Here is a 144,179-nt window from a genome sequence, read left to right on the forward strand (position 1 = left end):
AAGAATGGTAAATATACGACAGATAAGTACTAAAGGAACTCATTATTTTACCAGTTAGCTGCAATCGGCTTTGCTCTGCTGCTTAGCTTTCAAGAGGTTATTTTTCTTGCTCATTTTAAACTTTATTCTGAAATATGATTTTCCCCCCATAGGCATTCTGCCAAACCTTAATAAATTTAGTGAGGTCTGACAAGTCTGTTTATATTTTTGTGAACTATGAAGATCAGGGGTTCCTGGAGTAGATGTGAAAGGAGTGTAAGGTGTCGTTTAGTTAATTTAAAACACATTATTGGACAGTTATTCTTGATCTTATTGGTATCATAATTAAATTCTATTCCAGTTGAAAAACAAGGTCTCTGGTTATAAATGTGGGTAAATATTTCACAGGCTTTTCTTTGTGATTTATGGATACTTTTTGTATAGGTGTTTTTATTTTTATGTTCCAAATGCTTTTCCTTAACAGTGCGTACTTTTTTCTAGTTATGGTGGATTTCAATTTTGAAAAAAAAGATAAATTTCTATGACCAAATATTTATCTGTAAATATTACATAATCAAATTATATGTAAATATATGGGGTGACATAACCTTATAAGCATGAGCTAAAAAATGGATTACATGGGAAAATAACACTTTAAAATTACTGCATTTATGAGGATTTATTATGTGGGAATAGTTTTACTACATTGTTTTAATACTGCTATAAAATATATTTATGCACATTTTATATTTTATTGTTCCTAAATATCCACAAAATATGTAAGAGAAGTTTCACAAGGCTGCTTGAAGAAGTGATACTGGGTGGGCACTGAGAGACCGCACTGAACAAAATGTGGGGAAAGACAATTTGCATCTGGGCAGAAATAGTATGCTTTGCTCCCCACAGTACCCACCCTAGGGGATTGTTATGAGGATGAAATGGTATGATGTTATATAAAATTCTTGCCCAGTTCTAGACGTATAATAGCCTGTCAATAGATGGCAGATTGTGCATTAAAAGAATTGAATCCAATTGACATCTCTTTAGTTTTTAATGCCTGAATAGAGATAAGCTGAGCTCTATTCTATGTACATTGGATCATGTTTATAGTGTTCATTCTCTGAGCTTAGTGATTTAAGAGGGCATTTGAACATAAGTAGAGCTGAAAATAAGTAGTTGGAAGGACAGGGATGAGGTTCATCACTTGAAGGGGTGCACGTCATCTTGAAAGGGAACAGTAATTGTCGTTAACTCTGAGAGGCAGAATCAGGACCAAACCCCCTGAAAATTGTAAGGTGGTAGATTTCAGATTTAGTATGAATAAAGGAGAATCTTCCAATGGTACAAATGTGCAACAGCAGAAAGAACTACCTGAAATTATAGTGGATTTCTTTGAAGAAATACGAGATGAACGAATACTAGCTGAAGGTGTCGCTTGTGGAAATGGGTAATGAGGATTTTAGAATCAATGTTGTATTTCAATGTCCAAAGAACTTGTAACTACTAATAGGGTTCAGAAGAAATGGAAGATGATATACATGTATGCGGGGCATGGGGAAGTCTTGAGGCGTGATTAAGAGAAATGACTGATCCATATGGCCACCTACGAAAAGGAGAAATCAATTATATTATTAAGGAGCAGATTTCTCCCCATTTTCCACATTTAATTCAGATTTAAATTAGAGGAAAAGCTTTATCCTCTGTTGTAGACTACTGTGCAGTACTTTACTCTTTTTTCTTTTTCTTTTCTTTCTTTCTTCTTTTTTATTCTTGCTGGAGGTTAGTAACATACGTCTGGGTACAAATCCTAGATCTGCATATGTACTATATGAATGTAGTAAAACTCAGTACTTCATTTGTAAAGTGGAGGTAATAATAGTACTTATCCATATGTTTGTTGTGAGGATTTACAAAAATGCTTAAGAGGTATAAAATGTGGAATATGCTTAAAATAGTGCTCTGATAAATGTCTATTATTATTTATGTTCTGGAGTTAATGCATTTAAATTATTTATAGCAAAATCAATAAAGGAGATAATCTGGTGATTTCCCAGGCACATTTCTTAAATTAATGAAGATGGTATTTCTAGTTATTTTTTAATTTAAAAAAATATAGTAAAAATAATAAGTTTGCAGAAACTGTGAACAGATGAATATTACTGACTAGCCATTACGATGACCAAAAACTAGGATACCTGAGGAAGAAAGAAAGAGAATAAATCCAGTTCTACTCACTTACAGTTTAAAAATCATGAGAAATGTAATACAAAGAATGGAAATACAAAATGAAATGTAAGAAATCCATGAAATAAATTTATATATCTCTAGCGACTCTCTCAGGTTATCGTTGTTAGGCTTATTGGTAGAAGATAATTTCTACTTTGGATGGAGAGAGCATGTCTCCTATTTCTTTGTATGACCTCATATCTATTAGTATACTGGGCGCTCAAAGATTATTAATGTCATTTCCCGGCAGGTGCAAGAATTGGAGTAGGTTTTAACATATGATTTATGTTTGTAATAAGACGTGTAAATACAACAGTCATCCAAGAAATAGTAAATGGGCCAATACGGTGGGGAGGGGGTGGATAAAAATACTTTCAATTACCCACTTCACACCCACAGGTCCTAGAGGATGTGGGCCAGGATTTTTAGCAAAACCCATCTGTGGTTGACAGACTTTGTGTAATTCCTCTAACTATTTTTCTGCTCCTTTTAAATAAATTATTTGGCAATTTTTTTGCACTGCTACATCAATTTTTCAGTTACATTTTGCACAAGAATTTTGGATTTGCCTCCCAGAGGAGCCTCTGGGAAGCCGTAGGGTATCAGATAAACTTGGACTGGAGGAGTGCCAGACATATAAAAGAGCCTCCAACAAGGATAATACTAGTTGTAAAATCCTCCTGCCTTAGGAATCTGAAGATAAAGGAAAAGACAGTTTTGCAACTTCCCCTTTCAAAGATACAGATCTCTGTCTTTCAAAACAGCACTATTGTTTGCTAATCTTCCTGCAATGTCAAGTGTAATTTTTGTGCTTTCTCCTGATTACTTGAATAAACAGCACATTGCAAAATGCTTCTCTGGGGCAGCAGTTAATGCATTATTGCGCAGGACGAGACAGAAACCACTATGAGGTTAAGATTGCCATCAAACCCTAGTCCGTATAAATAATTTTTTTAAACTTCCTTATTATATCATTCAGTCAAGATTTTTTGCATATGTACTAAGTAAAAAGCATAGAAATAGATAATTTGAAAGATGCAAGGAAATGTAAAGGTCTAACTTCTACCTTTAACAAGTTTACAAACTACTCAGAGCGCTAAGACAACACATATGTGTGGATGTTTATTGCTGTTGTAATCACTACTACAAACTCCGTGGCTTAAAACAATGCAAGTTTATTATCTTTGTTAGTGTAGGTCAGAAGTCTGCCATGGGTCTCACTAGGAAAAAATGCTGATGATGGCCTACCAGGGTTCTTTCTGGGGATTCTAAGGGAAAATCTGTCTCCTGCCTTTTTCGCCTTCAACAGGCTGCTCCATTCCTTAGCTTGTGGCCCCCTCCCTTCATCTTCAATGTCACCAATTTGGATTTCTCTGATCCTTCTCCAGCCATCATAGCAAGATCTCTCTGAACACAGCTGGGGAAGGTTCTCTGATTTAAAGGACTCATAGGACAATGTAGAGCCCACTTTGATAACCCAGGATAACCTCCCACTCATAGACTTTAACCTTAATCACATATGCAAAGTCCCTTTGCTATGTGAGGTAACATTCATTGGGTGGAGCAATTGGGACAGGGGCATATTTGGGGGCCATTCTTCTGCCTACCACAACATATAAATCAATGTGGAATCTCACAGAGTGCTGCATAAATGTTTTAAATCAATGAATGAATAGAAAGATATATAAAACAATATATTAAAGATATAAGGAAAGTATATTTAGGTTTTTGGAAATACACAGCACTTATATATAAATTTACAGGGCTTGGGTATGGATATGGAAATATCTAATTGTTTGAAGTCAGAAGATTCAAAGTCAAAAAATTTAAACATATCAATTTAGAATTTATTTTAGTATATTCCTATAAATATATTATTGGGTATTGCTATAATTATCAATAATAAATTCTCATGTCAGTGCATGTCAATAGCTCCCAAATTTTGCTATTACAAATTATATATTAAGATGGTATTTATTAGAGCTGAAATCAATCTCGATAGAGCATCAATGGACATGGATTTTGGGTTTTGTCTTGAATCAATGTCTAAAGATGTGTGTCAGAGGAAAGGGGATCTTTGAGAGTTCTAGAAAAGTAGATCTTTATTTTCAGTTTCAATTTCTTCTTTTTAAATTGACATACTTTGGGTCACTTAAAAATCTGGCAGTCCACTAGCTGGTAAACTGGTGTTCTTTAGAGTAGTTTATGGTGGTTTTGACTAAAAGATTTTATTTATGAATTCATATGTGTATATATGTATATGTGGGCTTATGTGCATAAAATTAAATAGTAAATTTGCCACTATCTTGTCATGTTGCTTGAAGACAAACATCACACTTTTGGGGTATATTAGAGGAAAATTAATAAAGCTTATCCAGAGTCTACTTTTAGTAGTCACTAAGATGTTCTAGACACTGCTTCTTATAAACTTCACGGTAAACAATATCTTTAATTGTGTGCTTTAAAGACTTGAATGTAAAATGAGGGGCTAGCTTGAATTATTTGGATATAAGGAAAAGTTAATATATTATCATTGAGAAATTGAGTCAATAAGGATTTTTTTGGATAGATAGAGCATGTCAATACTCAATCTCCTTTTTAACTGATTTAATGGAAAACCCCAACACAAATACTATTAGTTTTTGGATGCTGTATTTCCTTTAGGTAACTTCAAGAAAATTATTTTAATGGCATGAATCCAGGCAAGATGCCAATGCAAAGTTGAGCACACCCCAAATTTTTACATTTTAAAATATAAAAGTATTTTACTAATATATACTTTTTCACTGGCAATATTTTATCACATGGAATTCTGTGGCTTTTTCTGCCTCTCTAGATTAGTTAACACAGTGATGAATCTGGAAAATTTAAATTCATATTTAGTGTCACTAGAAATTTATTGCAAAATAATAACAGAATTTTAGACTAAATAGCTGTTAAACACTGGGGGTTTCCTAATATCATTCTGCCAAGAGCATGTCTTCACTTTGCATTTTAATTTAGGTATTTTCTGTCTGAGATATTAAATGACCAAAAGAGTATCTTAAATATTTCAGTACCAATAAGGATAAAAATAACTAAAATTGTATTATGTTCCTAAATAGTTCCCACATGCTCTTTATGACTATTAACCATTACTATAATTAATAATTATAAAGTAAATATAATTATAAATCACCATCACACCCTTGTTATAATCATTATTCAGAGGAGTAAAGTGAATTAATTTGTTCAGATTTTCTCAGTTAGTAAGTGGTGTATTTAGGGTTTGAACCAGTTGGCCTTGACTTTATCTCTTCGCATACATTAAGAAAATTAAATAAATTCATAATGAGAAATGTTAAATCACAGGGCATTAAAGCTATATATTGTACAAAAATGTTGAATTAAAAATTAAGCAAGACACAATGTTTTCTTCTGATTAGTAACTCTTAGGATGCTGTTGAGTAACCACAAGGCATATAGCCCTTTGAGGAGGTGGAAATTTGTTTCGAGGAAAGTGAAGAAAAAAAAAAGACTTGGAACAAATATTAGTATAACTTTAAACATAAGAAATGCTAGGATAAATATATTCTTTTGGGGGTGGACAGAGATAGCTAAAGAAATTATTTTCTTTACTTTTAAAAAAGAAGGCTGTAAACTCTCTTACTCATAAAAATAAAAATAAGAAATAAATAAACCAACCACGTGAAAGAGATTCAGAAAACTTTATGAACATTTTTTTTCTTTTATCAGCAAAAAAAAAAGTTTGAGATAGTTATAATCTGGTTCTTCATTGTGGGTGTTCTGCTAAATGTCATCACCTCGTCAATATATGAGGTATAATTCTGTTTTAGAGTTTAGGGTGAGAACATTTTGTTCATTCTAGAGTTCATTTTTCTCTCTTTATTCAGAATTAAATTAAAACATTGAGCAACATACTTCATCTGTCCTTTAAGCTTGGCAATTTCCATAACTTTACTATTTTTTCCTAACATTATTGTGAATTATAAAAGCATATAATTATAGCAAGATTAATTAAGGAATATAGACAGTTTCAAGAACCACGAATTTGCCTCCTCATATTCTGATGGATCTGATAGTCCCTTAGCTCTATAATGTCTCAGGAGTCCAGTGAGTACAAATACTCCCAAACTCAAGAGAGGTAAGAAGTCTGCCAAACACTCTACCATTTTGAATGAGGAGTCCCAGGCTCATAGATTAGGAATTTAAGTGTAAGATTTGAAAAACAACAACAACAAAACCCTAAACCATATTGCCTTTTAACAAACTAGATATAAATTTAGTCATTTAAAAAAAATTACCAAGGTCTTTATGTTATATGGGACCATGCTATCATAGCATTAAATAGCTCTCTAAGTAATTCATGAGTAGGGCCAATAGACCAGATGCTATATAGTATAGTATATTATAAAGACCCCCCCACACACACACATACCCCTACACATATACAGACATACACATTCACACAAAAGCAGTGCCTCACCAGGTGAAGCCTTTTTCTCTCAAGTTTGAAATGTAATTCCTGGTGTTGAGTGCCATCTGGTAAATGGAGTTGCCCTCAGATATCCCCAAGACCACAATAAACATACAACATGTACATATAATAAAAGGGAAACCTCACTTTTATTATGTGGCTTTTAAGATGCTAAATGAATGGATTAAACAGTTGCTTTGAAAAGGGCCTTATCGTGAATATTTCATTTTTCTTACATTAATGATTTTATCCTCGTTGGATTCTCAACTCAGAAAAAACAAATCAATTCCCCAAGTTCATACATTTTACTAATATGCCAGTGCCCAGCATACCAGGTGTGGAATGCTTAGGCTTTATAAGTTTGGGGGCACTGCAGATTTAACAAAGCAGCCAACACCTGGAAATACATAAAAGCTGGCCTCTAAGCACAAGGTGATGAGTGTTAGTTAACTAGGCCCCCTGGATTCAGAGAATGGCCCCTCGTGGCTCAGAAAAGAAAACCGAAAGGCAGCATCACAGAGTTAAGTTTTAGCTCAGATTTCCTGGTGTTCTCAACGCTTATCTTCTCTACTCCCAAAAGGCAAGAAACAGCTCTAGTAAGGACTGTCCTTTTGATTTTCGGAGAATTTCTTTTAATATGCGCCACGCCACTGCTTTATAGACACAAGTGAACGGCATGGAAAAAAATGCTGATTTTTGCTGAAGTGGATATGATATATTTCTAGAGAAAAGATAACGGTGCATTTTTATTCACTTGACAATTCCTACCTTGTGATGACATACTTCAACTGTCACTGTTGCTTCCCTGGATGTTGCTTTGTGGTCTCACCACAAACTCTGCAACAGATTTCCTGGGAGTGTGGCAAAAGTCATGAGTGAGTGGTTGAGTCTATGATTTGACTGAGTAAACATTAGAGTCCTTTTAGTGGTTAATCCATGTTAAATTAAAAAAAAAAAAAAACAACAAACAACATTACATTATGCCTATAACGCATCCTAAAGTCCTGTCTATTGTTTTCAGTTAGGTCTTTTTTGTTGTTGTTGTTAATGTTATAGGCAAAGACTTGCCACATTCCCAGGACCCTCTACTTGAAAGTATAGATTGCATCTGATTCCTTAGAAGACAGATGTTTTGTTAAAAATTCCTATTTTAAAAAGTTTTCTCATGACCAATTTTTCTCTGTGCTTGCATCCCTACTATGCTCTGGACTTATGAGCTGTCTTCAGTCATAGTTACTTTATATTCAAAAGACAAAGTAATTGAAATCCTGTTATTCATGTTCAAACTGTGTAAAATATGAATAGAGAGAAAGGGGGGAACTGCAAGCTAAATGTCACCAACATACAGATTACTCCTTAGTATCTTCTTTTATTGTTAACATTGTCTTGCTGTGCCCCCCCGTTGAGCCTGTAATCACATTTAGATGACATTTATATTATCATCTTAGACTAGAGCAACATTATCTAATAGAACTCTTGGCAATGATGGAAATACTCTATATCCGTGTTGTCCGCTAGGAGACCTGGTAGCCACACACATTTGGCTATTAAGTACTTGAAACAAAGGAAGCGTGACTTTAAAGTTTAGTTCTAATTTCACTTAATTTCAGTCTGAATTTACATTGCCTTAAGTGCCTTGAGGCCCTCATACTGACAGCACAGATGTAGGCTTTTGTGTGATCACTGTACCCACTCTTGAACAATTTTTCAAATAAATATGCCATTGTTCCTGCTTGTATCATAGTTTTTTGATTCTGCTTCCTATATTTAAAAATGTTATCTATCCGATCCAAAGTTTTAGCTGAACTACTACTCAGTGTTAGACATTAGACACACTTTTAAGTTTTGTTTTCTGTACAGCAATTACCCAATAGCCATTTTCTGCCCCTGGAGTATGTGTTTCTTCTTCATTAGGAGCTCCTCTTAAAGATACGCATGTCTTAGTCCATTTAGGCTGCTACAACAAAATGCTACAGAGTGGCTGGCTTATGAACAACAGAAATTTATTTTCTGTAGTTCTGGAGGCTGGAAGTTCAAGATCAGGGCACCAGCAGATTCAGTCTGCTGAGGGCCTGCTTTCTTGCTCATAGATGGTACTTTGTTGTATCCTCACATGGTGGAAAGGGCGAGGGATCTCTCTTGAGCGTCTTTGTACCTGCACTAATCCCATTCATGAGGATTTCACCCAAAGCCCCTGCCTCCTAATACTATCATCTCTGGGGGTTAGGATTTCAGTATTTGCACTTTGAGGGAACACAAATGTTCAGATGATTGCATCTTGGATTCAAGCCAAGGTGAATTAATGTGTTGACCAACATTTTACACACATGCTCTGAAATAAGCTGTATTATAGAAAGGGAATTAATACAAATTACAATGAATTTTGCAGTATTTCCTACATTAAAGGTAGTTAACATGAATTATTCAGTGGTGAGGCCTGCAGATGACGAATTACCAGTTAGAGGGTGGAGCAAATAAGGAGGGAAAGAATGAGAAAATATGGTTGCATGGGAGAGATAAGCAAAACCGAAAATTACACAGGCGCTTCTTTCTCAGGCGTGGAAGGTAAGAATTGTATAAAAGTATGGTGACTACTAAAGAATTCAGCAGAATAATCACATTTTAAAGCTGGCAAGGATGTTGGAAATCTCTCAATCTGGATTTCTGTCAGTGTGGCGACTTGATACTGGCACAGCTGTGGCTTCGAGTGACACTTTATTAACAGTTTAACCAAATGCTAGTTACATATCACCTCCAAATCTCAGTTTCCTTATCTATAAATCAGTGACAATAGAAAAAAAAATACCTGTTAGATATACATATCTCTTTTTTTTCAGGGGGGCTGGTAAGTGAGATAATACCTTTGAGATGTTTAGCACAGCACCTGGCACATAGTGTCCTATTTTAGTGGTAGGGAAACTGAGATATAAGGAGCTTCATTAATTTTCTCAATGAGTGACACATTTTGTGACATAGCTGGCATCTGAAAACCAGGTACCTGGCTAAACTGAGTCTATAGTCACTTAACAAATGAAACGACTAGCCCAAGAACACAGAACTGGTCAGTGGTCTGCAAAGCACAAAGCCACATCAGCTTCTTCCCATTTACACAAACGCCAACATCACTTGTGCCTGAGAAATGTGGGACTTTTAAAGATATAATTTTTTTTAGAACTACAGGCAGCCTTTTAAAACAAGAAGTATAATAATATACATTTTTCCATTCAATCCATCTAGTTTACATGGTTTACTAGCGACTTCAAAGTTATAATCGATTCAAAATATTATATTGGCAATGAGTATTCATCCTGCATTTAAGTAATTTCACAGGTTGTAGCAATTAAAAATTCTCCTTACCAGATTCTCTGTTTTACCAAAAACAGACACATTTTGGGGGGACTTATACAAACAGTTTAACACCTAAAGAGTACAAAAGTGAGAGCAAGGGATGGGCAAATCATCATTACTATAATTTAGAAGAACAAAGAGAATGCGTTATCAAGACAAAGTAAAATAATAGTACAACTAATAATTTATTTCATGTGCATATTTCTTTATAGTTTAGGGTGATTTTAAGTTATTTATATATGGTTTATTTTGTAGGTTGTTATTGAGCATTTCTTATATGTTTCATCCTGGGCTAATTTTGGAGATTATAATCTTAAACAAAAGATAGGCGGTTCTTCTCATGGGGCTTACAGAAATTTCTCCATCCTATGGGGTATGACCAACTATTTGAGTCTCACACCTGGATCTTAATTCCTTTGGGATCTCGTGGAAGTTATTTTAGGATAGAAATAATTTACTTAAGTTTCCTCAAGTATAAAATGGGAATTATAATAATTCTTTCTTAATATGAGTTTATCGTAAGGATTAAATAAGACAAATTTTAAAGAGCATTTGTCACGATGCTTAGCATACACAAAAAGCTCAATGCATATTAGTTATCATGTAACATAGAGAAACCAAATAACCTGTCAAAAGAGAAATATAAACATAATTATAGATAGGTTTAAGCATTTATTGTATTTAGTATGACAATAAAAATTGTGAAAATGTGTGACCTATTAAATAAGTTTATTCAACTTCTTTGCGGTGCTCTAAATCTCTTATCCAGGATGGCTTTTCTCCAAGCCTATAATGATAATTGCAATCATGCTTATAGCCCTGATTCTGCTTTCTCTGAGAGAGAGAGAGAAAAACAAATAGACCAGTCCGTTATTCTTTACCTACAAGCATTTACTTATAGAAAAATCTAGCGTCTTAAAAGGAGTTTGAATCCCTAATAAAGCACAAGAGATGCTGTGGGGCATTTCAGGATCACGGCCAGGCAAGACACTGAAGTTGAGATTTTCCAAAAAGCTTATCAGAAATAAAAAGGATAGTAAAATGGTTACTTGGGACACCAGGGAGAAGCTGCCAAATGATTTTTCAGTTTGCTCGGTTTTGTTTTTATAGAGAAAAGATGATTAAGGAGGATTTACAGTAAGAGAAGGTAATATAAAATAGATTCCTCAAAAGTAATTCTCTCAATCCCAAGCTTCTCTAGCTGTCCTAAACCTCGGGTGTTTTCTGGAGGTGGGAGTGGGCGGAGCTGGAGGAGGACGAATGAGAGTGGCAAGGAAGAGAAGGCTGTTCTGTGTGGATGGCATTAATTTTGCCCACTACCACAGCTGTGCAGCTGCATGCTGCCCCAGAGTCGTTTTCACATCATGCCCACTTTCTCTTCCTCTGTCGACAGAGAAGCTGGTTCCTATTTGTACCCATCTCAGAGATGCATGGGGAACTATCCCCCCAAAGCCATCCAAAATAAAGCAAGCCCTAGCCTAAAGTAATCGGAGCATCACCTGGAGATGCAAAGATAAATCAATTCTCTCAGTAAAATAAGAGGTTTGAGCAATGATCGCACAGATTCTGCAGAAATGAGTCCCCCCCCCCACCTCCTTCCACTCCCCATGCAATCTCTTTATCTCCCCATTTAGATTTTGGGAGGCTGGTGGGAACATTCAGAGGGATGGAGCTGGGGAAGAGAGGCACTTTCGTTATTTATGAATTAAAACAGATTGAGAGACTTCCAGTGAAAGTTAGTCTTCGAAGGTACGTGCATCATATAGACATACACGCATGAATGTGTGTGTGTGCGCGCGCGCGTGTGTGTGTGTGTGTGTGTGTGTGTGTGTGGTATAAGGACACATAGTCCATGCTACATTTATCTGTCCGGGACAGGCAGTAGATAATCCTAATCTCTTAGACATTTTAAGAGAGAGCATGACCAGATTTTATCACAGATCCCAAATCAGACAAGTTCTCTGATGCACTTTAGGCACATTTGTGGTATTGCAGAGCTTACTTAGTTGGCTGCTGAGCGAAGCTGCCTGCTTTGAGCATTTTGGGCTGGGGCAGTTTTCTTACCTGACGTGGTGGGTGTCGGTGTTGCTTGTTTATTTTTACCCCACAATACCGCACCCTTTTCTTTCTTAACCTCTTTTTACCTGGGCTGGCCCAGCCTGGCTCTGCCTCCTCGCCTGCCTCCCTCGTCCCGCCCTGTCTCTCCCACACCAGGGAACCTGTGTTAGTGTTTTGAATCTCTACTTTGCTCTAGCAGGGAAACCAGACAGATTAGGAGCTAAAGCACATTTGACTGAAAGACAGCTCTTTGCTTTCTTCTTCTGCTGCTTCCCCTTCCTCTTTTCCCAAAGAGACATGTAAACACATGTATTTTCCTGTTTAAATTTAGCGAATTGGTCCTCTGCCTGTGCCTTGATTTAGCTATTGGGCTGAGCCTTGCTCCTCCCTTCCCTACTCGGATAGGAGCCACAGGGATCTGGAGCTCGAGCTTCCAAATTGAGCTGGCCTCAGGCCAGGTGACCTTTTCTTTGTAAGTTTCTTTCCTAAACAGAGTTGGGGGGGGGCGGGGAGCTGGGATCTTTTTGGTGTTGTTGGGGGGGTGGTTAGTGAGGAAAGGAAGAGGGTGGAAGAGAGTAAAGGGCTGTTGTTAAACAGTTTCTTACCGTAAGAGGGAGTTCAGACCTAGATCTTTCCAGTTAATCACACAACAAACTTAGCTCATCGCAATAAAAAGCTGCTCAGAGCCGACTGGTTCTTTTAGGCACTGAGTCGGAACAGGCTTCTCTCAGCCAGGCATCTTGCTCGTCCAGTGGGATCCGCCAGCGCGTCCGGCAGCACCATGTGGGGGACCAAACTTCTGCCAGTCCTGCTGCTGCAGCATGTCCTCCTACATCTGCTTCTGCTTCCCATCGCCATCCCCTATGCAGGTTAGTCTTCCCTTCTTCTTCATCATTAGTCTTCTTTTAACTCTCTCCTGCTAACCTTTCCTTTCCCTAACACCCTCTTCACCCCATCCCCAGCATCCTTTCTTAACTCAGTGTGTGGCATGTTTTTTTTTTTTTTAAGAAAAACATCTTGTGGTGCTTTCTTTTGATATTCTTTTTTTTCTGTTTGCAAAGCATTTACAATGATAATTAACATCCCCTGAATGTGTCCTCCACCCCAGCCCCAGCCCGGTTCCCCCTGAGCCTCCTAGTTGTGGTCTGTGGGACAGAAATGAAGTGTTAACCCTGGCTGGAATTTTGCTGGTTTGGACAAGTTTAAAGCTGAACAGAAGGTCTGGTCTTGAAGAAGGGAGAGTGACTGTCAGTACAGCAGGGACTCCTTGCTTTCCAGAGGATAATTTTCCATGACATTCTGCACCCCCACATCACTCAGTCAACCTTCAGGGCTAAATGATGACTTTATACAGGTTTTCATTTGGAGGAGGCAGGTTAAACTCTGGGTATATGCATGTTATAAAAATGAAAGAGAAAGCCTCTCTTGAAATCTCATTCTCTCTGGGTATGGATGCCTGCCCTTTGAAACTACAGTGCAAGGGAGACACAAACTGTGTGACTCTGATTACAGCTGCCGAATGCCTCCTTTCAGTCTTCCATTTTCTCCCCCGAATTTACAGGTTGGGAAGGAACTGCTGGTGAGTTCAAACTACCTTCCTGGAACGGTAGAGATTCCATATGCTGCTTTGGGAAGTTTTCTGTTGTTATCAGGGCAAGAGGAAACATCTGTATTTGTTTGTATTATCATTGTAGTGGCTGAGATGCCAGTGGGAGAAGGTAGTGAGCACCATGGGTAGGCACGAGGGAAAAAAAGAATAGAACAAATGCCCACATGGTAGACATGGCCTTTTCATGATATAAACCAGAGGACTGGCCATATCTTTGGAGATAAGCTAAATATGAAATTTATCAGAGCTCTGATCTAGTTTCTGATGTAATACCCGGGTTGAAAACATCAAGAATTTGCTAAATGACAAGGTAAAGCATTTGACCCACCTGGCTTTCTTCTATTTTGTGAAGTGGTCCTTGTGAAAAAAACAAAAACAAAAACAAAAACAAAAAAACAGTGTGCAGGAAGGACCAGTTTGAAAACATTTAGGTATGATTTCCAAAGAGGTACAAAAGAAGTCAGTTCAATCAGGCAGGTTATCATGCTTGAGGTGTGTCATGCTAAAATGAACTCTCGTAAGGCATTGCTGATTTCAGGGGATTTTGAGCATAAATTGAAAACATGGCTAATATTTGGAGAGCTTTCATTTTTAAAGATTCAAATGTTGATGGTCTGAAGTATAATATGGTTACCTGAAATCATCTGTTCTAATGCGAAGGAAACACAATGTGGAAAACCCAAACGGGAGATCACCCATAGACAACGTCTATTTGTTTTTGGCATGCATTACGAAGTTTTGGCAGTAGATATACATTTGTAATTATATTTCACTTTGGCTAATGTTGAAATGACTGCGTTTCCTGAGTATAGGGAGAATGCAGCCCAAGAGTGTGCTGGCAGGCAAGGCGAGGCCAATTGGGAATTACAGATATGCTGTGAATAAATCCTGAAGTGGATAATGCAAAAATTGTCATCAAAAGAGGGTCTGGCTTAGTTTGGGTGGCAAGTTTATTTTGACAGTTGTTTTGTTTTTTTTTTGTTTTTGTTTTTGTTTTTTTAAATAACATTCTCCAAAATGGAGAACGCAGATAGTCCTCTTAGAACATACAAAGTTTATCCTTTTTTATATCATCTGACATTGAACATTTAGAGTTTTGTTGTTAATTGCTTTGGTTATACTTTTAGGTTTATCCTATGAGTCTATACTTGTACATATTTAAAATAATACAATGTTAGAAAAGAAGTGGATACTATAATGAGGTGACAACCAATTATAAGCAGAATGTATTATGGAGATCATTTATTGCAACGTTTCTTAAGAAATATGCAATAAAGTGGATTCAAGCCATCCTTACAGGAGTTGTCTACACAGAATTACCCCCTATCCACTTCCACCTATACTGGAAACAGATATCCAATCCCCTGAAACAAAAGAAGCATTAAGTAAGCATCTCATGTCCAGGAACGTGTGGGATATAAAGATGAACAAATGAGAAAGAAACCTACATTTGCTAAGCAACTGTTATGGACCAAGCTCTAAAAAAGAACTTATTTAACTCTAATAAGATTAGCAGTATTCAACTCATCTTACATGGGGAAATTGAGGTTAACGACCTTAATTATCTTATCATAGTAAAGGGATAGAGTTGAGATTCCTACCCAAATCTATGAGAAGGAAATATGTGCTGTTTTTATTTTCCTTTTATACTGAAGCCAGAAACAGTGAAATCAACTGAAATTGCCTTTTAAAAATCCCTTTTGCTAAGTAATATGTGAAAATCTCTGTGTTAGAAATACTATAATACTATGGTTTAGAGTTCATTTCTAGCTTAAGAAGTTTGGGGGCAATATGGTACCCAAGTTGAGTATGAAAAAAATGGATAATAGCATGATCAGTACCAAAGTCAGGGGAAAACAAAGTGGCCAAAGGCATGGAGGTGAGAAAGTATGAGGACAAGTAACCATGTGGGACTGGTGTACTGAGTACCTGAGGAGGGTAGTATGGCCTGTGATTAAAAAATTAGATAAGGTAGCGTGCATAAGCATGAATGTCGTGCTAAACTATTCTGAACATCTTGGGTAGCAGTTGGAAATTTTAGTGTAGACAAGAGACCCAACTTAAATTGTATTTCAGTGTGGTTGTTTTGGTTGCTGTGTGGAGGGAGAGTTGTTGGCAAAAACAGATGGTCAGGGAAGAGACCAGGAGGAGGAATCTGTGACAATGATATCTTGAACAAGGAAGCTGAATGAAGGTGAAGAAGGGGGAGGCCCTGAATCCCACCTTGACTATCACTTCGTTGTGTAAACCTCTTTGGAAGAGATTATTTTGCTTGCTTCTCAAACACCAACTGGGAAATCCAGGTCCTAGATAAAAGCAATGAAACTGTGAACTAGTATTTATGATTCTTGTCTTTGGGAAGGTTAAAGTCTTCAGTCACAACCGTTCCCTCCATTAATTATTTGTGTACTTTCATCTTAACATCTTGCCATTTCAAGCTGTTAATCACTAATCATGTGGGTAGGTTTCTCAGAATATGTGGAGCCAGATTCCTGCTTCTTTCCACACCCTGCAAATCCTTTCCTTGCATGGTTTTCCTTTGAAGTCAATGGTTAGTCCATACAGAGAAGAAAATATATGAGGTACTGAGAGAAATGAGTGTGAGGCCAGGGACCAGAGGGAGAAATGTGTCTTTCTTCATGCACCTTGATACATTTGACCCTACTTTCTGTTTGTAGGTTTTCACTAAGATCCTAATGATTTCAGTTCTAAAACAGGGATTTCAGGTTCTTCAGGAAATATAGCTTCCAGAATGTTTTCCCATACTGGGAGAAGAGGAGAAAGGATTTGTAATTTAAAGTACAAGAAAGCATGACAAAGTTGCAGTGATCTCTCACCCTTTGATTTCATTTCAGTATTTTGTTTATAAACTTCAACTAATAGTCATGCACAAAAAAATAGTAGGGAAAAATCTGATCCAAAGATTTTTTTTTTTTTTTTTAGTTTCTTCCCAAATTAAGTTGGTCTCTTAACTGTTTTCAGTAAAACAATCATCAGTTGTTAATACATATGGAAGAAAAAGTTGAAAGTATTTTCAGAAAAGGGGTTTTATTTAGACATGCTATCTTTTAGACTCCTGTTTTGAATTTTTCCTTTATTGAAGAAGAAATCAGTTTTATAGCTGCCTGGATTACATGATGTACAACGAGCTTGAACTTCACAGTTTTGAGTAATTTGTTACTGACTTAGTAGAAATGATTAAATTATAAAGGAAAGCTTCTAAATCATAAGAAATAAATAGTGAAAAGAGAATCCTGGTATCTGGTTTCCATTGCCTTTGATTAGTTCTGTAGCCCCATACAAGCTTTTCACTCCTATCTATTATCTAGTAAAGGGAAATCATAGATTGATTTGCTTTTCTGAATGTGTTTTGATCTTTAGATGAAAGGTGGTGATGGAAAAACTTATCAGCAAGCAAGAGTTAGACTACTTTTATGAGGTATAGTCACACATTAACACATCTCAATAGGTCAACTGAGGATCTGTAGAATTAAACACAACCAACAATCCCACAGAGACCTCTTTTCTCTATAGTAGCCCTCAGTACTTGCCTTCATAGTGCACGGTATTGACCCAAGAAACCAGAGCATCCACAAGGGGTTCAATTTTATTTGATAATTAGTAAAATGCATATCTGAATTTAATGTTTGCCTCAGACTTTTAAAATTTAGTTTTATGCTCTCTTCTCACATTTAGATATGTATAATAAACATATTAATCATCAGGCTTATTTTATTTCATTTTTTTTATTATGTCCAGTTAGCCACTGTATAGTACATCATTAGTTTTTGATGTAGTGTTCAGTGATTCCTTAATTGCGTGTAACACCCAGTGCTCTATATTTTTAGTTAACTGAATCTGATAATTAGTAAAATACATATCTGAATTTAATGTTTGCCTCAGACTTCTAAAATTTAGTTTTATGCCCTTCTCTCACACTTAGCTATGTATAATAAACACATTATTCATCAGGCCAATTTTAATTCTATATTTTTAATTAACTGAATTTATTTGAGAAATATATAATCCATATATCTATATATCTATATCTATATCTATATCTATATCTATATCTATATCTATATATATATATATATATATATAACTTCCATTTTAGTCAACAGTTTTATTTAATAGATTTTCGGCATCCATAAGCTGTTTGTTTCTAAGAAATATTCCAATTTATATAGGAAATCAAATGATTATTATTCTGTGAAACATTTCACAGCACTTAAGAAATGGTGCACTACGGTCAAAGGAAGAAACTCCTAATGGAGAGACATATCTCCCATTAACATGGTTCTGTGGCAGAAACCAAAATGTGAAAAGAATTATACCACTTTGCCTGGGAGAATAACAATTTCTTCTCTATGCCAGAAATTAAAGAATGGAATTTCAAAAACAAAGCTAAACCTTTGCATATTTATAACTTTTTAATCTGAATTAATTTCCAAATATTTACTTAATAATTATAATTTAAATAGCTTCAAATACAACTTTTATTTTGTAGACTGACTCATTGGTATATTGGCATTTTAGGTAATTAAACAAAGTCATTTGGCAAGTCGGTAAGAATGCCAGAATTATTATCTGTCTGCCAACGTTATGCAAGGCATTTGCTCCGCACTCAATAAATAACATGTTGATAGATTATTTGGTTGAATGAATTTCTATGTTAAAATGTCTTTTAAATTATATCTGTTGTACCATGGCCATTCCATCTTGTAGGGCAAAGAAAAGTTAAAAATGAAAACATTATTACAGAAATTAGTACCAGTCTTTTGGGAATTATGCTTTGGAGTTTTACAGAGAACCAGAAATTTAGAGGACTTCATGTTTTCTCGTATTTATTGTGGACTTCAGGTTAGGATAGACATTAATGAATAGTATCTGCATGTTTAATAAACCAACTGGAGCCAGTGGTTGCTGGCAAACTTGAGAGTATGATGCCATTGTTTGTACCTCACTCTGCTAGCCATATTTCCAAATTTTCTGCACAAAAATTTTCACCCTCTTTTCTTGGCACATTTACTACATATAAAAACCAGGAATGTATTTCCTGTTCTACCATCCAAATTTCTTCTCTACTGATAGCTCTGAACCGGATCTTCAGAAAATATTTAAAAGCCGTATTTCTACATACTTAGAATTCTTAAAAAAATAGATGGCATCATGAGTGTTTAAGAGTGGGGGCTGGGGGTTCTGAAGTGAGGCAGCTGGGTTTCAGTTGAGGTTTGCTAAATAGGCAATTGATTTTTCCTTGTGTCTTGGTTTCTTCATCTTAAAAATAAATATATTATTACTGCCTTTGTCACAGGGTTTTCAAAAGAACTGGCAGGCAGAGGAGAGGCACAATCACGCCCATCCTTATTGCATTGTACAATAGGTCTCTTAGACATTTTGATTCTCATGGTGAAGATAGTGACTATTAGAAACTAGGTAACTTTGGGCACACTGAGGATGAAGAAGTAGTTCTTGATCCTTTAAAGTCATCTATAAGATTAAGTCCTTCAGGATGTTCTAGTTCTGTTTTTCATGTTTTTAATAGGAGGCTTCATGCTATCTAGGGGCCTTGTAGAATACTCTCATGAAGAAAAATGATATTGCTACATTAAAGCTTGAAGTTTTACATACATTTGATTTATAGCATTTGGCTTGATTTCAAGGCAAACAATTCAGTGATACTTAAGAAATAGTGCCCCCAAACACAGAAAACACTTCTGTAGGAAATGAGAAGGGCTAAAATATGAATAATATGAAATACTTTAAAGAAAGCCAGAAGAATTTATCCATTGCACCATTTTTAGTGAGAAGTTTCTCACATGTAATTGAATTGACTTATCTAATTAATACTATAACTTACATAAGGACCAACTGTAGAAGGAAAATGACAAATTTAATTATAAAGCATGATATGATATGCCTGGGCATTTGCTTTCATACTGTTTGGAGAATATCATGTCATTTATTTCTTTAGAGTGAACTCTGTCCTAATTTTTAAAAGCATATTTCATTTTAAAGAATGTAGATGAGTGACCCTACATGACAAGTTCTTTATTCTTCACTGATTACAATATTCCTCTCTTGCTCTTAACTATCTGAGAGTATCAATCCCCACCTCACTTCACCCCCAACCCCTGGAGATCTAGTATGTTGTCAGATGAAATCACTATCTTATGGATGATCCTTAAGGACATTTTTTTCTATATGAGCCTTAAAAGCATTTCCTCCATTTTTTAAAAAAAATTATTATTATTAATAGAAGGACAGAAGAAAAGAAGAAACACACTTCATGAATTCAAAAAGTCAGCAAAGACTACTCTAATTAAAGAAGACCCATTACTGAAGATAAAAACAAAAAAAATGAACACTGCAGACCAATGTGCCAATAGATGTATTAGGAATAAAGGACTTCCATTCACTTGCAAGTAAGTTGCTTCATTTTGTTCTTAGGATAACTTTCCAAATATAGCATCTACTAATTATCATCATCGGGTTTTTTTTTTTTTTTCCTTTGCATTCAGTGTAATTTGCCCTTAAAGTATAAGCTTGACTTTAGTTTTAACTCATTATAACAGAATATGTAGCTCTTAGTTGATGGAAATATGAGTAAGGGAAAGCACATAAATGGTATGTTTCAGAACCCAGAGTGTCTTTGGTTATGGAATTTGTGTTTTCTCACCTTATGAACAGTTGAACTTTAGAAACTAAAATTCCATTAGATTGCCTTTTATCCAATATTTTAAAATATTCTATTCAGAATAAATTTTTTTTTTCTTGGAAGAGGAGTGGAGGAATTTTCAGAATAAGTTGGGCCAGAGCCAGAATTTACTGCAACTTACATCATTGTCTTTAGGGATTTAAATAAAAGGTGTTGAGAGAATTAGATAAAAAAGTAGAGGGATTGGTGTCAGCAGCAAAGGCTGTTCAAAAGGAGCTGGGCTAGTGATGATGAAGTTTTAGGTGAAAAGTGACAGAGAAATCCGAAGAGGCATGAGGGGATTCAAATGGAGGGTTTTCTTATCATTTGAAATTCCCTGTGCGACCTCACAGGGAAGAATTCCTTCCTCCTTTGCCACTGATCCCAAGGATAAAACATGGGAGTTTTGGACCATGAAGGAGGCAATCGCCACTCTGAATGGCTTTCTGAATTGCCAGAAGAAAATGCATTTCCTCATTCTTCATAAACATTCCCATCCCCTCATTTACTTTATACCCGTTTATTCCTTATTTCATTCTATTTTTTACAGGACTGTGAATGATACCCTGTCCGTTTTAAATTCTACTCTACTGCATTTGGACAGTGACATGTAATGTGGACACAGATTTTAGTAATGCCATGGCAAGCAATCCTAATCTCATCCTACCTTTTTCAGAGAAATGAGTGTTACGGGCCTCGGGGAAAGGACGTGGTCAGAGAAGGTCCTCGACAGATGTAGCGGAGGACAGACTAACTCCTTTCTATTCATTTACAACTCCTCTGGAAATATTTTTATTGCCAAACTGTCACTTTCAGGGAGATATTTCCTGACAAGGGGAGTGGGGAATTGACTTTGCAAGTATATTCCTATGATAATTCTGTTTCTTTCCCTGATTTTCCTGCCTTGAGATTATTAAAAGTAAATTAGAGAAAACTACTCTCAATCAACATCATAGCTGTGCAGATTTATGGCGATGTTCTCACAATTGATGGGGTTAGATTTATTATATTTTCCCCTCATGGGCTTGGGAAGGTGGGGCAAGGGAAATGGGAGAACCTCATCTTATTATTTAACTCTGAATCTGAAAATACACTCTCCTGAATCCATGAGTAAGGAAAGCATTACTACTTCCAATTTTCACATTAGTCAGCCTTATTTCTAGAAAACAAAACAAAACAAAACAAAACAAAACAAAAACCTTTCCCTATGTTTTATTTAGGAGGAACTAAGATGATTTTGCTGCATTAGAGAACACGTGACCTGATTAAAAATCTTTACATACACCATGTATATGAGGTTTCATACTCTCCTACTATATTCTGGTTTCGTTACATTTAGCCTTCAAGTTTATTGCAAACTGTGCAGAAAACCACATGCATAATACCTTTGTACAGAGAGAATTCTTCTGCACAGATATGTGTCATCCTTCTCACTTGTCTATCCCAAATTTATATGCACATGTGTTTGCAGTGACTAATACATTGGTTGTTCAGAATTGAATGGACATACTGTGATACTCTGAAATTACATTCTTAATGAATTAAAGGATCTTTTTGCAGGCTTGTTATATGGACTAGAATCATTGAAAGACAATGGCAAATACACAAAAATGCTTGGAAAATACCAGCAATGCTATGTGAAAGCATATGTGATTCAGTGGGTACAGGGTGGAACATTCTCAAACATGATCTCCTCCTGAGAAGGTATCAACAATATTGATTTTACAGAGATCGAAGTTCTTTTTTGCTGGGTAGGGAAGATGATCAGAATGCCTCATTCTAAGCTCCTCAGAAAATTGCTATCCATACTTGACTCAAGAGAAGAAAATATGAGGCTTTTTTCCTCCACCCATGACTGAGTAGCTGGCACTGGAATTGCCTTCCTGCCATAAACAACTAGAAACCTAGACAAAATAAATTATTGAAAGCAATATGATAATTAAAATAAGGATAAGATGAAGACTCCTAAAGTCAAACTTAAAAGAAGATGCAACTCTAGGATCTGACTGTTTGGATACAGTCTATTTGGAGGTATAAAGTGATTCAAGGAAACACTTTTCTGAGAGAATATGGCATTGTAATGGAATGAGCGAAAAGGGTGAAGTCAAGTCAGCAAACGGGAAACTGGGTTACCCACTTGTCAGATGGAATCGCCTGTGTATTCACAGAGGCAAATCTTGCATGTTCCTGATGGGACTCATGAGTTACCTCCAAGGCATTCTCATGTCAAAGCCATATTATCCATAGAAGAGTAGTTTATATATGTGTACGCAAATTTCTTTTAATGTAAAGTTAAGTGGCAACTGTAACTTTAAGATTTGGTTTTAGATGTTTGTTTAGTTTTTATTAACATGTGCTCTTTCTCTAATAACTGTGCATTCAAAGTCATTTAACACCCCCCCACATGCTACAATAGCATAATAGAGAATTTAACATGTATTGCATAAGCTACAGTCCACCAGATCAAAATTCAAGTCTATTATTAGCCAATCCTCTCTTAAGTTATCTGCCGCCACTGCAAAATACACTTTTGTGATTTGCTCTTAATTATGATTTCAGCTGTAAGATGTTCTTGTAGGTAGATATTTCAAAATATCGATGTGTAAGTCAAAGCTCAAAGTTTATGCATATAATTTTTTGAAGTTATTTGGCTATAGAATAAAATGTACTATATAAAAATATGAGATCATAGGTAAAATGTTTTAAATAATTTTATAGCATATTTTTATCTTTCATAAAAGTTATTTCCCCTTATTTAAAATTTGGCAGATTACTAAGAAATAAGTGACTAGCTTGGAATATCTAAAGTTATAAGAAAACTATGTGTTCCTAAAAGATATTATAAGGAGTAGAAGTGAAAAATCCTTATTCTTAGAAAATCTGTATTTCTTTTAATTAGATAGTTGTACATGGTGGCATTGTAATTAGCACAAACATAGAGAGAAGGAGTTTTGATATCATTTCTTAAAAGCAGGTAAACAGGTCAGAACTCCCACTTCATTTTCTACATTCTAAGACATGGTAACGTTTAATATGTTGAAAATTTTATCAAGTTCAAGTTCTTTACTACCATCAGTTAAGGGTTTTTTTCTACTTACAATTTTGTTTAGAAAGACTTTTTTAGTGAACAAAACCCAATATAATACTTAGCTATAGGAATGATGACTGTAGAAGTGACACATTTTCGTAATTTTCTGCAAGATAGATGTATCAAGAGCATATGCAATGTGATATTAATAGATTTTTAAAATTAAAAATGCCTATGCAATTAAGTCTATTTAGGAAACATTGCTTTACATAAACACTTACCCTGATAGTAAGCTTTTCATAGCCTTTATCAAGCTTCCATGCTTTTAGCTCACCAAGAAAGGATATAATAGGCAAAATTTTCCAGACATTTGATTTCAGATCCCTTTTGCTAGGAGAATATCCTGGATGGTGATTTTTCTAATTCATTTTAGGAAATGTCATTTTAGAGTGTACTTTACACAATTACAAACTTTGAAAATTAATCATGATATTGCAGATACAATCATTTGTATATAACTACAAACAAAATCTTCCCACTTTCTGCATACTTACAAAAAAAGTCTTCAGAAATAATCCAAGCAGTTGTGTCATATATTGATTTTGCCTGACTTCATTTTTCTAGACATCATTTAGAATAACATGAGAACTTTCCACATAGTATTCTGATATTTAAATCTACATGTATGAAAACTTAATTTTGTTCTTTCTTATTTGGCCATCAAAATGGTAGGTTCAAAAATCACTCAGGTTTTTATTATGCATATATAACCATGTGTCTTTTTATATCGCCCTCCTTGGTTAAACCATGTGCCCCTTCTTTAAAAACTGTATAAATAGTAGTATTCCTTCTTTTCATTTAGATATTTTTTTCAGGGCCTTTGTTTTTGATAAAGCAAGGAAAAGATGCCTCTGGTTCCCTTTCAATAGCATGACAAGTGGCGTGAAAAAAGACTTTGGTCATGAATTCGACCTCTATGAAAACAAAGGTAACTGGCTTCTCCCTAAGCATTTCATAACAAAATAACGCATAAAATATATGTAATTTCCTGCCACAGTGCTCTTTATCACTAATTTTTCTATTATAGGTGGATCTGTTATGCGGTCAGTTCTTCCATTAAGACAGAAGATACTAGTGTCTTAACTATTTTCAATATGGTATTTTAAAGAGAGCATTTCCCAAACTTTCCGTAATTAGATTGCCCCTCCCTCTTTATTTATTTCTAGGAGCATCTCTTAGAACTGATGTTGTCCATGTTCATTTTAGAAAGTGCCACCTTAAATTAATAGTTTAACAAACCTTATATTATAGTACATTTTGAGCATTTTATTACATAGCATTTTAAATGTTAACAACTTTGGGTAACTAATCTGTCATAGTGGTGATTGCTGATGATAAAATGTGGAGATTTTGAAATACTAGTTGTGCCTTTTCCTAATTATATACTTTAAAAATCTTTAAAGAAGAACTGAGATCATATTATTTGTTAATGTGTCTATTTTGTTTATCTGATACTATATTCACTTTGATCCAAAGCAGAATTATATCAGTGAAATAATTGGAGAATGTTAAATAAATATGAGCTTTGCAAAATAAATCTCTTATCATGCAAAATAATAATTATGGATTGTATTTATGATAATAGTATTTATTTCAATTTTAGTGTGTTCTTAAATCGTGTTGTCATTAAATTTGAGTATTTGGTAATATACACAGATATTTCCTTGTTAAGAGGGTAGACACTGAAAGTAAATTAGGATTAATTTATGGTAGAAAATAAGATGATCTTAAAAAAAAGAAAATAAGATGATTTCTATATACCACAATAATTCTACAAATCCTAAACATAATTTATAATCTAGTATAACACCATTTTGTAATCTTCTAGGTTGCTAGCAACTGTATATACTATTATTTGATAGGAATATATAGCTTGTTTAAATTTAATTGCTCTATAGTTTGCAGCTGAAAAGTTAGCAAAAATATAGAAAATAATAATCAACACAATACAACTATCACTTAGACATATACATACATGCATATATAAAAAGCTATACAATTTTATTGAGATAAAGACAAGTCAGTTATTCTTATTATCTTAAAGTAACTCTTTGAATTGAATAGATTTTACAAATTACTTATCATTTTTAACATTATCTTAAAATGGTCTGTATATTTAAGCATATCATTCTGTCAAATTAAATTTGCCTGGCCTGTTGTGTATACTGACTTATCTACAATAAGTACATAGACTAATCTCTGTTGTTATGGTAGAATATACTCACAAAATTAAAACCTCTCAGTAGTCTTGTTTTGTTTTGTTTTGTATTATTCTGAAATGTACTATTTTGAAAATAGTAGAAACTGTAGGCAAGAAATGTCAGTTTGATTTGAGAGATCTTATAAACATTAATTACCTGAAGATTTGGATGGAATTTTCTTTTTCTTTTTAAATATATAACCGCATATGTTACACATAGTTATAAATTTTTTCTCTGCTTTCTTCTGATAGACTACATTAGAAACTGCATCATTGGTAAAGGAGGTAGCTACAAGGGAACGGTATCTATCACTAAGAGTGGCATCAAATGCCAGCCCTGGAATTCCATGATCCCACATGAACACAGGTAAGAAAAGCATGAAAAAAAGAGCGTAGAGACTTTTTTTTAATATGTGTGTTAGCAATTTCATGTGAGTCCTTCAGAATAATCCTACAGTTCTATAATAACAGCCAATTTTGATGAATTGCATTAAGCCAAGGCTTATGTGAATTTATGACTGAGATTCAAAGATGAATAAATTAATCATTAAGATGAGGCCTAAGAGTCTCTTACCTCAAAAATGTCAGCTTATACATCTTGGTGTTGGTGAGGAAGTAATGAAAACATGATTTAAAAAAAAAAAAAAAAAAGATTTTTCCCCTCCTCTCTTTGCCTTCCAGAAGGTACAGCTCTCTGCAGCTGTAGTGGAGAGGCTGACTGTGATATAAATATGATAGATCAGATTCTGACCTGACCCAGGGCCTGACTGTTCTTTAACCATGGTGGTACACAATCTTGGCTACATATTAAAATCACCTGCTATGAGCCCTTAACAAATCTCACCACCCAGGCATAAACACAGGCCGATTACATTAGAATCTTTTAGGGGAATAACCCAGGCACTGGGTTTTTTTGTTTGTTTGTTTTTGTTTTTTGTTTTTTGTTTTTTTAAAGCTCCCTAGATGATTCCAAAGTACAGCCAAAATTGAGAACTTCTGCTAATAACTCATGCCAGAGATTGACCAGCTTTCCCTTTTCACCTATTGCCTAATGACTGGAGAAAACTTCTCATTGCTTGGAAATTAAATATCTACACTTCAGAGAAGACTTGTGTTCATTACAACAGATGAATGCTATTTAAAGATGAGTAAACACAGCATCCATAGGCTCATTAGTCTGAGAGTTTTAGTCATCATGGAGGAGAAACATAGATTTCTAATACTCACTGAAGAACTAAATTTAGCCACAGTTTTTCAGGGCTCATTTCACAAATAATTTTGACAGAAACTAAGATAGTTTAAAACAGTTCTCCCTGGTTAGTAAATACATTGGAAGATTTAGTTTACCATGAGCCAAGTACCTTGTAAGCAGTCTATCTTGTTTATCTCATTTAATCCCCCCAAGAACCACATAGCGGGTCGTTTTAGTAATTCTATTTTATATATGGTGAAACTGAAGGAAAAGAGCCTTAGTAACCTTTCAAGGTCATGCACAACTAAGTGCTGTGGCGGAATGTGAGCCCAGCCAGTGTCACTGTATAACCTGTGTTTTTTAACATAAAACAGGGCATGAAACACTGAGCAATAGGACACATGCTGTGACTTGTTTTTGAACCAATGGTGATGACTTTGCATTGATGAATTCATTTTTTTTATTTCATTTCATTCATTTTTGAGGGGCATAATTATGCAAGATGATTTTACTTCTGTAAACAGACATGAGTTAAGTGGCCCGCCCATAAAGAAAAAGAGTTAGTTGCTCCACACTGGGATCAAACCTGTGATCCCGGCCTAATTAACACCAGCTAGTAAATGTCCAAGCTGATCAGTTGTCAGGGTTTTAGTAACAGAAAACAACTAATTTTTTTCCCCAAATTAGTTACTTACAATAATACACAAATACCTCTGAAACATAGCATTATATTACAAGGCAAAAAACCCAATATAATTGGTTTGTTCCCTCATAAGGATTTGCATGGTATCATTCCCATGACACCGTATGAGGAAAATATTTTATTTAAATAGATAGATCTAAGTTTTTCATGAACAAAGGAATAGCATTTGAAATCAATCCTACCCTAGTTGAGTGCACTGGACTGACCCAGTAGAGGTCTTATTTCAACCCAAATTCTCTATGATTGTGATTCTGTGCTGGAAGAGTACATGTGAAATAGATCTCCCTGGGAACTGGCTTCCCAGTCCAATCAGCTATTTTACCAGCAAACATTTCCTTGTGATATAAAGGTTTAGGGCTGAGAAGATCTTGTATATTAATCAAATCTTTTTTTTGTTTTTTTGGGTTTTTTTGTTTAACAACAGTAACATTAATTTTCATCAATTAACAGCTTATTGGTTTATCTGCATGATAGCTTAACACTTTTAAGTTAAGTGTTACCTAAAGATCAACTTTATGGGGAATGGAAAAAATATATATATATCTGTCTGGAAGGGTGATTTATTGTTGACTCCTAAATTGAAATATTTTACAAGTGGCTTAATGGGAAGATGATGATAGATGATGAAATTAGTATAGAAGCTTAACTAGAAAATCAGGTGACTCGATATCTACATCTATATCCTTCACTGGCCACCAGTATTCATTAATGAAGCAGATGATGGAATAGATCAAGTTTCCCATGAATGTAGTTTATATTAAAAGAAAAGAAAAGGTGGCTAGAACCCAGAAGACTTAATTTCTATTTCAAAGTATATTATGATATAACTAAGTTTTAAGAATTTCTTTACTTCTTTAAAGCCTTACTAACAATGACAAAGAACCACGATTAATATAAATGTGAATAAAAGTTTGTTAGAGCCTTTGGCAAGGGGCTTGTGTGTAATAGTTTCTCATAAACATTTTTTGAATGAACATATATAAGTGAAAAGAGCATGGCTGGCTTCATCCGTTGGCCAAGTATAGCATGCTAAAGAAAAGCAGGCTATACCTCAGGACACAAAAGAAAATAAGCTAATTTGGGTAAAAAGCCATACACACCAAAGAATGAAGGGAAGAGATGACCAGACTGTCATGAATGTCCTAAAAAGGAATTTCATATGCATTGACATAGAATTGTGGAAAGCAGCACCTTTCTTTTCAGTTGCATTTGATTAACTCCAGTGAGAAAACTTTATTCATATTTCTGCCATATCTAGTTTTGATTTCTACTTTTTCTCTCTTCCTTACTTGTATTTTTACTACTAAACCAATGACTGATTCATTCACTACTTCTTTACAGCTTCCTTTTAGCTTTACAAATCCACTGGCAAGGTGTATGTGTTCCGTGTGTGTGTGTGTATACAACAAAAATCTGCTCTAACATCATTAATATTCAATGTGTGTATTTAACATGTACTAAATCCATTATTTAATTTCTTCTAAGTAAACTTGATACATAAAATGATAGAAAACAACCTCATAATAATCAAATTCACTTCCTATATCTTGTAAGTGAGGAAGTGAAATGCAAAGAGTAAAGAAATTAAGTAGGGACTAAAGACTAGTGTCATATAAGTAGCCAAGTGATATATATGGGGCGACAATGTAGATTTTGTGATTAAAAATAACTTATTCTTGCTACTCTACTATACGAAGTTTTTTCATAAAATAGAGTTATAGGAGCATTTTCTTAGGTAAATGTATGCATTACTTTACAAAAAACAATCTGAAGTAAAAGTCAGTTTTAATTCTATCAGAAAAATGACTAGTTCATTAGAAATTTACTTTGAAAAGTTGGAAAACTGGCAAAACTGAAAGAAAATTTCAAGCAGTGGAACAAACAAAAGTTATCCTGAGTTATTCTGGAATAAAAGGGCCAAAAATAAGAAAAAAGATGTCTTCTTTTTCTTTTAAAATTAAATACTGTCAGGAACTGTGAAATCATGATGAGCTTTAATTGTATTATAATTTACATCAATCATATGGCCCAATGTCTAATTTTTGTTTCCCCATATTTAAAATTCTAATGAAGTAAGGATATAAATTCTATCTAAAGACATTCTGGAGTTGCATAATATTTATAATACTAGTTTCCTTGAAAATGTTTGATTAGTAATAAGTCTCTTAAAATAGACTCTTTCTTTTTAACTGATAATTTATATTTTCTGAGGACTTCACTTTGGTATATTTCATGTCCAAATGAAAAAATGTCATTGCAAAATATTTCTCGGTACCCAATGCACATCCATATACATTTTGTGTCACAACATAACAAAAAAATGATTTCTAAATAAGTTTCAATGGATCAGAAACACATTTGAATGGTTTTTACTTACACTAAAATCCTTTGACTTCACTAGAAGTACCAGTTAGAAACAGTAAAAGTAGAAATAAAGCTTTATAGCAACAATGAACTGAGTATCGAAAATGTAACTGGATTTTCAAAAAAAAAAAAAAAAAAAGTGTTACCCACAGATACATATTCTTCCTTACACGATTTTTTTGCATTCAGTCTAGCAAAAGAAAGCATCATTGAGGCCAGTGCCACAAGCTGTACAAACGAATAAAAAAGGCTTTGGATTTTTCTGATTTTGTGTTGAAATACTTTATGCTGACAAGAAAACTAACTAGGGCATTAGAAATTTCAAATGAAAGTAATGCATTACAGTCTCTGTACCGAATGGCAAACTGTTAGAAACTCAGTCTGGAAGCACTAAACCTGAGTTGTAGTGAAAATTGCTAAAATTTTTGAAGAGACTAAGTAATTCTGTTTTTTACTCTGACAGGTAAAGGCTACTAAGTGGAGTGAGCTTAATAATAAGTAGCATTTATTGAATGTCAATTACTCTTGTCATCTCTTTGAACTTCTCAAAACACCATATAAAGTGTAAGATGCTGTAAGTTATGGTTATACTGAGTGGGCAGGTAAGCTAAAAGACTGAGAGAGTCTAAATTACCTGCTGGGGTCTCCAGTTAGTAAAAGAGAGAACTGAAATTTGAATCCAGGTTTAATTTGATTCTAGACCCTTTGTTTGTGTCACTTCATCAACCTGTTTCTCAACTGTGCAGAAAAAAGAGGGCTATTCTTCATGAGAAAAGCAATAAACAAGCAATTATCACGGATAAGCAGTGTAATAGTGAGATTTCAAGGTTGACTGCAGTGTTTCTTCCATTCTCTCATCAGTGGCCTTGTTCAATCACATGCTGTCTTTGCGTGGAACTTTGAAATTGTGGTTCGAACGATAAAACTGTGGTTCGAACAATGTCAATTAGGTTCTAGAATGATTGGCTATTATTAGCAACTCCAGAGATGAGTCATTGTTAATGTTGTTGAATTGGGAATTCAGTCAGATAAATATTTATAAAATTAAAGTATTTAAGAATGGATGAAAATGACAGAGTTCAATTTAATATATATGGAAGTCTGAGATGGAATAAAGGATTTCTGTACTTCAGGAAAAATCTATCCACTGATTAGTAAAATTAATAGGCCCAAAATAAAGTTGCATGCTCTTATACTGTAATGATTATCATTTTAAAACTAGCTTTTTGCCTTCGAGCTATCGGGGTAAAGACCTACAGGAAAACTACTGTCGAAATCCTCGAGGGGAAGAAGGGGGACCTTGGTGTTTCACAAGCAATCCAGAGGTACGCTACGAAGTCTGTGACATTCCTCAGTGTTCCGAAGGTAAATGAACCTGAATGCCGTGAGGGGCACTCTGCTCCCCCTTTGTGTAGAACTGCAACTCGCATTAAAGGTTAACAGAGACGAATCAAACCGTAATAAATATGTTGTTCCTTTAAATGCAACTATAGATAATTATTTGAGCATTTTTACATGGTGTTTTAAAAACTGATTATCATCAGATTAATACAAAAAGGTATCAGTTTGAATTTCAACAGAGCCTGAGGCATCCCTCTGGGGAGAGTAAAAGTTTTGGCTTCCTCACGTACTGTCCCGAGTTCACACACCTCACAGTCTCTTCCCACACGTCAACTGAAAGGAGCTGAAGGAAGCTTAGCTCTTTAAGCGTAACGCTAATTCTATTCATCCAGCACCTGCTTCTGCACAAATTTTGTCAAACGTACTCTGAAGTGGTGTGGCAAGAGTATATGAGCCCAGAAGAGAATATGGGGAGGGGTCTCTGGAAGTTCGATCCACCTGTGTGCCTTCTGGTGAAAAGCAAATTTGATACGTAGAGTGACACTAAACACCATTGAGAATAGTATCTGAAGAGATCAAAGCCATAGAGTCCAAGCTGTCTTGAAGGCAGGCACCCTAAGGCCATGTCTATTTTTACCTCCCCTCACAGCATAAAGGGGCCCTGTCCTTACTCTTGCACTGGAAAACTGAATGCCTGACAAGAAGGAAGAGTAACCACTTCAGCGTTGTATGTGGTTTCACTTTTCTTACCTGCCTGACGAATGGCTGGCTTTTCAGTTCTGTCAGAAACTAAAATTCTAAAAATCCAAATGAAACATGGATTAAGTTCTGATAGAAATTTAGTAGGATTTTGAAGTACTTGGGGGTAGGGGGCTGCTGGAATGCTGTCCAATTTTTATAGTAAGATATCTTACCTGTTTGTTATTAACCAAATTTTTTGAACTATTTTTCTATAAATATCCATTTAATATTAGGTTGATACTGCTCACATAAAAAGGCCATTGTTAGTGAATTGTCATGGAGAAGGTGAATTTGTTTTCTGTTGTTAGTTAATTTAAAATTCTTGACTTCATGTGCTAGAGCCAGTTCCATCTCTGTTTGTAAACTCTTACTTTCCATTCCATATCATATTCTGTTCACTATAACTTCTTCATTGTTTTCTTCTCTTTTAAAAATAATAAACTGATCTGTGATAACGTTATGAACAAGTCTGTTTTGTATGAATAAATATGTAATTAATATTTGTTTTAAATTTACACATGGAAGTAAAAACCCTACTTTTGGGGGGAACTCTCTACTACCACATTTTTCTGAGGTTGAAAGTCATTGCAAGGAGTTTTGTTTATTGATTTTTTTGACCTGGGAAAGTGTTTTCAAGGGAAAGTAACTTGGTCAAATTTTGAATAGCTTAGGATTTATGTTACCTGCCTAGTTCTTTTGGGAATGTGATTTCTCAACCCTGGTTTATAAGAACCTTCATCAAAATACACTGGCATAGATGTGGACTGATAGACTATGTAGAATAAATGTGCTAGAAAAGAAGTAGTTGGAAAATCCCATTTCCAGTTATCCTCATCTCATTAGAATGGACATCTCTGTTATCCTTTAATAATTTGAGGTCATTACACTTCCCTTAGAAAAGGGCATTGCTTATGACTATTAATGGCATATGATGCTACTGGTCACCATGGCTCTAAAGGTTGCAGATAGGCTTTCTCTAGAAATAATTAGAAATCTGATGGTGGCTGAATAACTGTCCTGCGAGAGAAGTTAACCAACACCTGTCCTATAGGCTAAACATATTTCAGGGACTGTGAATTGGCTGTGATATTTAAATTCACACTATACTGAATAATGTGTTAGCGGGATTTTACTGAAGAGGATCTAAAATAAGAAACACTGTCAGTACATTAATAGAGAAAAACAGAGCTATTTATAAAATGTATAATACAAAATATATAAAATAATGTAGATTTATTGCTTGAAATTTTTGTAACTCTATTAAACTCTTGGCTGAATAATTATCTGAAATTTATCTGAAAGTTTGGTTCATAAAAGAAGTATATCTGATATACAGTGATTAATATTATTTTCTTATAATTTAATCTTTGAAATATATTAAGCATTCCAAAAGAAAATGAATACTTTTATCACATTAGAAACTTACACAATTATGTAAATAGTAGCATTAATGTTTAATTCAAATATTATAAAAAACTGAGGTATCTAAAATCCAGTTTCTTGCTTTAACATTTGCTTGGGATTTAGAACAAAGCAATCACCAGTTATTGGAACAGATGTCTTTTTAAATGACTGTCAAATATTCAAGTAAATACATTTTATTAAGCCATAATCATGATTTTTAATACCTTATACTTAAAGTCCCAAATAATACTGCTATAACTTTATGATATAATTTCATATTCTGTGGAGGACTTTTTAAAAACAAAGATTTAAATAAAACGATTATTTATAAATGTGGGTTTGTGAAACTATCCATATTTCAAACATACAGTTTTGCTGAAGTAATCACCAGCATGGATTTTTCTGAGAGATATTTTCAAAATAATTGTTTTAGTCTGTAAACTCAGATCACTTGTAGTTTTATAAGTGAGAAAAACAGAACACAATAATTTCTGTATTAGTTGGTTAGTATGATGAGAAAGATGCTAAATGAATCCTATTTATATTACAATTCATGTGTAGTTAATATAGTTTTCTACTTTCATTTAGGCCAGAGCTATATTTAGGAAAACTACTCTAGTTATGAATAAAAACATTTACTTAGTTTGAGTTTATGTGATCAGGGACTGTATTTTGCTTTTTTTGTTGTTTGTTTGTTTGTTTTTAAAAGGATGAACTTACTAGAACCGGTGGGTGATACACTGGCAAAAAAAAAAAAAAGAGCCAAAAGGAAATGGAGCAAGAGGGGCGACCCTCGCCCTATGCAGTGTTATGCAGATCATACTTTCACCTACCTCCTTGAGTAGATGGACCTCCTTGAGTAGTTTCAAAAGTGACTATGCATTTAATTTGGCTTTCTTGAGGTAATTTTTACGAGTAACCTAATGGCTTGAAGCAATAGTGAAACAACAAACTTTTCAGCCCAAGTAAGATGGCCAATACACTTGCTCCCCTTCTCCCCGTCCTCCAATAGGTGAGAATACAACAGGGTAACTTACTGTTATAAACAAGAAGGCAGAGGGTAATGAAGACAATGTTGAGAAGGCAGGGAGATTGACTTTCTAAAATTATTGCTATGAGTCTATCTTAAAAGTATGACCAATCAGAACGCACAGGAAACAAATTAAAATACATGAGACAAAAAGATAATTAGGAAGAATGGAATGAACCCTGGACTGTGGGTCAGAAGGTCTGTCTGTGTTCCAGGCACAGGTCTGACATTCTCTGTTTTAGGTAAGTCCCTTAAAACTCATGTGAGCCTCGTTTTCCTCATTGTAAGGGTCAAATGATTTCTTATATGTTAAAAGTACTGAGTAATCCAAGAATTTATAACTATAATATATTTATCATCTCAGTTCTATGACAGGATACATTTTATTCCCACCCGAATAACAACTTTCATTGCCTACCAACTTCTTACGTTATTCTTGCTGACTTTTATTATTTTTAAAAATCTCCTTAGGTCTGCGATTGCATCCATAACTCTCTCTTCACCTTGCTATAAACATAACACACTAATTTATGTTTCTGTACCATTTTATGTCATTTTGCTCCATAATAGCTTATCCAAATCCATCCATCCTTCAATATCCAAGTAAAATCCGTTCCCTCCTAAAAAGCCATTACGACCAAACACTTAAAACTTCTAGAATAGAATGAAATATCCACAAACTTGCTGATGAATGCCAAGGACCAGACTCATCAGTATCCCCTGGGAACTAATGATTGATGCCCCTGCTCTGATCCTCTGAATCAGAACCTGCTCTTTAACAAGATCTCAAAGCGACTTTTATACACATTAAGGTTTGGAGAAGCAGTGATCTACCACACTCATTCTGTAAAGCAGCTGTCTTAGAGAATCATCCGTTTACTTTGTATAGCTATTTTCCCTTAAGAAAATTAAAAATCCTGAAGCTCAGGAAAACCGCTTTATAATAATCCCCACAATACTGCTTCACAGAAAATCCTTTCATTCACTCTCATTAGAAAGGGATATACTCTTATCAACTTGCATCTGCTAAAGAAGACATAGATATATTCCGATTCCGGTGCACCATACAAGGTTAGAGATTGTACATGTGGATACTTATTTCTTATGTGTGACCATAGTATTCTATTCTACTTTTTCTCTCAGTACAAAGGAACAAAGAATGATAAATGCCACATTATTTTCTGTGAAGATATCGAACTTTGTATTCTTTTGAAAAAGGGAACTAAAATCTGTACCCCATTCAACTGGAAAGCTAAGATGTGATCATGCATAACCTATGTTGAGCATTTTAATGTGGAAATGACCTTGGTCAAACAGAGCACCTCTCATTTATAGTTCAGGTGCTTACCAACTGTAGTCTGGGGAATCTCAGAATCAAACGAGAGGAAGCTGAATCGGTCCCTTGTTTTGTTCATAGATTAAGCTACATAAAAAGAAGTAGATGGATCAAGCCAAATGGTCTCACATTTCAGAAAGTAAATAGTTATTGTCCTATTAGATTATAAAAATCAAAGGTTCAGGAGTGATTATTCTAATATTATATCCCAAATTATTACAAATACCTATTAGGCTAGATACCAGTGGATAAAGCTGAACATAGATGTCTTTTCTCTGCTTTGGCTAAAGTTAGATGATGAGTAGTCACAAGATACAAATGATGTGTTTGGGGAAATTTGCCGGATTTGTAAGAAAGCCAAGCAATGATTTATTCCACAGGATTCCTGCTGTGCTACAAATCAACCTGTCCATTTGAGAAGTCTCATTTTCAGCTAGCTGATGTGATTCAGAGTTTTCAGTGTGACATAAGAGGCCAGCCAGAGGAGAACTATTAATTAACCTCACAGAATCATCAGTAGGATCCTGCATAATTACATGAGCTTATACATTTTAAAGACAGTGAGTACAAGGAGTTCAATAGCAGGTCATCTTCTATCCTAGTCTAGATAAGAATGTAAGTCTGCCCAGTTATTTGACATGGATACTCAGGAACAGAAAGGAGCCATGATTTCTTTTAAAATATCCTTGTTCTTTGACTGGTACCACGTTTGAAGTTGCTCTCTCAAGTTTATGTGGTCCTGATTTTGACAATAACCCTAGGGGTATGATGTGTACTCATTGTAAGTTGTCTATTTCCTATTTATGTGTTTGGAGGGTATGTAGAGAGAAGACAATTATTCTGCTGCCAGTATAGACACTGAAATCCTGTGCATTGTAGACCAACAAAGGGTAGATCTCAAGGGCCTACCTTGTATTTCCAGTTTCTGGGTGCCTTTTAGACAGCTATTGAAGAATTAGAAAGGTAGCATCCTGGCTCTATGGTAAATGTGTATGACACTAACTACACAAATCCCATGTAAACTGTATGAAAAGCTCTGTAGGGAGTATTTTATATAACTCTTTATAGACATTAGACTCCAATTCAACATTAAAATGGTACGTAAATTGTTCTAAAAATCTTTTTGCTAAACAGGTGATTTACTGTTCTTTCAATGGAACAGTGGTGTTCTTGATTTTGCTGTCAGAAGCAATTAACATGCATACTTTAATTTTATTAGTTGAATGCATGACCTGCAATGGGGAAAGTTATCGAGGTCCCATGGATCATACAGAATCAGGCAAGATTTGTCAGCGCTGGGATCATCAGACACCACACCGGCACAAATTCTTGCCAGAAAGGTAAAATACTACCAAATCCTGCTTCCAATGATTCTTTTTACAAACTGGTATTTGCTTCATGACAAACTTCCTTAGAAATTCTCTTTGTATCATGTTTTCTGGATAGTCTTGGGGCAAAGGGACTTATGATGAAGTATATGAGAATGCTGGCTATACATTTTACTGGTCTCTCCTGAGTAGACTGAGTCCCTGAAATCATAATGGTCCTGAACACAGGAGCATCAGTGGGGTGCAGAAGGGGAGCACTAACAGAAGCTTCCTCTTTCTTTTCCATGGCAGGAAAAAGACAGAGGCTCACTAAATAATGACCACAGTCCAAGCTATGGGAGGAGGCATTATTGCTAAATACAAGCCAATATCCTTTAAAGCCACATCTTCAGTGACTTAGGTAAAGTGGGGTCACATGTGTGACACCATGACATAGGTCTTGCCCATACAAAAGGAATGAAAGGTGGAGCAAACAATTCTTTGGTTGCTTTATCCTAGCATTTTTTTGCAATTGCCAATCTGGAGAAGTCATGCAACCAAGTCTACTTTTCTCCTCAGGAATAGTTTTGAGCTTAAATGGTTTAAAAAATATATATGTCTACTTTGGCTCATTCATTTCATATGAAATATTGAGTTGAAAAAATTCCCTCTATTATAAAGAATAAAAATGCAAACAATTATAGGGGAAGCTCTATCTCCAGCTTTCTGAAAGGTGTTTTTCTTTATCTTTTTGTTTGTTTGCTGTTCTCTTAAATTAAATTAAAACTGTTTTTAATTTTTTTTTAAGTATATCTATTGTCTTTTAAGTGAGGGCAGAAGGAATATGGTAGCAATTAAAATCAAGTCACCAATTCAAGATTCTGTTAATTTAAAAGGAAGAGGGTATAGAGAAAGTGGTGTGATGGAGTTTCTCTCTTGCCATGGTGGAGAAGAGGGCATGACCTAGAAGGGCCTTATTTTCAAAATTGAGCTATCATTAGTAACAGAACTATTGAAACCTAACTTTCAGTTTGAACTTTAAGCCTGCCCCCAGAAAAGGACCCCTTTTCTTAATGAGCATTCTACGTGAGGTCATGTTTATGTAATCTGTCCTTAACTGGGCTTTGTGAGAAGAGGATTCAGTTTGGGACCTCAACTGTTGGACAGGTACCAAGTGGATCTAACTTATTAGCAAAGGGGATGCATTCTGTACTTACTAGATATGTATGCTAACAGATGCAATAGTTGATAATCAGCAGTTCTGGTAAGGCGCAACAGAAAATCTCTTCTTCCCCATCTAGTAGTATGTTGAATGTTATTTTGTGAGCTGAGGGGTGGGTGGTGTTTCCAGGCAGATTTACATGACACTTTTCTTGGTGTGGTTTGCAGATATCCCGACAAGGGCTTTGATGATAATTATTGCCGCAATCCTGATGGCAAACCGAGGCCATGGTGCTATACTCTTGACCCTGACACCCCCTGGGAGTACTGTGCAATTAAAATGTGCGGTAAGTTAAGGTCAAATTTATTGCTTCCTTTTCCTCTCACAGACTGGATCTAAGCAGGCGATTATTAGTGAGACAGGTTAACAGCTATTTTGCTTGATGTTTAATGTGTGTAGGTTTTAATATTTTAAGAATGTGTTACATAATTCTGCCCAAATCTTCAGAATTTTCAGAGAGTCATTGTTTTGAAAGAGATAAATATGCAAGTGAACACATATACACAAAACAATTATACTTACTGCAAAGGCCTAAATGGTCTCATTCTTATGTTATTAAAAAAAAAATCCAGTGAGGAAGAAAAAGATCAGGGGTTATGTGCAGTATCCTAATGTCATTAGGGCCATAAAAGCTAGGACCTTAGATTTTTACCTTCCAATCTGGTATCCTTTCCATACCTTTCCTCCCCAGACATAAAATGAGCTGTCAACTGACAATGAGCCTCTTCTGGTGAATGACAGAGTTGCATGAAGACTAATAAGTCTACTAGAAGAATCTCACAGACATCTTTGATCTCTAATGGCTGATTCCCACCTCTCTGGCTGCCTTGTCCACAGCCTGTGTTCTGTTCCAACCTCTCTTAGCTGTGCTATGGTTGTTTTCCATGTACTGGCCTTTACTCAACACTCCTGAATTTCTTTCCTCACTTGCTTTGTGGTAGCTCTTTTAAATCTGTATACTTGGTCCTCTCCTCCACGGTTAACTTATACATTTTTACTCTTTGAAATAATACTGGATAATTAGATTTGGCCGTGCAGGTCTTATTTTTTCAGCTGGATCCTAAGACCAGTAGAATCACATGAATTTAGTAAGGTATAATTACATTATAAATTCTTGATGATATAAAGATATGCATATATAGAGGGATATATAAAGACAAATAATCTACATAAGTTCAGGTACCAGCAGCCTAAATGATAAGTGGACAGTTCTGAGGATAGGGATAGGTATTTGCATATTTTCCTAGTAGCCTGCTGGGGATATTCCTTTGAACAAACTTAATTCAATATTATCCACAGTGTGATACTGCCAAGGTAAATCTCTCTCCACTTAGACCTGCTAATAAAAAGGCAATGTTTTGGACAACTCAAATAAAGCCCATCGGCAGAGGATGTGTCTGGCATATGTGAAATAACTGCAGAATCTGGTAGGCTCTCAGTGTGAACACGATGTTCCAAGGCAACTGAATCATCTGTTTGGTCCCTTAAAATAAAAGATGACTCTTATGACAGTGTTTCTCTGTATAGATTAGGTTAGTTCCACTCACTGACTTTTAAAATCTTGTTAAGCTTTCCATCGTTTTGGACTACTTCCTATAGGTAAGGTACTATAAACCAACATGTTGCCCTTCCGTTCTGTGTGTGTGTGTATTTTAGGTACTCTTGCAAATTGTCTCTGGAAAAAGATCCATATAAATACACACACAGACGCACACATGTTCACATGCATACTCATCTGCACATTCACTGTTGCCCTCCTATTAATTTACCAACCACTGTTTGGTTATTTTAAAAGACGTTGTGAGAGAAGAGAAATAAAATAAGTATGACACTTCCTCACATAGATTTTTTTTTTCTTTTCTGTCCAAAGAAAAGCTGGATAGAAGCAACTAGCATGCAGATGGCTTTGTTAAACAGCGGATGATGTTTATAGGATGTTAATCTAAGAAAAGGGTGGTAGAATTTGTAAGCCAAACCTATATAGTTAAGAACAAAATAATCTTTTAAGCATTGGGAATATTTTAGAAATATTTCATTACAGGAAAGCTTTTAGTTTGTAAAATCATATATGGAGACTACATTTTTATTCAAACGAATGAAAGTTGACATTCTGCAATTCTGGAAAGCATATGAGATAATGTTTTATGAATATGCTTCCAAATATTTTGGCTTATATTTACAGTACAGCCTATGATGCAACACCAAGACATTTGGTGATGGTTTTAGCCGTGTAACAGTTTTCTATCACTGTATAATGAATTACCAATAACTTAGTGGCTTAAAACAATACATACTTATTATGTCATAATTTCTGTGGGTCAGAAGTCCAGGCATGACTCAGGTGGGTTCTCTGCTTAGGAACTCACTGGGCCATGACCCAGGTGCCCGCCAATCCTGCTGTCCCATTTAAGACTCAGCATCCCATTCCAAGTTCACTGGTTGTTGGCAGAATTCAGTTTCTTGTGGTTGCAGTGCTGAGGTCCTTGGTTCCTAAAGACTGTCTGATACTTCCTACTGCATGACTCTCTCCACAATAGGGAAGTTTACTTCTTCAAGACCAACAGCACAGCTTTCTGCTAGTTTGAGCCTCTGACTTCTACATCCTCTTTTAAAGAGCTCACCTGATTAGGTCAGGACCACCCATGGTAAGCTCCCTTTAATTACGTTAAAGTCAACTTATTAGGGACTTTACTTACACCTGCATAATCTCTTCACTTTTGCTGTACGACATAAGCTAATTACAGAAGTCTCCAAATTGGTATCCATGAAACCCACGGGAACACAAAGACTGTCCTAGGGGTCTGTGGGTGCGGACAGCTTAGAGGTTCAAATTCTAGCTCCTTTACTTCCATATGAATTCTTGCCCCAAATCTTCTGCTTGAGGTGCATGTGTTCCTAAGGGGTTAGTTAAGTTCAAAATCCTTCCTTCCCATTCACAATTTCCCTTTCCTACTTTACTGAACAAAGGCAAACTGCCCATCCTTCCTGAATTTTAATGCAGTCCATTGTCCTGGGGTATAAAAATTATTTATGTACTATTAATAATTACATAACTCTATCCAGAATATATACATATATACATGCATTTGTGTGTATATATGTGTGTGGTATATATGTGTATTTATCTCTTAGAATTCTGTGGTCACAAGAGATTTAAATAATTAATTTTGAAATATAAAAATCTTTCAGAAAAGTATGATGGGGTGAAGAATAAAAGCCTCTCCAACATAAAATACATTAAATTCAAATAGCATTCCATGGCTAAAGTGGAATGGAAAAAAATGATTCAAGGAGAAAAAGAGCTTGATAATGTACACTTAAGCAGGAACAGGTAGGTATCAAATCACTCCATCATTTAGAGTCCGTTAATCAATTTAAAAGTGTGATATAAAAATTTTGGTTTCAAAATGTCAGTAGTTAACATATGCTAGAAATCACATCTTTTGCAGCTATTTAAACTTGCCATAAAAAATGTAGATGTCAACTTAAAAACATGTGAGAGAATATAAATACTTTTTCAAAATTCTTTTAGTAACAGGAACAAAAAACAAAAGCAAAACCAAAACACCACCACCAGCCGAAGACCACTGAACCCGAAGAATTACTATACATTCCCAGTAATTGGCGTGCAGAGGGCTGAGAAAGGAGGCAGGTGGGTCTGAGAAGGGCTAATTTGAACAGGCTGCATTAACTCAGTCATGTGAATTAATGCAGCAAGCAGTGAGAATAACAAGGCGAAGAAGGATGTGAACAATATTGAAGAGGTTGGGTGTCCAATATATAATGACAAATCGGATGTAGCGGGAAGTGAGATAGAGAAAGAGGAAAGTCTTAAATATTTTCTAACTTATTGAATAGGTGATGCATATTTGAGAGGGATGTAACTTTGCGGACAAAGGTAAGAAAGTTCACTTCTTCTTATGTCGAGGTATAGGTGCTTGATGTCTGTACTCAGAGCACATCTAAGTTTCGTCTTTTCTGAAGCTCATGCAATATCGTTAAGTAAATAGTGACAGCCAAAACTTTTGCAGAGCAGCAATTCCAGGGAGTGTACAGAAAACACAAGGAAAATTGGCAGCTCCTTTTCCATAGGATTTATTCAATACATATTTACTGACTAGCTCTTAATACGTCAAACACTTTCCTAGATTCTGGAGATGTAGAAGTGAACAAAACACTCCAAGGCTTATGATAAAATGGAAATTTCGGAGCATTGGCTCTAACTATAAAGTAAAAGCTGACATTGCCTTGACATTGGCATATTGACACCTTTCAGAGCCAAGGTTTTGAATCCTGTGCTCTGTTCCTTTTATTTGTTAAATAGCTGGATGAACCACAGATTTGTTCCTGTCACTTTGCTTTCAACCTTTTAATCCTACAGTGAGTGCATCCCTGAAAGTGAATGTCGGCCACGGTGTTCCAGGACAGGCCTTCTCAGTTATCCTTCACACCACATTCCTCAGAAGGTGATTTCTACCCAAATGGCAACCGCTCACAAATATTCTGGCTATATACCTTTTTAAAAATATATTACAATTTTATTTGACAATTATACATTAAGAAAGCCAAAACATGGTTTCAAAATTTTATGAACAGATTGCCTCCTTCTGAATGCATCGGGAACAGTATAATATGCACATATCCAGTTTTCTTCTAACAATTCCTGAATCAAAAGCACAGGGGTAGAAAAGAGGGAATTGGATATTTTAAACTTGCCATAAGTTTTTAGCATACTTAAGCTCTGGAACCACCCCTGATGTAGAATGAAGTAAATAGACCATCTGAAGAAAGGTAAAGTTTCAAGTCCAAATGCTGCATTATGAAGCTTTCCTTTCTGAGTCAAGAGGGTTTCTATCTCAATCAGTGCAGGGGCTCCCTAGAGGCACAGAAGGAAAATGCAGATACCCAAGGGCAGATCCCATCTTCTGGAAGTTAGTTATCCTCACCCAGAGAGATCAGGTTCCTACTGTTCTGCAATATCACATTGCTGCACAAGGCCCTCTGAGCAGGGTCCAGGCATTCCCATTGCTCCTGAGAGAATTCTGTGCCCTACCCCTGAATGTCATCCTATTTCTGGCTCCTATTCTGTCTTCTTCCTCCTCTACCAGGCTTCTTCCTCAGGCAACAGGAGCATGTAGAAGGCAATCGATTGTTTCAGGGGCCAGTGTCACTCTGATTCAGTTTTGGGTCAAGTCAATCATCTCCATTTTGAGGTAGGCTCACTGAGTCCCATAGAGGGAGTCATTTCACCAAGTTATCCTGAGAAAGTCTGAGTTGAGTGAGCAGAACTGGATGGGACTGAACTCTGAAATGCTGGCCTGAAGGAGATAGTGGGCGGGAGTGTCTTTATGGACCTTCTCCCTTAAAAATTCCACGACCATCTTTCACATGTGCTCCACAGAATGACCTTGCTCTGCACCATCCACGTCTGGGTCTACCTGGCTATATAACTTTTAACAGATATCCGGGTATATGGAATTTTAAGACATTGCAAATATATAACAAGATTGGAAGCCCTGTATAGTATCTGAATGAAGTACTGATTTTCTTATGATTTTCCTCTATAATCACTTTATATTCTGAATAACAGTTTGTTCTATAGATTAGTTCACTGCCTTTCAGAGAGAAATAATACTATTTTTTGGGAGTAATTATATTCTTCTGAAGTGAAAATAGTTCTTTGGCAATTGAAAAGCTGTCTTTTGGTTGATGTTCATAGAAAATCTTATTGATTATTTAAATCAGTTGTTCACAAACTTCTTGGACTGAAGATATTTTTATACTCTACCATTATTGAGAACCCCAAATTGTGTATGTGGGCTATATAAATCAATATTTACTGTATTGGAAGTTAAAATATAAATTAAAAATATTAATTCATTAAAAATAGTAATCTCATTTGATGCTAATTAATACAATATATTTAAAATGAAAAGTAACTATATTTTTCAGAAAAAATGGGTGTGGTCCCATTCGAATATACATTAACTGGCATATACCTGTTGCCTGCTCCAGTTGTTTTCCACCTCTCACCCCCGGCGACTCACCCAGTTGGAGATTTCTATCATCTATCACCTGTTTCTGATATTTTTCTTTTATCTTGTAGGATGGTCTAATCTGCTTTTCAACTCTCTGTTGTATGACTGGTGCCACCATTACATTTAACATCCAAAAACCTTGAATAATCCTAGACATGCTCTTTCCTTCACTCCTCACATTGGGTCCATCACTAAGACCTGTCAATTTTATCTTCTATGCACCTCTCAAACCTGGCCATTTGACTCCCTCACTGTCTCCTTTATCCAAGAGAGTGTTATTTTTGTCTTGAATATTTAAATAGGAGTTGAATCCATATTTACTAGTTTTTCCCTTCAATCCCTTCTTCACATTGCAAACAGAATGATATAAAAATCTGAGTATATCATTTCTCATCCCTAGCACACCACACCACACACACATACACATACACACCCCAGGTAAAAACCCTTCGATGATTTCCAAAGACAAAACAAAACCATCTTTTACTTCCCTACCCATATCTCCAACCTCCTCTACTACCACATTTCCTCCCATGCTGTCTATTCTAGCCAGAATAGCTTACTTCTTGTACTTCATAATTTCCATATTCTCATTTACAGTCCCTTTACCCCTGCCATCTCCTCTGCCTTGAAAATTTTTTTCTTCCTTCCTTACCCAGTTGACAGCTACTCATTGTTCAAATTTCAACTCAGTTACTATCTCCTCAGTTATTATTTCTTCATTTGATTTCCCTGATTTGGTCAAATTCCTTATTATATATTGATACCACCATAAACCTCTCCTTCTAAGTACTTCTTATAAGGAGTCTGGTCTTTACATTTGTTTTTGAAATTATTTGATTAATAGCTCTATCAAAATTGTTAAGTTCCAACAGAGCAAACTTAATGTCTCTTTTTATGTCAGTGCATTGCCTTGGACATGACAGGGATTCAAGAAATATTTGTTGAATGAATGAATGTTATTTCTACATAATGGTAGTTTTTCGTGTGTGTGTGTGTGTGTGTGTGTGTGTGTGTGTGTGTATGTGTGTGTGTGTGTGCATCTCCTGGATTTTTTTCTGTGGTTCTAGATTTTCATGTGACAACTTAGCTTTTCTCAGACATTGCCACCCAGGAAGATTTTTTCCTATCATCTCAACTCATCCTAAGGTTTCATGCTTCCCTGAGCTACTTTTGTTCATTTGTTGCTGGTTGTCTTTTTTTTTTAAAGATTTTATTTATTTATTTGACACAGAGAGAGAGCTAGTGAGAGAGAGAGAGAGAGAGAGTACAAGCAGGGGGAGCAGCATGCAGAGGCAGAGGGAGAAGCAGGTTTCCTGCTGAGCAAGGAGCCCAGTGCGGGGTTCCATGCCAGGACTCTGGGTTCTTGACCTTAGCCAAAGGCAGATGCTTCACTGACTGAGCCACCCAGGTGCCCCAACTTGCTCGTTGTCTTGATGATTTTTTCTTTACCAAAAAATAGACAAGTTTCAGCACGTTTTACCTTATTTTTCTCCTCTTTCTTCTTTTTTAAGTTCTAGATACATAAGTGTTCAGAACCATTTTATTAATTTTTTAACAGCCTACTGTGGTGTAGTTGATATAACCTGCACATATTTAATGCATACAATTTGATGGGTTTGAACATACTCGTATACCCATGAAACCATCTCCATAATCAAGGTAATAAACATATCTATCACTTCCAAAAGTTTCTTCCTGCCTGCCCTCCACTTTTTTTATGTGTAAGAACACTTAACTTGAGATCTACTCTCGACATTTTTTTAGTATATAATGTAGTATTGGGTTTTTTTTGAGATAGTTTAAAGGTTTTATTTTTTTATAATAATTTTTTATTATGTTATGTTAGTCACCATACAGTACATCCTTAGTTTTTGATGTAGTGTTCCATGATTCATTATTTGCGTATAACACCCAGTGCTCCATTCTATATGTGCCCTCCTTAATACCCATCACCGGCCTATCCCAATCCCCCACACCCCTCCCTTCTGAAACCCTCAGTTTGTTTCCCAGACTCCATAGTCTTTCATGGTTCATTCCCCCTTCTGTTTACCCCCCCTTCATTCTTCCCTTCCTTCTCCTACCGATCTTCCTGCTATTTCTTATTTTCCATAAATGAGTGAAACCATATGATAATTGTCTTTCTCTGCTTGACTTATTTCACTTAGTATAATCTCCTCCAGTCCCGTCCATGTTGCTGCAAAAGTTGGGTAATCGTTCTTTCTGATGGCTGAGTAATATTCCATTGTATATATGGACCACATCTTCTTAATCCAGTCATCTGTTGAAGGGCATCTCGGCTCCTTCCACAATTTAGCTATTGTGGACAATGCTTCTACGAACATTGGGGTGCATATGGCCCTTCTTTTCACTACATTTGTATCTTTGGGGTAAATACCCAGTAGTGCAATGGCTGGGTCATAGGTAGCTCAATTTTTAACTTTTTAAGGGACCTCCACCCTGTTTTCCAGAGTGGCTGTACCAACTTGCATTCCCACCAACAGTGTAAGAGGGATCCCCTTTCTCCACCTCCTCTCCAACATTTGTTCTTTCCTGCCTTGTCCATTTTTGCCATTCTAACTGGCGTAAGGTGGTATCTCAATGTGGTTTTGATTTGAATTTCCCTGATGGCTAATGATTTTGAACATTTTTTCAGGTGTCTGTTAGCCATTTGTATGTCTTCATTGGAAAAGTGTCTGTTCATATCTTCTGCCCATTTTTTAAATTTGATTATTTGTTTCTCGTGTATTGAGTTTGAGAAGTTCTTTGTAGACCTTGGATACCAGTCTTCTATCTGCAGAGTCATTTGCAAATATCTTCTCCCATTCCGTGGGCTGCCTCTTAGTTTTTTTGACTGTTTCCTTGGCTGTGCAGAAGCTTTTTATCTTGATGAAGTCCCACAAGTTCATTTTTTCTTTTGTTTCTCTTGCCTCTGGAGATGTGTCATGAAAAAAGTTGCTGTGGCTGATGTCAAAGAGGTTGCAGCCTATGTTCTCCTCTATGATTTTGATGGATTCCTGTCTCACATCGAGGTCTTTCATCCGTTTGGAGTTTATCTTTGTGTATGATGTGAGAGAGTGGTCAAGTTTCATTCTTTTGCATATATAATGTAGTATTGTTAACTATAGGTAGTATGTTATACAGATCTCTAGTTCTCTAGAATTTACTCATCTAACAACTGAAACTTTATACCTGTAAAACAACTCTCCATTTTAGAAATGTGACCTAGGCAGATCTTTGATAGCTTTCTACTCAAACTATTGTTATAGAGTGAACCATGCAACCCCCCCCAACACATATACAAATTCATAATTTAAAGCCTTTATTTCCCAATGTGACTGTATTTGGAATAGGGCTTTTAGGTAATTAAAATTAAATGAGGTCATAAACATGTGATGCTAATTTGCTGGGATGAGTAGACCTTATTAGTAGAGTAAGACAGAGATCTTTCTCTCTCCTCCATATAAGGACATGGCAAAAAGTTGACCATCTGCTAGCCAGGAAGACAGGTCTCACTGGAAACCAAATTGGCTGGCTCCTTGATCTTGGCCTTTTCAGCCTCCAGAATTGTGAGAAATACACTTCTGTTGTTTAAGCCACCGAGTCTATGGTATTTTGTTATGGTGGTCCAAGCAGACTAATACAGGCATGTTGACATTGGTAAATAAATAAAAGAATTCTTCCTTCCAGTAACCAATGTACATTGGTGTCATTTTAAGAGAATATGTAACCTGTGTTTATATGTTGGGGAAAGAATTTTAGCAAATTATTTTCTTTCTTAAAGAAAGCCTTTATTTCTCTGTATTTTATTACTTCATCCAAGGCTAGAACAGAGATTCATAGACATAAAATCTCATTATATTCTGAGTCAGGAAAAAAGCAATACCATCAGTACCCTTTCTCAAGGGAAAGATCTTATACTTGGAGGTCTTTTTCAAGTCATCTTCCAAGGAATAAGAGTATAGAATTGAAGACCTTTCATGAAAGTCTTGTCTCTCGAGCATTTTATACCAGAAAAGTCTTGGATAAAGTCCAAGGAAAAGTTTTAGATAGGAATTCTAGGTTCACATAGAAAGCAAACGTGCAAGCAATTTGAGGTTTGTACTTTGGAGGTCTTTATACTCTTTTCCATGTCAATTTTAAAACAAGAAGCTCTTTAAATTTTCACTGAGCCCGATCTTGCCATTTGTGGCTCAAAGAGCACAAGTCCATTGATGAGAGAATAGCTTTACACACTGTTTTCAATCTCCAGGGACCATCATAAAGTAAACCCTATGTTTCAGTTGCTCTTCAGTAGCTGAAGTGGGAATATATTGGGTTGGGCTTACGTGTTCCAAGGAATAAGCAGGTATTTGTCCAATGGCCTATGGAACAACTTGCTCCTAGATATAGGCAAAAGAACAGCAACAGCTTACCACCACTGTGAAATTTAGATTCGGGGTGGGGAGGGAGAAAGGGGAGTGTAAATGTAAGAATTTACTTATTGTTCATGTAAAGGTAGTGGAGCTCTGGGCATGACTCTCTGTACATACATGTGCACTCATATTTTCCAGTTGCCTTTCACAGACCTCCATCAGGGCCGTGTGGTGTCTCAGCAAAACTTTGGCTAGCCTTTCACAGAGAAAATGGATTAGATTTATTATTAGTCATCTTGTCCTAGTGGTTTTTCTGTTGGGTGGCAAGATGTTCATCTCAAGGATTACATAACAGTTAATGTTTATTCTCTCAAAAAATCTATTCAAATCTCGAAGTTCACGACCAGATATTATAGCCAACATCAGAACACATCCATACCAGCAAAGTGAAATGAATGTTCCAAGAGATACCCATGGTATTTGATTATGTCGTAAAAGGACAGTGAAAAATGTCAGTAGCACATGTTCTTTGTAAAACATTTCCAAATAGAAAACTTTGTGTCAGTCATCAAAGAAAAACGCTTCTTCACTCATAGGCCACTAAGGATCATATAACTATTTTCCATTTGCTCCAAAGGGTAGCCACTACTAACACCCTTGAACAAATGTTTTATTTGTGAGGAAGTCACTTATTTGTGAGATTCTAGTATTTTCAGTGTGCATGGTAGACATATTGCAAAAATGTTTGTGTATATGAAGATACGCACATGTTGCTTTGGCTAAACTTGATCAACATCAGCTGATATTTAGAGGTGTTTCTGTGCTTTTTCACACATTTCTTGGCCACTGGACACTTCAAAATCTTCCCTTATTCAGGTCCCATATTAAAGTTTTAAGTCCAAAGGGATAGCTTTCCCCAAATTTAATAGTTTTCCCAAATCAATTGGCATGAAACATTTGTTTTGTTTTTGCACGAAGTTTTGCTATTTATACAGTAGGACAGATGAAGGAGTCTATTTTATTGCAATTAAAGGATTACTCATCTTGTTTGAGTAGGAACTATGTATGTAGGCAACAAAGATGAAACATTTTTACCATAGGTAAATGGTCTATGAGAAATCATTCACATGGTCCTCATCAGATAATATGTATTCGAATAATATGCATGAGGTTTCATTTTATTCTATACATTGCCACCAGAAATCATGTAGTTTTTGTTTATGAGGTCACTTCTAGCAGCTGAATGTCAAATGGGAAAAATACAGACACACTGAGTTCAGAGGGCACCTTTTAGTTAATGAAAAATATTATCTCAATACAGCTAGTTCATAGTTAAAATCATAAGGAATATTTCCACTGAATTAAAACATAAGAATAAATAAAACCATCAAGCTGTTTGAGGTTATGTATTTCAAAATTATGGATTTTTATTTAAAATAAAAGATAAAAAAAGAATAGTTTTTTTTTTTTTTTAATTTAATATTTTGTTGAGGCCTGTCTTAGGCTGCTGTAACAGAATACCATAGCCTGGCTGGCTTCTAAACAATAGACATTTACTTCTGACAGTTCTGGGGGCTGGGAAATCAAAGATCAAGGTGCCAGAAGATACCTCATGCGCTGGAAGGGGTGAAGGAGCTCTGTGGTGTCTTTTTTATACAGGCACTGATCCCGTTCATGAAAGATCTGCCCTTATAATCTAATCATCCACCAAAAGCCCCACATTCTAATACCATCACATTTGTGATCAGGATTTCCACATATGAATTTGGGGGAGACATAAGTATTCGGTCTATAGCAAGGTCTAATGAAAAGTTATATTTATTTTGTACTGTGCTCTATTTTTAATAATGTGCAGTAATTCTTTGCATTGTGTAATTTTTGTAATATCAGAAGTTTGAGTTCCCATCAAAAGATTAGAATCTGTTAAATAATCCAAATTATTTAAAACAAATCCAAACTTATGTTTTTTATTTACTCATTTTAATTTACACCATCTTTAAGTGAATATTTAATGATTCCTTAAATTTATATCAAAGATTTTAAATTATACTAATGAAAGTTTAGAAAAAAATTGTTCAACAAAATTGTTCAAAGGAGGATTTTATGACTGCTACTTTTAACAGTGAAAAAATGTTTTATTAAATCTTGTTGGGAATCTCTGCAGTTGAGGTGCAAAGTTAGTACCAACAATTAGGTCTCCGAACTTGACACTGGAATTTTAGTGGATGAATCAACAGTGAAATATTTTTCTCAATATTTTTATTCAAGTGGGTTTTTTTGTTCTGTTCTGTTTTTTTTACTTAGGATTTTGTAACACAGATATTTCTTTTCACAGATACTCCTAAAATTTGAAAACTTTTCCCTCAAATTAGGAAAATTTTCATTTTCTACTAGCCTTAAAATTTTATGATTCCTCTTAAAATTTTCTGATGAACACGTGGTTACTCACTGAATTTAATAGGTACTGATGTCTTCATGAATTATGATAATATTTGTTTAATTATCTCTCTTTTATTAAAAAAAGTAAATTAAATTGTTTTCAGTTTAAGGCTCTGTGTTTCAAATTTTAATTGTCATGGGTTATTTCTACAAAACGTCGCTTTAATAAAGGTATTTATGAAAAATTTACTTGAAAATCCAATTACTTTTGTCTAATAACACATGCTAGAAATGATAATCTGATTTTTAATCTTATATTCTTATATTGATATTATAGTGTCCAAGCAGCAGAGCATGTTAATCTCTGATGGGTGCAGTCTCTTGCTATTATGTTCTTAGAGGTAATGGATGTATATCTAGCCAAAGGCTGCCCCGATTGACCTTGAAACTCATCAAGACTGAGTTTTGCAATTACATGTTCACAATGTCACAGTAATACTTGAGAAAAATAGTTCAGTAATAAACAAATAAAACCACACACAAATACATAGGAAAGTAAGACAGTCGAAGTACCCAAGACAGACAATGAAGTCCCTAAGAAGATTAATTGAAGTACCTTTGCTCTGGCTGCCCTAACTCTGACCTTCCTCCCCTCATCTGGGTTCTAAATCTAACTCAGTTTGCTTCCCAGGAACTTGTGCCCAAGAAGTGGGGGAATAAATACTTTTCTTCTGGGGTGCTTGGGTGGCTCAGTCGGTTAAATGTCTGCTTTTGGCTCGGGTCCTGATCCCAGGGTCTTGGGATTGAGTCCCATTTTGGGGTCCCTGCTTCTCTAAAAACAAAAAACCAACCAAACAAACAAACAAAAAACGCTTTTCTTCTTAAAATGTTGAGGTAATGAATTGATAAGTTCCTGGAGACACTTGTTTTTGTCTTTTTTACATCATAGTTTTGTAACTAGATATGAAATATGTCAGTACAAGCTTGACTTCTTAACTGTTTTAAAGTTATCACCTTTTAAAGATGCCCCCCCCCACATACACCCAATATCCTCAAATCATTTAACAATTAAATCAACAGAAATGTAGTAGCTTGGTGGCATTTGTTTTGATAAAATATAGTTCCTGAGGACCTAGAAAATCCATCTTATTTTCTATTTCATCTAAAAACTTTATTTTATTTTTTCTAAAGATTGTATTTATTTATTTATTTGAGAGAGAGAAAGAGAGAGCATGAGCAAGGGGGGTGCAGAGGGAGAGGGAGAGCAGGCTCCCCGCTGAGCAGGGAGCCCAATGTTGGGCTCTATCTCAGGACCCTGGGATCATGACCTGAGCCAAAGGCAGAGGGTTAACCAAATGAGCCACCCAGGTGCCCCTAATCTAAAAACTTTAATATTAAAATCATAAATGACTTGATTAACTAGCACTAACTTTTTCTATACAAGTCATTTCTTCCAAGCCAATGAATTTTGTTCTTCCTGAATTGATGTATGTAACCAATATCAGTATATATTAATTCTCAGAAATCAACTCTCAATGACTACTTTGTGGGTTAATCTCTGGACATTTTGCTTATCTCCATTTGAAGTTCCTTTTAATTTAAGGTATTTCTGAGCCAAATTTTCATTCCCTGCAGTAGATACATAAGAAATAAAAACATATTTTAAAAGGAACTGAAGAAAAGTTATTTTAAGGACAATTTATGGAAATCTGTTTATACAACATATTCCAGTGGTTGACATGGTCATTAATTAATCTTCCTCCTTTTTCTCTGAGTTTCATAGAATAACTCCAAACTTAGGTTCTACTTATTTTGCATGGAACTCAGTGAAATAAAACATTAAGCCCCATAAAGAGTAATTATTTGTAAGAAATTTATTTGTTTATTTACTTGTTTATTCATTCATTCATTCATTTTAAAGACTTACCTATTTGAGAGAGAGAGAGACAGAGTGTGCGTGCACACATGTGAGCGGAGGGTGGGGCAGAGGGAGAGGGAGAGAGAAAATCTCAAGCAGACTCCCTGCTGCACAGGGAGTCCCATGTGGGGCTCAATCCCATGACTCTGAAATCATGACCTGAGCCGAAATCAAGAGCTGGATGCTTAACCGACTGAGCCACCCAGGTGTTCCAGAAAGAAATACATTTTATTTGAATTTTAGTTGCTCTAGAAAGTTTTCAGTTACATTTTGTTTGAAAAAATATTAAAGACAAAAGAAAAAATCCAAGTTGTAGTAAAATTTTAAGTTTGTACTTTTTTTTACTTTGTTAAGGAGATTTTTATGATCTGCATGAAATGTGGTAAGAACTGTATTTGGACTAGGAAAAAGAAATGAAATAAATCTGCCTAGGAACAACTAATTTCTTTTAATGCTAATGATTACAAAATTAACATACAGCTTAGAATATATTTATCATACTGGAGGAAAACCATGGTTAATACGATTACTGACTTTTATATGTATTTAAACAAACTAATTTTAGGATTAATTGTATAGTCATTTCAGAAATACTGTCTAGGGATACCTGGCTGTCTCAGTCAGTTAAGTGTCTGCCTTCCACTCAGGTTATGATCCCTGGGTCCTCGAATCGAGTCCCACATCAGGCTCCTTGCTCGGGGGGGCGGGGACTGCTTCTTCCTCTGCCCCTCCCACTGTGCTCTCTCTCTTTCAAATAAATAAATTAAAAATCTTAAAAACAAAAAAAGAAACAGTGTCTATTAAGCATATATTAGTTATAGTGATACATGGAAGTAAAACACCTTTAAAGAATTTTTCAAAAATATACCATTTAGTGTTTGAATGAGAAGAAAATTGGAATGGAGATCATAATCATGATAAATTGATTTAAAAAAAAATAACTTCTCTAGACTAATTTTTCCCTTTCTTATTTTTTTTATGGCCAAACTTACAACATAGTGCTTTTTATTTTTTATTTATTTTTTTAAATAAATAAATTAGTAGAGGGAGAAACAGACTTCCCACTGAGCAGGGAGCCTGCATGGGGCTCCATCCCAGGACCCTGAGATGGTGACCTGAGCCAAAGAAAGATGTTTAACCCAGGTGCCCCAATATAGTGGTTTTTAACCTCCCTACATGGTCACTATATTACTTATAGATGTTTTTCAATTTCTAAGGTAAGAAAACTGATTTAAAAAAGTTTAAAAAATATTAATAAATAGAAATATGTTATATCTAATATTAATGAATGAGTAAACAGATCCAGGAAATTTAAGTGCTATTATATGATGCTCTTTCAAACTAGTCTAAATAAAGCCAAGATAGAATATTCTATTTCATAAGCAGAGAAATCCTACAGTTGAGTCCACCATGTTAACTCATTCCTTTAGGTTGAGTGAGATAGCAATAATGATAACTTGAATTTTTTATTCTACTCAATTTTTATAAAAACCTATGTGACAGAAAACCCTAGTAATACATGTGCAAATTAAAACTAAGGGGTAGATGACAGATTAAAAGATTTTACTTAAGTTTAATATTTCTTTTTACCAATAGCTCACAGTACTATGAATGACACAAATGTCCCTATGGAAACAACTGAATGCATTCATGGTCAAGGAGAAGGTTACCGGGGCACCATCAATACTATTTGGAATGGAATTCCATGTCAGCGTTGGGATTCCCAGTATCCTCACCAGCATGACATAACTCCTGAAAATTTCAAGTGCAAGTGAGTATAATAGGCATATAAAAAATTCAGACTCTTCAGGAAATGAGATGGAATGGTTACTCTACTAATTTCTGTGTTAGTAATTCTTAACATTCTTAAACATTAGTGTGCCTAAGGACAATCAGAAGTTAAAAGGCAGATTCATCCACCCAGATATTTTGATTCCTTAGGTCTGAGATCTGGACCTCAACTATGCATTTTAATGAACACTCTAGGTGATTTTGAATCAGATGCTTGATGTACCATATTTTGGGAAACACATCCCTAGGTTTTTGATCACAGCTTTGATTTTGCAGGTGCATTTAATAAATCATTAACAGTAATGATAGCCAGGCAAGTTTCAAATTAGTGCCTTCTTAAAATTTCACATTCATTTTAAGGGAAATTACATTTTTTTTTCTTTCACAAGAAGAGACATACATTGATTTCAATCAACAATATAAACTGATTCATTTTTGGCCTTCAAACAATATTATTTTTAAAATTTTAAATATGTTTTCTGTTGTTTCTAGATTTCCTTTCAAGAGTGGGAAAGTAAAACAATGGTTTAGATGAATCAAGCCAAAGAAACTGCCCTTGAATATCAATTATATTATGTACCTTCTCCATGGCTGTTTTTTTTCACCACCTGACTTTTGCTACACAGAACAGCCACAATGCCATGTGTTTTTAAATTGTCCACCTTGTTATGAGGAACATAAAGTGATTGCTTTTGAAATTTATAACACACGTGCCATTTATAGTGGCTTTGCTGAAATAGCACCTATAAATAACATATATTGGCTTTATGTAATTGGCTTTTAATAAGAGAGCTTAACATTTCAAGATGGAGAATTATGAGCGCTAGTTGGCCCATCCACCAGACAGAGGAGATATTTTATAGGTGTTTTTGTTTGTTTGTTTTAGCTAATTCAATGAATTTGCTTAGATAGTATATATTCATATTATTATTTTTTCATTATTTTATAATGACAAATTTTTACTCATCATTGTGGGTTTGCTTCCCTCATTTTCTTCATAGCAATTCTCTCTGTTCCTGACCCATGTGTTTCATACCTCAGAAATAAATACCAAAGTAGAGAAAGCAAAGAACATGAGAAAAGATTAGTTAAAATAAACAGAGGAGACATTCACAAGTTTTGTTAATTTCTAATGACTGGTAATGATACTCAAATAAGAAATTGTGTATGTACAAATATTCAAAAGAATTTAACTAAGCAATTGAATTTGTGTAAACTTGATGTAAAACTCAATGCACATATTTTATACCACCATGAATTTTTAAAATATAAGTGCAAATTGAAAGAAATAGAAGATTTTCTTTATCTTAATAATTTTACCATTTTATAAGAAGGCTAACAACCTTAATATGGGTTGTAACTACGAACACTTGCTGTCCAATGGTTCTAACTATTGGCAATCACTGTTCTCATCCTAACACAACTTGTGTCAAGACCTATTTTGACTAGATAACCTACTAACTTGTTGATTTTATAGATAAATCCAAGTTTCTTCCTTAAAAAACTTCTCCATTTCTAATGGTGAGCTTGGGTATTAATAAAATTGTAGTACTTCTATAATTGAACCTAAGTGATATAAATAATGCAGTTTCCAATGGGTTGAATATTAATTTTGTTAAATTACTAGCCAGGGGTCTGTGACGAGAAAACCCATGCTTGCTTCAAATTAGAGAACATTTTTCAGAAGAGTAAATCATGAAGTCCACAGTTTATTTAATGTGAACCTTATATTAAGGTAAAATTATTTTACATATAGAGAATATTAGTACAAATTTTTTCCTTGTTGAGAACTTTCAATGTTAATTAAATCACTGCTAAAATAAAGGTGTACATGTACTACATTGACAATTTCTTCTACAGTTAGGTTTTCTGTATTATAAAGGCCTTAATTTTACAGAAATATTTATAAAGATTTCAAAAAACTTTTGTAAATCAATAAAGAAGTACTTTGTAAGGGAAAGAAATCTATGCAGCAAATTAAGTCAAAAAAGTACAGAATTCAAGGAAGAAATAGCTATCATGTTTTTTTGTATCAAATATTTGAATAGGTAGAACTTCCATTTTAAATGAGAATAGTTAACAGGTATTCATAATAGCCTTTCTTCAGCAAAGAGAGATACATGTTGCATCTACATTATATATGGGCCATGAAAACATAATAAATAATAGGCCAGTTTTTAAAAATTGTAATAGTTGAGAGTCCAAGTATTGAGAATGAGTGAGAAAAATGAAGTGGTACTATTTTTTCCCTTTTATGAAGCAGTAGTGTTTGTGGGGAACTCCAGGCCTGTGGAATGAAAAGAATACTGACAACTGACAGCCTTTATTTCAGTAATATGGGCAATGTCAGTTGTGTATACTGAATTCTAAATTGTTATAACTATCCTAAATCTGAAACTTAGAACTCTATTTATAAACATGCATGCATTCTGGGATTCTAGAAATGTAATAGCACTAACTTACCATTTCTAAGAACTTAGGCAATTTACATTAACATGCTTATTCTCAATAGGGACCTAAGAGAAAATTATTGCCGAAATCCAGATGGGGCTGAGTCACCCTGGTGTTTTACCACTGATCCAAACATCCGAGTTGGCTACTGCTCCCAAATTCCAAAATGTGATGTGTCAAGTGGACAAGGTAATAGCTGACATTTTGCAGGGTGGGCACGATTAAATTCAGGGGAAATGCCTCAAGAGGGACCTACTTCTTGTTGCACTGGTTTTGCCGGTTCACAAACAAAATCACCAAGTCTGAAGTTGCATTTCTTTTATCCATTCATTTGCTCAACACTTGCTTATTTATTTGAGCATACACTAGCTCCAGGCACCATTTTAGATACTGGGAATATACTAAGAAACAAAATAAAATTCTCTGACTCCGTGGAACTCCAGAAACTCCAGCAAACAGAAAACAGGAATAAAAGAAGCAAAATGGAAGTGGGAATAAGTTAATTTGTGGTAAGTGCCAGAGAGAAAAATGTCCAGGGTTAGAGGAGAGGGGTTTTTTATTTCATATTTTAATGGTATGGGAAGATCTGACATACCAAGGGAACACTTAAGGAGGACCTGGAAAAAGCATCATGTGCCATGTGCATATATCTGTAAAGAGTATTTGAGATAGAGGAAACCGCAAGTGCAAATGGCATGAGATAGGAAGGTAAAGGAAAGAGCGCGCACACCACTGTGGCCGGTACAGAGCAAGGGGAAGAATCTCAGGGGATGCGGTTAGAGAAGAGTTGGGCTAAAATCACATATGCCTTGTAGGAATTGGAAGGATTTACACTTTTATTCTGAAAGAGAAGGGACTCTGTTGTGGGGTCCCAAAAAGACAAATTAGATGATCTGTCTGGTTTAAGTTTTAACAGGATGACTCTGGTGCATTATGGAAAACAGCCAGAACTTCTGAACTTCTGACAACTTCTCCCAAACAGGAGAATTCATTGTGCAGCTGTTTCAGTAATTCAGGAAAGAGAGGAGAGTGATGTGGACCTGGGGTCAGCAGTGGAGATGATGTGTAGCAGTGGGGTTTGGGATAAATCACGATTGTACTTGGAAACATAGATGCCATTGAAGATCATTGTTTCAGGGAGCAGCAGTAGAGAAAGTGGGATTGAAATAGGTTTAAAAAAGAAATCATTTGTCAAAGATTAATGATGATGTTGGAATCTAGGCCTTTATTAGTATATAATGAATTGAGGGTTATGATTTTTAAATGATCATATTCTTTCCCATAAATTTAATTATGATGGTCATGGTCAGTCCTAAATCATCCTAAAAAGCCCAAGCCAAATTTAAAGCTCCATTTCATGGATTTATTGTTCTATACATACTTCTTCCATCCTTTAACTTTTTCTGCAGTGCCATTTTTCAGAGCAACTGTTAAAAGTTGTAGAGGGAAGAGGGGTTGAATCCCTTTTCAGTCAATTTCACTGTTCTTTGGCAGATTTTAAAGGTCAGTTGGAAATAAAATTGAAAACAATGTTTAAAGGAGGTTTAGTACCAGCTGGATCTTCTTTGTCCCTGTCTTGTTCATTTAAACATGCACTGATAATTTGAGATAGAGGCAAATGAGAACAATTGTTTAATAAGTTTCTTGTGTATATTAAGATGCTTTTATGTACATATATATCACTTACCAAAGAATTAGGTAATAGAATATGAGAATTTTAGATTGTACAGGTTAAACTGATGATATTGCTTATCTAATAAATCTAGAAATTAATAGATGAAGAAATCAGTTTTATGAAATTCAGATAACTTGCCTAAATTCTCAAATTAGCTCAGCTGGGATTGAATATAAGCTTCTTTAAAATGACCTCTCCATTACTTTTAACAATATATTACGTTATTTTTAACAATATATTATACCTGATACATGTAACAATGTGCTAGGTTCTGGCGGGCAACTTAAAAATGAAGAAATCCACTTAAGAGACACTGTAATAATCCAACATAAAGCTGTGATGTTTTAATGATTATGCCATTGTGTGATACTGCCAAGCTAATGATATGCATTGTTAAATATGTGATATGTATGCACACATGCACATACACACACGTGAAAGGATATTGCTCTTATCCTTCTCCAGATAACATATAAACACATGTGATTGATGTATTAGAAATGTTTTGCTTAAATCTTGCAGCATCTGAATTAGCATATATATGAATGTTCTTCTAATTGATATTAAATAACTATTACAAATGAAAACTGAAATTACAGACTTTCTTTAAAAATGCTTTTAAAACACAACTTATTAAACTATATAATATACACTTAAAGCGGTAAATGGGATGCAATTTATAGCTTTAAATGGTTATATTAATATCATAAATAATGAAGAAAGTGAATGAAATTTCAAACTTAGAGTTGGGGCAAAAAGTAAACCAAAAGTAGGGGCGCCTGGGTGGCTCAGTCGTTAAGCGTCTGCCTTCGGCTCAGGGCGTGATCCCGGCGTTCTGGGATCGAGCCCCACATCAGGCTCCTCCGCTGGGAGCCTGCTTCTTCCTCTCCCACTCCCCCTGCTTGTGTTCCCTCTCTCACTAGCTGTCTCTATCTCTGTCAAATAAATAAATAAAATCTTTAAAAAAAAAAAAAAAAAAAGTAAACCAAAAGTAGTATAAAAAGGAAAACAACCAAAATAAAGTAGACATTGGTAAGGTCTAGAACTAATAATACTAGAATTAATGAATAAAGCAAAGTGATGGTTCTTTGAAAAAAATTAACAAAATAGATAATCACCAGCTAGTTCATTCAAGAAAAAAAAGAAAGGACAAAAATATAAAATAATAATTACCAAGGGGGAAATAACCATTGAAACAGGAAAATTAGAAGACATAAAAGACTATTTTATAGAACCTCATGTCATCAACTTTGAAAATAAAAACAAAATGAATAATTTACTAGGAAAATTCAAATTCAAAATTCAAATCGACCCTGGTCAATTCAATTAGTCGAAGAATTAGACCTATTCTTACAGAAGAAATATGGAAATTTATTAATGAAAACTGTTCTATCAAAAATATACTGTGCCTAGATGCGTTCACAGACCAGTTAATCTCAATGCTACATAAATTACTATGTAGCTTAACAAATATAGTAAAACTTTCATCAGTAGTGATGAAATTATAATATTAATACCTAAACAAAATGAAGGTAACACAGAAAAAAAAAAACAGTAAACTTATCTCATTTGTGAATATAAAAATTTTAAATGAAATTTGAGTGAACAGTCCAATAAAGGAACTTAAAAAATAATACATAATGATTGAATGGAATTTAGTCTAAGAACAAAAATGATTCAAAAGTTTTAGAAACCCATTAACATAATTCATCTTAGATCTGAGAAAAACAATCATATGATAAATGTCAACAAATTTTGAAATTCCTGTTACAAAATTCACTCCTTTCTCATAAAAGTACCCAAATAAGAATTTCTGGAATACACACACTGTACACACATTTCCATATATCTATATCTATCTATATCTATATATAAACAGAAAGACAGAGACTTTCTTAAAATGTACATTCATATTTTAACATATACACATATAGACACATAGACATGCCCACATGCACAAAAGCATTTATCCATATTACTTGATGGGGAAACATTACAGACATTCATAGGAAGTTAAAAAAGAAAATAAGAATGAATACTATGTTTACAATATACATTCAAAATATAAGTTAACATAGTCAACATATTCCTCTTTAACACTGTATTGAAGATATCCCATATAAATAAGAAAGCATATTGATTGGGTAAAAAAGCAAAAGATTTTTATTTATGCAAATGATGTAATAGTAATATACTTTGAAAACCGAATTAAAGTAATAAAAAAACTCACTAAGGTAGCATTCATATATGAGTTTGAAGATTTAATTAAGGAGAAAGCTATATCTATAAGAGCACAAAACGGAAACAGGAATAAATTTAGAAAGAAATGTGCAAAATCAAAGTAATAAAATTTTAAAATCACCACTGAAAGCCACAAAAGTGTACTTTAACATGGCAAAACATCGCTTGTTCTTGATATGAGAACTCAACATCATTAATACATCAATTCTACCTAAGCTAATTTTTAATTAATTAATTAATTTAGAGAGAGAGCGCTAGCAGGGGAAGGGCAGTGGCATAGGGAGAGAGAAAATCTTAAGCAGGCTCCACGCTCAGCATGGAACTTGACCTGGAGCTCGATCTCAGATTCTGAGATCATAACCTGAGCCAAAATCAAGAGTTGGACACTTAATGGACTGAGCCACCCAGGCACCCCTACCTAAGTTAATTTAAAATGTAATGTGATATTAATAAATAGATCCATAAATCTTTTTCTGATACCAAACAAACTGATTCTGTAGTTCTCTTGGAAAAATAAACACATAACTATACTATGGAACACATAAGTATACTATTTGTTAACTAAATTAAGACTTTAGTTCTAGTGCAATGAATAAATTGACAACTAGAAAAAACACAGAGGGCAGAAACAGACTCCTTACAGAGATTTATTATATTAAAAATGTGGCACTATGTATCACTGGATGAAAAATGAACTTTTAAAATATAATAATGGATAAATTATAAATGATAAAATTAAGTCCATGCCTTTTACCATACCTGAAAATAAACTCCAAATGTATAAGAGATCTGAATGTAAAAAAGGAAACCATATAAATACTGAAGTAAACTTGGAAGAATCCCTTCTTAACTTAGATACAGTGAAAAGCTTTTTAATTAACACTCAAAATCTAGAGGCAGTAAAGGAAAAAAAATGATGAACTACATTAAAAACTTACAGAGGCAAACACTCATGCACACCCATACTATATATATATATTCATACTATATATATACACATACTATATATATATATACACACACACACACACACACACACACATTCATTAGTTCATTTATTTTAATTTAATTTAATTATTATTATTACTTTTTTTTAGAGAGAGGGAGAGCAGGAGCAGGGTGGGAGGTCGGGGGGAGGAGCAGAGGGAGACAGAGACAGAGAATCTTAAGCAGGCTCCATATCGAGTGCAAAGCCCAACACGGGGCTTCATCTCACAACTCTGAGATCATGACCTTAACCAAAATCAAGAGTCAGATGCTTATACAATTGAGACACCCAGGTGCCCCCAAACCCATAGTTAAATAAAAGACAAATGACAAATTTGGAAATAAGTGTTGAAATGCATATTACAGACAAAGAGAAAATATTTTTAGTATATAAAAATTCTGAAACTAAAAAGTAAAGGACGAAAAAACTTAAGTAATGAACAAAATATGTTGAGATTTCTAAAACAAGAGCACCCTTGGCACTTATTTCATATCTGCTGCTTATTTTTCATCACTAAAATAAACAAAGGCCCCTTGGAGAAATCGGTGATTCCAGGAGGCCTGAGACAAGCAAAGAACAAGGTGAGGCTGGAATATCTTTCACCAGCAAGTTAAGAAGTGCTAAAAAAAACCTCATGTCTTCCTCTCAAAAACCTATAACCCATATCTAATCATGCAGAAAACATCAAACCCAACTGATGGACACTAAAAAACAAAACAAAACAAAACAAAAAACTTGACCAGGGTGCCTGGGTGGCTCAGTTGGCTAAACATCCCACTCTTGATTTCGGCTCAGGTCGTGATCTTATGGTCATGGGATAGTGGGATCGAGCACTGTGTCAGGCTCTGTGCTCTTTGGGGGAGTCAGTTTGAGATTCTCTCTCTCCCTCTCCCCTCCCTCCTTAAATAAATACATCCTTAAAAAAATGCTCAAAAAATACTTGACCAATTTTCCTCAATACTGACAAGGTCATCAAATAAGCAAGTCTAAAAACTGTTACATTTAGAAGAGCCTTAGCAAATTTGACAACTAAATATAATGTGGTATCATGTGGAATCCTAGAATACAAAAAAGGATATTAGGTTAACAACTAAAGATATTTCTGAAACCATGAAGACCAAAATATGGTCTTCAGTTAATAATGCATCAGTATGGCTCAACAGTTATGAAAAAGCTATCATACTAATCTAAGATATTAAAAGTAGGGAAAACTGTGTGGTATGTGAACTCTGTACCAACTTACAAGTTTCCTATAAAGTAAATCTATTCTAAAATAAAAAGTTTACTAAGAAGGAAAAAAAATATGTTATAGCCTTTATTCAAATAAAAGGGTAGTGGTGGTGAGGAGGATCTCTTCCTCCAATATAGAAAACATATATGCAAAAAACCCAAAAATGTATAAAATGTATAAAAAGAAAGCAGTAATGCAGTAGTACTGCATTGCACAATTACTTTCTTAACTAAGAGTCTATCTAAAGAATTTACTACCTAACAGGTAAAGATTTAAATATTCCTAGTACAAAAAAAAAAAAAAAAAAAAAAAAAAAAAAAAAAAAAAAAAAAAAAAACAACCACTGTCAGAGGAAAATGTTTTCATTGGTATATTTTGCTTATGTACAAGCATTGGATTTTACAAGTTTATGCTTTCTGAAAGCAATTTTATTGTGTGCTGGAATGACTGCTATGTTATCTGTATCAAATCCTATCCTATTTGAGTTTTTATATTTAAGCCCAAATTCCTCATAGTACTATTACGAAATGTGATCCATGGATTTGAAAACATGACTATTGAATATACTTATTATATTACTTTTTCACTATGTTAACTGATTCTTGAACAAATTATTAAATTATTTATTTAAAATTTTTATTAGGACTTGTACCTATTTATTATGATTACAAAGCCAATGATGATAGACTATGGTTTACCAAGTTTATTTTTTTATTTTTTTTAAAAATCTTGTTTATTTATTTGAGAGAGAGAGAGAGCAAGCATGAGCAGTGGGAGGGGCAGAGGGAGAAGCAGACTCCGCACTGAGCAGGGTTCCTGACATGGGGATCAATCCCAGGACCCTGGGATCATGACTTGAGCTGAAGGCAGATGCTTAACTCACAGAGCCACCCAGGCACCCAGTTTACCAAGTTTAAAACAGAAATAATCTTGATGTATATTTGTAGATAACATTTTACAGCCAAATCTACAGTTCTCAGTCATATAAAAATCAGGAATGTTTTAATAGTCACTTTTTAAATATGTGTTATTATTTTAAAATACGGAATAGTGTTTCTTTTCAAATGTAGAACTGCAACTCACATGTTTGGAAGAACTTGACTTCTTTTTTATGATATTTTAAAATTAGGAGTATGGACACTTTAATCAATGTTTAATAAGACACAAATTACTCATTAAAAAAAGGGAAAAATAAAACCACGTGGGACACAGTAAAAGGCACAGAAACCAGTTTGAAGTAGTTTCCATCAGCTAAGTTTGGAATAATTTTGAGTATCAGAATGAGCAACAGGAATAGATTATATATCATGCTGAGTAAAAAGAGGACATGAGTCTCTGTGTATAGTCCCACTTGTACTACAGGCACTAGTATTACTAATAGTAGTAGCAGCGGTGGCGGCAGTGGCAGCAGCACCCGTGGTAGTAACAGAATACTTACAAGGAAGGAAGAAAGGGAAGAAAGGAAAACTCCTATTTACAGAAAAATGATAATAAATAAATAGGAAATTGAAGAACAACTACTTTAAAACCAGCCTAGTAATGACTAATTTGTGAACGGTAATCAAAGTATGCCTCAGAGATTTTATGAAAATTTGTTTGGAAATAAGATACTTACTCAATCTCAGAGACCCCAACAATTTTCCTTTACATCACTTAACCAAGTTATCAGACTCACCACCAATAATGGAACAAACTGACATCATATCTCACAAGTTAAAATGCTCTGAAAAGGACAAAATATCATCTATGCCATAATCCTGTCCTTAACTTGATTTTAATCATGAGAAAATAATCAGACAAAATGGAATTAAAAAGCATTTGAAAACAGCTGGCTTGGGTGACTCAGAATGTTAATCTCAAGAAAGACGAAACACAACAACTGTGACAAGTATATGAGTGTTCATTATATCATTCTTGTGACTTTTCTGTGGAGCAAAATTTTTCCAAAGAAAATGTTGGGAAATATATATATATATATATGTCATTCTAAAAATTCTCATTTCTTTGGTATCCCTAAGGGTCACTCATTTAATTTTTTTTTTGATTTTTTAAAAATTTATAATGAGATGCATAAACCCTTATTTTAAGGAAGAAGAAATTTCACTGAAAATGAAGATACTTTAATCTGAAATATTTGAGTATCTTTGATTTGTACAGAGTGTTTTCAACTTTTACATTGACTTTCATGAATTTGCATGCTTGTAAAAAAAATGTTTTTGTTCTATACTTCCTTGTGTTCATTAGTCCTCTTTCATTTATTTTATGTTTAGATTGTTATCGTGGGAATGGCAAAAATTATATGGGCAATTTATCCAAAACTCGATCTGGACTAACATGTTCAATGTGGGAGAAGAACATGGAAGACTTACACAGGTGTGTAAATATCTTTCTTTCAGTACATAATATGTAGTGATAACAGCGGATAGTATATTCAGATATGCACATTGTTATTTCTTTCTATTATATATCATAATAAGCTAATAAAAAACATTAGATTTGTTATTCTGTGCAACTCTATTTAATGTATGCCCTTTCATGTAACAAATTTTTTTCTTTTTGAAGATTTATTTATTTATGAGAGAGAGAGAGAGTGTGCACAAGCAAGGGGGGAGGGGTAGAGGAAAAGAGAGAACCCTAAAGCAGACTCCCCACTGGTTGCCCGACCTGGAGATCATGACCTGAGCCGAAATCGAGAATCAGCTGCTTAACCGACTGAGCCACCCAGGCGCCCCCAAACTTTTAAATAAGCAATTCAATCTAACACACTTTTATTGAATATTTACTATGTGTTCTGTTCTGTGATAGGTGCCCATGAGAGACATTAATAAAAAATGGGCATAAGTTTTGGCTTCACCTTCAAGGATGATATGGTCATATTGAGTAAACAACTGTATGACTTGATAAGACATTTCATAATTAAGTGGCAAATCTAGTGTTTCAAATAGTACATTATATGATTGTGTTCTCATAATTATTAATTGTTAACATCAGTTCATGAAAAATCAGTAAGTGACCATTTTCACGGACATATATACCTTAAATATCCACTTAAATATTAAAAACAGAAACAGGTTTCCTGGTATAGCTTTATTCTGACACATTAAACTTTTCTACAACTAAAAGAATGTATAATATGTAATTGAAAAAAACTATATATTTCAGAGAATTAGAGATTTTGACATTGGACATATTCACAGAAAAGTATGTCTGCCACTATCTGCCACTTGACCCTAGCAATAGCGCTAGTGTGTTTGAAATTACTAAAGAAGTCTGAGACATACTTATGACATAAAACTGATTTTTACCAAAATCCCAGAATAGCATATGAGAAGAATAGAAGGAGAAAAGGTTAGCATCATTTGATCAAGTACTTATGCCATGGTTGCTTTCCATAAGTTATTATCTTGCCATTACAATCCTATGTGGAAGATATTTCTATATGTGTGAATAAGAATTTAATGGCTCCAAGAGGTTGAGTTATTTTGCCTCTAGTCCTACTTTAATTTTATTCCCTTCCAAAATGTACTCACTAGTGGATGATATGGTTTCTATTAATTTACTTCACAAACAAATAGTGACAGTTCTAAAGCAGTGGTCTCCAACTTAAATATGCATTTCACATATGTAAGTTGCATGTGTGCTTTTGTTTTCTAATAGCCACATTTAAAGAAGTAAAAATAAACAGCAAGACTATTTTAAATAATATTCCTTATTAATCCAATATATCTAAAGCCTTTTCATTTCAATATGTATTCAGTATAAAAAATTGTTAATGAGATCTTTTACATTTTTTCATAGTAAAGCTTCAAGATCTGGTATATATTTACAATTGGAGCACCTCTCTATTTGGGCTAGCCACATACCAATTCTTCAGTAGCCACGTGTGGCTAGTAGCTACTGTATTGGACACTGTAGCTCTAGGATTTCAAAGATAAGCAGAATTCTAACCTCATGGATCTCACACTCTGGAATGCCAGCCAACAGCAAATGTCAATACCATATTATAAAAAGTCATGAAAAAGATCATTACAGAATTTTAAGTGAAATTTAGCATGATTAAGATTAAATGCTAATTTCAACACTGCTGTTTGGTGGATCCAGTTCTTATGGGCTTGTGAGAGACAACTATACCAATTCTGCCATCGGAAATCACTGAAGATTTGGATATTGAAAACCTGGTATTTTTATGGCAGAAGAATTTATACCTCAGAAATTAGCAAGGACAACAAATAAAGACTTCCTACACATCTCAGAGTGCCCTTTTAAACATTACCAACATACCACTGGAAATATATGACATATTTATTTAGGGAACTCATACTTTAACTCCTAATTCACTGAGTTTGGGTTGGACATTCGGAAATAGTTAAAAGTCATTTGAGGGGCACCTGAGTGGCTCAGCCATTAAGCGTCTGCCTTCAGCTCAGGTCATGATCCCAGGGTCCTGGGATCAAGCCCCACATCAGGCTCCCTGATCGGTGGGAAGCCTGCTTCTCCCTCTCACGCTCCCCTTGCTTGTGTTCCCTCTCTCACTGTCTCTCTCTGTCAAATAAATGAATAAAAATCTTAAAAAAAAAAAAAAAGAAAATGTCATTTGAAAACAATTTGCAGTAAATTGATGAATGGTTGTTTCATGGTACCATTTTGGTTTAAGAATAAACTACAATTGGGTAAGGACATAGTACAGAATGGTGGTTTTGAACATTAACTCTGGAAAAAGCCATTTGTTCAAACCTCTGCTCTACAGCTTATAAGCCATGTGACCTCAAAAAAATTGTTTTCTGTGGATTTCTATTTCATCAAATACAAAATAGCATAATCTTAAAGCCAGTCTCATTAGGTTGGTCTAAGGTTATATGTGTACATCATATAAAATAGAATCTGGCACACAGTAAGTACTATTTGTGTTTGCTGTTTTTATTGATTTAGAAAATGAACCTGAGTTTGGAAAGACAGTCCAACTTTACCTGGCCAAGCTCTTTCCAGTTTTTAAATGATCCATTAATTACATTCAAGCGTGATAGTAATTAATAATACAAAATAAACTCAGTTATTTATATAGTTTTCATGACTTGGTCAGGATGGCCATTTGGAATTTGGCTTTATTAATCTTATCAAAATAAATATAAATACTGATGCTTTATGATTGGGCATGGTCTAATAAAATAAGAGTATTTTTGTTTTTCTTTTGTAATAAACTTAGTTAAGATATAAAATGAGAAAGTGTTACTCAGTTATCTGTTGAAAACTCATATATTGTAACTATATAATCACTGAAAGTTTAGATTTTAATTATTTCATTAGCACACGATTAGTTTTTCAGTGTATCTTTCTGTCCTTTGTCATAATGATGTTGGTAGTGATGCTTTTTGTTTCTGAAACATGAAGAATACTTTTGCAACAGCTTGCATTTTCTATGTATTTTATACCCTTGATCTTCTTTGTCATCTGCTCTTTTTCTGGCAGTGTTTCTACCCCATTTCTATGCATAGAGGTGTTGGTTGTCACCTCACCACTGTAATTATAAAATAGAAGCAAAATCACAAATTTTTCATCATTTTACCTGTGCTAATTATGTAGCCCTATTCCATAATCCCAAGTAGAGAACAAACTGCAAACAACAACAAAATAAGTCTAAAACAAAATAACCAAAATTCACACCAAATAGAAGCTTGTATTGCATCCACGATGAAAGTTACATGCTAGGATTTTATCTCCTTGTGACAGTTTGTTTCTGTTAGATGCAATAAGCATCTTGAGATGTTTAGAGTTTGTTGTTTATGCAGGCATATCTTCTGGGAACCAGATGCTAGTAAGCTGAATAAGAATTACTGCCGGAATCCTGATGATGATGCCCATGGTCCCTGGTGTTACACAGGAAATCCTCTCATTCCATGGGATTATTGTCCTATTTCTCGTTGTAAGTACTTTTAATGAAGTTCTTCAGGTGAAATATTTTAAATACACTGAATCTCCTTTAAATTGATATCTCAATCAGAGGTGGAAATATAGGAGGCTGGTGGGGATGCATTCCAGACAGGAACACACACACACACACACACACACACACACACACACACACACAACCTTTCTCCATCTCTCCTATAGACAAGGAGACACTTTGCTGGCCTTTTAAAGAAGATTTTCTTCCTCAGAAGACCCTCCTTTGAAATCCAGAAGTAAGAAATGGCCACCATTGTAATATGACTGCACCAGAAAAGACCCCCTTCCCAATACTAACTGTTCAGGCTGTGAATATAGCAGAGCTCTAACAAAGTCCCCGCCCAGTAACGGGCTCATGGACAGACCTGAGATGGTGTTGCTTTCACTTTCTTCTCAGTGTACTAGCCAAAGACTAAAAAGCCTAGAGTATTCCATCAACATCTCTGAGTCAAAGATGGTTTCTTTTAAAGCTGATTTTGTTAAAAGAGTATCAGTGTGTAAAGTAAAAGATATATGTAAAATATATATGTCTGATATACCTCATATAAAAGAGCTCCTATATATTAATAAGAAAAAAATGAGATAATTTAGGAGAAAAATGAAGAAAATAAATCTTCAACAGTAAGTATAATTAATAAACAAACAATACATTAAAACTTCATAGTAAGAAAAAATGAAATTGTAGAAGTATAAGAACATTTTCACCAATCAGGTTGGGAAATAAGAAAATAATTGTTAATGCTCAATATTAGCGAATGTCTGGGTAGTCAGAGTCTTTCAATACTGTATTACTTTGTGAATTGGAAAGCTTGTCTGAAAATCAGTTTGGGGAAATGTCTCAGGATTTTTCAACTATGGCATTATTGACATTTTCTACTGCATAAATCTTTGGTGTAGGAAGCTGTCCTGCGCACTATAAAATGTTTGGTGGTATCCCTGGCCTCTACCCACTAGATGTCAATAAAATCACCCCTCCCCCTAGTCATGAGAACCAAAAACTATCTTTAGACATTGCCAAAATTCCCCTGGGGAACAAAGTCATCCCCACTGAGTACCACTGAATAATATATATTGAGATGGAAGTATATCCTCCATATGCTATTGAGTGAAAAAAGGCTTAATATAAAGCTGTGTCAGTAGCAAAAGACCATTTTACTAGACTACATACCTCATAGGATCTGTGTTTTTAACAAACATCTTTAAACACTATGTTAAACTGTCTCCTGTCTAAAAAGGACATATTTGTATAAGTTCAGTAAGAGTCCTATTTTAAGAATATTTCTCTTGGTTGGTGGGGAGGATGAGTGAAATAGGTGATGGGGATTAGAGAATACACTTATCATTATGAGCACTGAGTAATGTATACAACCACTGAGTCACTATATTGTACACCACCTGAAACTAATATAACACTGTATGTTAACTATACTGGGATTAAAATTTTAAAAACTCTACTGGATTAAAATTTTAAAAACTCAATAAAATCAAAAAAGAATGTTTTCCATTTGAGAAAAGCTAGTAGCAACTACCTTGAAAATAGGAACAAAAGCACCCATTTTAAAAAGATTAGATTGAAGAAATTACGTTTACTTTAAAACATGAAATACAAATACATAATTAAAGAGATAATTTTTTGCCTTAAGTGGAAACACTAGTCATGTTTCACAAAATTTTAGCATAAAAAGGCAAACTTCTTTTTTTTTTTTATTAAAGATTTTATTTATTTATTGACAGAGATAGAGACAGCCAGCGAGAGAGGGAACACAAGCGGGGGGAGTGGGAGAGGAAGAAGCAGGCTCATAGCAGAGGAGCCTGATGTGGGGCTCGATCCCATAACTCCGGGATCACGCCCTGAGCCGAAGGCAGACGCTTAACCGCTGTGCCACCCAGGCGCCCCAAAAGGCAAACTTCTTAAATATGATTTTCATCTAGTATGGCTATAATTAAGATCTGGAACGTCCCAACCTAGTTTTAAGAAGTATATTATCTATAATGGTAAATAAATACCTATAGATTAGCAAAGAAATATCATATTATTATATTTATTTCATTAGCTGTAATCATAGCCTTTCAAAGTAATTCGTGTGTTCCTAATTTTCTATTTTTCTCATATTAGAGTTTGCATAGGGCCTGAAAATGTTCTTTAGAAGATGTCTTTCGAGGTTTAACACTACAAAGCAAAGAAACCTACCTCTCTGGGACATATATCTTTTTAATGATTAAAGGATTATTTTTTTATAAAAATTAGCTTTACTTGATGGTACCTTTTTGTGAAGTCTTTATGATTAAGAATAATGGAGGCTAATAAATATCCAATGGTCTAGGAAGAAGAAAAAAGTCAGGCTTCTAAGATAGTTCTAGTGCACATACACAGCTAAGAGTAAAATGCTCCTGTAGAATCTCGGGGAACTGTGATTTGGTTTATAAACCTGACAAAGGACTCTAATTAAATGCTTTCAAAACATATTTTCAACTAACATTTTAAAACTAAAGTTAGTAATGTGCTATTGGAAGACTGCAGAGTGTTGCTAGTATTTGATTAAATGCTACTGCAGATAACTCATTTTTATTTCAATATATTCTGAACATTAATTTCAATAAGTATTTTTACACTGTCATTTTTCTAACTAATATTTGTAGTCAGGATTTATTTACATTTTCCTGCTGGTGAAAGGCTAATAAAATTTATCTTTAGAAGATCTGAGTTCTTATTTAACTGTAGAGACTGTATAAATCATTTTCACACTGTACATTTGTATTACAAAACATACAAAAGTTTTTCTTTTAAAAATATGCTTACAGAGTATTACTTAGCATATATTTTAAAGATTATCAGATAGGTAAAAATAAAATTACAGAAATGCCTACATATTAATCTATACACATACACACTTTGTAGATCTTAGAAAAATCTTCAGTATTAAATACTTAGGATGTAGTGGTTAAGAGCTTCAATTCCAACTTCCAGGTTAAGGATTCAGTTCTCTCACTGTAAGTGCCTTGGACAACTTAACTTCCATCTCAGTTTGTATTATTTATTTATTTATTAATAATTTTAAATTGAGTTGCTATTGTGTGTAAAGCCCTATATTGTAACATGCTAGGTATTCAGCAATGTAAACAATATTTTTTTTACCTTTGGTTAGTTCTCAGTGTAGAGACATTTATGTAAATACAATAATTTAACAAATATATATATATTCATATTAAAATATATAATGAAAATGGAAACATAGATATCTGCCTGGAGAAATATGTGATGTCCATAAGGTTTTGAATTTGGTTGAAACTTTAAGAATACATTAAAGAAAGTTTTTTATAGTAAGAACTCATATTTGGTTCTGAGGCCATATAAACACCCACATACACACAAACATTTACCTATTCTTCCATAGGCATAACTTTTATTATTGACATGTTTCCCTTCAAATTTAAGTTGAATCAATACTGAAAATTTGTATCATATATATATATATGATAAATATATATATGATAAGTATATATAGATGATATATAAATTTCAGATTTTAGTACTGTGGTAGAGCAAAAAGAAGTAAGGATAGTATTTGATGGTAAAATGGCAAAGTCCTAGAGCGCATTTTCTCAAAGTTTGGCTCAAAGTGTGCAATAGAAGAACCTAGAATGCTTTTTAAAAACTCATAACCTAGCCACCAACTCAGAATCTCTAGAAATCTGATTTTAAGTGATATTTCAGCTTATTCTAAAGTGTGAGAAATATTGGTTTAAAGGAAAAATATATAAATATAGAATAACTATAAATGATCAAAGTCCCAAATACACAATCTCTATAATTTTTTTTAAATTTAAATACTGCAGTAAATTACAATAATGAACTATTTGTCAACTTATTAACTTGATGCTTAGAAATAGAAAACTTGATATACAATTAAGGATAGAGAGGCCTAGTCTTTTTTATCACAATACCGGAAGGAATAAATATCTAGTTTTTAATTTTAGAATTTTCAAGGAATTGATTTGAGTGGAAAAACCAATATTGTTGATGTTTTAATGACCATAGTTGGCCTCAATCCTAATTTGTACTATGAGCTAAAACACTGACCTCAGCTGACTCTAAGACAAAACCCTCCCCCAGGCTAAGCTAAAGGGAAAGGGAAATAATGAAATTTATATGTTTGCCTTTACCCTATTCATTTAAAATATCTAGATCTGGAAAATGAACATAAATAAAAACCCTTTAGCATATATTAATTCTCATGAGATTCTCCATAAGTAACAATCAAATTTGCATGTATTACAAAGGAATGCATGTGCCATTATTGTTTTGTTGTCGGTTTATTTGAGCTCAGGGCATTTCCAGGGATTAATAACCAGCTGGTCTAAACAGTGCCTGACTAAACTCTATGCCATCAATTCTGAACAGTTAGACATTAAACTCCAGGAAATGTCCTATGCCTCATTCATTACTGCATAAATATTTTCAAATCCTAGCATCTTCCAAGCTTTTCTCTTTGCAGCTATTAAACCCCAGTGGGGAGGTTATGAAAAAGTAGTGAGCTATGAGGTTTTAGTTAGAGTTAACTTGCAGTTCCCAGTCCTCTTTTTTCCATACTTTTTTTATTACAGTGTGGAAAAAGCAATATTTGAAATATTCTAACAAAGCATAATTATATTTTGTTATCCCTCTTTTTCCATTAGTGACATTGATTTCTATCTTCTAGAATTCTTGAAGAGTTTTCTGAAACATGTGATGTTTCAGTTATTCTCAACCCATATTAAAAAATAAAAATAATTGGGGCGCCTGGGTGGCACAGCGGTTAAGCGTCTGCCTTCGGCTCAGGGCGTGATCCTGGCGTTGTGGGATCGAGCCCCACATCAGGCTCCTCCACTGTGAGCCTGCTTCTTCCTCTCCCACTCCCCCTGCTTGTGTTCCCTCTCTCGCTGGCTGTCTCTATCTCTGTCAAATAAATAAATAAAATCTTTAAAAAAAATTATTTTCAGAAAAAATACTAAGTGCCCAAATTATCTGTATGAATGATCTGAGCAAAGTATAATAAGCATTAAACTATTCAATGGATTGTTCATTGCCATGTCAGGCATTTTGGTAAAATGATACGGCTCCTTGAGGTCAGCAGTTCAGTCCAAGCTACCAACACACTCATCAAACCACACACCTGGGAGTCTCCACAGTCATCAAATAGGGTTTTCCTCACATTATCCAATACCAGTAGGCATGTACCTTCATTACGGCCTAGTAAGAGTGATTCGTATTACTAAAAGCATACTATTGCATTTTATCTTCAAATAAAATGTCACAAATTTTAGGGAGTTATCCAATTCATGGACATTTGCATTTCAATATATAACTTTGGTTCTATATAACAGAAATATGTATGTATGAATTGTGTATATGTGTATATATTTATTTTTACAGGTGAAGGTGATACCACACCTACAATAGTCAATTTAGACCGTAAGTAATCTTTTAAATATATAGTTTATTTGACTCTCTACATGTCAGAAATGATGTCATCATTTTCTTCACGGAAAAATATCACTATATTAACTTCCATCATAAAAATAAGTTAATTTATTTGTTTTTATTAATTTTTTTCTATGTGCATGTGTAAAAGAGGTTACAAAGGCAACTACATACTGAATATCAAAATTCAATTTTCAGAAAATATAAGATGTTATATTTAACTTTGAAAAGAGCATTTAACTTGTTTGTAATTTTGGGCAAAATGTATGTAATGGATATTCACTATCCTTTATATTAAGTCAGGATGCTAAAGTTAGAAAGAATAAAATCAGAAGGTCGGAAAGTTATGCAGTATATCTATCCTGCTTTATCTTTAAGGCTCTTTAAATGGTCCACTAGGTAAAAGGTGATACCAACTGGGAGGTTCAGTGAATCCTCAGTTTAAGAAAATCTTTTTTGGAGCTGCTTGTTTTTTGATTTTCACATTCTTCTTGGGCTGAAGGAAGATACTCAAGTGTTTTGACTTAAGAGACCACCTACTGTGTCCCAGGCTGAAGAAGCAAATGGAAATTTTAGACAATGCACAGGAGTAGAAAAGATAAAGCAAGGAATTTGGAGAAGGGTCAGGAAAAGTTGACTCCAAAGAATTTGATATTGTGTCATTTGGATATAATGATTTGGACATAACAGTTATGTCATCTGGACACGATGTCAATAAATACAATGTTGATAATCTGTTTGAAAATGGCTCTACATTCTTATAAAAATTCGGAAGTAATAAAAGAATATAGCTTTTAATTGAGGCTATTGATTTCCATTGACATTTAGAAATAACTACTATAAATAACATTGTTTCATTTTATATTGAGATTTGTGAAGGAAATACAATTAGTGTTAGACCTGAAGAGCCTATACTTAGTGCTTGGTGAGAAAATCATTTTCACTATGGAAATACCTTGAGTTGATTCATTTTTCTATGTTACTTGTCTACTTAGATGAGTATAGCAAACGTTTTTGGCCTGATTTCACACTCCAGTCATAATACTTACCTTCTTTCCCCCCAAATGTTCTTCTGATAAAATTACAGTAGTTACATTTCTTTAATTACCATTGCTTTTAAGAAAACTGAGAGGCATTGATTATTTCAAAATATTTTGTCAAAATGTTGTTTGGTCTACTTTTTAGATCCTGTAATATCTTGTGCCAAAACGAAACAATTAAGAGTTGTAAATGGAATTCCAACGCGAACTAATGTAGGATGGATGGTTAGTTTGAAATACAGGTAATTATTCATAGACACAAATCGTATGTATTTGGATTATTTGCAAAATTCAAATTCCCAACAGGATGGTTGTGCCATCCACAAAGGCACCCATTTGAGTGGGACACAAGAGGAGACTGACCGTATCATGCTTGCCAAACAGAGCCTGGATTTTACAATTTGTGCCTTCAGAGATGGTGACTTTTTAAATGTTCACAGAGGTCCCATATGTGTTGGCACTGTCTGATTACAAGTGACACTTCAGAGTGATTAAGAAAACACAACTAGACAGAGAAACTACTTATACCTTAATATCGCTGTAGTAGTTGTTATACACATGTGATTATTTTCCTAATCTAGGATATTATGACTTTATTTTCTAACATGCCTATGCATAGTCATATCAGAAACTTTACATTTGCTTTTAATTTCTAATTTTTGATTGTAATTCTAATGAAAATAACAATAATTTTAAGTTTTAGAATATTTTATCATTTAAAAGAAAGATAAACTATATTGATAGTTGAATAGCTTTGCTATTATGCTATTCACCATGGATAAAAAAAAAATCTTGACATGTCTATTTCTCAATGCTTTTAAGAATCATAGATGTTCGGGGTGCCTGGGTGGCACAGCAGTTGAGCGTCTGCCTTCGGCTCAGGGCGTGATCCTCACGTTATGGGATCGAGCCCCACATCAGGCTCCTCCTCTATGAGCCTGCTTCTTCCTCTCACACCCCCCCTGCTTGTGTTCCCTCTCTCGCTGGCTGTCTCTATCTCTGTCAAATAAATAAATAAAATCTTTAAAAAAAATAGAATCAAAGATGTTCTCAGTAAAATCACTTTGCATAATATACTCATACAAAAATAAGATTAGTAATTATGTTGAAGAATTAAATATTGAAAATAGAGTTAACTTAAAATCTGATCTTACGACTTCCTAAATACTACATATCTTATGCCATATGGTAATCAATATGTTAAAGTGTCCTTGTATCTGTCTCTTTTGGAACCTTATCATACCACCTACCCCAAAATGCACCTGAATTCTCACCACATTTTCCCTTGTTTTCGAGACACCCTATGTTTCTCCCTTCAAGCCTTTAAGCTGTTGTTCCCACTAAATGTTGTAGCTTTTTTCCTCCATATTTTGTGCCTGGAAAATCCTTCTCATTCTTCAAATACCAACTTGAATATCTCCTCTTTTTGGAGACCCCTTTTGTTCCTTTACCTCTAACTTCCTAGAGTAGAGGAAGAAAGTACATCTTTTGCTACAATTAAACCACAGTGACATTAAAATAGAATAAAGACAACTTGAAACCAAAGTTCTTTTATGAATAAACCAATTCTTAGCAAGCATGGAGTTTATATCTTTTGATATAAATATACATAAGACTTTAGACACCAGGTAGAAGATGTCCTAAAGTTCTTTTAATATATCCTTCTTGCAAGGAGTAACCCATCAATTTTACAAATATTTGTGTTGATAATTATAGTGTAGCTGTCCTAGGTGTGTAGTATTGAAACAGAATTGTGAAACTCACAGAATATTACAGCCAATTATGAAATACAAAGATTTAATGAAGGCTGCCAATTTTGGAAGAAGAGTATTTCATTTTCTTTCTGAAAGAAAATGTTCCATGAATCCACATATCTGAATGGATTAGTGATTCTTTGTAAATCTCATAACTTCAGAAAAAAAAAAGGGGCATATACTTCTAAATTTATTATTACCCATGGGAGAATGTATAAGAATACTCCTTTGGAAGTCTCCATCCTTAGAGGAGCAGGTGAAACTCTTTTTCATCAGATTAGATGAAACTTTTAGATAAATATATTTTTCTTTTAAATCCAAGTCCTCAGTAAAAACAGCTGTTTAGTTATTCTTCCAAAACACATACTGAGAGGAACAGAAATTAAAACTCAATATATACTCTCATCCTTCTCTATGGTAGAGGCCATAAATAATTGTGGTCTTAGTCTGGGAATCTTCTTCTATTACCCTCTGAAGCACTGAACATCTGTAATCTTTGGAAATGTAAATTGTGAAAAGTTTTCCTTGTTTCATTTCTCTGCCAAAAAACAACGCATCTACAGATTTAGGATATCATCAAATAAATGTACTAGTGTTTTTTTATTCTGGACAAGTATTTTATAATTTTCTAGATGATGTGTCTTATAAAATTGTTTTAATATTATAAGTGAAATATTATATTGCTTGTTTTAAGCTGAAGAAATTTATTCAAACTCAGCGATGTTCTAAGTTAATGTATCAAAAATAAGTAATGGTAATGAAAGAAGGGAATAGTGTACAAATATATATTGCTACCACCAGATAGTTTTCATGGTTTAGGTAAAAACTCAAATTTGCATTTTTATAATCAGACACTGAATTTAAAAGAGGTCTACGTTATTTTTGTTGTTCTTTTGTGTGTTTTGTTTGTTTGTTTGTTCTAAATATTCTATCTTTGTAGGATATATTTGCTTTCTCAAGGATAGAGACACGTACACGTGAACATGTGTGTTGGCAATGGATGTTGGTGTGTAGTGACAGGGCTCCTTATACAAAAATAAAGTTGATTTCCTAAAATTGTAATCACATTATGAAAAAATGCTAATGCTACAATCATCAAATATCATCTTTGCAGTCAAATGATTACTCATTTTATTCTAGCTGAGTTAATTTCTACATTTTCCTCTCAAATGCATTTATTTTTTAACAAATGGAGCCATAGGTTTTGCATTAATTGGCAGGCACCCTTTCCATGCAGATGTTACTTGTTTCTCTTTCCTCTTTCTCATAGAAATAAACATATCTGTGGAGGATCATTGATAAAGGAAAGTTGGATTCTTACCGCAAGACAATGTTTCCCTTCTCGGTAAGTGTTTCTGAAACCAATATTTGTTTTAAGCACTTAAGAATATGTAGGGCTTCCATTTAGCTTTTAGGCTTAGAATGTTTATTCATTTAACTGAGTCACCAACGAGGGATGAACAAATTAATTTCTTTCTTTAGATTTAGTCACAAAACTTACTTTGACTTAATGGATATTTACGATTGGATACTACTTCTGTTCACTTCTTTCCACAATTGGCATTACTCTCATTTGGGGGGAAGTTTTGCTAGAATTATGGAAATGATTTTTCCTCAACCTCCTCTTTGCATGCTACATGTCTAGATAGAAATCCTTTTCTGAATTAACAGCAAATTCAATTCTCACTTCTCCTTTCTTATGTAAATCCAGCCTCAGAATCATCTTGGGAATAATTTTTAATGAGAATTAGCCTAAGGAAAGTTAAGGAGGCAGCATCTGTAAGCTTACTTCCTGATTCTCATCAAGGTCACTGATTTTGTTAGTATAAATTTTCAGTCCTCGGTGATAAACAAACCAAACATACACAAAGCTAAGAAGAAAAATCTGCAGAAAATTATAATTCATGTAATGTGCTTTACCTGAGACTTTTTCACATGTGATTTACTCTTAAGCATAATCAAAAGGTTTTTTTTTTCTTAAATAGCTGTTTAGAATTTGAGCAGTTCAAAGGTTCTTTTTGCTTATGTGTGCTTGTAGCATTCAGAATCTCTCGTAACAAACGTCTTGTTCTTTATTATACTTTGATTCAAATTTTAAATTTAGGTTATTTATCTGCCCTTCTAAGCTAAAATAATAATACGTGTGAACAATATCATCCAATTTAAAATTATATTTTACATTTTAATTTCTTACTTAGAAACAAAGACTTGAAAGATTATGAAGCTTGGCTTGGGATTCATGATGTCCACGGAAAAGGAGACGAGAAACGCAAACAAGTTCTAAATGTTTCCCAGCTGGTATATGGACCTGAAGGATCAGATCTGGTATTACTGAAGCTTGCTAGGTTAGTTGCTTGAGAAAGTTTTGCATTTTTAACTTGCAATGGAGTTAGTAAAGCTTTTTCTTCAGCTATGTGGCTCTACTCTCTCTTTTATGTAAATTTATTATAAAAGCATATGTCACATGTCGTGTGTGTGTGTGTGTGTGTGTGTGTGTGTGTGTAGAGACAAAGAAAGAGTCATCTTCAACATTTTTAAAAATTAATAAATGAAGTTTGACCAACAGTTTGATCAGCCTGCTCTAAAACCAAAATTTAGTGAATAATCATTTGATAACTTTAATAGGTAAAATAATGAATTAAAAAAAAAGGCAATGGCCATTTAGCAAGTAATATTAGCAAGTAAGTGACTCATTTCTCTGCTACCTACTCCTGCCTCTACTACATAGATCATATATAAGACTTTCCCTTTTTCTTAAGAAACAAGACTGTTTATTCTCTCTTAATCTTATATTAAAAATTAATACTAAATTTTAATTTGTTAATTTTGTGTTGAATTCAATCAAGGGTATTTACCATTGTATTTTCTATTTTCAGGCCCGCTGTCCTGGATGATTTTGTTAGTACAATTGATTTACCTAATTATGGATGCACCATTCCTGAAAAAACCACTTGCAGTGTTTATGGCTGGGGTTATACTGGATGTAAGCTATTTTTAAAATGAAAAGGCAATATCATACTTATTTTATCTAAAATAATTCTATTTGTTTCTTATTTTTCTCAGCTTACCCTGTGCTCATTAATGTACATTTTTTACCCCATTCTAGCCATCAACTCTGATGGTCTATTACGAGTAGCACATCTCTATATTATGGGAAATGAGAAATGCAGCCAATACCATCAAGGGAAGGTGACTCTGAATGAGTCTGAAATATGTGCTGGAGCTGAAAATATTGTATCAGGACCATGTGAGGTAAAAAGAGCATTTTTAAAAAATAAGAAGTATATAATAAATATAGTTTCTTATGTTTCTTTTTTGTTTCTTATTTGTGTGTTTGGTCCATTTTTCTCAAATAAAAATTATTATCTATCAACTTGTTCTAAGAGAGAAATTGGGAAAGATAACCCCTTCATTATCCTTGTACACTTATTTTAACTAAACAGTAAGAAGATCCATGTTTCATTATCAGCAAGCTACAATGATATTTGTCTCTAAAAAAGCAATAAATTAATACAGCCAGAACTCTAATGGAAAGCTGGTCAAATTAAAAGTATCCAATATGCAGTTTGATATAATAGCTTGCATTTTTCTAATGTTTTCTAAAGTTATCTGATCTTCCCAAATTCTCCCTAAATGAACTCTATCCCTGGTTTTAAACTTTTAAATGTGTTTTTGGTTAAGCCAGTGTGTGTGTGTGTATGCTTGCGTGTGTGTGCGTGTGTGTGTGTGTGTGGTTTAAACAAATTCTATTTTAAAAAACCAGAAGGTCGAAGTTGGTGACTTTAAGAGCTTGAACATTTTCATTTGTTAGGCAACTGTTCTTTCAACTTGGCAGTATTCCAATCCCTATTTTACATAGACAAGCTGTTAAACCATTATTTTACATGTATTTTTTTTTTTACTTTTTAAATTTTATCTATTTATTTTTATGCACACTTTGTGCTTTTAAAATTATTTCTGAAGTTGAGAACTTTTTTTACATTTTTATTAAAAATTTTAATTTCAATGTGGTTAATATAAAGTGTTATATCGGTTTATACTACACAATAAAGTGATTCAAAAATTCTATACATTACTCAGTGTTCATCATGTACTGTTAATCCCCTTCACCTATTTCACCCATCCTCCCACGCACCTCCCTTCTGGTAACCATCAGTATGTTCTCTATTGTTAAGATTCTGGTTTTTTGTCTTTTTTTCTTTGTTTTGTTTCCTAAATTCCATGTGTGAGTGAAATCATATGGTATTTGTCTTTCTCTGACTGACTTATTTCACTTAGCATTATACTCTCTAGATTCATCCATGTTGCTGCAAATGGCAAGATTCCATTCTTTTTTATGGCTGAGTGATACTCCTGTGTGTGTGTGTGTATCTATGTATCAGATCTTCTTTATCTATTCATCTATTGATGGACACCTGAGTTGCTTCCATAATTTGCCTATGTAACTAATGCTCCAATAAACATAGGGGCACACATATCTTTTCAAATTAGTGTTTTTATATTTCTTGGGTGAATACTCAGTAGTGAAATTACTGGATCATACAGTAGTTCTATTTTTAATTTTTTGAGGAAACCTCCATACTGTCTTCCATAGTAGTTGTACCAGTTTGCATTCCCACCAATAGTGCAAGACGGTTCCTTGTTTTCCCACATCCTGGCAATACTTGCTGTTTCTAGTGTTTTTGATTTTAGTCATTCTAACAGCTATGAGATATCTCATTGTGGTTTTGATTTGCATTTCCCTGATGATGAGTGATGTTGAGCATCTTTTCACGTGTCTGTTGGCCATTTGTGTATTTTTGAAGAAATGTTTGTTCATGTCTTCTGACCATTTTTCAATTGGATTATTCATTTTTTCAGTATTGATTTAAATAAGCTTTATATATTTTGGATGTTAACCCTTCATCAGATATATCATTTGCAAATATCTTCTCCCATTCATTAGATAGCCTTTTAGTTTGTTGACTGTTTCCTTCACTGTGCAGAAGCTTTTTATTTTGATGTTTGATGTAGTCCCAATAATTTATTTTTGCTTTTGTTTCCCTTACCTCAAGAGACATATCTAGAAAAAATATTGCTATTGCTTATTTCAGAGAAATTACTGCCTGTGCTCTCTTCTATGATTTTTATGGTTTCAAGTCTACCATTTATGTCCTTAATCCATTTTGAATTTATTTTTGTGTATGCTGTAAGAAAGTGGTCTAGTTTCATTTGCATGTAGCTATCCAGTTTTCCCAACACCATTTGTTGAAGAGACTGTCATTTCCCCATTGCATCTTCTTTCCTCCTTTGTCGAAGATTAATTGACTATATAATTGTGGGTTTATTTCTGGATTTTCTATTCTGTTCCATTGATCTATGTGCCTATTTTTTTGCCAGTACCATATAGTATTGATTATGACAGCTTTGTAGTATATCTTAAAATCTAGGATTGTGATACCTCCAGTTTTGTTCTTCTTTTTCAATTGCTTTGGCTATTCAGGGTGTTTTGTGGTTCCATACAAATTTTAGGGTTGTTTTTTCTAGTTCTGTGAAAAATGCTGTTGGTATTTTGATAGGGATTGCATTAAATCTGTAGATTGCTCTGTGTAGCATGGACATTTTTAACAATATTTGTTCTCTCCATCCATGAACAAGACTATCTTTCCATTTCTTTGTGTCATCTTTAATTTCTTTCATCATTGGTTTATAGTTTTCAGAACACAGGCCTTTCACTACCTTGATTAAGTTTATTCCTAGGTATTTTTTTTTTAAAGATTTTATTTATTTATTCGACAGAGATAGAGACAGCCAGCGAGAGAGGGAACACAAGCAGGGGGAGTGGGAGAGGAAGAAGCAGGCTCATAGCAGAGGAGCCTGATGTGGGGCTCGATCCCAGATCGCCGGGATCACGCCCTGAGCCGAAGGCAGACGCTTAACCGCTGTGCCACCCAGGCGCCCCTATTCCTAGGTATTTTATTATCTTTGGTGCAATTATAAATGGCATTGTTTTTTTTAATTTCTCTTTCTGTTAATCATCATTTGTATATGGAAATGCAGTAGATTTCTATACATTGATTTTGTATCCTGTGACTTCACTGAATCATTTATCAGTTCTAGTAGCTTTTTGGTGGAGTCTTTAGGGTTTTCTATTTAGAATATCATGTTATCTGCAAATAGCAAAAGTGACTTCTTCTTTGCTGCTTTGGATGCCTTTATTTTCTTTTTGGTGTCTAATTGCTGTAGCTAGGACTTCCAGTACTATATTAAATAACAGTGGTGAGAGTGGACATCTTTGTCTTGTTCCTGACAATATAGGAAAAGCTCTCAGTTTTTCCCCATTTTGGATGATATTACCTGTGGGTTTTTCATAGATGGCCTTTTTTGTGTTGAGGTATGTCACCTTTAAACGTACTTTGTTGAGGGTTTTTATCATGAATGGATGTTGTAGTTTGTCAAATGCTTTTTCTGTATCTATTGAAATAATCATATGGCTTTTATCCATTCTTTTGTTCATAGATGCATCATGTTGATTGATCTGCAAATATTGAACCACCCTTTATCCCAGGAATAAATCTCACTTGGTCATGGTGAATGATTTTTAAATGTATTGTTGGATTTGGTTTGCTAATATTTTGTTGAAGATTTCTGCATCTATGTTCATCAGAGATATTGGCCTGTAGTTCTCTTTTTCTGTAGCATCTTTATCTGGTTTGGTATCAAGGTAATGCTGACTTCAAAGAATGAATCTGAAAGCTTTTCTTCCTCTTTTATTTGTTGGAATTGTTTGAGAATAAGTATTAATTCTTTTTTAAATATTTGGTAGAATTCACCTGTGAAGCCTTCTGGTCCTGGACTTTTGTTCGTTGGGGTTTTCTTTTATTACTGATTTAGTTTCATTGGTAGTAATTGGCCTGTTTTCAAATCTTCTATTTCTTCCTGATTGGGGGTTTTGGGAAGTTATACATTTCTAGGAATTTATCCATTTCTTCTAGGTTGTCCAATTTGTTGGCATATGATTTTTCATAATATTCTCCTATAATTAATTGTTTGTATTTCTGTAGTGTCAAATGTTATTTCTCCTCTTCATTTCTGATTTTGAGACCTCTTTTTGTCCTCTCTCTCTCTCTCTATGATGAGTCTGGCTAAAGGTTTATTAATTCATTCATCTTTTCAAAGAGCCAGCTTCTAGTTTCATTGATCTGTTCTATTGGGTTTTTGTGTGTGTGTGTGTTCTTTTTAGTTTCTATTTTGTTTATTTTTGCTCTAATCTTTATTATTTCCTTCCTTTTGCTGGGTTTGGGTTTTGTTTATTCTTTTTATAGCTCCTTTAGGTGTAAGGTTAGGTTGTTCATTTGAGATTTTTCTTTGTGAGATAGGCCTGTATTGCTATAAATCTCCATTTTAGAACAGCTTTTGCTGCATCCCAAAGATTTTAGACCATTGCGTTTTCATATTTATTTGTCTCCATGTATTTTTTGATTTCCTCTTTGATTTCTTGGTTGACCCATTCATTGTTTAGTAGCATGTTATTTAACCTAAATATATTTGTGGTCTTTCTAGATTTTTTTCTTGTGGTTGATTTCTAGTTTTAGAGTATTATGGTTGGAAAAGATGCATGGTTCAACTTTGACCTTTTTGAATTTGTTGAGACTTGTCTTGTGGCCTTATATGTGATCTATTCTGGAGAATGTCACACTGCAATTTAAAAGAATATGTATTCTGCTGCTTTAGTATGGAATGTTCTGAATATATCTGTTAAATCGATCTGGCCCATCGTATCATTCAAGGCCACTGTTTCTTTGTTGATTTTCTGTTTGGATGATTTATCCATTGATCTAAGTGGGGTCTTAAAGTTTTCCTACTATTATTGCATTATTATCAATTACTTCCTTTATGTTTGTTATTAGTTGCTTTATGTATTAGGGTGCTCCCATGTTGGGTACATAAATATTTACAATTGTTTTATCTTCTCGTTGGGTTGTTCCCTGTATGATTATATAGTGCCCTGCTTTATCTCTTATTACAGTCTTTGTTTTAAAGTCTATTTTGTATGATAAAAGTCTTGCTACCCCCCCTTTCTTTTTTCACTTCCTTTTGCATGATAAATGCTTTTCCATCCCTTTACTTCCAATCTGCATAAATCTTTAGGTCTGAAATGATTCTCTTCTAGGTAACATATGCATAGGTCTTGCTTTTTTATCCATTCTGTCACCTTATGTCTTTTGACTGGAGTGTTTAGATGTATTTTGAATATAAGAGACACAGTCTCCAAGTTGGGGAATACTATGTGAGGTAAGGCATGGAATGAGTTCAATAAATAGTGAAATATCTTTTGACATGTAGGAAAATAAATATGGAGCATAAATATGTATTTTCATGTATATGTTATATATATTGGTCTGAGATTCTATTCCTGAAAAAAATGTTTCATAAGTTAAAGAGTTTTAAAAACTGCTTTAAAATGATATAGTTAGAAATAGATTATGTGTTTATAACCACTTTCAAATTTGATTCTTTCCCAGTAAATCAGTATTACTTTGTTCATTATTAGAACTGAAAATCTGCTAGGAGAAAGATTTATTTATTTATTTATTTATTTATTTACTTATTTCTTACTTAGCTACCTACTTACACTAAGAACCCTTTAAACACAAAGTTTTGAGCTCAACCCAATCTTCAAGATCATTTAAGAATCTATGCACTTATACAGGCCTACTGTCATTACTAAAAATGCTTTGACAACTGTTCATCAGGAATAGCCTGTGATCTGATTTATCATCTGTACATTGTTAGATTACTAACTTTAGCATTGACTTATTTATTACATTATCATATATTGGTTATTTTTATCTGTATTGACAATTTTAAATTGTCACTTCTTAAAAATGCATATATCCTCCAGAATGTTTTTTTAATATCACTTTTATTTAAAACAAGGTAATATAATCCCTGAAGCCACTGAAATCTAAATACTTGAAGAAAACCTCCCAAATGTTTATATAATAGCAATAGGATCACATTTCGTGAAAGTCTCCCAAAGTTAATTGCTTTGAAGAGTTTGTAACAGTAATCACTGGTGCATTTTTTAAAAATCAGATATATTAACTCATGTGGCATAGTTTGTCTCTTAGAATAAACTATTTTCCCTTGCTGTTTTATCTCTCGCTTCACCCCCACTTTGATTTTCCCCATCATACAATGCTGAAAGTGCTCTTCTTTACACCTGTTACAGAACTAAATTCTATAGTAGTTTCATTTTATCTCATCACTTCACTGTTGGGGGAAAATTAAGGTAGTCTCAATCACTCTTCTTCACACAAGGATGCCAAAAGCCAGTCATCACAATCTTAGAAGGCTCCATGGTGTATGAAAATGATGCAGAATATTTGTAATGATTATATATAATAATATGCATTAATATATACATGTTTATAAAGATATACACACAAATCAATCAATCAATCTTTTCATCTTTTGTCTATCATCTATCTGTGTCTGAGGATAAAACAGGGTAACCGTATAAAAAAATGCCATGAAATTAGAGACTACCTTCTACAAAGGGGGGTATGAGATATAAAAAATATATGAATATAACTATATTAACTACACATACAACAGTAAATGAAGGAATATTCTTTCTTTATGCCCAAAAACAATTTCCAAACAGTAAATAGATTATTTTATCAATTATGATTTATATTTAATTTTCTAAAATCTTTCTGGGGACATGATAGAAGGAAGGAAAACAAAGAGCTTTAGAAATAAGGGAAATTGTGATGCAATTTAGTCATTAAAACTGTATGATTACAGGTGGAGTACAAAAGTTCTTGTATTTTTTACATTTTCTAAATTGAACATATTTTGAACATTAGAAGAAAATAAAAGTAAATATAAAGTCTACCTCTGAATAGCTATTAGTTGTTTGTGTTAATCTGCATTCAACAAAAACAAGAACCATTTTAAAAGATGAGTGAATATTTTGTGTAAGACAAGTCATTCTTTTTTTTTAATGTTTTAAATATTTTATTTCTTTATTTTTAATTTGAGAGAGAGTGTGTGCAAGCAGGGGGAGGAGCAGACAGAAAGGGACAAGCAGACTCCATGCTGAGTGTGGAGCCCAACATGGGGCTCAATCCCATGACCCTGAGATCACAACCTGAGCCAAAATCAAGAGCCGCCTGGGCATTCTTGAGAAGTCATTCTTAAATGAATACTCCACATGATAGAACACTTTGAACTTCTGTACTTCTCTCAGTGTGACTTGGGTAATTCAATAGAAAGATGACCAATGGTCTAGTACATCTATTTATGTCTTCGTATCTCAGTTGCATCTATTCTCTTTTTTTGTATATATGTATATTTGAGATATAAGTCTATATAGGAAATATTAGTGAATTATTACTTTTTGTTTCTAAAATAACACTTTTTTGTTGTTATTGCTGCATGTCTTCTTCCTAGGGAGATTATGGTGGCCCACTTGTTTGTGAACAACATAAAATGAGAATGGTTCTTGGTGTCATTGTTCCTGGTCGTGGATGTGCCATACCAAATCGTCCTGGCATTTTTGTCCGAGTAGCATATTACGCAAAATGGATACACAAAATTATATTAACGTATAAGATACCACAGTCATAGCTGATATAACCATGTCTGAAGCTTCCATCAACACAATTCTCTTTTACATGAAGATTTCGAAGAACATGGAATTAAAATGTCACTTAAAGCAATCCTAAGACAACTACTTGAGTGATAAGTTTGTTAAGATACTCATTAATATTTATGGGTGTTTTCTGTTGTTTTGTTTGTCAGTGTTATTTTGTAAATGTTGAAGTGAACTAAGGTACATGCAAGTGTAGTAACATATCTCCTGAAGATACTTGAATGGATTAAAAACTGCAAAGGTATAATTGCTGGATGATAAAAGATTTAATGGAAAAGTTCAATTAATCTCTCTACGCTGCTTTCCAGGTTAGTTTATGAACAAACTATACGTTAAACATTATTTTAACCTCACAAAGACAATTTATACCTTTGTCCTTAAGTTGTAACTCTATATTAAATTATATTACCTTTCATACGCCATACATTATATGTCATTCATTTCTCCTCATTGTGTATCCTCTAATACTGGTCCACATACTTTCCACAAAATCATGTGCCCATCTATGCAGACCTGGGTATACATGTGCATACACTAGAGTTCAAATTATGGTATATCTAATGTAACCTCTAACTATTCTAAAGCGTGTACCTGTAGTTTTTCCTTAAGAGAAAAACAGAAATTTCTAAAGACCAGTAGAAATTTTAAGGAGAGGTGCAAGATAGAAGTGACCAGCTCATTCTCTCTCTATAATCTGCAGATGACCTCTATTGGTTGACATTTAAGGTGTGGTCATGACCCACAAAGTTAAGTAACACCTAATCTAAGTGTTTAAATATATTTATTTTCCTAGTCATTGTGTAGTTTCTAATTCTTAAAGGGAAGAGGGTAATATGTGTATTAGTATTATTCTTTCCCTCAAATTTAGGGACCCTTATTTATGCAAGGTATTTTTAGATCTACTTTCCTAAAGTATTTTCTTTATTATTCTTAGGTAATTGTCTAATTGAAGCTTAAAAAAGTATTTAAGTAGGTTAATTCTAAGACTTGCTGCTGTGACTGGCGTGTAGCTCACCTTCTTTAAATTTTAAAAAAATATTTCAGAAGAAAATTTCCATATGTCTCCAAAGATTTGTAAATAGACTTTCATCAAACTATGAATTAAAGTATATATTGAAGAAAAAAAAATCAGGATGCCTTTCTCAACCTGAAAGTTTTTTAGCCTAATGAAACTTTACTCAAGTAAAGGGAAAAAAATATAAAAGGAAAGGAAAGGAACTAGCTTGTCTAACCTCTGAATTCAATTTTTTTTAAAGGGGCGTCAATTCTCCAAAATGAAATATTTTACGAAAATTTCATTTTATCTTATTTCATTTTACATAAATCTTTGAATGCTATGCGGAATATTCATTCAAATTTTGTATTCTGTTTCATAACACCAAATCATCATATTTATTATTGTATTTGGCATGATTAACAAAAATCCTGTATTTGTCAAGAAATGAGACAACAAGTTCTAATAGGATAGGATGTGAATTTTCACAAAATCATCCTGTACAAATTTAAAAATAATTTGTGATTCCAATCCAGTATCCCCATTTCTCTAATTTGTTTCTCTTGAATGATATCAATTAAGGCCAGAGATCCAAACAATGCTCTCAAAGCTTCACAGGACACTGTTCAATCTCGAGTAAAATGCTTTTTAAATTTGCTTGAAAGCTTAGTCCACAGAGTATAGGACAGCAAATCCAGAAATACCTATACAAATCCAAAAATATTATCCAAATTGTGCCATACAAATTGAACATACTGTAATAAGATATGTTATGGTATCAAGAAACAGTGAAAGCAAGGAGAGATCCGAAAAGTTGTCAGTCCACATCATCTTCTTTAATTGTATTTTTCTTTCCTTATGTGATATATGATTTTAATAAAAACATTAGGAATTTCAAAGGCATATTGTCCCAAAATTAAAGTATTTTTCAGTTTTTTCTTGATGAACTGGCAAAATTTGATTAAATCACATATTAATGATATTTGTAGAACACTTATGAAATTCTAATACAACTAAATACTCACATTTTAAGATATTTCTTTTTCTTGTCTTTCCCTCTAAATTTCCATGGAAAGAGAGCTAGGGATTGATTACCTAGACACAACATGCAGCTAACTTTTTAGATATTTTGAACTCAATGTTTTCCATTTTATTAAAGGGTGAAAACATACCACCAATAAAACATCAGACATGGTGCACTAAGCAGTCTAGCTTTGGGAAGTTCTCTTTGTAATAGGGGAGATCAGTAGAATTGACAATGAAAGCAAGATGAACAAGATCCATGTGATCTTAGGTGGTAGGACAATCAATAATCATGTCATTTTTCTCTGGCAAAAGATACTATTTCCTGGGCATTCTTTTCTTAATAAGTGACAAAAATGAAAAATCCAACATATCCAAAATCCATTGTATTTTGAGTAATGGACAAAAAGATCTTTTAAATTAGAAATTTTCAATGTTATTTTTGTTTGGGTTGTTTGAATAATGGTTATGTGCTATTGTAACTGTGGACATTTTTTTATGTCTGCCAGGAATAGTAATGTAAAATTCAAATATTTGTCATAATGCCTCTGCCGTGCAGAAGGGATGATAATCCTTTTGTATACTTCTTTAATTTTATTGTAAAATATGTAATGAGTTTTACCTATTTGCTGTGGGCAGGTCCTCAGTAAAATGGTTTATATTGAGTCAATCTCTAATATTAACAGGCTCTTGCTTGCTATCTAAGTGTTTCAAACTATGGGAAACCTGAGACACTGGAAGGCAAGAAAAATAACAATAATGGCATGTGATAGCAAAAATTGTATTTCACTTATTCCTGTGAATATTTCCTGTTGGTACCAATGGTACTATACAAAGTGAATGTTATAGACACAACATTCTCTTGGGGGAAAAAAAGCACTGTCAAGAAGTTGTCATTTTTTTGTTGTTTCTAAATATTTTCTCTCTTTTTTAAAAGAAAAACTAGCTTTGCAATATAGAAATCATGAGGTAAAGAATTTTAATAAACTCTCATACTAAAAAACTTTAAATTGATTTGCTGTTTCCAAATATAACTTTTAATTATATCCTGTATTTATAGACAAACTCATTTGAACGATAAAGTTAACTTGAATAAAAAGACATAGTCTATGTGTAAATACTTCTCGCAATAAAGTTCAAAAAGAAGTTACCTTCCAATGTTCAACTGAGTTTTGTACTAAGAATTTACTAATAAAAAAAAAAAAGTTAAAATTTTCCGGTCCCCAAAATCTTGACAGTGTATTTTAAGTAAGTTCATTTCCATTTGCACAGAAAGTTTCTGTCTTAGGAAACTGAAAATGGAATACTGTGGATGTTATGACTGTTTGTCTTGGTGTAAATAGGAAATTGATAAGCTGCCTATTGAATGGTATAGCTGGATGCTTACCCAAAAAGGGAGCACTGTGGTTATGACTTGTATATAAAGTTCGTGTAGTTAATAAAGTTGCTATTTTTATAACCATGATTATATTATTATTATTAATAATAATAAAATATTTTATCAAAATGCTTCCTTTCTCTTATTATAATTATCTGCATGGACATATTTGAATCTGCCCTAGGGCTTAACGCAGAAAACAACAATGATCTCTTGACAGAAATTACATATACTTTATTGCAAGAAATACTAGAACTAAGACAAATAATCATTATTTTATTCCAACTTCTATCCATGGCATTATCAGTGGTCTTCAGTAAACCATTAATCTCTATGCACTTTGATTTCTCCCACTGTAATATACAATTATTTAGTCATTTTCATATTTGCTAGAATGATGCTGTGATATAACTAGCTAATATAAGCAAAATATTGTCGTGAAGGATTATCTAAATTCCTTTACCATATCACTATATATCACAAAAGTAATTGCAAATGATTCAATTAACCAATCAATATATCTTTAAAATATGCATTAAATTCAGAATAACTGTGAATCCAACGGACTCACCTAATTCAAACTGAAAGCAAATATGGAAGAACAAATTATCAATTGATATAACCAAATGGAGCTCTGTAACACTATTAATTATTTCAGGTTATATTTCCTCTTCCCCAAAAAAGTTGCACTATTAATTTTCTGGCATAGATACCTATCTCAAGTGATGATTAATATATCTAACTCTAGAGCCCCTGATAGTATCTGATCTTCCTAATGATTATCATCTAAGCAAAATATATGCATTTATTCAGTTCTGTTATCAGTATTTCTGGTAGCGGTATCAAAGAACATTTCAAATACGTATATTGTTGATTTATCTAAGTTTGGATTTTTTTTTCTTCTCTTTTTTAAGAACTCCATTCCATTCTAAACCTATATTCTGCTATTTTATTTTATTTTATTTTATTTTATTTTATTTTATTTTATTTTATTTTATTTTATTTTATTTTATTTTATTTTATTTTATTTTATTTTAGGGAACACAAGCAGGGGGAGTGGGAGAGGAAGAAGCAGGCTCCCAGAGGAGGAGCCTGATGTGGGGCTCGATCCCACAACGCCAGGTTCACGCCCTGAGCCGAAGGCAGACGCTTAACCGCTGTGCCACCCAGGCGCCCCTAAATTCTGCTATTTTAAATAGAATAGTCCAGGAAACCTTCTCTAAGAGATGGTATTTGAACAGGCGTGAAAGAGCAAGCTAGGTAAATATCTAGGGTATAATAAAAAAAAAAAGGACAATATTTTGTTGGTTTCTTATTATATTTTATTTATTTACTCTTATAAATTGTAATGCTTTAATTAGTCCCATTTGTCAGTGTCCTGAATAGAATCACCTTAGTTTGCATTTCCTCAATGTTTTAGTTCAGGAGGTTCATTGTTATTCTATTTCATTATTTTCCTCACAGGGACCATGCTTAATCTATACAACCCTAAAAGCACTTTCTATGTCATTTCACCAAATTACAACTCTTTCGTGTAAAATCCAGATTAAAAAAATATAAAATATATTAAAATATATTTTGTCTTATTCTACACAGTCTCATCTATCTATCATCTCTATCTATCTGTCTATCTATCTATCTATCTATCTATCTATCTATCTAGTTCCTATATTCACAAATATCTCAATTGCACGAGTATTTTAGGAGAGCTGAAATTTAAAAGTAATTTCAATATAAAAGAATATTTGTAGTAATTTGGTTAAAGTTTACATACACTCCTATGAAGAAAATGTTACTGCCTGAACCACATCTAAGCAAGGCAGAAAATACTGAGCAAAGTAAATAATTCAAAAGAAGTGTGTGATTATAGATTATACGTATTATTTTACACTTTTAAAAAGGTAGAGAACAACATTAAAACAAAACAAAACCTATCAATCTGACATATTATCTAATTCCAAACTGACTTTGGACCCTCATTTCTCTCAAATACTCCTGAACACCCATCACCTAATTTTTATTATTTCATTTCACATCATAAATGTCTTCACTTTTAAACTTCATGCCATGGGACACCTGGGTGGCTCAGTTAGTTAAGCCTCTGCCTTTGGCTCAGGTCATGATCCCAGGGTCCTGAGAAGGAGTCCCCCAACGGGCTCCCTGCTCAGGAGGGAGCCTGCCTCTCCCTCTGCCTGCTGCTCCCCCTGCTTGTGCCCTCTCTCTGTCTGACAGATGAATAAATAAAATCTTTAAAAAAGAATAAACTTCATCCCTGTATTCAAACAGTCCCTGTGAATACCAGGCTTCTCTTTAACACCCCCAGCCTTCAAAAGTCACATAATTTCCCTTGTGAATCCATTCTCAACATCTTTTATCTAGAAGTCATTACTTCTTCAGCTCTAGGCTGGGTTTGCTGATGGTTTCTTTCCACTTGTTATCAGAGTCTGCCCATGACTGCATGAGATTTATTTTGTTTTGTTTTATTCTGCTTTGTTTTTAATGTGCAAACTGCCTCCACTCAGTGTGAGCTGCTTGGAGACATCAGCAATGTCTTGTTATTAATATTTGTATATTCTTTATTTTGCACAGTGCTTCACCTGTAATGATACTCTATAAATATTTTACAATTATTAATACTCTATAATCCACCCTCTTTTTGAAAGTTTATCAGAGACATGCAATTTTTGTAAAAATTAAGCAACTCTCAGTGAGGGTTAAGAATTTTAGGGTTTCATATTTAATTACATTATTTAGATTTGAATTAGTAGGTAGGACTATTTTTCAATGGTCTATTGCATTTCATACACTAGAGCATGCAGCTGGAAAAGAGAGGAGTTATTAACTCTGAAGAGTTTATACCTTTATATTTGCAAATGCAGTTATTAAAAATAAAAATGGAGAACTAGATTGTAGCTTGATAATGGATGCAGGTGTTTACTTCACATAGCCTGATACAGTTTTGATTATGTCTGTGAATGTTTTTCCATCTGAGTTTCTTCCACAAAGCATTGATGTCATAACATTGAGGGGGAAAGGATCGTATCAATTATTGCAAAAATATTCCGAGGCAACAACAGTCTACTCATTACATATGTGCAAATATGCCATCTGCTGTGCATTGAGAAGTTCACAATATTGTTACTCAGTTAGCAAAAGGTTTTCATTTGATGAATTTTCTTAACTGAGAGAAATCAACTTGGGTAACATGGTGCAATGAAATGAAATGGGGAAAAGGGAGACAAATATTCATATTTTTTTCATTTATTCTTGAAGCTTTACAAAAATATTGTCCAGCTTTCAGTACTCTGATTTTTTTTAAGTGGCTTAAATTCAAATGCAGTGATAGTTTAGAATATAAGACTATACCCTAAAACAAAGACTTTATAGATCATCAAAGAAAAATAATGAAAATTGACACTATGGGATTATAAAAGTGATTAAGGATCTTTAGAGGAGAGACGAAAGGGTGCACTTTAGTTGTTTAAAGAGTTATTCTGAGAGGAAATGTTCCGGTCCTTCTGGTTAAGAGAGTAAGAATTTGGGGGAAATAAGACTGATGTTTCAGTCAGAAAGTTTAGGTACTAAGCAGAACCATCTCATTCATGAACTCATGGAAGCTCTTACTCTGGATATTTCTTAAAATGGAAATATTTCTTCAATGACTTAAGTAAGCTTTACCCAATCTGGTCTCTCATGGAACACTATTCTGCAGGACATTTTAAAGCTGTAATGAAAACAAAATGGGGCTTGAATAACTTTTAGAAATGCTGGAAAATTTTATACAGGTCACTTGGTTGCAGAGATCTCAAGGACCTTTGGATGATCATGTGTATTTTGAAGCTCCATGAGAGAGTATGGTATGGCAAATTCTTCAAATTTGCTATACTACAGAACTGCCTTAAAATTATGTAAACAATAGTTACACGTTTAGCACAACAAATTTGCTAAATATTGTCTAGGAAAACTAGATTTACATATTTATTTTCTGAATAGGAGTCAGTGGTAACTATATAGTTTGTGATTTCTACTGTCTTTTATAATCTACAATGAGTTTCTTCTCTAAAAAAAAATCTCCCAGCAATCTTTCCTTTGGCAATTTTTTGCTTTTTTTATACTCAATTTGAGTAAAATTCAGACACTTAGGAAGAGTTGAGGCATATTTTTCCTGACATATGTATTCCATCTATTTGACCTTTCATATACTATTATAACATAAGGGGTGCCTGGGTGGCTCAGATGGTTAAGCATCTGCCTTTGGCTCAAGTCATGATCCCAGGGTCCTGGGGTAGAGCTCAGCAGGGAATCTGCTTCTTCCTCTCCCTCTACTGTTCCCCCTGCTTGTACTCTCTCGCTCTCTCTGTCAAATAAATACATAAAATCTTTAAAAAAAAAGTATTTAAAAAATATCTTTAACATAAAAACAAAAATATGAAGATAATACTATTTCACCCACCCAGAACTTTAAAAAAAAAAGACAAAAAAGTGTAATATTTTCCCATGTTACCAGCCCTCACAATGTCCCCTCATCAGCTGAAATTTCCAGTTGGAAATGGGAGAGTTAAGGAGGAAAAAGATGAGTAAATGTTAGAAAAGAAAACAAAATGAAAAGAGGAAAAGGAAGGCAAAAAGAAAACCTGAAGGGGAGCTGGGGGAAGTTTTCTGGGGGTCCTTACATGTACCCAGAAGTAAAGTCAACAAAAAGATCTAAAGCATTATTCATTAGCCTCTTTCCTTCTTAGTCATAACTATCTGCATTTCCCAGATCCACTCGTAATCACTAAGTGTAATGAGTCATCCTAAGATAAACAAACATAGAGTCTGAGCATAGATCATCAGCATTCACAGTCAATGTCCCATTTTTATTCTTTCATTTTCTCCATCCCTTTTTTATTTGCTGCCTCCATCAATTATATCTTAACTGTGATCCAAAGTAACAGGGAAAAACAAAGCCTTCTCTGTGTTAATGTCACTCTCTAACGCATTACAACACTTGTCTCCACGTCAAGGGCTTCAGCATCTTTTCATTGCCAAAACTTACAGGTGAACTTGGCTGAAACTACAGCAGGGCAGCTAAACAGGAAGGAACTGAAGTACAGATGGAGGTACAAAGCAAGAGCTTAACCGTCTACTTGACATCACTTCTTGGATGTGCTGTCACCGTCTAAACCAAATGTATCCAAAACTAAACACCAATCCCTTCCCTTCCTTCAATCTTCTCCTCCATAAAAGGCACATTAATCTGGTTTACTCAAACCAGAATCCAGAAAGTTAGTTTTTACTTATTTTGTGTCTCCCTGCCTATATCCAAACAAACTCCAAGAGACTGATTTTGTTTCCTGAATATATGCTTCATCATTCACATGCCTTCATCTCCAGTGGCTCCACCTTGATCCAAGCCACAATTCTCTTTTGCCTTCATTACTACAATAATATCAAAGCATTTCTCCACATATATTCCAAACCATTTTCTAACCAGTTTCTAAAGCACACATTTTAAAATACAGCTGTGGGGGCGTCTGGGTGGCTCAGTCGTTTAGCGTCTGCCTTCATCTCAGGGCATGATCCCAGGCCTGGGATCGAGCCCCATATTGGGCTCCCTGCTCAGCAGGAAGCCTGCTTCTCCCTCTCCCACTCCCCCTGCTTGTGTTCCTTCTCTCGCTGCCTCTCTCTCTGTCAAACGAATAAATAAAATATTTAAAAAATAAAATAAAATAAAATAAAATAAAACAAAAAAATAAAATACAGCTGTGTCATTCTAGTGCTTAAAATCCTTCAGTGATTTCCAATTGGCCTACCAATACCTATATGGACTGTCCTTGACTGTTCAACTCATCCATCACCTCTTTTCCTTTTGCCCACTACATTTTAGCTACTTCAGACTCTTTCCATCCTAAGGCTAGGTTAAGCTCTTTCCCTTCTCGAAGCCTTTGCATCTGCTATTCTTTCTGCCTGAAATTACCTCCTCCCCACACTGACTAATACCTATTTCATCCTTCAGCTTAAATGTCACCAATTGTCCCCCCACCCACTCTCCTGACTCAGTTACACATTGCGCATCTGAAAGTATGATATACTTCCATTTCAGAACACTTACCTCAGTTATAATCAAGTTGGTTGATATTTGCATATATATGCATATATATGTATATATAAATGTATATATATTTTTTCTCCCGTTTGACTGTAAGCTCCATGAGAACATGGGCTAGGTCTAAATTCTTCACACATTTATCTTCAGTACTGGCTAAGCCCTATGTGATAAATATTTGTTACATGGATGTATCAGTAATTATCAGTAATTATCTGCTTGCAAATGCTTTTTTACCCCCTCTGTTCAATTCCAAAATATAATGACATATACAATCTCTAAATTTTATTTATTATTTAAAATAGTAATATCTTTGAATTCTTTTCATGGTAGTGTTGGGAGGTGATTTCTACCAGCTTTTGTCATACACTTTTGTTGACATAAAACATGTCAGCAAATATTTATCTATCATTTACTATGATTGTACTAGGCACTGGAAACATAATAGTGAATAAATAAAACTTGGTCCCTACCCTCACTATAAATACAGACAAGTATGGGAGACAAGCACAAAATAAGAACATGAAAGTGGTAACTGAGAAGTGCAAAGAGCTTCTGGAATATTCAGCATGATTTGGTTGAGCTTTTTGGCTCATCTTTCCTTAATCTTCTGTGTTGTTGTAGTCTTAAATCCTGCCAATGTGAATATTATTTTTCTATTTTTTGAACACTTCCATCATTGCATTACTAATTGTTTAAGTCTAGAGTTACTTTTATCTTCCCCTTTCTTTGTTCAATTTTTCCAGGTTCCTAATTTTTCAAATCCTACCCCTTTCTTCCTCACATTCCCAAGAATCTTATGACACTTTTAGTAGATTCAGAGAGGTTTATACCTTTACTATCAAGAAAATAACATAACTTCTCAAATGGTGAGAACACTAGCAATTATAAAGGTTTGAGATGAAATTATAAAGGTTTCTTTTGCTAGCGTAAGACTGATAAGTGTTTTATCATCATAAGTTTTTAATTATATTTGAAGATGATCTAATAATAATACATAATACTTATTCAGTGGTTTCTATTTGCCAGGCTCTGTTTTATCTCATCTAATCATCATTACAATGTTACATAGGCAAGTTTTATAACTATATCCATTTTAGAGAAAAGGAAGTGTTCAAATAATTTGTAATAAAAATGCTCTTGGGGCATATTTTTAATATTAAATCTCTTTGACCCTTTCCTTCCATTCTGTTGAATAAACGTTTAATTTAATTATTTTCCTGAAAAGTAGGGGAAAAAGGGAAATTCTTATTTAAACAAGAAAACGTTGCTATCATCTGTGCAGGATATGAGCAAGAAGCTATTCAGAGGTCAAACTGTTTTTCATGTACTCCTGGCCCAGAGTTCTGTGAGGCATCAACTAAAGGACCATGGCCTCCTCACCATCAGATATGACTGGCTAAAGTACGAATTGTTTGTAATATTAAGTACTATGGAATTGAAGGTTAGGAAGGTAAGGGGGCTAGTTTAGAAGGGGAATCTTCTTTATCTTTGATGGGAGAGGGGGTATAGCTATTGACAAAGAAAAGCAACAGGCTTGTGACATAGAAATAGTAAGAACCTTAGAGAAACATGTAGTAGGGTAAGAATTCAAAGGGGGTTCATATAGGGGGAAAAAAGCCCAGACTTTATTCGGAAGCAATGAAAAGAAGTAATGGTGCCTGCCCTTTATTGTAGATACCAGAGGGTGTTTTATGAAAGAGGGAAACACCTTCAAAGGCAATTATAATCTTTTATGTAGGGCCACTGCAGTCTCAGAAAAAATATGATTTGCCTATTTATTTTTTGCATTATATTAAACATGGAATCTGACAGCTGCAAAGACATGTTAAAAATCACCTCTTTGATTTACAGAGGGGGGAAAAAAGAGAAAAGTGAAATGACTTGTCCATGGTCACACAGCTAGAGGCAGAGCCAGTCCTGGAAACAAAATCTCCTTTTTTTAATTCAATACCTTGATTCTACTATTTACTTATTTTCAAACTGAGATCATAAATATGAAGAACATAAGAGTCAAAACCTCAAAAGAACTAAAGTACTTAAAAAGAATTATACAAGAATAGTTAAAAAACAAACAAGCAAAAAAACCACTTAAAATGCTGCCCAAGCAAAAGTGAAGTCCGGTTTACTTTATAGCCTAAAGGGATGTGGACAAAGTCCTCGTAGAGAGAGCCTATCCCAGGTAGAGATCTAGCAGACTCCACCATAAGGAGTGAGACAAGGTGGTTGTCATTTGGCTTCTTCGTTCCCCAGTGCAGTTTGTGATCTGACCCTATCCCTGACTGGGAAGAAGCCTTCTAAGGACAAGCTGGGGGGATTAATTTTCTCACAAAAATGGAATGACAGTAAGGCCATCCTTCCCAACTTGTGGGGAAATAAACCTGCTGGGGCTACCCAATTCAGGAATCTGCAAGAGCTCCTGACCAGAATGCTCCTGAAGAAAGCATTCTATTTTTTAAAGCAAGTTTAGAAGATTGGTTCTGTTGCAGACTAGAATTGCTTACAATTCCACAAGTCAGGCCTGGGGGTGTTCTGTGGTTGTGCAACCTGTGACTTTGAAACTCTATCTCTAAGTTTCCCAAATATAGGGTTACACATTGGGATTAAAAGCTTATTTAATAGTATTTACAGTTCCTGATACTATACACGTGATCTATATATTCCTCAGCCACCTTCACACGTCAGTTTGAATCTTTAAACTCTGTCTCTATGTACCTTGGAATATCATGAGCACTTTTGGGATATTTAAATGTCTAAGAACATAATAAAAAGTCCACCTTAGTCCAACGATCCTGTCTGGAAGCTGTAGTGTCTTTCCTTCATGAATAGTTCTGATGGCGAAGAGGGTAGTGTTGTTAATGTGAAGTTTTATCACTTCAGCATGTAGTTAAGTGTATGGTAGCATAAAGCTGACTTTCGTGTTTTTTTTTTTTTAAAGTAAAGACAACTGAAAGAAATGTTCTTTTTACTAACTGCACAATAACGTGACATGCATTTAAGTCAAATGAGTTTTTTGGACTTTTCTTACAGTGTTATGCTTTGAGTTTAGTGTATCTAGAGTCCAAACTTCTCTCCTGGGTTTTACTCAGAAAGACAAGTGCTCCTGTGTCTCTGTTCACCCGGATGTCCAATAGGTATTTCAAATAATTTCTTCCAAACCCAGATCATGTGGTTTCCCTCTAAACTGATTTGCCTCTAATAGTCTGTTTTGTATTCCAGTTTGCCCCATCTGCAAAGCACTAAAACTAGAGTGAGAGCCGTGGTCCATCCCTTCCTTCTTTCACTTCTCAGCTCAGACACCCAGGTCTTCTGATTTTGACACCTAATTATGCCTTGAAAATCATCATTCCTTTTCTTTTTTAACCCCCTTTTCCCTGGTGAAGCCCTCATTATGTTCCTCAACTGTTTCAGTATCCTAAAATGCTAAATACACACTGGTTCTCCCGCATGGTCTGTGCTGTTTTAGTGGTCTACAAAAAAGACACATATAAAACAGGCAGCCCACGCCTACAGTTAGTATTTGGCTCTCCATCTGCCAGGATACAGACCCCAAGCCACTTCGTAACCTCAGAGCTCACTGAATACCTCTTCCTTCCTTGCTAACTGTGCTTCAGACAAAGCGATACCATGTTAGCTTCTTGAAAGAACAGTGATTTGTTTTGTTTTATTGTTTGTTTCTTTCATTTGTTTGTCTCTTGCCTGGATAACTTTGTCAGGGATGTTCTGTCTTCCTGAAATGGTTCTTCCTTCCATCTCCATTCTTTGCTATATTCTACTTAAGTTTTTGAGTTTGACCGTAGGTGTAACCTCTTTTTGGCCTTTATCCCAACCAGCTGGCTGGCTGGATCCCACGTTCTTGTTCAGTTCCTGCCAGCCTGATTGTCTGGGAGCAAAACACTGCTCTAGATCTGTTCCATCTGTTTTTAGATGGATATCCTTAAAGAACCTATTTTCCTTGTAGCAACAGGGTGGAGAGATAACAAACTAGTCTTATTACAATACACACTTAAAGCAAGTATTGATATAATTATCTAACTCACCTAGTGATACTCGCATTTTACTGAAATGACAGGGTAAGGGTACGTGCTAAATATTCTCCTCAAAGCTACGAACAATTCTGAATAGTTGATAAGAAGGGAAAAGAAGACTTAAAGATTTTCTTCAGAAGAGTAAATCTCCTTTATCATAGTTTGCTAGTGTTCCCCCCAAATCCGTTCCCCACTTTTTCCTTAGTAATTGAATCCCCAATATTTAGCTGGACACATAGAGCCTGAAATGCCATGTATCCCAGTGACCCTTTCAGCGCGGTTTGCCATGTGACTGAGTTATGGTCAAGGATATCCTCGAAGTGTTATTAAAGGATGGGGGCCCTCTATCATTTCTTCCTTCTCTTTCCTGCAGTTTAAATATATTTTACCTATATTTTTATCTATGCATGCTTTTACTGTAACCAATTTTGTATACTTTGTGGGAAGAAAATCTACAATCAACCAATGAGTTTTAAAGAAGACAAGAAACAAATCAAATTAATATCTTGTTGAAATTAGGAAGACAAAATTATATTTATCACGTCATGAGTACTTCAGGTAACACTCATGTGATTTGAAGATAACTGGATAGTTATGAAAGAGTTGGATTTTATGCAGGACAGAAAGTGGATTAGTACTTTTAAAGCATGTTCTACAAATGCTTCAATTTAAATTACCATATTTATGTTCTTGTGATAAAGAATGCAGTACGTAAAAAAATACCACTAAAGCCTGATATTCCATAGGAATTTCTTACATGGATTCTACGTACTTATGAGAAAGGGGGTTTTATTTTACAATGGCCTAATTCTTAAGTGTATATCTAATGTAACGTCTACTTTTTCATTATTAAGTAGACATTTCATTTGAAAAATATTTATGATTAGTTAATCTACTTCTAGATAATGGTGTGTTACTGACTCTAAAACAAATTTATTAAAGATAATATATAAAAGCTAATATTTTTGAGTGCTTCTTATATGCTACTCTACTAAGAAAGGAGTATAGAATTCTAATTTCATCTTCAGAATAATCTGTATACCTTCATTTTGCCTACAAGTTAATGGAATATTAAGAACCAGGTATGCTGATAACTATTAAGTAACTTCATCCAGCCTATGCTCTTTACCACAGATTTTTTATTTTGCTCTGCCATGACATGTACTTTATTCACATTCTTTTATAATATCAGGATGAAATAGCTAAAACATCTATCATGATAGATATACTAGTGTTGTTGCTGTATTTGTATGTTCTGTTTTCCTGGTTTTTAAGTATTAACTCACGGAATGAATTCATTTTCTGCTTGTTGATATTTATGAAAATTCCTTGCAGCAAGACAACAAAGCATTTATTCAAGAATGTAAAACTTGGCCCTGTGCTAAGTTATAATATTTGTCAATTAATTTAACCTGCACATATTTATTGAACAGATGTTATGTGTCAGGTACTTTTCTGAGCACTAAGAACATAGTGAATAATTCAGGCAGTAAACAAGTAAAGGAATTCTAAAAATATAAAAATAGTGGTTTTAGAAGTGAAAACAAAGGAGTAGGGAGATAAGTCAGAAGAATAACCTGAGGTTTTAGATCTATAATCAGGGAAGACCTCTTCCTTCCTAGAGATCATATTAGAGTAGAGACAGAAAACGTAACAAGGATGAGGCGCCTGGGTGGCACAGCGGTTAAGCGTCTGCCTTCATCTCAGGGCGTGATCCCGGCGTTCTGGGATCGAGCCCCACATCGGGCTCCTCTGCTAGGAGCCTGCTTCTTCCTCTCCCACTCCCCCTGCTTGTGTTCCCTCTCTCGCTGGCTGTCTCTATCTCTGTCAAATAAATAAATAAAATCTTAAAAAAAAAAAAGAAAACGCAACAAGGAAAAACAAAATAAAACAAAACATGTTCCACGGGGAGGGAAGTGTGAACAAAGAACGTGGAGTGGCCTATGCTTGGTGAGTAAAAGCAACAAAGAGACCTGGTGTGTGGAGGAGAGTTTGAAGAGTAGTGGAAGATGATGTTCAGAGGTTAGAGAGGAGACAGATCATATACGGAGAGCTTTGTAGGCCTTGGTTAGGAGTCTGTTTTTTCGGTTTTTCTTTTCTAAATGTACTAGGAAGCTCTGCTTACTCAGCTTGATGGAAAAGCCTTAGCTTGGACCACAGCCAGTCATCACTGCAGAGGGGACTTAAAGCTGCTGCCCAGAGGCAACACATTTCACTTCTGCGTTCAGGTCATTGATGAGCGTGTGTCAAGTGGCCAAGTCTGCATCTGTGAGACAGACAGTGTAATCCTTCCTCAGGGAGGGGGAGGGAACATTTGTGAGTAATAACATAACCTACCACAATCAATGTCTGTTACTTTGACATTGTCTGTCCTTTGGATTCCTTGAATAAATTTAATATACTTCACTTAACAAAATTTAAATCATACCATTTAAAAGATACTTTCCCAATTTTGGGAAGAAAAAGTTCCAACTATTTCAATGAAACAAACAGATCCACCAAACAGGTCGAAATCTCCATTTACTTAAAGCCCCAGAAAAAGAATTACGGGATTACTGAGATGACTATTTCTGAAGCTCTTTACACATATAATCGAATTGCCTTTAAAATAGGGATGAATGAATTTAAGCTTTCATCAACTACATATGAAAACTAAAGTGTCACTGGAGCATCACTAGTAGTTGGTTTTCTGGCTTCATATATTTTGGTTTCTTCATATAGTATAACACGGATACCTTCTCCTGCTTTGGCTTCCAAGAGGAGCTAGAATTTGGATACGAGTCTGTCTAGCTCTGAAGATGACCCTTTCCATGCCCTCTCCACTAGCATGTAGGGTGAAAAGAAATAAAGCTTTTGTCTCAGAAACCACTAGGCTATTCATGTTGTTTATTACCATGACATTACTATGCCCTAGCCTATCTTGATCGATAGGATTATGCTTCTGAGGATTACAATTAAGATACACCACAACTCCTGCATGAAGGTCAAAAAGTACCAGCACACAATATGCATTAAGATTCTATGACAAAAGAGATAGAAAAAAATGATTCTATGGAATAAGAAAAAAAAATAGTGCTTTCACATATGAGCCAAAATTAAAATTAAGACTGGCAGACGCTTCAAATGAAGGCATGTTGATTGAGAGTTGACCTGCCACTCACTCTATAGGCAAGTCTGGTTTAGGGCAGGGTGAGTGGTGTCAGGGATTTATTTATTACAAGTATTACTACTGATTCTTGAGAGTGTGGTCAAGAAGGCTAATTCATCTAGTGTAAGGAAACAATTACATATACAGGAGAAAAAAATGCAAATATGTTTATCAAAGTAATTTTATAATATTTAAACACTGCAAAATGTAGATATCCAGCTTTACAGTGATGTATAGTACAAACTCAGATACATTTTACTGCCATTAAAATATGTTACATTGCTGAGGTTACATATAAAATACTTGTGCATACTGTGAAAATAAAAGTGGAAAAGGAAACTATAGAATGGCAAGAAACCAAAATGGCAGCATCTATAATCATAAGATGATGGACAAGTGATTTTAAATTATTCTTGCTACTTTACTAAATTGTATATGAATGCAGCCACATTTAATACAGATAATAATAGGGGCAATGGTTTTGGCAGACAGTGTTATGGTTGATCTTAGAAGGACAAGATTCAATTGAGGGAGAAAATAAATTAAACATGATGTATTGGATCAGCAGGTAATTTGAGTTTGTGTTTTTCCAAATGTTCTCTCTCAGCCTTGGGCTTATCTAAGCAGAAAACATAATATATACAAATGCAAAATGTTCACAAAGTGTTTAAAAGAGAAAATCTGAGTTCTCCTCTACATGAAAAATAGCACTTTTTCCCTTACCACTGCCAACATTTTTTTGTGCGACTTAGAATAAAACTTTTTATGACTCCATATTAATCCATTTCAAAATCTTATATTTCCAATTTATCACTTGAAAATGACAAGAACTTTCTTAATTCTAGCTGGATTCTCTGGGAAGTCTCTGAGCGGCTGTAGGTGCCACATGCTGAAGTTTAGCTTTACGCTATTTATTACCTCGGTCCCTGACTCCTTTTGCTTCTCATTCTGTGTAGAATAAAGGGTGAGATTTATCTTTATTTACTTAATTGTGAGTCTCACAGATTGCCTCCGCCGTCCATGTACGGCAGCAGTGTTGGTAGTAAGTAACCACACGTGAGTGGAGGCATACCTCTGTGTCTCTCTTCAATTACCTTCCCCTGGATTTTCTCAACGTCAGCTTTATCTTCATTAAGGTAAAGCTACCACTTCCCCTTTGCATTTTTGTGAGCTGGGTCACTGCATTAAAGGAACTGGTATTTTGTTCTTTAATGCTATCTTTCCTGCATTATCTTAGTGCACAATAAACAAATAGCTTGTTGAGAGGTGTGTGTGTATGCATTGTGAAGTTTTGTATTTATAATAAAAATGTGATACACACCTATAACTATAAAAAATGCAAAGAACGCAGAACAATATAACCATATAAGCTAAAATTGAAAGTAACACATCATCATAGAAATATCAATGGTCTGGCATAGATCTTTCAAATAGTATTCTATTTATAATAATACATATTTGTTTCTAAAATTTGATCAGCCTGTATACATTATTTTATAATTTGTTTTGTGTGTTCAATGCTATGTCACATGCCTCTTTCCACAATCATCTTTATAGGCCATTTCTCTCCCTCATATCTGAAGCCATTCTATATTTCAGTGGCGTGTATAGAGGTCAGCATTCCATTTGAAACCTATTATTTTTGGTGTGAATGGATATCACATAATTTTATCTTTGTCACTTTTTTTTTTTTTTTAAATCACACTGCTTAATCCCTAAGATTTCCTTATGGCACTTTCAAAATGAGTTTTTTTTGTCTTTTCTTGTAAAACTAACATCCAGAAACACTTATTTCCATTTAAGCATAAGGAGAAAGGGAAATGAAACAATGTGCCTCATATGTGCCAGGGTCAATAGTAGGAACTTTAAATGCATAAAGGTATACACTATTTTTTATCTTTGTAACAACCCTGTGAATAAAACCATTGGTGGTAAAATATTTTTTGAATACCTGCCATGTGAACTTTGTCCAGCTATTCCGCAAGTTAGATATGTTGACATTGTACAAAATTGATGTAATGATAAATGATTATATGATATACAATAATATATCATCATTTTACAAAACGGAGGGAAAAGTGGTTTAACGGTTAAAAAGTAAAGGTGATAAATGGTTGCCAAAGTATTTGAGCATGGCTCCATAAATACATTGCCTTTATTCTTTTCATTAAAGCATTTAATGTCACTTATTTAAGTGTATGTCATGAATAACATTTGTTTTACATTGCTCCACAATTTATCTTTCTAAAAATAAAATTTAGTAATCCTACTTAAGAACCACAATGGCTTCAAATTCTTTAAAGGATCTAGTTTTAAATCATCAGCAATGTTTAAAGGCCAAACTCTTTTGTCCCCTGCTTCCCAATACCACTATTATGCAGACCTAATTTTCATTCAAACCAGACAGTTGTTTCACAACTTTGCATATGTTTTCTCAGATGCTACCCCACCTCACTTCTACAAATGTTGAATTCATATTCATATTCACAGCCCATTAAGTTGTCACCCCTTCTGGAAAGCCCTCCTAGACTTGCTTATAGAATAATCACTTCTACTATGAGCTGCTAAAGCAATTTGGACATGTCTTTACCACAGTACATATCATAATATCATAATATAGTACAGTTATGTTTTTATTTCCACTAGAACACAAACTTTTGGAAAATAAGATTTGGGTTTGAGGCTTCCGTTTGTCTTCCTCACTGTCTAGCCCATTGACTGGCAAGTAATCAGTGCTCAAGAAATGAGAGCTAAATAAATATCATAAAATACATACTTAAAGGATATACACCAACACTGACCACAGAATTAATTACCAAATCTACAAAGAGATTATCGATCAGCTTTAATATAAATCCACATCTTTGTGAGGAGGGTATTTTTGTATCTTGTGGATGATACTAATTATGAGCTAAACATTATTGCTTTTGCGGCCTGTTCACCTCCAGAGTTGATATGAAGGTGAAAATGCAGGACAGACATTTCTTTTCACTGTATGACAATTCAAAGAAGGCAACAGGTATTGCCAGAGTTTACTATAATTTTAGGTCCAAATCACATATATTGCTTTGTTGGCCACAAGAAGATGGGAGGGAAAACTCCTTTGACCTCTTTTTAAAGGCACCAGAACCTGCTATAGTTTCATGACAGCCATACCTTATCTATTTATAAACTTCTCTTTCTGGTAAAGTCAACGTTGGAAAGTCATGCTAGTGTCTCTTTTATTGGATTTCACTGACATTCAAGGGGCTTTTGATTCATTTGTATAAGCATTCTCTTATGATTTTAGAAGCAGAGTCTTTCCAATGGGAGATACAAGAAATTCCTTTCAGTAATATCTTGTATTTGGAGTTTGCCTCCCACTGATGAGAAACTTTACTTTGAATTCATATTTATACTATCATAAAATTATTTTCCAATGAAGTACTGATTTCCATAAACTGAAAGTCAATACTTCATTAAAAATAAGTTACATTTAAATGAATGAGCTCTAACAAAATAGTGATTAGTTACATTATTAAGATGTTTAAACGTCCAGTTATTCCATAATGACTCAGAAACCAGCTGTTGTATTTAAGCATAGTATTGGCTTTATTTCAGCAACGAATTAAGTGAAGTAGATGCATACGTAAGGATAACACGGGGACATCAGCTTGAAAAAGTAATCCTTTGAACATGATCTGGCATGCACTTGAGTTATTTGTACAAAGATCCTCTATTCACTATCAATAATTGAAGACGAGCATTGGGGAGAACTTTTGCCCTTTTCTCTCTGTTAAACCCGTTCCTGGCTTTCTTCAATGAAGAGCTTGTTGCTGGTCTGAATGATCAGAGCTCAAGTTATCATAAGCCAGAATAACCAGCAAATGGACTCACTATAACTTAAAGGGTAGTTGTTATTGTTTGGATCTCTCTCTTTCTCTTCCTCTTTGTAGGCTAAGATCCTAGCTGAGTCTTCCAGCTCTCAGTCTTTACGTCAGCAAGGAATACTTTTACTTTAGTTATTTCATGACTTCAGGTCTCTGCTAAAGTACAAAGCTCTCAATGAGACCTTCTCTTGCCCACCCTATTATAAACTGTATTCCCGTCTTTCTGGCTTTCCCTATTGTTTTCCCCTGCTTTATTGATTCCCACATACTACTTATGATCATCCAACAGACTAAAAATCTAACTTAATTGTTGTCTCTCTTCTATCAATAAAATATAAACTCCAGGAGATAGAGTGGTGTATGTTCAATCCTATAATTCTAGTACTTCCCACAGCATAGGTACCCAATATTTATTTATCAAATGAGTTTGGGGAAAAGAAGATAGGTGGGCAGAAGGTAGAATGTAAGCCCAAACTATACATTCCAATTCAGTTTCACCACTTTTCCCTTAGGGTTATGGAATCCTGTCTCAATGGGCACTTTAATCCTCACTTTATTGTCATTCTTAAAGAATAATTCCACAGGGAAATGCACAGAGTAATGGAAGACAAGAAGTTAGTTTTTATGAGCAGGGGAGAATATGGTTATTTCTTTGTGCCTGGACTTAAAGTCACTAAATACCATCGAAATCCCATTAAAATATCTAATAATAATATACAAGTGCCTAATAAATGTTGGCTGATTCACAATACTGACTTTTTTTATTTCATCCACCTGAGTCTTTTGAGTAAACCACTAGTATGAGAAAATTGACTACCATCTGACTAGACTCTATGCATCATTTCCCATCTATAATTTCATAAAATGGGGACAGTAATAAAATCCTCATAGGGCGAAGTGCTTACAGTTGTGCTCAGGATACATAAAGTGTCCAACATAAAGTTAGCTAATTTTACCACCATTATCCAATCAGTTCCAGGCCTTGTGATTCTCTCTCTCAGTGTATCTTTTCTGTTTTTATTACGACTAATAATGATGGAGGGTATTGTTTTCCAAGTTGTTCAGGTGCCACTAGTAGTACAGAAGATTATTTTCATGGCATGGAAGAATAAATGACAAAAGTAAAGTTAGTTACTTTATTTATTTATTTATTTATTTATTTATTTATTTTTAGTTATTTTAAGATAACAAACTTTCATTCTGAATGAATAGGCTTGAATTTTAAACCATTGATATAAAATAAAGCATTAAGTCGACACATATGTAGGTAATATGTTGATATGCAAAACATTCTGATGACTTATGGGAATGACTGGTGTTTGAAAAATGTTACCTGGACTGTCTTTTTTATCCCAGCCTTATTCTCTACTTCTTTTTATACTATCCTCTGAGTTACCTTTTTAAACAAAATTCCTGATCCTGCAGCCCCTTGCCTTAAGTGTCCTCCACTCCTAAGACTCTCTATAGGACAAATCTCAATCTTAGGAATGTACAAACTCTCCGTGACCTGCTTCTATCCCTTACCTCATTGTTTTTGTCCCTGCCCTCATTGATTACAACTTCCACTGCACAATTTGTGCTCCTGCAAAATCAAGATAATTAAATTCCTTGATTATAGCTCCTATAATTTGATAACTCGTGCTTTCAGGCAAATTGGTTTTTGTTTTGTTTGTTTTGTTTTGTTGCTTGTTTGCTTTCCCTGGGTGATTTATTTGCTATACAAATGGAGAATTTATATTCCTACTTTAAAAATTTGCTATACATATGGAGAATTTATATTCCTACTTTAAAAATCAATTCATATATGGGGCATCTGGGTGGCTCAGTTGGTTAAGCTTCTAAGCTTCTGACCCTTGATTTCAACTCAGGTCATGGTTTCAAGAGTTGTGAGGTCCGCACTCAGCACAGAGTCTGCTTGAGATTCTCCCTCTCCCTCTCCACCACCTCACCTCAAATAAATAAATAAATAAAATCTTAAAAAAAAACACAATTCGTATGTTATATTTCTGGAAGCCTTATGAAAGGTTGAGTTGGTTACTTCTAACTCTGTGATATTCTGGCATTTTACAATATTTAATATTTTCCTTTATTTTTAGTGTTCTTCATGTATATGTACACATGTTATCTCCTTCACTGGACTATGATCAGAGGCTTTATCTCCATCCCTAGTAAAACACATGACAAGGACAGACAACAAATATATGTTGAATGAATTAATTAATAAGTAAATGCACCTATAGCCCCCTTTCAAAAAATGTATGTGTAGATATATAGAATATAATAATAGCTGTTAATAATTTAAACAGATTATTTTTCTTACATTTTGACTTTATTTTTTCATTGAAATTGCTCTTAGAAAATTCAACCATGCCTTGCTAATTATCAAGCCCAATAACTTCATCTCAGACTCCACTGCATTTGACCTTTTCATAGTCTTTTGAAGCATTAAATGCTTACTCTTGCCCTCATTTCTGCCTTTATGTCCATTATGACCTCAGATACAATATACCTAAATTATGCTTTTTTTCTCAGGCCATACTTATGTGCTCTGCTTCTTTATTCTCCATTTTAATTACAAATCACCCAATTTTTCTAGATTGAAATCATAGCATCATTTTTAATAATGCCCCCTTGTCCCAAACTATATCCAATTGTATAATAAGTTTTGTGCATTACCTATCAGATTGGTCTTTAATATTAATGTCTTATGCATTCCATAGTTTTTAGGCTTGAACTCTCTTCTAGGTATTAAAATGCCTTCTTAACCAGTTATATTAGGGTTCATTTAGTCATTTCAGAATCTCAAATCCAGTTAACTTATTCAAAAAGGGAAAATTTATTAGCTTATTTTATTAATTATGTATTAATTATGTCACAATAATGTTGTATCAGAAACAATCATACAATCTCAATGGACTGAAACACAAATACAAAAATGTACTTTGCTCTGATGTATGAGTTAGGCAAGCAATTCTACTGATTTGAACTGGGTTTGGCTGGACTAGCTTGTGTGTCTGAGGTAGGCTGGCAGTTTGGCTATCAACGGCCTAGGTTGACTCAGCTCTTCTCCATGTGGTCTCTCAACCTTCAGCAGATTGCTCTGGGTTTGTTCTCATGGGAATGACAAGGTTGTAAGAGAACAACTTGCCCTATGCCTCTTGAGGCCCAGGCTCAAAACTGGCACACAGTCACTTCCACCTCATTCTATTGGCTAAAGCAAGTCACAAGGTTATCCCAGTTCAAAGGGTGGGGAAATAGACTCACTTCTTAATGAAAGGGGCTGAAAATTCACATTGCAAAGGGCACCAGTAAAGGCAGAGGAAGAATGGGTACCATTTTCTTTTTTTTTTTTATTTTAATATTTTTTTATTATTATTATATTATGTTAGTACCATTTTCACACTCCATCTGCTATAGTCACATACTCAAAGTTGAGAAATGGAATAGAGCTGTTTTCAGAAGATTGGCTATGAAGATATAATTCTACCAGAATCAGTCCCTCTCTTCCTCTCTTCAGCTTTAATCTATAATTCTCAGGCAGCTATTCCCATAAGGGCTAGTTCTAAGGTTGCAAGGGGCTTTGTCCTTAATGATGAAAGTAAATTCTTCCCTAGCAGCAACAGATTAAAAAAAATAATAATAATCTGGGGGGAAACCCAAATTTCTTCTGCAAGGCATCTGTACCTATCGCTGGCCCTTTCACTGTAGCCAGAGATAAATGATACTATAATAAAAACAGCCAAGGTAGGGTAGGATGCTCCTTTCTCCCAGAATCAGAAAAAAAGCAAAAGGTGATTTTGCTAAAAGGGGATGGAAAAGTGATGAGAAGGCCAAATTAACATGCCCTTGCCTTGTGCAATTTGATTCCTTCACAGTCTTATACTCTACAGTATCACAGTAATTTCCCAATGATGGATCTCATTGTGTTATTTCCTAGCTTAAATTCAGTGGTCTTTCATTGACCGAAGTTAAATACAAACTTTTTAGCATGATGTGATGTGCAAAACTCTTCTCAATTTGTTCTGTGTGTGTGTGTGTGTGTGTGTGTGTACATATCTCTCCAATCTTTTTGTCTGCCTCTTTTTCCTTTGGTTATCCAAATGTATTTTAGCCATAGTGGCCTATTTACCATGATAGAAATTTACCATGCTGTACTGCCAAAGGTTCAGTTAAATTAACTTCATTACCTAGCCCAAATCCTCATCTCCTACATTGTTTCCCACCAGACCATTTCAGCACCTGGTAAAAGTCATGCTAAATTTCTGTCCCCTAACTCTTAATATCCTTTTATGATTCAGGGCCTTTGTGTATGCCCCTTAATCAGAATGCCTTTCCTTTTCTCATTCTTTATTTTGTATAATCCTGATTATTCTCCAAGCCCCAGATTTAATGTCCTCCTTTCCATGATTCTTGTCTTAGCCATAAATTGATCACTTATTTTTCTGCCATAATCCCTATTTTACTACATTCTAATTAATTGTATTTTTTAAAAATGTCCCCTCCCTCTGGAATTCTTTATTTGTTATCTTTTAATCCTCTGTGCTTATTAACATCATGCCTAGATTATACCATCTACACAATAATTCCCAAGAATTATTTTGTCTCTAATAATTAATATTTCTCAGTAATTTATTTAAGTGTATGTAAATGTTAGTGGCTGAGCACAAAGGATACTATGCAAATATTAAAATATTTACAACCTTCTTGTGTAAAAAAAAATCATTATGCTTTAATCCTGAGCGATAGAATAAAAATAAGTGACTTTTAAAACATTCCGTCTTATCCAGAAACCCTTAAAAACACCTGAGTGTAATGAAGTTCAAAACTTATTTATCAACTTTATCTTTAAAATTTCATTATTGTATTTGTTATGAATTATTCTCTCCTCTTGTACAAAAACTGTGCCACTATCTTTTGAAATTAAGTATCTGATGTTTCCTTCTTGGTCTAATTCAAATGTATCCTCTTTCTAAGCGGAGCTAGACACATTTTTACTTTGTTCTGTAAAACCATACATGCTAGTGATAAATGAGCAGTGTCTGTGGTTACATTTGTTCTTATCTCTTTTGAAGCAGAAAATCTGGCAGTCTCTTATCTAAACTTTAACAAGTGGAGATAAACCTTGATAGAAAAATGTTTCTGGACTGCCATCGCTTTTAGCAAGAGTAAACAATTTAAACTAAAAGCAGCTGTTTGATTTTTTCCAAAAAATAAATCTAAAAGTAAAATTCTCTCTAAAGAATGGCATATAATTCAATGTAGCTTTCAGTCAAGTGTAAATGTACCTATACTGCACATTTATCTGTTATAAATATAAGGCCATTTTATTAAGCTCTTTTGGCTTTGGAACTTAGATGGTTATTGTAATAATGTCCAGTCCATGATATTAATATGATCAAGGAACTTGTGCTAATGTTGTAGTGGCTATTAAGCTTAGAAACATCTTTTTTTATTTTTGTAACAATTGATAAATCCATTTGCTGGATTTTAATTTATGTTCCAGCAACCAGGAGATCCCCAGAAAGTTCTTAGAATGTATCTTGGCTCCTTGGAGGAAGGCAATTCAAGAGTGGAGTTCCTGTTCCCTTTCAGAAGGAGTGCAAAAAGAAAAAAACCCAAGGAAGAAGAGAAAAAGATAAATCCTAACCGTGATGAAGGCAGCAAGTAAACAAATATTTCTGCATTATGAGAGCCAGGAGTGTATATAGTAAATTTTAAGATTGCCACTTCAATTTGTTATCCTTGGCTCCAATTAGCTCACTGCTCTGATTTTCCTGATTGAATTGCAGGCACAAATTGGCTTCCCTCCTCTTCCCCTCTCCCTCTCCTCCCCTCTACTCCCCTTCCTTCCTCCCTATCCTTCCTTCCTTCCTTCCTTCCTTCCTTCCTTCCTTCCTTCCTTCCTGTGTTTATCTTTTCAGATATTTTAGCAACAAATTTTTCATTTGCAAAAATACTAGGCTGATATATAATGAAATCTAGTATGTTTTCAAGTTGTTTCATTAACACAACTTTCAAATTTCTTTCCTTCTTCCTCCCTCCCTCCCACTCTCCTCCTTCTTTTCTTTTTCTTTGTCAGGACAAAAGAGAACTTTACCATAGTTGAGCAAAAATTATTTTCCTTCAGAAATAAATTGATATAAAAATATATGTATATATCTTAACTAAATCATATGAAGATCAAGTGGTAAATTAAGCTAAATTGCCTTAAACCATAGCGTATTCAAAGTCATCCATGAAGGCTGGAATCGACTTCTTCCAAACTCCTGTTCATGTTGCTATTTTGACCTTTCCCCACAAATCATGAATGTTCTTAATGGCTTCCAAAGTGATGAGTACTTTTCAGAAGATCTTCAGCTTATTTCAACCATCAGCAGAATCACTATGTATAGCAGCCATAGCCTTACAAAATGTATTTCTTAAATAATACAACATGAAAGTCAAAATTACTCGATCCATGCACTCCAGAATGCATGCTGTATTAGCAGGCACCAAAACAACATTAATCTTGCTGTACATTTCCATCAGAGCTCTTGTGACCAGTTGCATTGTCGTTGAGCAGTCATATTTTGAAAGGAATCCTTTTTCTGAGAGGTAGGTCTCGATAGTGGGCTTAAAATATTCAGTAAATCAAGTTGCAAACAGAGGTGTTGTCTTCCAAACTTTATTGTTCCACTGATAGAAAACAGGCAGAGTAGATTTAATGAAATTCTTAAGGGCCCTAGGATTTTCAGAATGGTCAATGGGCATTGGCTTCAGCTTTAGTTACCAGCTGCATTAGCCCCCGATGAGAAAGTTAGCCTAATCCTTCAAACCTTTGAAGCTAGGCATTGACTTGTCCTCTCTAGCTATGAAAGAACTAGATGGCAGCTTTTTCCAAGAGAAGACTTTTCATCTACATTGAAAATTTGTTTTTCAATGTAACCACCTTCATTAATTACCTTAGCTAGATCTTCTGGATAACTTGCTGCAGCTTCTACATCAGCATTTGCTGATTCACCTTGCACTTTTATATTGTGGACATAGCTTTTTTTCTTAAATCTCATGAACCGACCTCTGCTAGCTTCAAACATTTCTTCTGCAGCTTCCTCATCTCTCTTGGCCTTCATAGAATTGAGGAGAGTTAGGACCTTGTTCTGGGTTAGGCTTTGACTTAAAGGAATATCATGGCTGGTTTGACCTTCTATCCAGACCACTAAAACTTTCTCCATGTCAGCAATAACGCTGTTTTGCTTTCTTGTTATTTTAGTGTTCACTGAAGTAGCATTTTTAATTTCTTTCAAGAACTTTTCCTTTATATTCACAGCTTGGTTCACTTGTTCAAGAGACCTAGCTTTTGGCCTATCTCAGCTTTTGACATGCCTTCCTTACTAAGGTTAATAATTTCTAGTTTTTGATTTAAAGTGAGAGATATATAAGTCTTCCTTTCACTTGAACAATTAGAGCTCATTATAAGGTTATTAATTGGCCAAATTTCAACATTGTTGTACTTCAGAAATTAGGGAGACCAAAGGAGAAGGAGAGAGATGGGGAAATGGCTGGTTGGTGGTGCAGTCAGAACACACATAACATTTATAGATTAAGTTCACCATCTTATATGGTCACAGTTCATGACACCCCAAAACAATTACAATAATAACCTCAAAGATCTGATCATAAATTATCATAACAAATATAATAATAATGAAAAAGCTTGAAATATCACCAGAATTAGTAAAATGTGTCACTGAGACACGAAGTTAGCAAATGCTATTGGAAAAATAGCCCTGAGAGACTAGCTCAATGCTGGGTTGCCACATACCTTCAGTTTGTTTAAAAAACACAGTATCTGAGAAGAACAGTAAAGCACATCACAATAAAATGAGGTATGCCTGTACCTAGGAATCATTTTTCTGTCATTTCAGAGAAGAGAAATCACCAAGTCTGACTTCCAAGTTCCTGTAGTACTTTCTAACTCTTTCACCTTTGGCTTAAAGGCATACATTTTATCTTTAACTCCAGATTTTCCTTTAGAATTAGAGTTAACTTTTTCTAGAAATTTGAAATGTGAGGATTCTGCACTGTGCATGTTAACCACAAACTTTTACTTTAGTGATTTTCTTGTGTAAATTTAGCTTCTTTGCTTCCTAACCAATTTTTCTCATAGTTGATGTGGTTAAACTTACCAATTTGCCTCACCTTTGTCCTTTAGTCCTAAACACCTTTGTCCTAAAACACCTTTGTCCTAAACACACAATAGATGAATTTAAGTAATACCACTACTTAAAAATTATGAAATATTTTTCTTGGACCAACTATACATTCATAGTTATGATTGCTCCAAATCAAATTATTAGTGACAAGAGATAGAAGTGGTAGGGCACTCTGATACAGTAGGATTGGGCAGAGGTAACTGAGGTAACAGGTAAAGCTGACTGTAAGGCAATTAAATTTATGTGAGAAAAAGAAAGCTAGAATCATTCCTAAAAGAGAAGTCTTTAAGACTTTCTGTCACAAATACTGAAGCTGTTAAAGTAATTCTCCTCTTTAAATTGTGGCATCTCCCCCAAAACACATGGACTTTGTTTTTCTTAAGATTTTGCCTCCATACTTTGAATAATCACACTCTCAGTAGGCATTAAATGTACACAAATTACTTTATCACAAAATAGATCTTGGAAGAGGAAAATTGGAAGTAGATTGCAAGTAAATTATAAGTAAATATAGTTTAAATTCATCCAACTGAATGGACTGGCCAACTTTCCCTTAGTCCTTCAAGCCAGTTCAAAGTTAAAGGTTGATAGAAAAAGGTACTTTTTGTCAGTTACCACGTAAACCCTTGGATATAAACCAAAATTACTCTTGGAAATGTTACAAACTATTGTTATCTTCTGCATAGTTATAACACCCAGAAATTCCTTGAACTAGACTCCTGAGTTAGCTAACACAGGACAATTTAGCAATATGATTATTTAAACACTGATATTAATTTTCTCATTTTTATCTTCTCCTTCAAGTTTTTATTTATTCTCTTAATCTTTACTAGTTACCGTTTATGCTTATATTATTATATCAGTTGTACCCACATAAAATCTCAACTTTAATTGATTGTCAAATGGCTATCTCCTATCTCTTAACTATTTAATCTATAATCAGTAGAACATATAATGAATTGAATAAACGCCTTTCCTCCATGAAAATAAAAAATAAAACATCACCCTTCACATTTATGGCATTTTGATAGTGGATTTATGTTGAGAATGGGCTTGGTGACTGATTGATGCCTACAAAGGCATCTCAGTATCAATTCCACTTAGTCAAAAATGGTTGTATTCCATATGTGTTCTCCAACATTCAGATCAATAGACTTTAAATGATAGCATCAAAACTTTCTTTCAGCTTTACAGTTTAATTCATGGTGACCTGATATAATTTTTTGTCCAATTTAGACATTTTGTGAGCTATACAGATCTACTAACAGTTCCTTAATTTTTTGTTTCACCCTGTCATATCTTCCGTGGTTTAAAGTTCATACTTCTGACATTTTCTCGAAGCACTTAAGAAGATCCAAAGCTCTTAACCGAGTACAAACTTATGTCCAATTACTGACACCTAAGGTCAGCAACAATTCTGAATTATCTTTGAGATTAAAAATCTAATTCTTAAAAATTTAAAGGAGAACGATGACTTTCTCTCCCTTGCTTCTGTGACATATAGCATATTAATTTCGCATTAGCAACATATCTAAATGAAATATAACTGTGAGAGAATTCAATCATGTCTTGACCTCCATCCAATACCTGCCAGAGGCTCTTTTAAGACACTGACATTTGAGGACAGCCTAATGGATATTTTTACTATCTATTGAATACATTTTCCAAGTTCTTTTTCAGTATTAAGTAAGAGTACATAAAAAAAGTAAAGTGTCTGGACCTTATGTCTTAGTCTTCTATGTTGATTTAGTATCATATCCTCCACTTCATAGAATTTCTATTAAATGGAAGATTTTCCATTAAAACAGTGATTCTATCTTCTGGAAAATTTTAGTTGAACAGGTATCACTGGAATAATTAAAATTAATTTTAAGAAAACTTTGTTGTAGTTAAAGATATTTTGTACTCTATAATTAAATGTTATAGAAGGTAAATTCCCAGTTGAATTCTGGAAATATATATATATATATATATACGTGTGAATTAGTATACTTTGTGAGTGATACAGTGTTTGCTTTCTTTGGCCTTAATTTTCAGGAAATATATAAAATTATCACTTAATATTGGTAATCAGTTTGTCTACAGCTTGACAACTCCTATATCTGTAGTCTTAAGTTTATTTTAAAATTTCATTTTCCCTGTTCCTGTATACTTAATTTTATGCCTTCCAAAATCTTATTGGAAGATGTGGCGTATACGTCATCAGTAAATTGAGAAGACAGAAATTCATGCATTGTGAAAAACGAAAGAAATGCTGCATTGCAATACGTAATATAATTATTAAATAGCAATCTGCAAAACTTTAGCCTTGCTTTAAAGGAGGAGAGAGTCTTTGCCTCAAAAGTTTAAAATCATAATTTGTAATAATTGTTGATTTTTGTTTTGATAATTATTATTTAGAAAAATGGAGAGTAGCTGCCTTTGTCAATATATTTATTATATAAAGATTTGTGTAGAAGAAAAAAAAAATCAGTGCTGCCTGTTGAGACAGGCAGTTTGTGGTGTGAATGTCACATAAATATTTAACAAAAGGAAACCCGAGGTCTCCAACGGATGTACATCTGCTACTGAAGAGTTACAATTCACACATCACATGTTTTTTCTTGACATATGGCATGTCAGAAAGGAATGTTTAAAAAGAAAGAAAGAATTAAAAAATGTAAACTCCTAACAAAGCATTAAAATCGTGTATATATAATAATACAAGTATGTCTCATTAAAGGATTCTGAAAAAAAAATCTGGAGTACATATGGAATAAGACAGCTGTTAGGTTGCTGTAAGGTTAAACAGATTTATAATATCTCCATTATACTCCCCACATGTTAATATCAGGAACTTCTAGGAATGATTAATATTAATGACATTAAAAAGAAACAAGTGTGTCTTTCTTTGAAAAATTCAGATTTTGCACATAATTTTTGAATTGACTCAAAGTGTAAGAGTATGTAAGCAAGAAATGTTATTTTAGGCAAGACTGAAGAATGCTGAAAATAAATCCAAATGAGAAATGGAAAGTATTATAAGATTGCAGCTACTTTTAGAATCATGCAAAAACAGTTAATCTTTTCATAAGTTAGATTTCTTAACATTCTCTCACAACAACCTTAAAGAATATGAAGAAAGCAAAAATGAATTTAAAAACCTGAATGAATTGCAAAGAGTCTGAATAATGCAACTCTTAAAACAATTATGCCATAGAAATCTATGTATAACTAAATGGAGAATACCTCGTCCCTGTCTGTCTCTCTGTCCCCTAACCACCATCACCCTATTTACCCCCATTGCTGTCTATCTTCCTCTCCCTCTCTCCCTATATATCCAGACTCTCCTGTGTTCCAATAGGATTTAAGTTACCTTATATGGAAATACATGAAATTCAGCAAGATAACTATTGGGGTCTACCAGGAAAACTGAAATTGCTCTAATCATGTTTTAATAAAGTGAATTTAATAGAAGAAATTGTTTATGCAGGTGATAACCCAAAAGAGTGGCCAAATAGGGTACACTGAGGCAACACAGAAATTAGCAACAGCAGGAAGCAGCTGCCATCCTCAGCTGAAAGGACATGGTGATGAGGCTATGTTAGTGGGATGTAAGGACTGGAGTCTTATCATAGGAGCTAGACCCACTGCAGGCCCATCTGGCAGGAAGCAGGGCCACAGGGACGAAGGGTCACTGAGTACACGCCTGGAGAAAGAGAGACATGGGGAGAAGCACTCTGGCTTCTCTCATCCTCTAGACTTCAGCTAGACTTCCAAAAGTGCCTCTTAAAGGTTGAACACAGTAGGGACTAGGAAGTGCAATCTGCAGGGGTCAGCCCCCCTCTGAAGAACAGAGCAAGGGGAGGTAATAATGGATCTGTGTGAGAGCCCCACACAGGTGCATCCAGCTTCCAGCTGCAGACTGGCTGTGCTGGCTGGAGTCATTATGTTAATTTACAAGAAACATGGTAGCATCTACTGGATTAATTCAGGGAAGGGCAGAAGTGGAAACCCAGCTCAGAAGCTGAAAGCTGACCAAGCCTCTTGCCCTCTCACATACTGGCTCCCCTTGGACTGCATCTCTCCCTCTCTCTCTCTCACTTTTCCCCCAGGTTGGGCTCCTGGAAAGACTAAATCACCGAGGTCTCTCTGTCTTCTCTCTTCACCAGGCCCTCCTGAGGACCCTGCTCTATCTGGCAGCTTTCTCCAGGCCATTGCTGCCATCATAATTGGGGCTGGCAATTTCTATGAGCACCACTCCTATGATGGAGACTGTATCTGTGATATCCCCCCTTGGAGGAGCTTGCACAACCCACCCAGGGAGGAAGGAATGTATGAGAGAGAATTCCAAAGGAAAAAAATGAGAACAACATAACACTTAGCAAAGACGAGGGTGGTGTAATGTAGTATAAATGCCTGACAATGAGCTTTTTTGATTATGATGTAAGTGCTTGACATTAAGCTTTTGATTGCAGAGGCATCCATTTCAAAGACATCCATCTCAAATAAATGCATTGTCAGTTATATAACCAGATAAACAAGCAGGCCACCCCACCCATGAAGTTCCTTTCAGAAAGCCCTGGATGACCTAGATAACTGACCCCTTGAGTGACCCCCACTTTCCCATTCCCATGTTTTAATTCCTGTTCTTAGGTTTTAAATTCACTAATAAAAAGTAAACCCACAAAATCCTAGGCACCCCACCCTTGACCCCAATAAAAGCAGAACTCCAGGTCACAGCCCTCCGTCTTTCTACCCATGACTTTCCACTGTATGACCTTGGGTGTGCCGTGCACCCTCCAGGATTTGTGAGTGATAAAACTTTTTTCAAAGTTCCTTGATGGTTATTGCTGAGGTCCATCTTGTAATACTAATAAGAACCACAAGGGCTGGCCTAATCACAACATTGTCTCCTGTTGGAGAAACGTCTATGGGGACTCACCACAAGTAGTACAGGCCCAAGTGAGTGCCCCAGGCATTCCTAGCCAATAGCTGAGACCAACATAAAACATATACAAAACTCTGTCTCAGAAGCATACTAGCTTGATAAATGGAGGCAGACATTTTTTAAGCTTCGTAATAACTCAAACAGGAACATATAGGTAGACATATAGCTTAGTCTCAAAAATTACTCAGAAGAGACAGAGCTTTCTTGATGCCAAAATCAGAAAAGAATTTGTTGTAAGTGTTCTAATAAAGAAAACATAGCTTAAAGTAATGCACACTGTTCTCAAAATCCTTGTAGTAATGAGTTTCATTCCTCACAATATTTTAAGATCTAAACAAATTCTGTTGAATAAAAAACATTTCAGGGAAACTTTTCAAAGGGGAAAATGTATCCAATAAGATCCAAGTAGACTGTTCCCTGGTCATCTAGATTCTAGATTAATCAAGGGACAGACTTAGAAAGGGGAATGGGATTCATATTCATCAGCTACTATTCAATCATGATAGACTTTTGATAAACATTAAGTGAAAGGAATTCAAGATTAAACTTCCAAACACCTTTGTAGAACTATTCAGTTTTGTCTGTCAAGTCAGGCGATTTTGTGCTTTGGCAAGTAATTGACCTAGATTCAGGGCCAATCACAGAGTATGTAATAATGATATAACAAAGTGTTATCAGCGAGCCCCAACAGTTAAAACTAGAAATAGACAAGACCATTTAACTCATTGTGCTATTTCTTACTGCACTTTCTTGATGCCTTGACCAAGATGTCTTATAATGATGGGAACATTGCAATGGTTAGGCCAGGAAAACCCTAATAGCAATGGAATGACTAGAAGACTACACCCCACATATCCCTTTCCCTGCCCATGATCATGGACTGAACACATACCAACCCCCACCTATAATCACGTGCTCTCTGCCTGCTCTCTTGCATGCATCCTCCTGAACCTCTTCCTATAAAATTCTAGGTATCCATTTTGCTGGCAGAGAGGTCAGTTGTTAAGGTTTGAGCCTGCCATCTCCCCCAGCTGGTGACACCTAAAATAAATTTCTCCCTTTCTCTTTTCCAAACCCTGGTCTCTGGAGTTATTGGCTTCTCTTGTGATGAGTTTATCCAAGTTTGTTCAGCAATGGTGTTGGCAAACCCAGCCAGAAGCTAAGCTTTTGATTGTCCAGCTCCCTGGAGTCCCCAGGATGTAGTATTCTGCCAGGGCAGTGTGTTAGGGCTTACCCATTGATTTCCTGTGTTAGCGACTGTGATAGATAATTGGGTAACAGCATGATGTCCCAAAGTGAAGACATAGTGGCATATGATTAACAGTGTATCTATGTTACCTTGCTAAAAATGCCAAGGTATTAATAGCTAATGTAGATTTCATTTCTATTTAGTATAGGGGCCAAGGGCAGACTGGCCCCAAATGGGCCATGTTGGTATGAAGATTATTCTTAGCTGACAGGAACTGAGACCCTATGGACTCAAAAGAAACTCCTGCCCTTCCCTTCACAGTGTAAAAGTCTAAATTGGGGTCTTTCCCACAGTAAGTGTTATTAGCAGAGATTAATTTTATCTGAGTGACCCATCTGTATGGCAGGGCAAACATCTAATTACCAAACATCTGTTCTTATTGCTCTGTGAACTTCATTCCTTTCCTCTGCAGTCCCAGGCCCCACTCCCTACTCCCTAGTTCAGGATAACATATATGCCTCCTTTTGCCCGAGTGTCTTTGGAATTTCCATGCCTGCGTGGATTCCCTATACAAATTAAATTTTATTTTCTCCTGTTAATTTGTCTCATGTCAATTTGATTCTTATTTCAGATAGAAGGACCTTGAAGGAAACAGGATATCCTTGCCCCCACCCTCTTGCCATTAGAATGGCAAAATTATCCAGATTAGTGTGACATAAAATTTATTCAATAATCCTTAGCTTTGGTTTATTAATTAATTGAGATGTGTTCTTTCTTTTCTTTGACATTTTTTTTTTTTCTTTTCTTCTTTACCAGAGTTTTCAGCTAATTGGTATATGGATCAGGGTTACAAAACCCTCTGATGTCTAATACAAGCAATTGGTCTTACTATATTATTGCTATTAACTGTACTTCATAGCTAAAATATGCCAGGGAACTATGATGAACCACAAAATTAAGGGGAAAAAACTTGAACTTTAAAAGTCAGTATCTAAGCATATACAATTTCCCTTTGGATATAGTATTAGTGAAATAAATTAGCTTGTGTAGGGGCAGAAACATTTTTCCTTCTTCCCTTCTAGGTTCTTTTGGCTGTGCTATTAATTAAATTGACATAAGACAGATTAGTAGGAGAAACATGACCAAAGTTACATATGATAGAGAGCCCACACAGATAGAAAGACTCAAAGGGCAGTCAGGTAATTGAGGCTTATATAACATACTGAATTAAGGAAAGAAGTAGGGGTTTGGGATTACAAAGGGGAGGAAAATCATTCACAGGAAGTCAGAAGAGATGTTTAGAAAACAAAGTTTTCCCTGTTATGCAGGTAAGTTTCTCAGGTGAAAAGTTATCTCTGGTAACAGTTTCTTCCTGGTATGGACTCCCTTTCCAATGTAAACGTAGGCAGTTCAGGAAGGAGATAAATAGTTTTTTCTGAATCTGCTGGGTTTTGATTGCCTTTGGCTCAAAATAATCCTCATGCCCAAATTATTTATTTTGGGTTGATAAATTCTGCTCCCCTTTGCTTATAATTACAGTTGTCTACACATTATATGAATATCTCAGAGAATACTATTTGCCAATTCTCACAAAATGCATTTTCTCACTTAGTGTTACATATAAAATTCTTACATCCTACACTTTTTACCAAGAATGCAAAAAGTCTGATAAAAGATATCTGAACATTCTAATTAGTGCTGCTGTATCAGTCCATTCACCATTGCACAATCATGCTGTCACCAGCTAGACCCCAAGACCTGACCTTTACTGCTCATCTGCTTGTGCCCATGGACCTTTGTCCCCCATTTTTCCTTAAACTCTTCTTTCCAGCTTATCTCTTAACTCAAGCAAAATATCCTACAAGCATAGCATCCTGTGATGGAAAACAAAATCACCCTTTAGGCAATAACAACTGTCCAAAGAGTTTGGCCTGCCCAGAAACCCAGACTGGTTTGAACTTAACCCCTGACTCAAGCCTGGACAGACAGACCATGGAGTGACCCACGGAGTGACTGGCAGTTACCTTTACCTCATTATAATACTAATATCTCCATCCAAGGAGGTGAACAACCCTCATTTAGATAACATACAATGTACTTATAGACATGTTTCCTTAAAGCACATGAGCCACCTTATGCCCACCTCTACATATGATAACAAGACTCCCCTATCTAAATATTCACTCTAACCTTAAATAAAAGGAACCCATTTACTCTTGCTTGGGGAGTCAGAGTTTTGGTAGTTATTCCTCATGATCTCCTTATTTGCTGTAAATACAGTTTCCTTTGTATGACAAATCCACCTGGTGTAGTTTCTGTCTGTGACGCATCAAGGAGGAAACTCAACTTAGTTTAGTTAAAATGTCAAGTTCAGTAACTATGTAGATCAAATGATAGCTACTGAGAATGCAGGGGCCAAGGAAGGCTGCCCTAAAATAGATTACTTTTGTATGAAGATTATTTTTTAGTTAAAAGCAATCAAGGCCCAGCAAATTCAGAAAAAGCCCTTTGCTTCTTCCACAACTGCCTAAAAAGAATTTAGATAGAGCACTTACTCCAAGAAATCTGATATCACCATGGATAGCTACATTATACTATGAACTAGGTCAGGTAGACAGGCAGGAACCTAGCAAGGCCTGTTTGATCACAATCCTCTATGTTCCATTGTGAGTCAGGAGCCAAAATTTGTTTACCAAACATTTACTCTTTTTCATCTTCCTTTAAATCAAATTCTTTCCATTTGAAGTCCCAGAACCTTATCCCTTTCTCCTTAGTTCTGATTGACATATATTCCTCATTTTGTCAGACTATTTTTGGAATTTCTTATCTGTGTGGATTCTTTATACAAAAGCCATTATATTTTTCTCTTTTTATTCTGTCTCATGCCAATTTGATTCTTAGTCCCTCTAGAAGGACCTAGAAGGGCAAAGGAAACACTTCCTCCCCAACAACAAATACAAGAATTATCTTAGAATACTATCACTATTGAAAGTAATAATTTTAAAAAGGGATAGTGAATGGTCAGGGATTTATATTAAACAAAACAAGCTTTGACTTTTCTTTTACTACCCATAAGTGACCTTTTCAAGTGAAAGGCAGCAGAAGGCTGTGGTTAAAAACCTCACCTCAGAAACGCATTTGCTGAATCTGGCTTGGCTACTTATTAGATGTGTAAACTTGGAAAATGTATTTCTCTTGCTTCACTTTCTTTATCTGTAAAATAGGGGATATATTAGAACCTTTCACATTAGGTTCTTATGATGAGTAATTCTTAAATGAGTTGATATTTGTAAATCGTTCAAGGCATTGTCAGGCACATACTGAATGTCATAAAATGACTGTTAAATTAATAAATAAAACCTTTAGTATATCTGTTTTTAAAATTGAACAATAAAATTATCTGCCGACAGATAATGGTACTTTGTATAATTCTGACCAGGATAAAGTACCTTTAGGAATATCTTACAATTCACTATGTTTTTATATTCATGAATAAACAACCATATGACATATAGGTAGTTCCCTGTGAGCAATGACATTTATCAGATTAAAGCAAATTTACTGAGTTTTCTTTACTATGTTTTAACTACATATACTGTCTCTACCAAAATCTGTTAATGCCAAAAAAAAAAAAAAGTGAGAAAGAAAGAAAGAAGGAGCGAGAGTCAAAATAGATGGTAGATGCTTGAAGCTCTCTATATGTGTAGAGTTAGAAAAAAAATGTGTCAAGACAAAAATACAGCTGAAGTATGGTTATGGCTAAATGCCTCAAATATAAACTCTTTGTTAAGTACTAAATAAATTCTACATCTGGCTGGCCATTTATTATTCATTCTACTTCCTAGGGGGAATATCACAAATAACAAAGCATATGTTGATTTGGGATCATGTCAATAAAAACTCTTTCTTATGCAAATAGTTATCTTAAATTCCATAAAGCTACTAATGAAGGCAACAATTTTGAACAGACAGTAGAATATCGCAAACTCTGGGGACGCTGAGGGCCTAGAATTTCAAAGATAAACTGAGATTCCTATTATGTAATATTTAAGAAAGTCAGTTATATTGTTTAAATCTTATTAAAGTATGCATGTGTTGCTTTGTAAGCAGAAAAAAGCTATATACAGAGAGAGATTCAAGCAAAAGTTAAATATGTATTTCTGTAATGGCCACAGTAGAGTTGTAATTTTTCCTGTACTAAATGCTTTCCACATATTATTTAACTCAGCAAGAGCCATAAAGTAGGTATTTTTTTAATTCACTAAAAAAGAAATTAAGGAAAAGAAGTATTAACTATCTAAAATTATTTTACTGTATTTTTGTATTATTTTACTGTATGTTTGCCTGATTGCTATACATCTCCATCATTAGAATGTAGTCTCCAAGAGAGCAGTGATCTTGCTCTGTCTTTTCATGACCATTTCCTCAGTGTTTAGAAAATCTTCTTGCATAAAATTATTGAAGAATGAAAGAATGTTAAATCCATGAGCTTGCTAAGATCTCACAACTAGTAGTTTGTTAGAGAGATGCGCACTAAATCACCCAAGATGATTTTTCTTTTTCATGACCATATATTAAAAAACAAAACAACACAACAACAACAACAAAAGCAGCATAGAACGGCATTGTTAGAAATTTCTAGCCAGGGTCTAAAAATTACAATGTCTTTTATCAAGTTTTACACAAAGCAAAGATAATGTCCTAACTCTAATACTCATCTCAAAAACAGCTACATGACTTTGAGTAAGATACTTTACCACTTGGAATAAGAGTAGAACTTTAACATTGGTGTAATGAAGATTTGATATGTTAATATTTGTAAAGTTCTTAAAATAGCATCTGGTGTTTAATAAGTGCTTAAATAAATGTTAGCAATTATTGTCATTATTGTATTAAATTAATTTCAGGTGGATTTCTTACCTGTTCCAACTTTGTACTAGGAAACATCGGAAATATAAGTATGTCCAACTGGTCTTCTTTTAAAAGAAAAGAAATTTGCTTCATCTTGTCTATACAGAAAAAAAGAAAAAAGACTGGTAAGAGAGCAGGAAAAAAATTTGATTTTTTAAAAATTTGATTTTTTAACATTTTTTGAGCAGAAAATAAAACAAAACTGCATGCTTTACCGAACACTTCCTATCACAAGCATGCAAGAGTAGAAATTCTTTTTGGCCAATTTTCTGGAGCCTTAAGTGGCTGACTTTGGCTGAATTGTCAATTACTAGTTGCAAGAATAGGAATGGTTGGAGGGGAAAAAAAAGAATGGCTAAAGAACAATATTAAATTCTCTTGACCATGTGAGGTGAAGATTGAAATTGAAGTTTAAACCTCATTCTCTCTGATTTTTTATTTTGCTCTGTCTCAGCCAAAGATGTTCTCAATGCATAGATATGAGCACCTCTAAGCATCTGTAGTCTGGGTTCTCTTCTATGGCAATCACAGGGGTCCCTCCATTACCTCAGAGTCCTAATTAGTTTCTCAGGTGCCTCACTTTAAAAGAGCTCAGGAATTAGCAGAATAAATAGGATGATCATCACACTGGCCCCTCACCCACTAAATTTAAAAAAAAGTAAAAAAAAAAAAAAAAAGTCAAACCCTAGCACCTGAAGTTATTAACTCAGGCAAACATAGGAGTCCAGAGTAATTCCAAAATATAAAGTGGCAATGCACTGTGCCTCACATAAAGAAAGTAAACGGAAAAAAATTGTTTTTTTTGCCTCAGATGATACTTTTTTTCTGTGCTAGCTGTCCCTAGTTTACAACTTGGGCTCTTAAACTTAATTGGGACACTTTCAAGTGGTCAATTTGGCATCGTGCATTTTCCTGTTGGAGTGAAAAGTCATTGATGGATATTCTCTCTTCCCTCAGAGAATGGCATTTTGGCCAGCCTGTGCTAAATGTTCCTGTCCAGCACATTCAAACTCTCCCACTTGACACTTCCTCCTATGCTGAGGTGGGGATGGCCTCTAGGGATGGCATATCTTCCACAGACTTTCAGTTGATACCTAACTCCTAGGGAAGGTTTATCCCTCATCTCCACATTTGTTTCATTGGAATATTTGTTCTCAGGAGATTTCTGAACTGAGTCTGCTTCTGATGTCTCTGAAATGTGGGCTCCCCACAACTTAGAACCAGTGGCACAGCTTATGCTCCCCCAGACATAGACCTTTGCCAGTTCTTGGGGTTTTTTTTTTTGTTTTGATTTGTTTGTTTGTTTTTAAGATTTTATTTATGAGAGAGAGAGAGGGGGAATGTGCACACAAGCCGGGGGGGGGGGGGGGGGGGGGGCGGGGAAGCACACTCCGCCCTGAGAAGGACCCTGGGATCCGTGACCTGAGCTGAAGGCAGACACCTAACTGACTGAGCCACCCAGGCGCCCCTGTTATGTAGCATTAGGCCGTGAGCAGCATTCATTCTGCTATATCATTTTTTAGCAGTAGTGGGTTATGCCTCTAGTATTCAGTTTCTCTGTGCTCTTTATTTGCTTTAGGAAAGTTTAGCTGAGTGGATACAAGTTCCAGTTGTTTCTTTTTCATCTTTAGTACACAAGGGCATAGTTTCCTAATTGCTCTTGCTATGGAGACTTACGAGGTACCTTCCATTTTCTGGATCTAAGCTTGCTTTGGACTTTGCTCCAACAGGGACTCAATATAATTTAGTAACATCTAACACATTTTCCTCTTTTCTTTATCTCTTTAAGAGTAATTGGATCTGGAACCTTCAAATTTTCTCTTCAATATGTAATATTTCTAGTCTATATCTCCAACTGGTTTCTTTTACCAAATGGTATCTCTCTTTTCTTGTGACTGAATCACGCTGTCTTCTTCACAGCCACTCTCTTACCAACTTTTTTTCTCTTCACAGCATCTTTTGTAAACCATTACATGTTCTCTTTGAGGAGACCTAGTTCCTAGGCACAGTGTTACATCAAAGCTCCATTTAACCATCTTCTTAGATGTAGGTTTGGGTAATTTCTCTCAGTTCTATTTTAACCCAAGAAGACTGTCTATTCCTCTAAAATATAGACCTATTTTTCTTTCATTTGTTCATTGATTAAAAACTATAATGTTTCTCTGAGTGAAGCTGAGACCTAAAGGTCTCTGATTTCTTAGGATATTATCAGAATTTATGTAATTAACAAATCCAGGGTGAACTGGGGATCGTAAGATGGATGGTAAACCTTAAAATCCAGGAGACAAGTCGCATGAATCTAAGGGTTTAGCTCCTGCACTTCTCTGCAGATTAAAATGCAGAATGGAATGTGGAGCAGTTAGTCTAGCATTGCCTGCCAGGGTGGACACTAATGACTGAAACTACAGCTTCACTCAGAGTGCCCAATAGCGCACATGGGAATTGGGTAGAGTCTAAAATCCTGGCCTGCACAATCCAGAGATATGGTATTGCTTTTGTTTTTTGATTCGGGTGACTGGAGTGGGAGTGAGGGTGGTTCCAGGGGATGTCACTTTTTTGTTTGCTAACGCAATGGTCCTCATTCCATGTACCAGGAAACAAATGTGGACATTCTGCTAATTATTAAATATATTTATTTCCATTATACATTCTGAGTAATTAATTTCCCTTGGTAATGTAGTGTTCAATGTTGAGGTATTATGAATATCTTATTGATATGTCATATATGGTGTCACTTTTTAAGTTTATATTCTAATTGTTTAAATATATATTAGATTCATAACAATATAAGCAATTATATTTGGTTTTTATATTAACCTGGTATCATCATCCTCTCTAACTGATTAATTCCAATAGTAAAATTATAATTATAGAAAAGTAGTATAGTAGTACACTTTATAGATTCTTTTAGATTTTTTATCTATACAATCATGTTGACTATAAATAATGACAGTATTATTGTTTCTCTTCCTTATTTTACTGGCTAAGATAACCAGCACAATGATCAGTAGAAATGGTGATAATGGGTACTTTTGTCTCATTTCTAAACTTGGGCTGTGGGGGATACTTCTAATATTTTATAAATGTATATGTATGTCTGTTTCTGAAAACAAATATATAAACATGCATATTTATAATGTATGTCATATGTCATAATAAGAAATATATAAATATGTATTTTTCTGTAGGTTTTTGTATTATTCATGCTTTATCTCAGATTAAGAATATACTCTTTAATTACTTGTTTGTGGATATTCAGAAATTCTCATATATGACTGTATTCAATTAACAGATATTTGTTTTGAATTTTTGTGATGATGCTTATGAGAAAGGCTGACTCATAATTTTCCTTTCTTGTGATGTTCTTGTCAGGTTTTGGTATTTCACTTATGCATATCTCATAAAGCATGGTGAGAAGCTTTCTCTTTTTTATATTCCTTGAAAAAATTACATAAGATTTTTGTTCTCATTTTGTTTTTATTGTTTTCTTGTTTAAATTCAGTTGATTCACAAATATACACATACTTAAAAATGTATTCAGACTTACTTCCAATATTTTGGTAAACTACACATGAAAATAGTGAGTTTGCTACAATTATTGGAGGTAGTATTCTATACATGTCAAGTAGGGCTAGTTTGTTAATGTTATTCACATCTACAGTGATTATTTTCTCCACATGTTCCATCAATTATTTGAACTATTAAAAGTTCCCACAATAATTATTGATTTTTCTATTTATTTTTATAATCACACTGATTTTTGTTTTATATATTTTGTGATTATGTTATTAGCTGCAAGTTTAGAATTTCATAGTTTTTGGTAGATTGACCCTTTTATCATTGTTAAAATCCATTGCCATCTCAGATAATGTTTTTTGGCACAAAAACGTCTAACGTAGTATATCTACTCAAGTTTTCAGTAGTTGGTACTAGCATTTGTATGGAAAATTTTTAAATATTTATTTTTGAATTGTAAATGTTTCTGCATCTTTAGTCTGTTTGTTTGTTTTTCTGTAGAGAGGATGAGAGAGAGAGAGAGCAAGCACAGGACAAGACAGAGAGACGGAGACAGAGAGATCAGAGGCACAGAGGGGAAGGGAGAGAGAGAATCTTAAGCAGGCTTCATACCCAGCACAGAGTCTGACATGAGGCTCTATCTCAACCCTGAGTTCATGACCTGAGCCAAAATCAAGAGTCAGACACTTAACTGACTGAGCTACCGAGGCATCCCTCTACATCTTTAGATTTAATGTGTATCTCTTGTAAGCAATGCATAGTTGTTGATTTGTTAGTGCAATCTGACAATCTTGCTTTTTCATTGGACTTTTTATTTACTTGTAATGCAATTAGTGATACATTTAGTTGTATAGTTACCACTTTGTTATTTTTATCTTCTTGCACCATTTTTTCCTTTGCCCCTTTTCTCCTCCTTTCTCTCATCTTGTGAAGGTTTTCTCTTAGATACCTTCTTACTCTGCCCTATGATAGCTATTAATTATACAGTCTTTCCAAGTTTGTTTTGATGGTTACCTTGGGGATAGCAGTATAAATCCTTGGCTTACTACAATGTGAAGTACATTGGTATTTTCATCATTTCCCACTTGTCTTTTGTGCTTTCTTTGCCAGGTATATTGACTCTTATGATTTTATACAATTAAAATTAACTCAGAATTGCTTACCTATTTCCCCTTTCTGATGTTTTTTATTCCTTCTTGAATTTTTATGTTTCCATCACAGGTGATTTTTCCTCTGCCATAAGAACTACCTTAGAAGAGGTCTACTTGACCAAATTTTCACACTTTTTTTTTCCCTGAGAAATCTTTATTTTGCTTTCAATTTTTTTAGGATTTATTTTATTTACTTGAGAGATAGAGAGAGAGAGAGAGAGAGCAGGAAGGAAAGGGAGAGAGAATCTGAAGCAGATTCCATGCTGAGCACAGAGCCCAACATGGGGCTCAATCCTACAACCCTGAGATCATAACCTGAGATGAAACCAGGAGTCAGACACAACCGACTGAGCCACCCAGGTGCACCTTCAATTTTTTTTTAATCACAAGTGTATTTTTTTCATAACACCAGGTATGAGACATAACCATTTTCAAACATATAAAAACATCTGCAATGTAATTGTGCATGTAATCTTTTAAAAAGTTACAAATATCCTATTTGAAAGTAGATCTATCCATTTTGCAAGGCACTAACCTCCCTGAAACATTGCCATGTAATCTCAAATATTAACTACTACAAAGAAAAGATAAATCCTATTGCTAAAATATTTATTATTTTCCCTTTTGGAAGAAAGCAGTATCATTCCATTCCTCTACTAAAATCAAAAGAGAAAATTTATATTCAGGAATGAACAACAAAATTCTTCTTTATATTATACATGGATATTTCATCGTACTCCTTAGGAACAGAATTGCATAATATTACTGTGAACAAATCACAGATTCTGAAAAGATGTTAATGTAGTGCTATAAAACTTGCTCAAAAAGGTCCATGCAAACTGCAGCCTCTTTCTTGCATGACACACTTCATCTGAAATAGGCTTAGGCCTTTATTTACTCTGTTCACACACAAAAAAGCCAACTCAGAACTAAAGTTGAAGGCTTCTGACTCAGTTTACACAATTGACTCCTGACTTAAATTCTTCCTGACAGATTTTATCAACAATTGTGTGAAACTGAGGAAGTCTACCAAAGAAAATCCTGACCAGGGGGGATTACACATTTAGTAGTTCTTCTGGCAAAACAAAACTAAGAGACACAACTCACTCTAATCTTTTCTCCTGGGTCTTAGATAACAACTTAAGAAATTACTTATACCTGCAATCAAACATAGGTATGTTCAAAATGTTCCCCAGCTCATAGTCTCTATATAAAATAGAAAGCATTTAAACAAAATAATTAAACAAAAATTTTAGACTTTTTAGTTATTAGCTGATTTAATATTCTCTTTTTCTTTTGAAATTTGATCTTCAATAGAGTCTGTGCTCAAACCATAGTGGGTGGGACAGAATTTCCATCTTCCTAACGGAGACATGTATAGCTTCATTTTGTAGGTCCGAAGCTGACCATTAGCTTAGGAATCCTCTGCAACTTCCATTGCCTAAATGTTCCCTGGAAGCCAATCTTGGTCATAGCAAGAGCTTCTATTCCTTTGAGGGTCCTGAGAAAGTGTTCTGGTTTCCTGATGGCATTTGGCCTGGCTTTGGGAGGGACAGAACACCATGTTTCTGAAATCCTCAAGGTATTATTATTATCTCCCTGTTACGCTCCTTGGAAAACATGCATCTTCAGTCTTCATTCAGAACTTTTTAATAGAGTGCTAAATGATGTTTAAACTAAGAGCAACTCACTAGCACTGAACAGATCATTCCATGCTGATCACAAGAATATCTGTCTGCATCATGTAAGCAGGCCATACCTGAGCCGAGTGCATGTTCTGTTGAAAATACTGTGTCTGGAGCATCTTCTCCCAGTAACATTCTAATGATACCCATATCAGGTACAGAACTTTATGGAAATTTCCACCTAATTATTTAAGAGGCGGAGAGAAGTGTTGCACATAGAATGCTAAGAATAACTATGTGATGAATCTCCATAGTACACAGCTACCTTATATCTCTTTATGTATCATATGGATCAAAATGCTTATCAAATCCAGAGATTAATTGATTTCCACATTTGTCAGCTTTACCCAAACAGAATTTTTGGCAGTCCACTTATTTAAACTACGCAGCTTCTCACAGAACACCATTGGCCCATTAGAGATAATGGGTGCTTTCCTGCTGATAAAGAAAAGCTACCAGAAACTACCTCAGTGTTGACCAGACCACAACTGGAGCTGTCAATGAGGATGATATCTCTATTCTTGAAGTACCAGAGTTTAAGCCATACATCCAGTTCTGAGTGCTTATTCTACACCAAACAGCTGATCTTCAACAGCATAAAGCAAACAACAGTTGTTTTCTTCCATTGAAATCTTTGCTGTCATACCCTACACCAAAGACAGACAAGTCAAGTCTGCTGGTTGCCTCATCTCGGTAAGCAATAAACCATCCTGTGCCACTGCTAGAAACCACACTGTTGGATCCTTCTGAAATAAGACTTCAGTCAGTCTTCTTTGAGGAGGCTGAAGGGCTTCTCATGTGGAAAGTAGGAAATGCTGAATGCACAAGTAGATGGCATTTAGTCCTCTTGGAGGGTCATGACATTGCTGCATTGGGATGGGCAATGAACAGAGATGTGTGGCTAGGAGGAGTAGAGGGCACATGCTAAAACTGCTGGTGATAGCACTGGTGATGCTGGGATTGCCTAACTTATTTAGGCAGAGAAAGTAAAGATGAATGGTTGAGATGTGTAGGGAGGTTGACTGTAGCAAGGTCTGAATCTGGCAAAATGAGAATCTGTATTCAGAGGTCATTCTGCTTGATGGATCTGCAATCTCTATCATTCTTGCCCATGGAGGCAGAATGGATTGATCTCTTCAATTCCCCCAGCCAGAGTGATCCCACCTAGAGAAACTTTGTCAGTGAGGACAATATCTTCTTTTAGCTGGTTCAGAAAGGGTCTCCTCCAGGAGGTGATTGAAGGGGTGCCATGCTTATGGAAACAGAGACAGAATGAGAATGTCTCTCTTCAGTGAACAACTGGATGGGAACTCTCTGTACTGTATTTTCTAGGCCCAGAACGCTGGCTCAGGTGGTCCCCCTGTGGCCAGTGCCTTAGGACAGATAGAGGAGTGAGGGTCTATGGAGACTGTGAAGGCTGAGACAGCCTCCCCCCCCATTAAGTCCAGCCTCTGTTGCCACTTGCTTCACATGGCAAAAATCTCAGTGTTGTTTCCAAGAACCCCAGCCATCCACAGTTTCCCTCCATATTCTGTGAGACCCCGTTTGGATAAAGTCTTAGATTGGCAGTTATTTTCTTTTATCATTTTGAAATATCAATTTTCTTTTGTCTTCTGTTTCTATTAAACTGTCAGCAGTTATTTTTATTATCGCCCATTAGAGATAATCGGTGCTTTTGGGATTTTTCTCTTAGTTTTTGATTTTGATTTCTGATTTAGTTTTTGAAATATTTTTGGCCAGTGTCTTTTCAAATATTTACCCTGCCCCTTAATTCTTTTTTCATTTCCTAGGATTCCAGTTATCCGTATGTCAGAACTTTTAACTGTGATCCAAATATCTCTTAAACTGTTGTATTTGTTTTCTTTTTTTCTCACCTTTCTTGAGTTTGAACAATTTCTACTGATCAGTCCTCCAGTTTATTAATTGTCTTTTTGTAGTGTCTATTTGGCTTTTAGCCCCATCTATTGGATTCTTATTTAAAATTACTGTATTTTTCAACTCTAGAATTTCTATTTGATTCTTTTATTAGTCTACAGTTCCCTGGAGAATTTTTTTAGTTAAAAAAAATCTATTTTCCTGAACACATCTAAAATGCATGACTGAAAGTTAGAATATATGGATAACCTTTCCGATGACTTTAAGGTCTTCCTCTTTTTTTGATCGATTGACCTTCCTCATAAGTCTATAATTACTATTGATTTAGTAACTATTGTATATACAAATTATTCATTCTCTGAGTTCTATTATCTTATTTCAGGGAAGATTTTGTTTGTCTGGCATTTTATCAGGATAGGTTCAGATTAACACCAAAGGACTTGAGGCTATATCTCAGCATTGTGAAGAGTGATCCTGTTTTTCTTTTCTCTCTTTTTTTTTAAATATATTTTTTATTATATTATGTTAGTCACCATACAGTACATCCTGGCCTTTGAGGTAAACTTCGATGATTCATTAGTTGCGCATAACACCCAGTGCACCATGCAATACGTGCCCTCCCTACCACCCATCACCAGCCCATACCATTCCCCCACCCCCTCCCCTCTGAAGGACGTCACTGGAGGAGATAATGCTAAGTGAAATAAGTCAAGCAGAGAAAGACAATTATCATATGGTTTCTCTCATCTATGGAACATAAGAACTAGGAAAATCGGTAGAAGAAAGGGATAAAGAGAGGGGGGTGATCGGAAGGGGGAATGAAGCATGGGAGACTGTGGACTCTGTCTTTTCTCTTAAGGTAACGTCCTTCAGAAGTCCCAGATAAAGGTCTGCATTGTATTCGAGGTATCTTCCTTTCTATTAGGCCCTTAGCTTCAGTTTTTGTCTCCTTAACACTGCTACTGTTGAAGTTTTGCTGAGCTTTTTAGCCTCTACTGCTATAACCCTGACTTCCTGACCACTTACTATATGCAATATAAGGATTAGGAAATACCTCCAGAAAAAAGTTATGCAGAATTCCATGCTGATTTCCCTATATTTTTGTTTTCTCTGTAATCTCAGCCCTTCAGTTGTACTTAAACTTGTAGCACTAATTTAATAGTTTTTAATTTCATTTTTTAGGTACCTATCCTCTTCAGGCTTCCAAAAGGGCTGAACTACTGATCAGCCTGCATACATTACATATATACAAATACCTTGGGTTGAAACTCAGTGATGAATTTGGAGCTTACCTTAATGTGTTTGCCTGTCTCAAAAGCTTAAGCCTTCCAAATCCTGTCTGCCTTAGTTGCTCTTTTAAATAATTGTATATAGCTTTTTAAAATAATTGTATATAGCTTTTATAGTTATTCTCAACAACAGAATTTGTCTGTTATAAGCTACTCTATAACAGCTGAAGGATAAGACAAAAGAAAAAAAAAAAAAGAAAGAAAGAAAGAAAGCATCTACTCATGTCTTGTTCTCTGGGGTCTACCAGGATGTATAGCTAAAATGTGACTGATCAGGATGCTATTTTGTTAGCTTGCATTCAAGACAAAGGAGGCAGGAAATTCATAATTTTCTTCAGTAAGTATTACTAAAGGACTACTACAGTGCTCCGAGGTTGGACACTCTTCTAAATACTGGAGGTTCAGAAGTGAACAAAACAGTCAACAATCTCTGCCACATGGAACTTACACTCTAGCAAAATAGGACAGTTTTACTAGATGTAGAAATGAGACAAAATTTTAGAAGCTTTTCAGAGGAATCTTGTAAAGTGCTTATAAATTATGGTATGAGGCTGTATGTTACCTACAAGAATATTTGAGAAATACCAATGGCGATGGGGCCATGTGCTTTCATGGTTATCTGCCACAGCAATTACACAACTTCTGGAATCATGGCATTTAATTGCGAAGTTTTGCTTGCTACCTCAAATACAGAATGTGTTCTTTGGATTTTAGTTCTTGGGGTCACTCTATTCACACGAGGAGTTTTCTGCTACTGGATTGAATCCATGCTTCATCTAACCTTCAACACTGCTTTCATTATATGACCTAATTTTTGGTGATCTAACTATTCTGTAAGGATTGAAACTTAGTTCCACTAGCAGGAGAGCTAACCTCTGTATAATCTATGATGCAGAGCGTTTCTTAATCTGCGGTCCCCAAATCCTTGAGTGTCCGCTGTACATGCTTTATGTGGTCATTAGCTCCATGAAGTACAAAAACAATATCCATGTTTATATGCACACGTTAGAATATTTACTTTTTTTGAGTAAAGGCCCTGTATTTTCCATAATGTAGTAATCAAGTTTTTTTTTTAATAATAGCAACCTTGGCGTTCTTTTGTACATCTCCCTCACCCAAATCTAACCAATAGCTAACCATTTTGAATTCTAAATTCTGAGTAGCTCTCAGGTCTGTTCACTTTACAACATTTCTGGTGCTATCAACAAAATCTAAGCCACCATTATTGTACCCAGGGATATACTGAGCTTCTTGTCTCCACTCCTCAATGAATCATCAGAGTATTTTTATTATAAAATATTTGGGATGCCTGGGTGGCTCAGTCAGTTAAGCATCCGCCTTTGGCTCAGGTCATGATCCCAGGGTCCTGGGATCGAGCCCTGCATCGGGCTCTTTGATCAGCAGGGAGCCTGCTTCTCTCTAGGCCTGCCATTCTGCCTACTTGTGATCCCTCTCTCTCTCTCTGTCAAACAAATTAAAAAAAAAAAAAAAAACCTTTCCCCATTTAAAGTAAATAAATAAAATAGAATAAAATATTTATGTTGCTCTTCTCTCTCCTTAAAAGTTTTCAGTAAATTCTCATGCCACTTTTCAAAATGCATTTAGAATAATGTAAATGTAAAATAATGTTAAATCCTTAGCATCACCCCGCAGTCCATCTAGTGAGACCATAAAACTCTTTGGCTAAGCAAGCAGCCTCTGGAGTCACTTCAAATTCTAGCTCTCCTGCTTACTAACTATGTAATTTTGGGCAAGTTATTTAGTTCTCTGTGCCAAATTTCTTCTTCTATACAGTGGGGACAAAATGTATCTACACAATAAAAATATTATGAAAATTAGATTGTTTTAAAAAATAGATTTGGAACACTACCTAGCAACTACTCTTAACAGTTATTAAATATCAATAAATATCTTAACAGGTGCTAAGTTTTGTATGATATAACTCCCTGTTTTCATCTCTATATTTACCTCACATACAATCCCAATCCCTGCCTACCAACCAAGATTTAACCCCAGTCTTCCTAGCGTTTTTTACAGCTCTATGAATACTTAAAGGTCATTATTCCTTAAGGTTTCACACCTACAACTTCCGTTTTCATTTCCAGGATAGAGCTTTACTGTTGGATTTCAGAAAAAGTTTAGGTCTTCTTTTGTATTGTTTTCCTCATGCTTCATTAAAAGAATGTGATTATAATGATTTTAAATAATTACAGACATACTTTGTTTAATTTTGTCTCACTTTATTGCAGTTCACAGATACTGCATATTTTAAAAACTGAAGGTTTGCAGCAACACTGTGTTGAACAAGTTTATCAGTGCTATTTTCCCAACAGTATTTGCTCACTTTGTGTTTCGGTGTTACATTTTGGATAATACTTCAAAGTCACAATATTTTAAACTTAATCATTATTTTTATATGTATTATATTTCAATATTTCAAAAATTTCATTATTATTATATTTGTTACTGTGCTCTATGATTAGTGGTTATGACTCTCTGAAAGCTCAGATGATTATTAGCGTTTTTTTAGCAATAAAATATTTTTAAATTAAGGTATGCACATTTTTAAATACATAATGCTATTGCACACTTAATGAGACTACAGTATTGTAAACATAACTTTTATATGCACTAGGGAACCAAGAAATTAATTTGACTTGTTTTATTGAGATATTTGCTATATTATGGTAGTCTGGAACCAAATCTGCAGTATCTCTGAGGTCTGCCTGTATTGTTGGCCTGACTGCTCTCTAGGTTGAATGTCTCATAGTGGGCTTTGAATAGATTTTCTTCATCTCTCTGTCACCAGCACACATAAATAAAGTACACCACATATAAGCAACCCTATATTTTTGATCAAAATATTATGATAAAAGAATAAAAGGAATCCTAAACCTCCCAAAGTGATAAAAATCCACTTATATAGGAGGGAATAGATTAACACAATAGAGTTGATAATTATGTACTTGGAGGAATTGAGCTCAAAGATCTGGTGGGACAACTGTGGATTGCTCAGAAGAGATAAGATTTTTTTTCATGTAAAGACAACTTTAACAGTAAGTTCTAGAATTAGAAAACTGAATAGCTGGGAGTAATACACCGAGGCAAATCTAGCTAAAATAAATATCAAGCTCAGCTTTCTCAAGTATGAACTGTACCTAATATGGGTATGTTGTTTAACATAAGTAAGAGACAATTTTTTTTTTCCTCCTGGGATATCTTTTTGGGAATCCTTTATGTAGTCAGTTTTTTCTTGTCTGTTTCCCTTTCTACCTGCCAGCACCCCACAAAGATATTTTTGACCATGTTAAGCCAATCTCTTTTCCCACAAAGAGGCTCAAACCATAAGAAACCACAAATAGGCATGTATGTCTTTGAGGCTGAAGGTTTGCCAAAGAAAAATGTTCATGCCAAATCAAACTTGAAACTCTAATGCTTTCACACTTAAAACATTGCAGTTTCACGGTAATGTAATGTCCAAGAAAACCACAACATTAAAAAAAAAAAATTCAGCACTTCATGATGTTAAAGGATAAATAAATGGAACATAACATTCTGATTAAACTGGAAACCAAATAAAATAAAGGTACAATTTTTCATTTTACTATTTTTTTTAATTTAGAAAAGCTTAAATATTTTAAGCCTAAGTAAAACTAAGATGTAAAACATAAGGTATGATACAGAATGCATTTTAAAATGACAAATGCTAAAGTTAAGTATGCACAAGAAATATTATAAAGGCTCTTTGAAGGGAACATGATTTTAAAGTTAAAAACAAACAGTTTCGTGAAGTTGAAGTATACAACATAATTAAATTTTCTGTGTCTGTTTCTGCTAAATGATAAACAATTTTTAAAGATATTTGCAGAGTTTATATTTCTTCCTTCTTCTCCAATAAATAGACTTAAAAATATAGAGATGCTCTTTTAGATTGTTGTGTTTCTATTATCAGTAAGTTTATTATATAAGTATGTGACCAGAGTGTATCTTTTTTTAAGATTATTTATTTATTTGTCAGAGAGGGAGAGAGAGCACAAAGAGGGGGAGTGGCAGGCAGAGGGAGAAGCATGCTCCCCGCTGAGCAAGGAGCCTGATATGGGACTTGATCCCAAGACCCTGGGATCATGACCTGAGCTGAAGGCAGACGCTTAACTGACTGAGCCACCCAGGTGTCCCTCAGGGTATATCTTTTTAAAGAAAGTTTTATATTAAGTGTTTATTCCATGCCAGGTAATGTTCTCAGCACCTCACTTGCATTAACTCATTTCTTCTTCAGAGCAATACTTTACAGTATAAGTACCATTATCAAACCTTTTATACAGTTGACAAAAGCACAGAGACACTGAAACAATTTCCAAAGTGTACCCAGTTTTCAAATAGCAGAATTGAGATTTAAATGTTGACAAGCTTGAATGTGTGTGCTTGATCATAAATAGGCCACCTAGAATTTCTTCCATCTGTTTCCCTCTCATTTTAAACCAATCTGGCTTTCATTACAGTGAAACACTCTTTGTTAGGGTCACCAAGTTCCTTCCTAATTGCCAAATCTCTTGGATGTCTTCCTGAGCTTAACTTGTTTCACTTCTTTGCCATAATTAACATTATTGTCCACTTCTTCTCTCTTGTTTAGCTTCCACAAAATGCTCTCCACTTCCTTCTTACTACTCTGGCTGTTTTTTTTATTGTTTCTTTCACATATTCTTCTACCTCCTTAAACCTCTTAGTTTTATTTTGCTTTGTTTTTGTTGTTGTTTGTTTTGTTTTTAATTCAGGCCTTAGTTTCCTCCACATTACTTAATTTTATCCAGAAGTTGATTCATATGCATAAATGTTTTCTGAAAATCTACACCTGGATATCTTATATAGGCAACTAAAACTCACTCTGGTGAAGGAGTTTAAGACACACCAGCCCAAAATATGCCACTCTGGCATATTGACTATAATGAGTTAAAGGTATTTGGAAAACAGCAGATGTAAGTAGGACAGTCTGAACTTTCTTCTTTTTCTTACAAGCAGATGAAATTCCCATGTGAAACATGTCCTCCCTATACCAGAATGAAAGTAACATTCTTTTCACCAAGGATGGGAAGCTGAGACCAAGATAAATCTATACAAGCCAATTTTATTAAACTAACCTTTATCTTTCATCTTTCTAGTCACTTCTCCATCTAGTTAACAACCCAGCCCAAGCCCCTTTTAGCCTTCCTATGTTTTCAGAATTTACTATTCTTTGCTCCATTCACTATAAGTATTCAACTCTAATTGCTTCTCTGAGTCTTTATAATTATGATAAATTTTCTCAAGTATATGGGAAATATATAATATTATATATGGGAAATTAATAATAATAATAATAATAACTTTTACAGTTTTATCCTGAAAATCTCTCTTATGTCTAATTCTTTTTTTTTTTAAAGATTTTATTTATTTATTCGACAGAGATAGAGACAGCCAGGGAGAGCGGGAACACAAGCAGGGGGAGTGGGAGAGGAAGAAGCAGGCTCATAGCAGAAGAGCCTGATGTGGGGCTCGATCCCATAACGCCAGGATCACGCCCTGAGCCGAAGGCAGACGCTTAACCGCAGTGCCACCCAGGCGCCCCTCTTATGTCTAATTCTTAAAACCTAAAAGAATAGAGGAAAAAAATTTCCTTCTCTACACTAGTTAAAATTAATTCCCCATTTTTTTCCCTCCTGAAACTGCCTTTAATTGTTGTCTAGTACATAACACCTCTGTCACCATAAAGTCAAATTTGATTCCTCCTCATTTATCCTTCATCCTGAATCAGTCATCCCTTCATATCATGCCATTGTCATTTTCTTTCTTTTAGCCTTACAATTTCTTACCAGGATTAGTACCATAGCTTCTGATCAGTCTCCAAGTACTTTCTCACCACTTCTCTCACCCCACCGCACATAAACAAAGTGATCATTATAAAACCAAAATACAGTCTTTTTGCTCCTCAGTTTAATTCCTGGATGCTCCTGCCTCATGCCCAAATTCCTCTAGGCTAATACTCCTAAGCTAGAATCCAACCTATTATCACCCTTCCCCACTCGTCCAACATCACATCTCTTCCCTTTCTATATTTTACCTATGAATCTTTCACATACAACCAATCTTCAGTGTTCATAGATTCCGTATTTGAGAATCAATCTACTCATTAAAATTTACTTGTAATCCCCAAACCAATACTTACAGATCTTTTACAGTCATTCACAGATGTGCATAGAGTGGCAAAAAATTTGAGTTGCTTAATGTACAATTGCCCAGTGAAGGTCAAAGAAGGTGCCTTGTTTCAGCTCTGCTACTCTAAACAAGTGCTCTCTTCACGGTCTCTTACTGCCACATTTTTCACATTTCTGTGCTTTTTTGTTGGTGATTTTGCTGTTTACCATGGACCCCAAGTATGGTGATAAAGTGCTGTGTAGAGTATTCCTAAGTGTAAGCAGGCTATGATGGGCCTTCTGGAGAAAATGTGTCTGTTAGATAAGCTTCATTCACGAATATGTGACAGTGCTGTTTGTTGTGGGTTCAAGGTTAATGAATCAACGATACTTATCAAATGAGGTGTCTTTAAACAGAATTACACGGAAAATAATGTTACATAATTTAAAATTGTAGGTCACTAATATTATTACTTTGTAACATATTATAAATAAAACAAATAAGAAATTGTGT

General features: G+C 34.7%; 1 protein-coding gene across 3 annotated transcripts; it reads left to right on the plus strand.

Annotated features, from left to right (window-relative positions):
- The first annotated feature begins 11,642 nt into the window (after window positions 1-11,642).
- HGF (hepatocyte growth factor) lies at window positions 11,643-91,737 on the plus strand. Of its 3 annotated transcripts, XM_040644317.1 has the most exons (20): window positions 11,643-12,560; window positions 12,792-12,957; window positions 19,960-20,125; window positions 21,958-22,101; window positions 24,301-24,413; window positions 25,938-26,052; window positions 31,167-31,309; window positions 37,016-37,136; window positions 38,493-38,611; window positions 54,612-54,786; window positions 57,319-57,446; window positions 65,663-65,765; window positions 69,179-69,312; window positions 74,749-74,787; window positions 75,982-76,078; window positions 78,861-78,935; window positions 79,789-79,935; window positions 80,467-80,573; window positions 80,697-80,842; window positions 88,031-91,737. In XM_040644317.1, exons 2-20 carry the CDS (start codon window positions 12,870-12,872, stop codon window positions 88,205-88,207), a joined length of 2,337 nt encoding a protein of 778 aa, XP_040500251.1. In that variant the 5' UTR covers window positions 11,643-12,560; window positions 12,792-12,869; the 3' UTR covers window positions 88,208-91,737. The 3 variants fall into 3 exon arrangements, with proteins under 3 accessions (XP_040500251.1, XP_008684407.2, XP_008684406.2); XM_008686185.2 differs by lacking the exon at window positions 21,958-22,101 and having other exon boundaries at window positions 11,650-12,560; window positions 31,182-31,309; XM_008686184.2 differs by lacking the exon at window positions 21,958-22,101 and having other exon boundaries at window positions 11,651-12,560.
- Window positions 91,738-144,179: the final 52,442 nt, after the last annotated feature.

Source organism: Ursus maritimus, unplaced genomic scaffold (assembly GCF_017311325.1).
Source record: "Ursus maritimus isolate PB19 unplaced genomic scaffold, ASM1731132v1 scaffold_3, whole genome shotgun sequence".
Taxonomy (NCBI): Eukaryota; Metazoa; Chordata; class Mammalia; order Carnivora; family Ursidae; genus Ursus; species Ursus maritimus.

Coding starts and splice junctions, on each gene's coding strand:
- HGF (XM_040644317.1), top strand. CDS start 12,870: ATGTGGGGGACCAAACTTCTGCCAGTCCTGCTGCTGCAGCATGTCCTC. Junction 12,958..19,959: donor CATCGCCATCCCCTATGCAG/GTTAGTCTTCCC, acceptor TATTATTAATAG/AAGGACAGAAGAAAAGAAGA. Junction 31,310..37,015: donor CATTCCTCAGTGTTCCGAAG/GTAAATGAACCT, acceptor TAATTTTATTAG/TTGAATGCATGACCTGCAAT.